Below are 143,739 nucleotides of genomic sequence, written 5' to 3' on the forward strand. Positions count from 1 at the left end.
TCTAATCAAAAGACGTGGACTGGCAGACTGGAAAGAAAAACAAGAGCCTACATTATGCTGCCTATAAGAGACCCACTTTAGGGCAAAGGAGACACATAGATTGAAAGTGAGGGGATAAAAAAAGATATTTCATGGAAATAGAAATGACAAGAAAGCAGGGTTCACAATACACATATTAGACAAAATAGACTTCAAAACAAAGGCCATAAAGAAAGATAAAGAAGGACACTATATATTGATAAAAGGATCAATACAAAAAGAGGATTTTACACTCATCAACATATATGCACCTAATATAGGAGTGCCCAAGTACATTTAAAAAAATGCTAACATACATAAAAGAAGAAAATGACAGGAATGCAATAATAGTAGGAGATTTAACACCACACTCACATCAATGGACAGATCTTCGAGACAGAAAATCAGTAAGGCAACAGAGATCCGAAATGATACAATAGAACAGTTAGATTTAATTGATATTTTCAGGATATTACATCAAAAAAAAAAAAAAGCAGAATACACATTCTTTTCAAGTGCACATGGAACATTCTCTAGGATTGACCACATCCTAGGGCACAAAACAAACCTCAACAAATTTAAGAGTATAGAAATTATTTCAAGCGTCTCTTCTGAACACAATGGCATGAAACTAGAAATCAATCACAGAAAAAGAAATGAGAAAAAAAAAGATTACTTGGAGACTAAATAACATGCTACTAAAAAACCAATGGGTCAATGAGGAAAGCAAAAAGGAAATTTAAAAATACCTTGAGACAAATGACAATGAAAGCACAGCCATAAAAAAATCTATGGGATGCAGCAAAAGCAGGTATTAGAGGGAAGTTCATAGAGATACAGGCTTTCCTCAAAAAACAAGAAAAATCTCAAACGACCTAACCTACCACCTAAAAGAATTAGAAAAAGAAAAATAAACAAAACTTAAAGTCAGCAGAATGAAAGAAATAATAAAGATAAGAGAGGAAATATATAAAATAGAGATTCAAGAAAAAATCAATAAAATGAAGAGCTGGTTCTTTGAAAGAGTAGAAAAAATTGACAAACCTCTAGCTAGGCTCACCAAGAAGAAAAGACAGAGAACACAAACAAAATGAGAAATGAAAATGGAGAAATATCAACTGATACTGCAGAAATACAAAACACCATAAGAGGATATTATGAATAATTATTTGCCAACAAATTCAACAGCCTAGAAGAAATGGACAACTTTCTAGAAACATACAGCCCACCAGACTGAATCAGGAAGAAATAGATAATTTGAACAGACCAACCACTAGAAATGAAATAGAATCTGTAATTTAAAAACTCCTTACAAACAAAAGTCCAGGACCAGATGTCTTCACAGGGGAATTCTACCAAACACACAAAGAAGAACGTATATTAATCTTTCTCAATCTCTTCCAAACTCAAACTCAACCATCATGCTGACACCAAAACTAGACAAAGATACCACCAAAAAAGAAAATTACAGGCCAATATCTTTGATGAATATAGACGCAAAAATTCTCAATAAAATATTAGCAAGCTGAATCCAACAACACATAAAAACGATCATATACCATGACCAAATGGGATTCATCCCAAGTTCATGAGGATGGTTCAACATACACAAATCAATCAATGTGATATACCACTTAAACAAAAGAAAAGACAAAAACCACATGATCATCTCAATATATGCAGAAAAAGGATTTGACAAAATTCAACATCCATTCATGATAAAAACTCTTACCAAAGAGGGTATAGAGGGAACATATCTCAGCATAATAAAAGCTATTTATAACACAAACACATGGAGGATAAACATGTTATTAAATAATCAATGGATCACTGAAGAAATCAAAGAGGAACTCAAAAAATACCTAGACACAAATGACAAATAACATGACAATCCAAAACCTAGGGAATGCAGCAAAAGCAGTTCTAAGAGGGAAGTTTATAGCAATACAATCCTACCTCAAGAAACAGGAAAACTCTCAAATAACAACCTATCCTTACACCTAAAGAAACTAGAGAAAGAAGAAGAAACAAAACCCAAAGTTAGCAGAAGAATAAAAATCATAAAGAAGAGCAGAAACAAATGAAATAGAGATGACGAAAACAATAGCAAAGATCAATGAAATTAAAAGCTGGTTCTTTGAGAAGATAAACAAAATTGATAAAACTTTAGCCAGACTCATCAAGAAAAAAAGGGAGAGGATTCAAATCAATAAAAGGAGAAAGGAAAAAGGAGAAGTTACAATGGACACCACAGAAATACAAAGGGTCAGAAGAGATTACTACAAGCAACTATATGTCAACAAAATGAACAACCTAGAAGTGGAAAAATTCTTAGAAGGATATAACCTTCCAAGACTGAACAAGGAAATAACAGAAAGCATGAATAGACCAATCACAAGTAATGAAATTGAAACTGTGATTAAAAATCTTCCACCAAACAAAAGTCCAGGGCCAGATGGCTTCACAGGCAAATTCTATCAAACATTCAGAGAAGAGCTAACACCTATCCTTCTCAAACTCTTCCAAATAATTGCAGAGGGAGGAACACTCCCAAACTCATTCTAGAGGCCACCATCACCCTGATACCAAAACCAGACAAAGATATTACAAAAAAAGAAAATGACAGGCCAATATCATTGATGAACATAGACGGAAAAATCCTCAACAAAATACTAGCAAACCAAATCCAACAACACATTAAAAGGATCATACACCATGATCAAGTGGGATTTATCCCAGAGATGCAAGGATTCTTCAATATATGCAAATCAATCAATGTGATACACCATATTAACAAATTGAAGAATAAAATCCATATGATCATCTCAATAGATGCAGAAAAAGCATTCGACAAAATTCAACACCCATTTATGATGAAAACTCTCCAGAAAGTGGGCATAGAGGGAACCTACCTCAACATAATAAAGGTCATATATGACAAACCCACAGCCAACATCATTCTCAATGGTGAAAAGCTGAAAGCATTTCCTCTAAAATCAGGAACAAGACAAGGGTGCCCACTCTCACCCTTATTATTCAACATAGTTTTGGAAGTCCTAACCATGGCAATCAGAGAAGAAAAGAAATAAAAGGAATCCAAATTGGCAGTGAAGAAGTAAAACTGTCACTGTTTGCAGATGACATGATACTATACATAGAAAATCCTAAAGATTCCACCAGACAACTACTAGAGCTAATCAACAAATTTAATAAAGTCACAGGATACGCTGTTAATACAGAGAAATCTCTTTCATTCCTATACATTAATAACAAAAGATCAGAAGGAGAAATTAAGGAAACAATCCCATTTACCATTGCAACAAAAAGGAATAAAATACCTAGGAACAAACCTACATAAGGAGGCAAAGGCCTGTATGAGAAAACTATAAGATACTGATGAAAGAAATCAAAGACTACACCAACAGGTGGAGAGCTATACCATGTTCCTGGATTGGAAGAATTAATACTGTGAAAATGACTACACTATCCAAAGCAATCTACCGATTCAATGCCATCACTATAAAATTACCAACAGCATTTTTCACAGAACTAGAACAAAAAATTTTACAATTTTTATGGAAACACAAAAGACCCTGAATAGCCAAAGCAATCTTGAGAAATAAAAACAGAGCCAGTGGAAGCAGGCTCCCTGACTTCAGACTCTACTACAAAGCTACAGTAATCAAGACAGTATGGTACTGGCACAAAAACAGAAATATAGATCAATGGAACAGGATAGAAAGTTCAGAGATAAACCCATGCACCTATGGCCACCTAATCTATGACAAAGGAAGCCTGAATATACAATTGAGCAAAGAGAGCCTCTTCAATAAGTGGTGCTGGGAAAACTGGACAGCTACATGTAAAAGAATGAAATTAGAACACTCCCTAACACCATGCACAAAAATAAACTCAAAATAGGTTAAAGACCTAAATGTAAGGCCAGACACTATAAAACTCTTAGAGGAAAACATAAGCAGAACACTCTTTGACGTAAATCTGATGTTTTTTTAGCAAGATCTTTTTTGACCCCCCCCAGAGTAATGAGAATAAAAACAAAAATAAACAAATGCGACCTAATTAAACTAAAAGCTTTTGCACAGCAAAGGAAACCATAAACAAGACAAAAAGACAGCCCTCAGAATGGCAGAAAATATGAAGCAACTGACAAAGGATTAATCTCCAAAACATACAAGCAGCTCATGCAGCTCAATAGCAAAAAAACAAGCAAGCCAATCAAAAAAATGGGCAGAAGACCTAAATAGACACTTCTGCAAAGAAGACATACAGTTGGCAAAAAAACATATGTAATGATATTCAACATCGCTAATTATTAGAGAAATGCAAATCAAAACTACAATGAGGTATCACCTCACACTGGTCCGAATGGCCATCATCAAACCTTCTACAAACAATAAGTGCTGGAGAGGGTGTGGAGAAAAGGGAACCCTCTTGCACTGTTGGTGGGAATGTAAATTGATACAGCTATTATGGAGAACAGTATGCAGCCACTATGGAGAACAGTATGTAGCCACTATGGAGAATAGTATATAGGTTCCTTAAAAACCTAGAACTACCATGTGATCCAGCAATCCCACTACTGGAATTTCCCACCCAGGGAAAACCATAATTCAAAAAGACACATGCACCCCAATGTTCATTGCAGCACTCTTTACAATAGCCAAGACATGGAAACAATCTAAATGTCCATCAACAGAGGAATGGATAAAGAAGATGTGGTACATATATACAATGGAATATTACTGAGTCATAAAAAGGAATGAAATTGGGTCATTTGTAGAGATGTGGATGGACCTAGAGACTGTCATACAGAGTGAAGTAAGTCAGAAAGAGAAAAAGAAGTATATTCGCACGTATATGTGGAATCTGAAAAAATTGGTATAGACAATCTTATTTACAAAGCAGAAATAGAGACACAGATATAGAGAACAAACATATGGATGCCAAGGGGGGAAGGGGAGTGGGTGGGATGAACTGGGAGATTGAGATTGACATATATGCACTATTGATACTATGTATAAAATAGGTAACTAATGAGAACCTACTGTATAGCACAGGAAACTCTACTCAGTCGTCTGTGGTGACCTAAATGGGAAGGAAATCCAAAGAAGAGGGGATACATGTATACGTGTAGCTGATTCACTTTGCTGTACAGTAGAAATTAACACAATATTGTAAAGCAACTATACTACAATAAAAAAAATTTTTAAAAACAACGTATGATGCTATACCTCAGAACATGAAGTCCATAACTTAAAAATTAATAACAATAGTGAAGCAGGATGAACAAATTTATGGATTTTTAACAACACAAAAGCAGTATAAAAGCAGTTAGATTAACATAATTTATACAAAAGTGCACTCTTATAGGCCTATGCTAGATGTGGGTTGATTTGAGAGCATTGATGAAGTCCATGAGGACAGGAATTTAAACAAATGGAGTTGTGGAGGGTGCTGCATCAGGGCACCTCTCAACACAGTCTCCAGATTTACTTACTAGTGATGTTTCTCAGCACTGCCCTCAGTGGTTTCATGAGAAAAAGAAAATGGACCCAAGTGTTGCCCAGAGCTAGACCACAGAGTAGGATATTTTAGACTCTGGGATTTATCCAGTGCTTTCTAAAATTCTAGGAAAATTGAGTCTTCTTGGTGAGCATAATTCACTTTCACTATAATCAGTTCCTTGGAAATGAAGCCCCACTGATAGGACTGATGCTTGGTGATTAGACACATCTTCAAGTTTGCACAGAGTGGTTAAGAGCACAGAAGTCAGACTGCCAGGGTAGAGTCCAGGCTCCCCCACTTAAAAGTCTTTCTTCTTAACCTCACTGTTAATATCTGTGAAATGAGAATAATGCTAGAAACTACCTCTTAGGTTTGTTGTGAGGCTGGAATGAATGAGTACATGTAAAACACCTAGGCTAGTCCCTGGAGCATATAAGCACTCAATACATGTAAATTTCAAAAAGGTAAAAAAATATAAAACTTAAAGCAAGGTTCATACTTACCCAAATCTGAGAATTTCTCTTAAAAAGTGACTTTATGTCCATCAAACAGCACCGCATTTCTTCACTGTTGGTGATTTCATTGCACTTAATGTAGTGAAGCAATAAGAAATGAAAGCAGGTTCTAGTTGTCAGTCACTTAGTCCACATGTCCGGCTTAAGCTCAGCGTGAGCACTTCTTCCATCCAATGCATCAACAGTGTTTCACTTTCAAGATTAGAGTGTTTACAAGTCTTGTCACATCTGGAAGACATGAGCTGCCTGAGGTCTGATGAGTTGGGTCCCTCAAAGCCTTTTAATTCCCTGTGGTGGAGAAGCAGTTCAGTAAATCTTTCAACAAGTTTTCCATGACTTTACTACCCAACAGCATCGACATAAACAAGGTCTCCATACTCTGCTTCATCTTTTTCTAAAATTTCAGTAAAGCGACAATAGTAAAAGCACAAGAACAAAGAAAATTCACAACTTTGTTGACTTCCTCCATGGTATCATGCAATGAGGTGGGTTTCAAAGTTCACAGTACATATTCTTCAAACAAATGATGCAATGCAGATGCCTTTTGATGGGAATAAACTGCTGAGATCCCTCTGCCGCATCTATCCTTTTCTTTGTGGGAGCCCAATGTACCAACAGTGAGCTCAGTTTTTGCATATTTATATCCGTACTCTCTTTAACAACCTCTTCTTGGGAGGCTGAGGTTCTGTCAAAAGTCTCTGGTGGACTGCCTTTCAGGGCCAGTGGGCCACACATCCCTCAACGGTTTTATGGAGAGAGGCAGCATGGTAAGTATGAATCTTGCTTTAAGTTTCTGGACTTTTTACTAGTTTTCTTTACTTAACATTTATTGAGCACTTACTACGTGCCAGGAACTATACTAGGTGTTTTCCATGCAATTCTTCCAACTGGGAAGGCAACAACAGGTTCCCTAAACCACAATTGGCCTTTCTCAATGGGGTGGTGGCAAAGGAAGAGTTGAGAGAACCAAATCAAAATGACCATGTGCCTCCAGACACACACTTACCCTGTGCTCCTCACCTTAGCCAGTGGTTCAACTCTCCACTCAACATCTGAGGTGGAAACCTGGAAGTCATCCTAGACCCCTCCTCCCTCCCTTCCCATATCCCATTTATTCCTGATCTCTCAAGGCCTCTCCCTCACTGGCTTATCTCTGTCATAGCACTTTTCACACTGATCTGTAAGCAGCTGTCTCTCTGTCTATCTTCCCCTCTTAAGACAGACACTGTCTTTGATCACTGACTACCCAATGCCATAGGAGGTGCTCAAAAGTTGTTCACTAAATGAGTTAATGAATAAAGTTCTATTATTTCTACATAAAGATTTCTTGAGTTAATCCCTCTACCTTATGCCATTAATTGCCCCAGTTTAGGGTCTTACTCCTTATCGAACTCTTACAATAACCTCCTAATTTATGTTCCTTCTCTCCACTTTGCCCTGCTACCACCCACTTTCCTCATTGCCTCAACAGTCATCTCTCTAAAGCACAAATTAGAGTGTGCTATTCCTCTGATTAAATGCTTTAATCCTTCTCATTGCCCTTAGGATAAATTCAAGGCCTCATCTCTTGCCTCTGTTCCTCCTGAATCCTATGTTTAGCCATACTAAATGGTAGTATATGTGGGTGTGTGTGTGTGTGTGTGTGTGTGTGTGTGTGTGTGTGTGTGTTTAGGCCCTGATGCCTTTGCACTTGTGCCTTCTCCCTAGGATGTTAGGATGCTACCCCCCCTTTCTCTGTCTGATAATCTCCTGCCCAGTTTTTGAAACGCAGCTCAAATGTCGCTTGCTCATGAAGCCTTCTGCGAGCCTACGGCCTCCACCTACAGAGTTTTAGACCTCTATTTGAGCTTTTGTTGATTGGCTGTAATTGTTTGCTCACACATCTATGCCCCTATCTCTCTCTAGCCACTAGAATCTGAGTTTCTTGAAATCCTGAGCTTGGTATCCCTAACTCCTTAATAGGCTTTAAAAAGTACTGAAGGGAAGAGGGTGGGAGGTGAACATCTTCTGTGTACAGTGAAAACTGTTTTCAGTCCAAAGAGCCTGGAAGAAGAGCCTGAGTCAATACTATGGCTGAGGTGGCTGCTAAAGATGGCCCAGCCCTCAAAACATGGGCTTTACTCCAATCCCTCTCTTTTCATCTCTCTTCTCCTCTCATTTCTTCTTCCATGCCCTTCTCCCCTCCCTCTCTTCTTCTCCTTTTTTTAAAATTCATTTTCCTTTCCTTCCTTCTTCCTGTTGCTATTTAACTTTAACGTTAATCATATATTGCAAAACAATATTATGACAATATTAATGTAAGTAAGCAATAATAATAGTATGCCCACAATTCTGCTACTACAACAAATCAAATTGTTTTATTTGCCTATATTCCCTTCCCATCATTTTTCATGGTTGCCATCATAATGCAGTTTTAATTTTGTACTCTACTCTTTAACTTAATATCAGAAGCATTTTTCATACTCCTACATAGTCTTCATAATTATCATTTTAATGGCTACATAATATTCTGCTGAATGGATATGACAAATTTTACTTAACTGTTTCTTTTCCAGTAGACATTTCCAGTTTTATCCTGTTGCAGAGAGCACTGTCATATATGTGCCCTTTTACATCTTTCTCTTTCTTGCTCTTTTCTGTTCACTTTTCTTTCACTTTCTACTCTCTTCACTCTCTTTTGCCTCTCCTTCTACCTCACTGGGTGCACTCTCTTTCCTAGAGCAGTAATTTGTCCTCAGGTGGATGTAGAGATCATCTTAATAGGACCCAGGATTTTTTAAATTACTAAACATTTGTTATAAAATACTCCTAAGGACACTTTTGCCATTTCTGCACCCTTAAAACAGTATAAATGATAAATTTTCCTCTTCACAGGGGTAGGAACATAGGACCAGGCAGGACCAGGTTGGAGAAGCCTCAAGCATGTGACAGAACACAATGTTTATAATGGGAGAAAATGACAGAACCTGATGTCTATCAATAGGGAGATGGCTAAATAAACTGTGATGTGTCTATCTAGGAATATCATGTAGCATTTAAAGAGATTGTTGTAAATCTATATGTACTGACTTAGATAAGACCTTTTTTTTTTCTTTTTTTTGCGGTACACGGGTCTCTCACTGTTGTGGTCTCTCCCGTTGTGGAGCACAGGCTCCGGACGCGCAGGCTCAGCGGCCATGGCTCACGGGCCCAGCCGCTCCGCAGCATGTGGGATCTTCCCAGACCGGGGCACCAACCCGTATCCCCTGCCTTGGCAGGCGGACTCTCAACCACTGCACCACCAGGGAAGCCCAGATAAGACCTTTTTTAGTGAATTTAGTTGCAAAATATTTGTAGTTTACAATTTATGTAAAAAATAACAGCAAAACCCAAACCCACACGATAGAATTATATATTTTCTATGGATATATTATGCAAATATATAGACAAGCTGGTAACAGTGGTCACCTCTGTGTTTAGGGGAAATGGTCTGGATTTAGAGGATTGATCAAAGGGAATGTGAGCCTGAACTGCAATGGTTTCATTCTCCCAATCAAGGAAAGTGTATTCATATATTGCTTGTATAATAAGAAATTAATTTTTAAAATGTTGCCACTGTGTCTCTTTCTGTTCACATTGTACACTGACCAGCCCCTGATTCAGGCCCTGGCCACGAATAAATGCAACATAATAAGAGAATGTTATGAAATATGCAAATGTCCTTTTGGGAAAAGTGGGCTTCTTGCTTTTTCTTCACACTGCACTGCAGGTTGTTTCAGACAGTGCTGGTGGGTCGGGGACAGGCAAGAACCAGGCCTGGTCTTCCAGGAGATGAGGGTGCCCCTACTCAGACTCTGCCTCTCAGCCAGTCCTCCCTACCCCAGTCCTGGCAGGTGGAAGTTGGGAATTTTTAAGTTTAGTCTCTTGCACTGGGTCCTGGATGGAGGACAACAGATGAGGCCACACTGTCCTGCTGTGCAAACCAAGGGGAACAGGTGGAGACCCTGGAGCCAGAGTGTGAATAGTGGCAATTCATGAGTGGTACAGGCAGGCAGAGTGCCCAGCTCAGGGCCAGTGACAGCTGGGCAGCACATGGGTGGGGGAGGGAGCAGGGGCATGGGGGTGGGGTGGGCGAGTTCAACCATGCGGGAGGAGGCATGAGAGGGCAGAGGACAAGGGAGGGAAAGAGGGGGAGCACCTCCTGTCCAACCCCCAGGGTGGAGCAGGCATGAGGTCAGAGGTCCCAGACTGACCTGAAAGGCTTAGGAAGCTGCAGGGTAAGTGGACATAATGAGAGAAAAGAGTGTTCCTTATCTGGCCCTTCACCCTCTTCCCCCATCCTCAGCTGTCCTCTACCTAGCCCTAAATCCAAGGCATTTGAGCCGTTCCAGCAGCTGTGCCAGTCCTTTGGCTGGGTCAGGGCCTGGGCAGGTGTGGGGAGAGCAGCTGTCACCCCTCCCTTTGCAGACAAGGGTAGGAGCAAAAGGAGGTGACCAGGTTGGGGACATTTCAAGCACATGACAGGATGCGCCACACTTTTCTGTCCAGAACTCCTACCTGACTACTGTACCCCTCATCCCACTCCTCTTTAGTTAAGTGATAGAGTAAGAAAGGTAAAAGAACTATGAAAATAATAATAATTTTTTTTTTTTTTTTGCTGTACGCGGGCCTCTCACTGTTGTGGCCTCTCCCATTGTGGAGCACAGGCTCCGGACGCGCAGGCTCAGCGGCCATGGCTCACGGGCCCAGCCACTCCGCGGCATGTGGGATCCTCCCGGACCGGGGCACGAACCCGCATCCCCTGCATCGGCAGGCGGTCGCTCAACCACTGCGCCACAAGGGAAGCCCAATAATAATTATTAATAACATTTACTGAACACGCTATATGCAGAGTGCTATTGATTTTATGATATATCACTGAATATTCCCAACAACCCATTATGAAAGTTAAGCCCATTTTATAAGTGAGAAAAATGAGGTTTCTTGGTTTTGTGCTCAAAGTCAGACACTAAGAAGGGACAGAAGTGAGATTTGATGCCAAATTTGTTTGACACTACAGACTAAACTCATAATCCTTGAGGAGGATTGAATTAACAAAAATCCAGTGGAAAGCCAGCAGACCCACCATCTCCAGAAGGAACAAGAGGTGGATGGGTCTAAGCTAGCCTTTCTCACTGTCAGAACTGAGAGCTGCTAGATGAGGTGTGGTGAAAAGTAAAGGAAGCTGGAAAATCCTCTCCTCTAGAGATTTCTCTGGATAGGAGCCATCCCATTGCTTTGGGCTGGTTTAGAAGGCTTTGCCTAGAAAAAGGGGAACAAAGTACTTTGGATTGGGCGTCAGGAGAGCTCAGTCTATGCATTCCCTCTGGGTGGGCTCTCCAGAGGAGATGGGCAAAGCCTAGAAAGGTTAGGGGGCATGAGCTCTGTCTGTCTCCCACAGGTCTTGTCCATTCTACCCGGGAGCATCCCACCTGAAGCCTTTCACAGTGCATCTGATGGTCCCCCTAGGCTTGAGCCTCCTCCCAGCCTCAGGAACCCAGCCCAGAGCCGGCCCAGGGAGGGAGCCTCTGCTGCTGGAGTGGAAGCCGGCCCTTCCAAGATCCTCACTCCATACCCAGGCTTCCGGCAGCCAGCAGGGGGACCCTGAGCCCCAGGCAACAGTCCTGAGCTGGGTGGCTTCTTCTGGCTTTGGATCCCTTCTCAGAGCATATCCACACACCTCCCTGCACCACAGTTTCCTGCTCTGGAAAAGGGAAAATAATTATACTTACTTCACCAGCAATGCTGTGAGTTAAATGAGTTCTAAATAAACAAGAAAGCATTGCTAGACTTCTTGTTGTTGTAGTCTTGTACTATATTATTCTGAAAATTCAGCATTCAATAAATGCTTCTTGAGCTCTACTGTGTACCAGGAGTGATTTTAAGCCTTAGATGGAATCCTTCCAACCCTTGGGCCAGGGACAGTGGTTGAAATAGAAAAGTCCAGCACCTGGAGAGCTCTTCTGATCAGCTGGATGGAGTGGATGGCTCTTAGGTATAGATGGACACCTCTGGCAAGCTCCTGTTTGTTCTCATGGCCTGGAATTTGGCACTTTGGGGTGGGCTCACAGAGGGGCCAGGGAGCCCAGGGCACAGCCTACCTCTCCATCCATCCTGACTTCAGGAAAATATACTTAGTGCAGAGTCTTTTCACACTCCCAGTGCTCTTTGGTGAAAGGGTCTTAGGCTCAGGGCAGAGGGGCAAGGCAGATGTGAATGGAATATTAAGAGCTCTGCTTAAGATCAGGGAATTAGGGCCAGGACAAGACTGGAGCTGAGAGAATGAGCTGAAGCCAGAATAAAAGTCTCCTGTCCATTCTTTTCCCAGAGCTGTTTCCCAGGAATATTGTCTCCTCAGTGTGATGGGGTGAGTGCCTAGTGCTTTGACTCCTGGCTCCTGACTCCTGGCTCTAGCCTTGATTTTTCCTTCTGCCCACTGAGGGAAGGGGAAGCAGAGAATCCTTGCCTTGCACCCTTAGAGGTGATGTTTGAGGGGTCCAGGAAATTGGGCATGAATATTCTGGCCAGGATGGGGTGGGCTGTGCCGGGAGGTGTGAGCTCTCATGGTAGTCAACTCCAGGTCTTCCAGCCTGTGGTGGGGTGGCAGATGGATTGCCCAGAGGCGCCCTTTTGGCTGCCGTCAAGGGCCAGAGAAGCCAAGAAATTCATAGCAAGTACCCTGTGGGCTGGGGTCAGGAGTGGGGGCTGGGCCAGGGGCCCAGATGAAGAGGAACCGATGCCGAGAGAAGGCTGGTTCTTTAACTGATGTGCAACATGGCAGGGCAGACTGCTGGCTTCGGGTCGGGTGTGGGTGGGGGCAGGGGAGTGGAGGGGCTTTTCGGAGAGACTAGGCTGGGGCAGGAGACCTGGGAGCCTCCCCTCAAGATTCAGTGGGGGCAGGGGCTTGGAGCACTAGTACTTCCAAGTTTCTGAGCATCCAAAACTCTGTGCCCAACAGCCTTCATTAAGCACTTAGGACCTTGACAAGCAGGGTCTCTTCTCAGTCTCTCTTCTCTCTGATTCATCTCTTCCTTGCCACTGCATCCCTCCCTCAGGCTGTGAGCATGCTCAGTTCTCCCCATCTAAAACCAACCTCTTTTTGACCCCACTCTCTTGCAGCTAACAGTCCATCTTTTATTCTCTTCCCTGCCAAACCCTTTCAAAGCCTCATCTACACCCACACCCCCACCATTTCCTGCCTGCTCCAGTGTTAACCTGTGAGATGGTACTTCTACCCCACTCTTCCCCCTTCTTGTCACAAAATCTTACCACTTCCCCCTCGTATCATTCACAGCTGCTCTCCAGCCCTGAACCCCCCCAGGACCCTTCTTCCTGAAATACCTGCTAGCCTGCTCCCCACTTTGGCTGCTCTCCCTCCCTGGTGCTATGGGCACAGCCCTGCTTCTTTCCAACTTCTCTTCTACATCCTCTCCCTGAGTGATCTCATCTCTCCCAGAACACACTTGAGATGACCCAGACATCAAGGGGAGTTCCAGTTGTCCCCTTCGCCATTTCCACAAGCCTGCTGGACCCTGTGCCTGGATGTCGCCATAGGCACATCCCACCAACCTGTCCAGGAGTGGACTTCCCATCCTTCTCCAGGCCCCACAACCAGCTTCTGCTGCTCCCTATCTCCCTTACAGGCCTCAGCATTTGCCCAGGAGTTCAAGCTTGAAATCCAAGGGTGATCTTTGCCTGGCTGTTCTGCTCTACTGGGCAAGGAGCCCGGGAATCCTATGTGACATCTCTCTTGTTCATCTCCTCTGTTCCCACTGCTTCCTCTTATGTTTGGCTTTTAATCTTCTTTGACCAAGACTGCTGTTACCTCTGACAGGTCTCCCTGCTTTTACCCTTTCCCTCTTCCATCTCACTCTGCAGAGTCACAGAATGATCTTTCCAGAGCCTCTTTCAGATCCTTCAGTCTCCTGCTCAAAAATCTACAAAGTCTTTCCATCACCAATAGAATAGACCATGATATCTGCCTAGTGATTTACAACCTGAAAAACGCTTTCAAATAAACAAAATAGGTAATGTGATTGTCCCTCCTTTATGCGTAAGAGAACTGAGGCTCAGAGAGATGTGGCGAATTGCGGGGGTTCCCTCAGGGCTGAAGTGTGGAGCGGGGACAGGCACCGAGGCCTTCCAGCTTTACTTGGGTGCACCGCCCACTGCAGTCTTCTCAGCCTCCCCTGGGAAGCTTTCAGAAACATAACCCCTCACTATCACCCATCAGCCCAGCTGGAGACCAGTGCTCTCGCCAAGCCCCTGGCCTTGCCCAAAACATACCTCTCTTGCTCAGGCTGTTTGCTCTTGCTGTCTGCCCAGATTACTCTCCTCCATGCCACCAGCCCCTCTGCATAAAAACAGAGCGTCTTCCCCATCTTCCAAGGTCGCTACTAGCCCTTGCTGGCCCCATGTGCTCTCTCTTTTGTCTATGGCACTCAGAACACACCCCGGAGCAGACTTGACACTCCAGTCCCCGAGCTTTGAGCTCTTGGATGGCCCCCTAGAATAGTGTCGTCTTCATAGGAGGTCCATAATAAAAACCAGCTGAGCAAGTAAATGAATGGATGGGGCTGCTGGAGTTTCTCCTCCTCCAGAAACCCCTCTCAGACCAATTGGTTCAGTGGTTCTAATCACCCCCTGACCCTCACACACACCTCCCTGAGTAAAGCACATCACATCTGGGTCAGTCTCATCTCTGCTGCAAGGCTCTCCTTTAACTACCCTCAGCCTTGGTTTCCTCATCTATGATTGGGGTCTAATAACATACCCTTTGCTATTTCCCAGGTGTGTGGTGAGCATTAAATGAGATGCTGTTATGTGAGGCATAATGTGTGTTTGTGTGAACACTAAGGTGCTGTGCAACTGTGAGGGGGATTAATTATTGTAGAAATGTGTGTCCACCTGTGTATGTTCACAGCCTGCCTCCCTCCCATGTGAGATGGGGAGGGTGTGAAAGCCAAAACCCTCACTCAACCATGTTCTGAGTTTGAAGCGCTGGTGCTTGAGGGATTCTCTGAGCATGGCTCACCTCCAGACATCTCCCCAGGCACCAGGCTCTGCCTCCCAACTCATGGATGGGTTGGGACAAGTTTGTTGTCTTTCTGGGTCTCAGTTCTCTTATCTATACAATGGACAGGTTGAGTTGAAGCTCAGATTTTCACATTTTTTTAAAGTTACATGGCTAATAAAATCTTATACCAGCAACCCATATGTCATATAAGTCAAAACAGGAACAGCTCTATGAACCCCTAAAACCTGACCCTCCTTCCCAGCCTTTGGAGGCTCCTTTGCCAAGCCCTGAGTGGATTCTCTGTTTATCGTATCATAGAGATCCTTCTAGCACTGGCGTGAGCTCTTTTCCATGCCTGCTGAAATTCAACAGGAGGAAGTACTCATCAGTGGGGGTAGAAAGACTGAGGTTCGACGTAGAAAACATCTTCCCCAATCCTGACAGGAGGGACTGTGTTTTGGGGTCGTTTATGCCTTCTCTTCCCCACCTGACTGGGAGGTTTTCTTATCTCTATATCCCCAGTGCTCATCTCACTGTCTGATACAAAAAAAGGCGTTCAATAAATGTCTGTTGAATAGAATAGGTGAATGGATTAATGAACGAATGAACAATGGGTTTAAGAAGAAATGAAGGTGACATCCTCAGGACTTAGGAACAGTTCCGTGCTGTCTGGAGGGACTTGGACTAACTGGCCCTGACTTATCCCATGCCCCCCTGACCTCACAAACACACCAATCCACAGGGAATACTCAGCCTGAGTCGACACTACTTCCTACGGACCCAGCATCTCCCCCCATAGGAGCCCCTGATCCTGGAAAAGGGAGAGAGGACGAGGGAGGGAGAAGGAGGCAGAGAGACTTAGATTCCAAATCTGAAGCGGGAAGGGTAGAGGAAAAAAGGAGAGGAAGGGAACTTCAGGGAAGCCGCTGCAGAGGCAGACTTGGCTTGGGGTGGGCCCCGCTGGGGAAAGGCCAGGGGCTTCCCTGCCATCCAGAAATCTTTTCCTTCCAAACTGCCTGTCGTTTCCCAGCCCTGCTCCTCTTCCTCCTTCTCCTCATACACATGCTGCCCAGAACAATGCTGAAAAATAAGGCAAGGACCAAAATAACCTCCTGCTGTTGGGAAGGGGAGAATCCTAAAACCTCATTTACCCACCTGGAGCTGAGCCGAGCCTTGACACCCCCCTTCCTTGCTGGTGTCCTGAGGGGTGACTGGGAGAGCTTCAGCCTCCATGGGCAGGCCCCTTCCTGACTTGGGGTGTCTAGCCCAGTTTGGAGAACTCAAGGAAGGAAGACATGCAGGGCTGCCCCTCAGGAGTTGCTTCCACATCAGCCCTCCCTCTCCCCTATCCACCCTTTCCCCCAGTGCAGAGACTGTAGGTGTGAAGGGTCAGTGGAGAAACCCGGGACAGGGGCCTTGGGAGGACAGAAGCAGGACAAAGAGGTAAGGGGGTAGAGGGGGTGAGGGCCAGGCCCTGGGGGTCTTTAGACCCTCTGTGATGTTATCTTGCTCCCAGAACCACATGCCAAATAGGAGCTTTTCACTGGGTACATTTAAGGACACCCAAACCTGGTACCTGTGGGACTTTAGCATGACTGGCTGCACAGAGCAGATTCCAGAATTTTTCACTCTTCTACTCTTTCCACCCCCAGGACTCCACCTGCTTGGTGCTGCCTACTTGCCTTATTGATAAAATATCTGTGCTAGACACACCATAAGTCAGCTCATTAAGCCCTCGTAACCATGCTATGGGTTGGTTTTCCTACGTCAATTTTATGGATGAGGAAACCAAGCCTGTGCTGTTCAAGGCAGGTGAAAGCGTGGAGGTGACATGTCTCCAGAGCATAAGTGGACCCTGGCCATGGAGAGGGTCATCTAGTCAGGGTGTCCTGGACATACTGTGAAAGCCGGAGTTTTTGGCTCAGTGTAAATTCCAGACACCTTTGTTCCACCTGTTCTGCCTACACCTCTCCACATCATCCTCTTGCCCACTATAGACCTCTGACCCCCTTCTCTACTTCCCCCACCACAAACCGCCCCTCCTCTCAGCCCTGGAATCTGTCCTAGATGCGGTGGCCTGGACTTAGAAGTTTCTAGATGGAAAAGTCAAGTGCCCAAGGGCTCCATCTTGGCATTTTTTCCGCCTTGGAACAGACTTACCGGCTGTCAGAGCAGGACAGGATGATAGATGTCAATTGTCTGAGATGACTGATGGATAAACTGAAGCCAGGAGAGGAAAATGAACTTGTCTGGGGCCATGTAGCCAGTGAGTGGCAGAGTATGGTCCAGAAGCCAGCTTCTAGCTCTTCTGACTCTCAATCAAGTGGTCTTTTCACTGCACCAAAGGGACCTGATGCCCAAGAGCACTGTGTTTACCACTAACACCCCCACCCTCTCCCGCCCAGCAGACTCTGAGGAGATGGTGTGCTTTTCCCAGAGCAGCTCTCCAGGACAGACTCTGACTGAATCAGCTCTGTTCTCAAAGAGGCCAGTCCAATCCCCCTGACCCTGGAAACAGACAGGGGGTGGAGGGAGGGAGGGAAGGAGGAAGGGAGGGAAGGAGAGAGGGAGGGAAGGAGGGAGGGAGGAGAGAAGGGAAAACTGTTTTGGTTTATTTTACCCAGAACTGAGGAACAAACACATTACCTACAGGTATTATGCAAATGTATCTACTACATGTCAACAATCCATGGTGAGGTGAGAAGAAGTGTGTGTGTGTGTGTGTGTGTGTGTGTATCTCTGTTGTCTCCAGAGCTGAAGTTGCTGCTGAAGTTTAGATAGGGTGACCCAATCATACACCCCTTGCCCCAAGCCAGGCCTGCCTGGGTCTTTGCAGGTTTTTATGACAGCTAGATGAGTGAAAATTAGGAAGCTAAGTGAAAATTAAGAGAAAGCCTTGAACCAAAAAGAATTTGGGCCAAGTAAAGGGCTGAGAGGCAGGGGCATGGGACAAAAGCCTTGTATGTTCACATGACATGGGGAATAAGCAGACCTTCAGGATGCCATCGGGAGTGTGGAGGAAATCTGTAGGGGAAGTAGAGGGGAAAGGCGGGAGGAGAGTTGACATGTCCCAGTTTCTCCAGGTAGGCTCTAGGGAAAGATTGCAATTTTGATATTTGAGGCATAGATTCTTTTCTCCCCGTGAAGGTAGAAATGGAAGTTAGCTTTCCCCATGCTGGGCTTCCTCCTCTCCCAGGAAGATTCAACCCACCCTTACCCTTTTCCTCCCAGCTACTCAGGTTCAAGCCCCACCCTAGGCCTCACTGTGACTCAGCACAGACTCCCAGCAGAAGTTGTGTGTTCACCCTTGTTGACTGAAAAAAATGCACAACATGAGAGTTGTGCATTAAGTTTTATTTGGGGCAAAAGGAGGACCATAGCCTGGAGACAGCTTCTCAAATAGCTCTGAGGAACTGCCCCAAAGAAGTGTGGGAGAGGTCAGTATATATGTGATTTGGGTAAAGGGGGATACGTGCAATCAAGCACACATCTTGGCAGAGGGCTGCTGCTGGTCACAAGGAGCAAATGTCTCCATAAATGATTTTAGTGCTTTTCTAGATATGAGAAAATATAAGAAATTGGGCTCATACAATCTTCTCCTGAAAATAACTATCTGAAGGCCTATTCTTCCAGTTTTTCCCAGAACACAGAGTTCCTCATTCCTGATCTCTGCCCTGAACTCCTGGGTGAAGGTCAGAGACTGCAGTGGCTAGTGACCTAATTTTTGTAGAGGCAGATGGCAAATGACAATTTTTAGCTAGCAGGAACCCCTCATGGTCCTAAATTCGACCATAGTTTGGGAGGCATTTTATGACCATTTTGTTCCATGGTGCTAGGAATGCTCATTCCTAGGTCAGGTGAGGATTTCGTTGATAGGCTACTCAATGTGCTATTTTTTTTCTTTACATCTTTATTGGAGTATAATTGCTTTACAATGGTGTGTTAGTTTCTGCTTTATAACTAAGTGAATCAGCTATACATAAACATATATCCCCATATCTCTTCCCTCTTGAGTCTCCCTCCCTCCCACTTTCCCTATCCCACCCCTTTAGGTGGTCACAAAGCACCGAGCTGCTCTCCCTGTGCTATGCGGCTGCTTCCCACTAGCTATCGGTTTTACATTTGGGAGTGTATATATGTCCATGCCACTCTCTCACTTTGTCACAGCTTACCCTTCTCCCTCCCCATGTCCTCAAGTCCATTCTCTAGTAGGTCTGTGTCTTTATTCCCATCCTGCCCCTAGGTTCTTCATGACCATTTTTTTTTTTTTTTTAGATTCCATACATATGTGTTAGCATACTGTATTTGTTTTTCTCTTTCTGACTGACTTCACTCTGTATGACAGACTCTAGGTCCATCCACCTCACTACAAATAACTCAATTTCGTTTCTTTTTATGGCTGAGTAATATTCCATTGTATATATGTGCCACAGCTTCTTTACCCATTCAACTGTCAATGGACACTTAGGTTGCTTCCATGTCCTGGCTATTGTAAATAGAGCTGCAATGAACATTGTGGTACATGACTCTTTTTGGATTATGGTTTTCTCAGGGTATATGCCCAGTAGTGGGATTGCTGGGTCCTATGGTAGTTCTATTTTTAGATTTTTAAGGAACCTTCATACTGTTCTGCATAGTAGCTGTATCAATTTACATTCCCACCAACAGTGCAAGAGGGTTCCCTTTTCTCCACACCTCTCCAGTGTTTATTGTTTGTGGATTTTTTGATGATGGCCATTCTGACTGGTGTGAGGTGATATCTCATTGTAGTTTTTTTTTTTTTAATTTTATTTATTTATTTTGGCTGTGTCAGGTCTCCGTTTCTGTGCGAGGGCTTTCTCTAGTTGCGGCGAGCAGGGGCCACTCTTCATCGCGGTGCGCGGGCCTCTCACTGTCGCGGCCTCTCTTGTTGCGGAGCACAAGCTCCAGACGTGCAGGCTCAGTAGTTGTGGCTCACAGGCCTAGTTGCTCCACGGCATGTGGGATCTTCCCAGACCAGGGCTCGAACCCATGTCCCCTGCACTGGCAGGCAGACTCTCAACCACTGCGCCACCAGGGAAGCCCTCATTGTAGTTTTGATTTGCATTTTTCTACTGATTAATGATGTTGAGCATTCTTTCATGTGTTTGTTGGCAATCTGTATGTCTTCTATGGAGTATTGTCTATTTAGGTCTTCTGCCCATTTTTGGATTGGGTTGTTTGTTTTTTTGATATTTAGCTGCATGAGCTGCTTGTAAATTTTGGAGGTTAATACTTTGTCATTTGCTTCATTTGCAAATATTTTCTCCCATTCTGAGGTTTGTCTTTTCATCTTGTTTATGGTTTCCTTTGCTGTGCAAAAGCTTTTAAGTTTCATTAGGTCCTATTTGTTTATTTTTGTTTTTATTTCCATTTCTCTAGGAGGCGGGTCAAAAAGGATCTTGCTGTGATTTATGTCATAGAGTGTTCTGCCTATGTTTTTCTCTAAGAGTTTGATAGTGTCTGATCTTACATTTAGGTCTTTAATCCATTTTGAGTTTATTTTTGTGTATGCTGTTAGGGAGTGTTTTAATTTCATTCTTTTACAAGTAGCTGTACAGTTTCCCAGTGCCACTTATTGAAGAGGCTGTCTTTTCTCTATTGTATATTCTTGCCTCCTTTATCAAAAGTAAGGTGACCATATGTGCTTGGGTTTATCTCTGAGCTCTCTATCCTGTTCCATTGATCTATATTTCTGTTTTTGGCCAGTACCATACTGTCTTGATTACTGTAGCTTTGTAGTATAGTCTGAAGTCTGTCAGGGAGCCTGATTCCTTCAGCTCCATTTTTCATTCTCAAGATTGCTTTGGCTGTTTGGGAACTTTTGTGTTTCCATACAAATTGTGAAATTTTTTGTTCTAGTTCTGTGAGAAATGCCAGTGGTAGTTTGATAGGGATTGTATTGAATCTGTAGATTGCTTTGGATAGTAGAGTCATTTTCACAATGTTGATTCTCCCAATCCAAGAACATGGTATATGTCCTCATCTGTTTATATCATCTTTAATTTCTTTCATCAGTGTTTTATAGTTTTCTGCATACAGGTCTTTTGTCTCCTTAGGTAGGTTTATTCCTAGGTACTTTTTTCTTTTTGTTGTAATGGTAAATGGGAGTGTTTCCTTAATTTCTCTTTCAGATTTTTCATCATTAGTGTATAGGAATGCAAGAGATTTCTATGCATTAATTTTGTATCCTGCTGCTTTCAATGTGCTATTACTGGACTAGACCTTGTTAATGGTAGCCAAACGTCTCTGGACTGCCTGTCTTACTAGTCTGTTACAGTCCAGGAAATGATTCATTATTGTTGCTTTTTCCATATTTAGAGTTACACTATTACAATCGTTCATATAGAACTATGTGATTGGTCAACTGCTTCAAGTCGCCTAGTCATCATTTTATCAGAGGCTCAGTCATACATTTGATAATGCAAGAACAACAATTTTGTAAATCAGGCAAAATACAAATGCCAAGAACTTCCATTAGGTGCACCCCAGTATATCCCCAGTCATCTCAGTCAATTCTGTACCTATCCTTATCTTTAAGGGAAATTATATATTGGTTTTATTCATAAGGCACCCAACCCAGTTTCCTAGTGTTATTATGCTGGTTGTCCTTAATATGGTTCCCAACTTAAGGGGGACCTTAAACTTAAACGATTATAGCCTGGTGTTAGCCATATAAATCCATCCCACAACTGAGGGAGTTTATATTCCTTGGCTGAAATCTTAATTGTTGCTCTGACTGAGCTTGAGTAACTTTAGAAGAAAATTCATATTTATGGTCAGAGTCAGAGTAGGTATTATTAAGTGGCCAGGTGAGGGGATCCCACCTAGTAACACCAGATCAGTAATGAGCTGAACAGAGCTATAATTTCTTTCTTCTAGAATAATTCTCTAAGGGCCTTCCAATTAGAGCCTTGGAGTGGAGAAATCCACCAATGTAACCCAGAAATACTGGATATAGGTAATTGACCATAAACCTAACAATTGGATGAACTTTAACTCTGCATAAGATTGTGATATATAGTTGGTTCATAAGCAAAGGTGTGAGCAATTATCAAAGTAATTGGTATAGAGGCCTGGTCCAGCATCTTGGGTCAGCTCTCTACTTCAGATGTTGTCTTCCTCTTATCCTAGTCTGGTAGTTTCTTCTCTGCTTGAGCATTGTTTTAAGGTGATTTTAAGGTCTGAAGTCCTCTCTATAGGCTGGTTCAGTGCAGGAGCCCTTTCTAAGAGGACATACTAATCCAAGAGTCAATTCTCTTCAGTTTTGCTGTGCACAAGCTACTTAAGAGTACTTGATAAGGGTCCTTCCATCTAGGTTGGAGATAGTCTTTTAAATTATGTCTTTTCCAGTATGTATACTCCCCTGGTTTCAGGTCATGGGGCATCTGATCTTCATCCAAAGATAGATTACTGAGATAAGCTTCAGAAACAAACTTAGAGTGTTTTTTAATAATTCAATTAAACTTTACAATAATATAACATAACAGCAAAGAGCTATGTGTGAAGTCAGTCTTAGGCAGTGAATACAGACCTCAATTAACAAATTTAGAATTTAAAATCCACTGAAACATAATCTTTTCTCTCTAAAATTACCTTCATTTCTACCAAATACAGCCAAGTTGACTAATTTGTTTGCAAAATAAGTCTGGTTTCAATAAACTTGGTCTAATGACTCATATAATTGGTCATACAGGCTTTTTTAACATTTGGCTTTGTTGTAACTTGTCAGAAAGTTCTTACTATGAGTCTTCTTGAAGAGGAAGCATTTTTGCAGGCATAAGTGTAAAACAATAACTGTCTATGAATGACAAAGACTTAAGAAGGCACAGTTAAACACCTGATACGATGTCATTGACAAAGAAACTTGGTTACTGCTGTGACATACAACATTTTAAGATAATAACTAGAATTATGACTGATAACATTTTACCAGGACATACCATAGTTTTAGAAATTCCATATAATTTCTAGAATATCTAGATTAAAAACATTTACCCATACAATATAACCTAAGAAGATTTATTACCCATTTGACAATGCTTCCCATATAATTAACATACCAAACGAACCTAATTAGTTTAATATCTTTCTTTGGGATGTTTTAGGGCCCCTTAAAGCATCCCAAAGTTAGCTAGAGGTCAAAGAAACTTCATTAGAATTTGATTTGGGAAGTTTGTCAAAAAATAACAAAAAGGTTTTAAAACACTTGGTCAAATAGGATCATAGGTCATTGTGAAATAATACTTATTCACTTAACCAAAGTGACAATAAAAGATTTCAAAGACAAATACAGAACAAATCACTAAAAAGGTAAAGAAGCTTAAAATCTATTATCAAATGTAGATCGACATTTTAAGAAAACTTTGTACTCTTTACAGAGAGAAAAACCAAATTCAAGTTTTGTACCAACTTACTTTTAAAATTTATTTACTCGATTAAAGATATTCTAAATTTAGCCAATTCTGACCATGCACGAAACTCTTCTCAAGGTTCCTTTCCACAAACCTTCCATCACTTTCTGTACCCATATTAGTTTTTCCCTTATTTTCCCCATCCAGAAACAACCAGCTCTAGGACAGAATTACTTTTCCCTTAGTGAAATGCAGTTCCATTCCTCATACCTTCCTTTAATGAAAATACACACCCTACTTTCTTGCTACATACTGAAATGTTTCCTTTATTATTTCAAGTAGCTTTAATGACATATTTAAATTAGAATCCTCAACTCTTAAACACCTTAATTTCTAGTGAGAATGAAAAAGTAAGCAATTGGGAACTGTCTTCTACATTAGCATTCTGTAGATTGAAAAACATAAATACTAAAAATAACTTCTAAAAACAAATGTGCTTTTTAATAGAAAATGTCTCAGTGTGGCACCAAATACATTTATTAATAATCCTCAATACCTTCAGTTTCTCTGTAAAAGGAAGCCAATGTTCAGTAATTAATGTTTCAGTATCCTATTTTATTTGGGAATGACTTAGCTATTCAATAAACTTCTATCATTTAACTTAACTAAGCACAACTCTAAACTTTTAAGTTACCAAATATCTGGAGAGGTTTTTTTTTTTTGGCGGTACATGGGCATCTCACTGCTGTGGCCTCTCCCGTTGCGGAGCACAGGCTCTGGACGCGCAGGCTCAGCGGCCATGGCTCACGGGCCCAGCTGCTCCGCAGCATGTGGGATCTTCCTGGACCAGGGCACGAACCCGCATCCCCTGCATCGGCAGGTGGACTCTCAACCACTGCACCACCAGGGAAGCCCTGGAGAGATTATTTTTAAGTAGACATTCTTAAAATATAATTACTCCTAAAGAGTTCACCCAAAAGCTCTTATCTCACTTACACTTAATTTACTTATAAAAGTACTGATAAAAATTTCATCATACCAAGTTATTTTTCTTGCTGACAAGTTTGCAACGGATGTAATAAGATCTTATTTGACTTCTATGAAATCTAGGTATTGATACAATAAAAATATTACACTTAATGTTGATGACTCTAAAGACATATCTATATTAATTAAATCTACAAACTTTAACTTTAATACCAGGTATTATTTTAATACTGAATATTTCCCAGTTCACATGAACACAAGATTCATTCTGGCAAGTTTCCTTTCTGAGAAATTTATATAAGCACTTAATTTACTCTAAGCCAATTAAGTAGAGCTAATACCATCAAAGGTAAAGACATATATGCCAACATAGACATATAGACAGATACAACCAGAGATCTCATTTTAACACTTAGTCATGATTCAAGTATTACAATCTAAAACTCATTAGAGTGCCTCGGTCCTGATCTCTGCCCTGAGCTCCTGTGCTGAAGATCAGTGACTGCAGTGGCTAGTGACCTAACCCTTGTACAGGCAGATGACAAGTGGCAGTTTTAGTTGGCACCCTCCTCTCAGCAGAACTCCTCTCTTGACATCCTGAAACCCAACAAGAATGCAGTGACCTCAGTGACTGGGGTGTGGCCAGGTGGCATTGGGGTCTCCCAGCCTGACTCTCTTCGCCCTCATAGAGCTCTTTCCCAATATCCATGAACAAGGATTTCTCAAGTCGTAAGGCACCGGTCTGAGTGAGCATCTGCCGTGGGGTGGTCCTTAGGCAATACCAGTGGCCCACCTAAACTGAAACTGTGGCAGGAGACAGCCAAGAGTGGGATCAGGATGGAGCACAGTGGTGGAGAGCCCTGTGCTGGGAGTCAGGAGCATGGTTTCTTACTCTAGTTCTGTTAGGATTTGCTGTGGGAACTTATGAAATTCCCTTCCATCCCTGGGTCTGCTTTTTCATCAATAACATGTGGATATTGGACTGGATACCTATGGCTTAGGTACTGTGCTATGAAGAGGGAGAAGGAGGAAAGAAAAGGGGCACACGAGGAGGTGACACTGATGTAGATGACCTTGTGAAGCTAGGTAACTTCTCTGAGCCTCAGTGCCCTCTTCTGTAAAAAGGAAATTACTAGATAGAGGAGAAAGGAACATAATTACTCAGGATAGAGCCTGCAAAGCAATGCGTGCTGGACTATGCAGGGGCTGATTTCATGGGAAAGCAGGGTTTCAGGACTGAGGGGTCCGGGAGTGTGCCAGGACTTCCAACTGACTGTTGGGGGAAATGGAGAAGGGGGGCATCCTGGAGTCTTGCAGGTGAGATGCCTTGCTGTGACCGGTGGAGGGATCGCTGACACCCCACATGTGAGAAAGAGGGAGAGTGAACACAGGGAGGCTGCTCCGCTGTCCACTCTTGAGACAGGATTCACACATCAAACCCTACGACAAGCTCACATTTCCCAGCTTTTCTCGCCCAGAATCACTGCCTTTGTTTAGAGGAGGGGATGGGGGAGGAGACAGAGGGCCAGGAGGGAGGGGCCCCGCGGTGCCGCCGCCGCCCCCACCCCCTCCGGTTGTGCGGAGCCCGACTGCCACTCAGCTCTGGCGCCGTGGGCGACGGAGGCGCCGGGTGCCCGAGTGGAGTCCCAGATAGCTGCCATCCCTCTGGACCTGACAGGCTGGCCCTGGATTCTTCAGGCATCCCTGGAGCAAGAGGCTGCCCAAGGCGTGGAGCTGGGAGGGCGCTTGGACGGAACCGTTCAGGTGGCTAGGAGCTCTGCCAGCTTTGGTCACCTTGGGTAAGTCTGTACCTCAGTTCGCCTCTGGGTCATCCCCAGTGGGGATGCAGGAAGGGGTTGAAAGAGGCGACTAGAATGCCCCCTTGGGGCAGGGTGTGTGCGAGGGTCCCTGGCAGAGCCAGACCGGGACCGGGGACTGCTAGGAAGCAGGAGCCAGCAGTGCCTCTGGTGGGTGGGCGCAGGGCATGTGTGCACTGCAAGCTGGGGAGAGGGGACCGCGCACCCTGGCTTGTTGCTGGGCTCAGTCCTCCAGACCCACGTCTGCCAGACCAGTCCCAGGTGCGAAATAGGGGCGCTACCTCTTTAAAAGCGTCCGGGCTGAGCCTCTGCCGCACCATGTGATTGCCTGAAAGGCCCGGCTAGGAGCTCTGCGGCGGGAGCCTGGAGGACCGTGAACTGCTACGCGCGGTGCTGAGAGCCCAGCCCTGCCTGGCGCGGCCTCAAGCCCTGAGTGGCACCAGGTGTCCGGAACTTTGGGCACAGCCTCTGGGACTCCCTGGCCACCAGCAGACAGGATGGTGAGCTCCCTGCATCCTGTTCTGTGGGCACGGGTAGGCAGAGCCAGGCACTGGGGACCCCTGTGGGGTGAGTGTGTGCTGGGAACTGCCTCACACCTGATAAAATAGCCGGTGGAGGAGTGAGTGCTGCTCTTTTATGTTGTCGAATGGATCCGCTGGGACTGATAAGGGGAGGGGACAAAGATCCGGCAGAGAAAGGGTTAGGGTACCCCACCAGCTTGGGCAGGCACTAGATGTGCCAAGTGGGGCACATCTCCAAAGGGCAGCTGGACTTCCAGAGCTGCCTGGGTTCCCCTCCCCTTCCCAGGCAGGCCTTCCCACCCCAGGCTTCCGTGACCACAGGTGCTTGCCTCCTGCCCCTTGGTGCCTGTCTGCTGATGTGCCCAGCCTGTGCCCACCATGCCGCCCTCCATCTCGGCCTTCCAGGCCGCATATATTGGCATCGAGGTGCTCATCGCCCTGGTCTCCGTGCCTGGGAACGTGCTGGTGATCTGGGCAGTGAAGGTGAACCAGGCACTGCGGGATGCCACCTTCTGCTTCATCGTGTCACTGGCAGTGGCTGATGTGGCAGTGGGCGCTCTGGTCATCCCACTTGCCATCCTCATCAACATTGGGCCACAGACCTACTTCCACACCTGCCTCATGGTCGCCTGCCCTGTCCTCATCCTCACTCAGAGCTCCATCTTGGCCCTGCTGGCAATCGCTGTCGACCGCTACCTCCGTGTCAAGATCCCGCTCAGGTGAGTCCAGAGCAGCTGAGGGTACCTGCTGTGCCCCATGCTGGGTGGCTTGAGGGCCATCTAGAGAGGATAAAAGGTAGAGCATAAGACCTCAAGTAAGCTGGATATTCTCTGGGCCGTTGTGCCCCAGCCCTCACTCTGCCTTCCTCTCCTCTGCCCTGCAGTATCAGGCTGAACTCAAGTTGAAGCAGGAGGGGGCTGGCTGGCTGGAGGAATGTGAACCTGGCAGTGCTCAGGACCCCAGAGCTGAAGCTCTGCTGTTCTCCTGACCCGGCCAGGGAACCTGAGGCTGCCTGTTCAGCCTGGCCTGGGGTGGGGCGGGGGCGGGGGGTGCGGGGTAGACAGTGAGCCCTGGATGGGAATGAGCTGATCTCCACCAGTTCGAGGGAAGTGGAAGGGGCAGAGCAGATTGCTAGGGTGGGCTTAGGGTGGCACACCACGGACAGGAGTGCTGCTTCTCTAACCAGAACTGGGAAAGCTTCCTGAGGATACTCTTTCTTGTTCTGCAGATACGCTTGTGCTAGCCAGCTCCCTGCCCCAGGGCTATCCTGTTGAACCCAGACAGTCTGACTACCTCTGCCCAACTCCCACTTATGGGATCTCTGTTGCAGGCAGGAGGAGGCAGGCTCTTAATGTTCCTGTTGTGTTGCAAAACCATGTTGTCTTTCCGGTCACAGCAGAGGTGCTTATGCTATGTCCAGGCAGCACCAGGGTGGGTGACCTAATAGTGGCAGTCCTGTCATGCAAGTGTCCAGTCCACATTGGGGCTCTTTCCCTGGGCCTGCCAGGCCATAATCTTGTCACCAGGCAGTGCCTGGGCCACCAAGTGCCAGCAAATGCCTGGGCACACTGCCAGTGCTGGCCTCACTGGGACATTCTTGTGAGGCGTGCTTGCCCCCTCGTTAAATCCTCTCACCAGCAGATTCCCTTTCTACTACGGAGTTCTAGACGTCTTCAGCACCTGCTGTCCCTGCAGTAGCTTCCATACCTGGGACATGGAGCCTCTGGCCTCACCTGACAACTTGCCCAGGCAGGCCTAGGCACCCATGTTTCTCCTGTTTGCATTACATTTGTACACATTTAAGTTTTCAAAGATTTTATAATGCACCATGGTTTTCCTCTTTTCATCGTGATCCTATAAGGGAGGTGAAGTAGGAGCTGGTAAAGGGGAAACAGATCCAGAGAACCTCCTGAAGCTGATTGGGAGCAGAGGCTTGATTCCACTACTCCCCTTCCTTCCTGATTCCCCCAGTGTCCCAGCCCCCTGATGGCAGTGTTCCTGCCCTGTTTACCTCCTTCACAACCTCCAAGTTTCCCAGGGAAGGTGAGGTGAAGACTGCTGCTCAGGAGAGAAGGGAAGACAGGGAAGGCAGCCCAGAAACCCTGTAAGCTCAGCCACTGAGGGGCCTTCATGCTGCCATTAGCCCCAGGTTGTGGCTGAGCTATATACCAATGAACCTGATTTCAACCCATTAGCGTGGGCTGGGCCTCTGAGCCTGGTGATTATAACAAAGTGTTGCCACATTAGGAAAGTCATGCAGATACGTGAATATAGGAAGGCTGCTTAAGAAATCTGGTCTACTGAGTGGGTGCCAAGGCAAACCAAAGGCCTGGTCGTGATGTAACAGAGGTCACGGGCCCACAGAATGTGCCCTCCTTGTCCTGTGGGAATGGGGATGGCTGTGCTGGCAGAATTGCAGGCTCATTCTTCCAGAAGACAGCTTCTGTTGCTCCTTGCCCCAGCCTTGAAGAACTGGGGGTCTTTAGGAGCTATCGTTGGAGGGCCAAGGCAGAGGTATGCATAGAGGCTAAGAATGCAGGCCTGGGTTCAAATCCTTGCTGTGATTTCCTAGCTGTATGACCTTGAGAAAGTCACTTATTAACCTCCTTCAATTTTAACTTCCACGTCAATAAAAGGAGACATTAATGATAGTACCTTCTTCCTAGGGTGATTGGAAGAATATAATAAACTCCTACATATAAAGCACGTGGTACTGTATAATGCACCTGGCGGTATATGCAAGCCATAAGTGGTACGTTTATTTTGTAGTTTTATTATCATTGTTAACATATGGCTCCAAGTGGGTCTGAATAGGCAAGCCCTGCGCCCTCACCCCCCCACACTGATGCTTTTACATAACAGCACATATGCCCTTATACACATGCACGCACACATGGGCACACAAGACATACCACATTTTCAGGGAGGTGTCAAAGTACTGTTAAGTTATATTTATACATGTTTTTCTCCCTTGCTAGACTGTCATGCCTCAAGTGCAGCGACCTGGACAGTGGCCACATTTTGTTCGTTTGTACAAATTCTCCAGAATGCCTAGCATAGTGTCTGGCGCATAGCAGACACTCAGTAAATGTTGATTGAATTGGATGAGTTTTCAGAGCTCACATGGTTGTGCCTCAGGCAGGCCTTCCAGGGGCCTAACCTCTAACCATCGTGCTGTGGCCTGTATCTTCCCAGCATTCTACCTCAGGGCCCTGACCACAACTGCCCTTATCAGCTCAGGTGGCTCCTTCAGAGCCACACTCCAGTAGTGCCTGAGAGAGGAGTCTTTCTCCTGAGTTAGAGAAAGGCTGCTGGGCCTAGCTTCCAAAGCTGGGATCCTGGAGGCTGGGCTGAGGTGACGGGTCACTCCAGGTGCCCCCGCAGGAGGAACAGCATGCGCTGCTGCCCTCTGGGCAGCTGGAGTCAGCAGGCTGCTGGGTCTGGGAGAACACCTTTCTGCTGGAGGTCCCCAGGTGCCTGGCTCCCTGCCCTGACAAGCCAGTCAGAGGTAGATGTGGCCTGGGAACCAGGGAGCAATGCTGCTCAAGCATTGGTGAGGCATATATGGGGCATTCAGTGACAGGAGTCAGCTGGGCCCCTCACCAAGCAAGGCATGATTTGGTCAGTCAACCACAAATTTTATTTCCTTCCACTTGGCAGAAAGCCAAGAGGAAAAAAGGTTCACTTGGTATAGTGTGATCCAGTTACAAAAAAAAATAGCTTAAATTGTTGACGCATCAATAGCCTGTGGTTATTTACATGTATTTTACAGGTTATTTGCCTGCCACCTCCACATGCTTGGTAATGGATACCCCATTCCCCTCAGCTCCTACTTCTAGGGAATCCCTGGGTTTTCTTGGGGGCACTCTGTGCCAACTTGATACCTACTCCAGGGGGCTTGTTATGGGGAGGAGTGCCACTCCCTGACCACCACAGCCCTCTCTGTGGGAAGGAGACCTGAGCAAGGTCTGTCTGTGACCAGATGGGTTGGTGTGGGGTGAAGGGATGATGGGTATTTGGGAGTCAGAAATACCTGAGTTTGAACCTTGCTGTTACAAACTAGCTGTGCAACCTTCTTGGTTAGGTTATTCAATCCCTGAGCCTCCTCTTCGCCACCACACCCCCTGCCACCGTCTGTTAAATGAAGGGAATGGATTCTGGATTCGAGGTCTCTGAGGTTCCTTTCAGTTCTAACTTTCTATAGTTCTTCCTGACCATGACTCCTGCCAATACTGTGTTGAAATCCTAGGAAGATTGTGTTGTGATTTTTAGCTCCTAGTGCTTATGAGCTAGGCACAGTGCTATATATATATATATATTTTTTTTTTTTTTTTTTCTTGCGGTACACGGGCCTCTCACTGCTGTGGCCTCTCCTGTTGCGGAGCACAGGCTCCGGACGCGCAGGTTCCGCGGCCATGGCTCACGGGCCCAGCCGCTCCGTGGCATGTGGGATCCTCCTGGATCGGGGCACGAATCCGTGTCCCCTGCATTGGCAGGTGGACTCTCAACCACTGCGCCACCAGGGAAGCCCACAGTGCTATATTTTTATAGTTTTATCTCATTTAATGCTCATAGTTTCTTGCTGGTAAAGGTTATTGTTATCCCCATTCTAGACACGTCTATAGATACACTGAGGTCTAAAGCTCAGGAAGGTTCAGTAATTTTCCCAAACATCTTATCAGGAGCCAAGACAGGATTTGAATCCAGGTCTGTCTACCAGAGATGCCTTTAACCGGTGAGCCCATATGTGTTTTGAATCAGCCTCGAGAAGCTATAGGATTTATGGAGCAGTTTCCTCACAGCTGTCAGCGGGGGTGATTTTTTCCCCTCTGATTTTTGCCATGGCCTCTGCACTCTGCTTCCAGCCCATGCTTGGTGCCTCTCCCTCCCTCCTCACCTTCACTCCAGTGGGCAGTTGAGCCCCTGGCAGCCCTGCCTCTGTCCACAGCTGGAGGCCTTCCCAACTGGGCTGCTGACCAGGGAAGTACAGCAGAGTGTGGGGGAGGCCAGACTGCTGGACCAGAGCTCTGGGAAAGAGATCTGGTAGATTAACATATGTTTGCTTTTAGGCATCAGTTTAGCCCTCTCCCCCGACCCCCCAGCTAGCTTGGGCTTTTCTGGACAACTAAAGTGCCTCCTGTGCTTGCACCGCAGCAGGTGACCATCTGTGGTCTCAGGGTCCCAGAACAGTTGCTCTCTGGTGGTACCACCTGCTTTCAGCAGAGGTAGGCCATCTCTAGCTCCTGTACGGATGGATTAGTCATTGGCCTAGAGTGGCTGAGATAGAAGAGGAGTGATAGCAAGCCCTGATGCCCAACTCCCTCACATTTGGACAGGAGGAAACAGAGGCCTAGAGTTCCAGCATGTTCAAGGTCACTCAGCCACAGGCTCTTTTCTCCTCCTAATTCTGACTCTGGCTCCCCAGCCTTTGATGTAAAGGCTTACCTGCAAGGAACAGAACAGAGAAATTTCAGCCTCCACAGGTTGTCAGCAAATTAGTGGTGGGCTTAGTGGGGGAAAGTGATGGAAGGATGTCAACTTTGTGATTAAAAAGGTAATTTCTTTGTTTGAACTAGGGATAGCCTTCAGGTGGATTATGCTAAAGAGTGCTCTGGGCAATCCAGATTAGTATCAGTGGTGAAAGCTTCTCCCAGCTGACATTGGAATGAGTCCTTTAGGAGTGCTGCTTGGAAGCAAGGGAATGGCCAGGATACTTTCTGAAGAACCCCTCTACCCAGAGGTCATGGGGCAGAGCCTTGGAGGCTGTGTTGTGTTTGATATTTATTTCCAAGCATAAAATCAATCCATGTTTATTGTTAAAAATTTGAGAAATATAGAAAAGAATAAAGATGACAAAATAACCAGTAATTCTGCCACCTGCAGATCACTACTGTTAAATTTCTGGTGTTCCAGAAAATTTTCCAACATATATAGATGATAGATGATAGATAGATAGATAGATAGACAGATAGATAGATGTTAGATAATTATTTTTGCATAGTTGGGTGCATCTGTGGTTTTTATATCCTATTTTATACACTTAATATTACATTATAAGCATTTCCCCCATGTAAATAAAGAATATTTTCTAAGGATTTTTATAATGGTATAATATTGGATTGTCTTTTTATTCATCTTTTAGGTCTTAGCTAAAACAGCCCCTTCTTAGGGAGGCCTTCTCTGACCCCCTCCCCCGCTAGACCATTTTCATTTCCTCTGTTAGTTACTCCAGGTGGATCTATTTTTCCTTCCCCATCTCTCCTGGCCCAGGTAGTTTTTCTGGGCTTGGTAAGCACCAAAAGGGCCAGGACCACATCTGCTCACATACCTGTGTAACCCCTATGCCTGGCACAGAGTAGGCATGCTATAAACGTTTTTTTGAATAAATGATTATCATATTTTATATGACTTTTATATTTTGTATGACTCATTTTTATAATTTTGACTAGATTGTTACTGATTTTTAATTTTTACAAATAACACTACAGTGATACCCACAATTCACATTGTTTGTAGGATCAGAGCCAAGCCTAGAACTTTGGGTTTTGCCTCCTAGTAGATAGCACAGCTTCTGTCTGTAAGGATTTTCTTATAAGGTTAAATATTTCCCAACTCCCTTTCCTCCAACTCTCCCTGCTCCTCCTGCCCAGTTTCACCAAAATTGCAAAACCCCAGAGATGCACCTGGCATTTCTCTGCCCATTTGCCCTTCTGGGCTAGGTAGGGCAGGACTGTCTGGGCCCCAAGTCTAGTCCATATTACCTAGTCTCTATTCCTCTTAGGCCTGGGCATCCTGTTTCTTTGTGTCTTAGTGAGGAGAGCAGTCCCTAGAGTAGAGGGCTTGGAGTATGGTACTTTCTGGTTGGCCTCATTTGGCAGGATGGTCACAGAACAGAGAGGAAGGAGGATACCTGGCTCTTTGAGCTGCATGAATCACCCCTTCAGCCTCAACCTCCTTCTTAACTCAAGCCCCAAGGAGGCTACCAGCTGCCCAGGCTACCTATAGATTGATTTTGCCTGTTCTTGAACTTTTATAAAGGTAATTGAGTAGTATATACTCTTTTCTGTCTGGCTTCTGAAACTTAAAATTATGTCTGAGATTCATCCATACTATTGAGCAAAATAGTAGGTTTTGCTTGTTTTTTTTTTTTTTGTTTTGTTTTTTCTCATTGCTGTTAGAATTCCATTGAATGAATGTGTCACGATTTTTAAATTCTGGATGTATTTGGAAGAAAAAAATTTTTTCTTATGGATTGGATATAGGGTGTGAGAGAAAGAAGAGTCAAGTATGACCAAACTTTTAGTTCTAAGCAACTGGAAATATAGAGTGTGCATTATCTGAGGTGGGAAAGGCTGCAGGTGATACAAGTTTTAGGAGCAATAAAAGGAGTTCAGATTTAGACACGTTGAGTTTGGTGTATCTATTAAATGCCTCGGTGGAATGTTGAGCAGGCAGTTGGATGGATATACAAGGATGGAGTTCAGGAGGAAGGTCTGGGCTGGGGATGTAAATGTGACAGCCATTGGCATGTAGATGGTGTTTAAATACGTGAGGCTGGATGAGATCCCCAGGAAAGAAAGTAGAAATAAAGAAGAGGATGAAGATGATATGATACTATACATAGAAAATCCTGAAGACACCACCAGAAAACTACTAGAGCTCATCAATGAATTTGGTAAAGTTACAAGATACAAAAGTAATATACAGAAATCTGTTGCATTTCTATACACTAACAGTGAAGTATCAGAAAGAGAAATTAAGGAAACAATCCCATTTACCATCGCATCCAAAAGAATACAATACCTGGGGATAAACCTACCTGAAAGGCAAAAGATCTGTACTCTGAAAACTGTAAGACACTGATGAAAGAAATTGAAGATGACACACGCAGATGGAAGGATATACCATGTTCTTGGATTGGAAGAATCAATATTGTTTAAATGACCATACTACCCAAGGCAATCTGCAGATTCAGTGCAATCCCTGTCAAAATAATGATGGCACTTTTCACAGAACTAGGTCAAATAATTTTTTTTTTTTTTTTTTTTGCGGTACGCGGGCCTCTCACTGTTGTGGCCTCTCCCATTGCGGAGCCAGGCTCCGGACACGCAGACTTAGTGGCCATGGCTCATGGGCCCAGCCGCTCCACGGCATGTGGGATCTTCCCAGACCGGGGCACGAACCCGTGTTCCCTGCATCGGCAGGTGGACTCTCAACCACTGTGCCACCAGGAAGCCCCCAAATAATTTTAAAATTTGTATGGAAACACAAAAGACCCAGAATAGCCAAAACAATCTTGAGAAAGAAGAACAGAGCTGGAGGAATCACACTCCTTGACTTCAGTCTGTACTACAAAGCTACAGTAATCAAAAGAGTATGGTACTGGCACAAAAACAGTCACATAGATCAATGGAACAGGATAGAGAGCCCAGAAATAAACCCATGCACTTATGGTCAATTAATCTATGACAAAGTAGGCAAGAATATACAATGGAGAAAAGACAGTCTCTTCAATAAGTGGTGCTGGGAAAACTGGACAGCTACACGTAAAAGAATGAAATTACAACATTCTCTAACACCATATACAAAAATAAAGTCAAAATGGATTAAAAATGTAAATGTAAGACCGGATATTATAAAACTCCTAGAAGAAAAACATAGGCAGAACACTCTTTGACATAAATTGCAGCAATACTTTTTTGGATCCATCTCCTAGAGTAATGGAAATGAAAACAAAAATAAACCAGTGGGACCTAATTAAACTTAAAATCTTTTGCATAGCAAAGGAAACCATCAACAAAACAAAAAGACAACCTACTGAATGGAAGAAAATATTTGCAAATGATATGACCAATAAGAGATTAAGAGTCAACGTATGTAAACAGCTCACACAAGTCAACATAAAAAAAAAAAACCCTGATTAGAAAGTGGGCAGAATAACTGAATAGACATTTTTCCAAAGAGGAAATGCAGATGGCCAAAAGACACATAAAAAGATAATCATCAGGGAAATACAAATCAAAACCACAATGAGATATCAACTCACCCTGTCAGAATGGCTGTCAACAGAAAGAACACACATAACAAATGTTAGAAAGGATGTGAAGAAAAGGGAACCCTCCTACACTGTTGGTGGGAAGGTAAATTGATGTAGCCACCGTGGAAAACAGTGTGGAGGTTTCTCAAAAAACTAAAAATAGAACTACCATATGATCCTGCAATTCCACTGTTGAGTATATATCTGAAGAAAATGAACACACTAATTCGAAAAGATACATGCGCCCCAATGTTCATAGCAGCATTATTTACAATTGCCAAGATATGGAAACAACCTAAGTGTCCATCAACAGATGAATGAATAAAGAAGATGTGGTATATATATACAATGGAATACTACTCAGCCATAAAAAAAACAAAATTTTGCCATTTGCAGCAACATAGATGGATTTGGAGGGCGTTATGCTGAGTGAAATAAGTCAGAGAAATACAAATACCGTATGATATCACTTATATGTAGAATCTAAAAAACACAACAAACTAGTGAATGTAACAAAAAAGAAGCAGACTCACAGATATAGAGAACAAACCAGTGGTTACCAGTGCGGGGGGTGGGAGGGGTGGGGGCAATATAGGAGTGGGGGAGTGGGTGTAACATAGGCTTAAGGGTGTATTGTACAACATGGGGAATATAGCCAATATTTTGTAATAACTGTAAATGGAAAGTAACCTTTCAAAATTTTATAAAATTTTTTTTAAAAGTTTAAGAAAGCAGAGGAGAGGACCAAGGACTGAGCATTGAGAGTTTGGGGAGATGATGAAGCACCAGCAAAAGGGACTTAAGGAGAGCTACAGATATAGGAAGAAACCCAGAGCCCCAGGTGTGGTGTCCTAGAAGCCAAGTAGAGAGTATATGAAGGAAGAGCAAGAGATTGGCTGTCAAGGGCTGCCAATGGGTCAAGTGAGATGAGGACTGAGAATTACCATTGGTTTTAGCAAGAGCAATGTTAATAGTGATAGGAGCAGAAAGTCTAGTTGGAGAGGGCTCAGGAGAGAAGAGGAATGGAATTGAAAACAGCTGGCGTAGATTACTTTTTTGAGGTATTTTGTTGCAGAGCGTAAAGGCATGGGGCAAGAGCTGTCAGGAGAAGTGGAAACAAGGCATTTTGCTTTGTTGTTTGCGAAGAAGGGACATTAGTATGTCTGTGTACTGACTAAGACCATCTAGTAGAGAGTGCAAAACTAATGATAGGGCAAAGGATAGAATTTCTGGATTGATGTCCTTGTTTAGGCAAGCAGGGCTGGGACTTAGGGCAAACACAGAGGGATTGGCTTTAGAGGAGCCTGGAGATCATCCAAGAGGCAGAAAGGCAGGGTATGTGGGTGCTGGTAGGTGACGTTCTCTTCGGAGTGTTTCGGTTTTCTTAGTGAAGTGGGAAGTGAGGTCATCAGCTGAGAGGGAGGAGGTGATGGAGAGAGTAGCAAGTGTGAAATAATTCTTTAGGAAGTAGGAGAAAGGCTAGACTCAGAAAGTCTAGTATAGTTGGAGGCAGCGTTAAGGGCCCACCTGAAGTTCGTGGTGATAAATTTGAGTGTTCAGATGCACAGGCCCAGGCATGGAGGAGGCAGCAAGTTCACTCCTTCACTAATTCAGAAGCACCAGACTCCATGCCAGACATTAGGTATCTTATCATGGCCAAGAAGTCGGTCCTGGTCCCTGCCCTCATGAAATTTAGAGACTATCTGGGAGAGAGCCAAGACACCGATCAACAAGGAGGTAGCTACAATTACAACTTGAGAAGTATTTGAGGAAGGAAGCCATCCTGGAAGTGACTGTGCCTGGCCCTTGTTGGCTTCTCTAAACCCTGTGTCAGTCCAGCCCTCACAGGGCTCAAGGACTAAGGTAGGGCCTTATAGGCCATGTGGTTCATGGTCAAGAGTTTGGATAGGATTCTAGGTACACATTGAAGCCTTTGAGTGCTTTAAGCAGGGAATGACATTATCCAGATTACATTTTTAAAATGTCAAGTCCTTAACCAAATATTAGCAAATCAAATCCAGTGACACATAAAAAGGATAATATATCACAACCAAATAGGTTTTATTCCATGTTAGAGTTAGAACCAACTGGTGATGGACTGGATGTACAGAGTGGGAGAAGGATCAAGTATGACTCCCCAGGATTAAGGCTGACGCCACAGGGTGGATGGGGTGCCAATTCTGGAGATAGGGAAGGGTGGGGAAGGGAGGGATGGGGAGAAGATTCAGATCCTAGTAGGTACTCAAGTGGTAGTGATATAATGGCGGGTCCACTAGTGGTCTCTCTCTTTGCTTGTTCCCCAGCTTCTGTCCCTTCATGTGGTCCAACAGATGGGCCCCCTTTTGCCTCATGCAGCACCAAAGAAGGAGTCCTTCAAATATCCAGCAAGTTTCCTGGGTGCCTCCAGCTGCCCCATCTACTGTTCCCACCTCACTTCTCAGCAGCCTAAGTCTCAGCAGACTTAGGCTGAAACCACAGCAATAAGGACATGTGGCTTTGGGCTCCCTAAAGCTTCCAGAAGGAGATAGCAGAGTTGGGGGTTCGTCCTTCTTGCCAGGCTTTATTCAGAATGAGACACAGTAGCTTCTGTGATAGCTAAGGCCCCCCAATTCTCTACCCATCCTCAGTCAGGTGGTCACTCTCCCTGGATGCTCTGTGCCTCCACAGCCTCATTTCCCACCCTTATCGCTGGAACCCACTAGTGGCCTGGCACTGGGGATTGTGTTAATCCCCTGCACAGTGGTCGCTGCTCCCCAGTTCCTCAGCAGGGTCCTCTCACAGCTGCTATATTGGGCACTGGGTGGCCCAGTTTCAGCTAATGTATCAGAGAAGATGGTCAGTCAATAAGCAGGCAGTTATCAAGTATCGGCTCCAGCCTAGCCCTGATGGGCAAAGCAGGAGGGCTGGGGGAGCCCCAAGGCTAGCATAGGGCACACGGGGACAGGGTCTCTGTCGTTCTGGACTGCTTGGTGAAGCACTGTCAGCTCTTCTGTGCAGAAACTATCTTTTGCCTTGTGTAGCAGAGAAAGCTTTGCAGTGCAGTTGGTGAGGTTGGTGCAGAACCTGAGGGTCAGACCTTGCAGCTCTCACCATGCAGCCTGCTCTCAGAGTCCACAGGCTTCCAATTCTCTGCTTCCCACCCCTGGGAGAGCAGGGGCCGAGACTACAGCAGAGCAAGAGCTACTTCTTAGCCCTTTTTTTCTAGCCCAGTGGAACCAAGAGCTCTGCTGCACACCCACCCAGCTAGAATGCAGTGTCCCAGGCAGTGATTCTCTTGGGGGCACCAGAGGGAAAGGTCTGTTGAAAAAAAGCCCCTCTACCCCAGATTTTTTGTTTCATTTTTTTATTGAAGTATAATTGACTTACAATATTAGTTTCAGTTGTACAACATAGTGATTTCATATTTTTATACATTACAAAATAATCACCAGGATAAGTCTAGTTATTGTCTGTCACCATACAAAGTTATTACACTATTATTGACTATATTCCCTATGCTGTATATTACATTCCCATGACTTATTTTACCCCAGATATTTTTAACGATCACCTTTTCAGAGACACGTCTCTCTCCCCCTGCTTTATGGAGGTATGCGAGTCGAATGAAGGGTAAGAGCGGTCTCCCCAGACAGAAAGTTCAGGTACTTGGAACTGTGTCATCTTGGAGTAGTTACCTAACCTTTCTGAGCAAAACTCTTCTGCAAAACAGGCTTCTTAATACTTCCTCTAAAGGTTGTAATGAGGCTTAGGGATGAGATACATTAAGAGCCTGGCGCATAGTAGGCACTCAGTAAATGGGGACTGTTACTATCGTCAAATAATCCAAACTTGGTTCTCACATACCACTTGCTGTGTGGCCACTGTAGTTCCACTGGGACAAGTCCTCATCGAGATGAGTTGCGTACTCTGTGAGAGCAGGGTGTGGTTCTCTCCAACTGCCTCGCTCATTGTATTTCAGTACCTAACAACACATGCCTGGCTGGCACTCAGTAGGTGGCTGAATCAGTGTCTGTGGGGGGAAGGAAGCCTTAGTGGGGCAGACTGAGTAGCCAGGTAGAGAAGAAGTTAGTTGGTTATTTTACATTCACCCACAGAGGGCAAATGCAGGTACTGGAGAGTGAAGGGTTATTTCATTAAAACGTCCCCAGGAGATGAGAGGAGTAAAGGGTCTCGCTCAAGCTTACCTGGCAAGTTAGGGGGGAGTATTCTGGCCTCCTGACCCCCAGCTCAGCTCCTGTTGGTCCCCGTGCTCCTGTTTCTATGAGGAAAGGGTGTGAATAGTCCCTCCTGAGCTCTGCTTGTCTTCCCAAGGCCTTGTCCAGCCCTTCCTGGACGGTTGGCCTCTGAGGGAGCCGAAGCAAGGGTTCCGCTGGGGGCTGGCAGCTCCGTAAATCCTCTCTGGGGAGGAAGACATTCAGTGTGTTTAGGGACTTGCTGTGCTCAGCAGACACACCTGCCATGGTGGCCCATCCTCTGCAGAGTAAATACAACACCCCTTACCCCACATTATGGGCTCCTGGGGCTGCCATTCTCAGATGGCCCAGCAAGGGCTGGGGAGAGACGCAGAAACCACTTAGCCGCTCTGTCAGGCTCAGGGGCTGACAGTCTGGGAGCAGCCAGCAAGCCAGAGAGGGGTGTGAAGGCATGACACCTTCCCTCTGCCGTCATCACCTGTAATCATGACAGGAGGCCACGGTGGCTTCAGGCTCTTAGTGGTGTGTGTGTGTGTAGGGAGCTATAGCTTTTTTTAAAGGTCAAAAAATTATATCCTGGGTTTTCAGACCTTTCATTCAATTCTGCTTGCTCACCCCTGCCCCCGCCCATCCCAGTCCCTCATTCAAGGCCTTGTTGGGAAGAGTCCCAACAAGGCTAATCTCTTTCCTGTTTGTGCCCCACCCAATCCTCATGCCCTACCCCCACCATTAATCTTCCTTGACGTAGGAACACCGTTTATATGTTCAAGTTAAGAAATGTTTTCTGACAACACAAGTCCTGCCCTCAATGGCACAGACTCACAGTCTCTTGGGCAAGACTGACAATTTACCAGCTGCCACGCAGCAGGAGGCCTGAGCAAGCCTGGCGCACACACAAGCACACAGGGCCAAGGTTACTCCCCCAGCCTAGGATGCTCAACCCCACCCCACCTTTTACCTGTGCTCAAAACTCACCTTCCCTGCCTCCTAGCCAGTTATATCTTAACCTGTCCAGGCCTTGGAGTTGAGGAGAAAGATGAAAGAAGGATGTTTAATATCTAAGACCATGTCTAAAACACACACACACACACACACACACACACACACCCCTCAGAAATCTGTTCCCTTTTCTTTCCTAATTCCTACTCATTCGTTAATAGTCAACTCAGATGACACCTCCTCCCAGAAACCTTCCTTGTTTTGGTGTGTTTACAGCTCCCCATGCTCCCCTGTAACACAGCCCTTGTCAGATTGCACCGAGGTAACCTCCTTCACTGGCCTGTGAGCAACTTGAGGGTGGGGTCCAAGCCTATTCAACTCTCCTTCACAGTGTCCAGCATGGTTTCTGCCCATTTTTGGTATCTAATGCCTGACCAGTAAGTGAATGGTAATAGTAGCAAGTGACTCTCGAACACCTAACGTTTGCTAGGCCTTTGCGAAATACTTTATGTGGATTCTCTTATTTAAATCCTTGCACAATTTTATGAAGAGGCACTAATAGTGTTTTCTAATAGTAATAATATTTTCCACATTTTCTGAGGAAGCTGAGGCTCAGAGAGGTTAAACAACTTATTATTAGTCACACAACATCTAAGTGTAACTGGAATTGTTGAATGAACAATTGAATGGATGAATGAAAAGACCTGCATTTGAGCCTTGACTCCAACCTTACTGCTGGGTGATTTTGGGCAAATCACTTACTTCTTTGGGTCTCAGTTTCTACACCTATAGAATGGGCACAATTCCTTATGCCTACTGCAGAGAGTTGTCTATAAAGGAGTGCTCTCAGAAGAGGAAAATGGCTGCATTGTTCAGGGATGAGTTGGTTCTGGGTGTGTGTGTGGAGGCTCCCAAACCCCCACCCCAAGCTGTCCCCTGGCCTGCAGAGTACCGCCCAAGAGCTGGCCTGACTGCCTGGCACTGAGGTGGCAGAAGGAGCTAATGTTGGCTGCCGGGCTATGGGTACATGAGTGGAGCAGAGACAGACACAACTGTCACCGGGAAGTAAGAAGGATCAGGAAGTGGGTGCTGCCGCACGCCTGGCAGAGGGGCTGAGTTTGTCTTTGGAGCTGACGTTTAAAGAGAAAACCTCTTCCCTCTTCCCCCTCGGGTGTCGTGCCACACTGTCTACCACCTGCTCGAGCTGTAGACAGCTCTCCTGGCTGCTGGGAGACGGTGCTGCATCTCCAGCACTCAGTGGAGTGGAGGCCCCACACCAACAGCTCCCTGACCACACGAGGTGGGCGGGCACCTTGGGCCTGGTGGGGAGGGAACTCACAGTGACTGGATGTGCGGGCTACTGCTGGGCTTTAACTCCTCCATGATGGGCAGCTCCAGGGCCTCAAGGGGTCTGCACAGGAGCGGTTGTCACCTCCCACCGCTGAAGCCCACGCAGGCAAGGAGGGGCCATTCTCTAGGCCGCAGTCTTCCCGTCAGAACATGGCCTGAGTCTGAGCTCGGTCTACTGTCAAGGTTTAAAGGAAAAAAAACTTGGGAGGAGAATCAAGAAAAGGGGAACCCCCTCCCAAACCAGGGAGACCTGATCCCCCAATTCACTCAGTACAGAGAGAGACCCGGAGCTGGAACTCAGAGGCTGGAACTCAGTCTGCCGCTGTACCCATCTGGACAAGCCACCTCACTTCCCCGGCGCTGCATCTTCCTCAGCAAAGGGGACTCACAGTCCCTGCCTGACTTCTCAGGGTTGCTGCAAAGATCCAGCACGCAGTGTGTGTGCTGAGTCTGAGGAAAGAAGGGATGCTGAGAGGCACAGAGCTCTGAGTGCCTTAGGCGTCAGGCTGGCAATGCTGGTCTCTCAGTCCTGACTCTGCTACTTACTTGTTCTATGATCTTGCCCAAACTCTCTGAGCCTCAGTTTTACACGTGTAAAATGGAAATAATGACATCTTCCTCATTGGATTGTTGAGGGGATTACACGTGAAAATAATGTAAACCCACCGTCTCTCTCCAGTATCACAGGGGCTTGTTCTTCCCCTTTCCTGCCGTTTCATGGGAGGGAAGACGATGGATGGGTAGCGCATGCACACGTGTGTCTCTCTGTCTCTGTCGCGGTTGGGGCAGACAGTTAATACAGCCACCCTCAACTGTGGCTTGAGAGGTTCCTTTACATGCATGCCATGGCCTAACGTTGGTGAGCTCCACCTGGGGAAGTGGCCGTGGCACGGCTCGGAGGTGCATAGAGCCGTATACACAGGTGAGGTGTGCTCTGTCACTGTTCTGGGTACAGTCCCCCTCTGCTTCAAGCTCCTCCATGAGTCCAGGGGCTGCCTGACAGGAGAGGATCCTGAGGAAGGAGACATGTGGTCTTGGGGTAGAGGGAGTACCTGCATGCTGAGTGTCCCCTCCATGTCAGGAACAGTGATGAGTGCCTTCTTTGGTAGCATATTTAATTTTATTTAGCCTTGCAAGGCTGGCATCAACACCATTTTTACCAATAAAGAAATAAGAGAACCAGGGAGGTAAAGGAACTGGAAAATAGTTATCCAGCTAGTAATTAGCAAAACTGGGATTTGTACCAGCTTACCAGATACCAAAGTGAATGCTGCTTGTGATATACCCACTAACCCAGCCACTCTCCTCAGGGATTTCCAGACTGTGGGGAACCACAGCCCCTGTCCTCAGAGAGCTTCTAGGCTAAGATGGAGGCAGAACACAAGATTTTGCAGTTAAGAGAAATTGGCACAGGCCGAGCTAAGAGGGCTGAGATTTCTGGGACAGAGGCTGCTAGTGGGCACAGGCCTGGCCTGACCTGCCATCTGGTTTCCTTTAGGCCCTGCGTGCTTTCTCTCAGGTTCTAGGGCCTGCATGTGCTCATTTGCACAGCTACCTCGATCACAAGTGCAGGGAAGTTAAATCAGGAGGTGTTGCTAACATCATGGCAGCAGAAATAATCCCATGAGGTCCGTGGAAGTTAGAATGGAGGAGGTGGGCTAGAGAGGCAGCCCAGCCGACCCTGGGCTGGGTCCTAGGGCTGAGTGTTGTGAGGGATTCCAGGAGACCTTCTCTGCCATCCACAGGTAGTAGCATGCATGCCGCAAAGAGCACTGGGCCAGGTTCAGAGGAACCTGGGTTCAGTCTCAGCTCAAACACTAATCAGCCAAGCTATAGCCTTGGGCACTCACTGAACCTTCTTGGGCCTCTGTAAAATGGCAACAACAGGGGCTTCCCTGGTGGCGCAGTGGTTGAGAGTCCGCCTGTCGATGCAGCGGACGCGGGTTCGTGCCCCAGTCCAGGAGGATCCCACATGCCGCGGAGGGGCTGGGCCCGTGAGCCACGGCCGCTGAGCCTGCGCGTCCGGAGCCTGTGCTCTGCAACGGGAGAGGCCACAACAGTGAGAGGCCCGCGTACCGCAAAAAAAAAAAAAAAAAAAAAAAAAAAAATGGCAACAACAAAATCTGCCCTGTCTATGAGGCAAGCTGAAATGCATTGTGAGGAGAGCTGTGCGCCCCACTATCATTTTGCTGAGGTGGGGAGCCTCTTGCCTTCCCTTCTCCCACCCTGGCTCCCTGCCTTTCCTCTCTCCATATGGTGGAGGTGGCTGTCCATGAACAGAAACAAGTCACACAGGTGGTTTGCAAGGGACCTGGCAGGGATTTGAGTTCCTATTTCCTGCAGGGTCCAAGACAATGCCTTTCCTTTTTCTGGGCTCCTCAGACAGGCTTCTCCCCAAACAAGGGTGGGGAGGGTTACTTCTGGGCCAGCGTTAGGCTGAATGCCATTGGGCCTTGCTTCTCACACACATTGCAGTCTGAGAAGCTTGGACAATAAGGGGTACTGGGGAACATAAGACTATAATCCCTATTCTCAAAGTCCTCACAGCCTCATGGGGATATTATTGTGTGAAACACAAAACCCTGGTTTGGGACGCAGCTGACCTGAGTTGCAGTTCCAATTCTGACCACCAGCTCTGTGACCTTGAGGGAGTTACCCGGTCTTCTCATCTGTGGAGATGCTGCCTCCCTCCTAAGATGATTGTGGGAAGAGGAAAGGAGAGACTATGTAAAGCTCAATGCCAAGTGGTTACTATAGGAACACTGGGAGGTGGGCTAGGCAGATAGCAGCTCCATTTTGGATAAGGAAGCTAAGATTCTGAAAGGTGATGTAATCTGCTAACACAGCAAGTTTGAGTCTGATTAGAGCCCAGGCCCTCTAATGCCTGTCACACGCCTGCCAGTGTTGTGTTATCTGGAGCCTTTTGCTTCCTTGGCCAACTGGTGTAACTCTGTTGGAGATAGTGGATACCAGCTATGGAGGTCAGAGAGGGAGAGTTTTGGGTGGTCAGGCCTTTGTGGGATTTGAAAGTTGGGGACCCTAGAGTTGGACCTTCCAAATGGCCCATATTGTTGGTATTAATATCAGCTGGGTGAGGGAGGCCACTTTGGTGTCCCCACCCTGTGCCTGCAGTGCCTGTCCTACCTGATTCTTGCCTGGTTGAGTCCCCAAGACCCATTGTTGTCAGCAATCTGCATTTCCTTTTTTGTGGCTCTGAGCACAGCACTTTGAAGTTTTTGTGAATGGTGGATGGGAAAAAAAGGCTTCGATATAATAAGCTTCCTCCGCTCCCACATACATCATAATGTGAGATTCCCGCATCGAGGGTCGTGGCAGATGTGAGTGATTTATTGGGCTTTGCAGAGTGGCAGAAGTGACTGAAAATATGGTCATTGATCAATGCTCAGAGAAGCTGCCTCTCCAGACCCCTGCTCTGGGATGCTGCCAGCGGCTCCATGCTGCTCCGTTATCCTGGCACAAATCACAGGGGTGTAGGGCAGCTCCCTGAGAACAGACTGTTCCCTACTTCCACCCAGGGACAGCTGTGAGGGGAAGGGCTGGTCTTGTAGTTAGAACCACCTAATTAAGTGGCTTAATGTATTAAGCTGGATGACTTATAATGGAAAGTGACTGGGTGACTGGGACAGAAACTGGGAATGGAAATCTCAAGGATTCTATGGAAGGTCCCTCATCTGGGTGGGCTGGGTGCAGGGTCTTCTACCTGCCAGGAGGGATGTTGTGGAGAGAAGCAAAAAGCTTCAAAGTGGCTTCCTCTTACCCTCCTTCCTACTTTACTCACATTTAAAGTGGTTATTGATATCATTGGATTAATGTTTACCGTGTTGGTACCTTTTCTATTCATTGGGTTTATTGTTTGTTTCTCCCCTACCTTCTCTTTTCCGCCTTCCCTGGTTTTAACTGAGCATTTTATATGAATCTATTTTCCTTTCTAAAAATATTATTGTGTGCCTTACTGTGTACCAGATACCACAGTGGGTGCTAGGAATACAACATTGAACCAGACCTGACTCCTGCTCTTGGGGTTTGGCATTCAGGGAGGAAACAAATAATTTTACTGATTGCCCCACATGGGGAAGAGGAGGGCATCAGCTCCCACCTTGATCCAGGGGATCCTGCTGCATGCTGTCCTGGGCAGGGGACTCTATGCCCAGCCTGTATCTACCTGGGCAAGACTGGGTGCTTCCCCACCTTCCACTGCATCAGGATCCCCCTATCCCCAGCTCATCTCTGGTGCTGGGGCAGAAAAGAGGAGGAAAACCTGCAGCAAATGCAGGGCGTTGGAGGGGCAGGGTGGGGCAGGGCTCAGGGCTGATAGCTGTTGCTAAACTCTTCTGCGTGATGCTACCTGAGTGGCTGCACTGGTTCCTGGATTGCGCCTGGCCTGCAGCTTCATGTAAATGGTCCCGCACACTGTGGGGCTCAGTGAATAGGCACGTGTTGGGACGTAAGACACAGAAAGCAACAAGAGGCACCAAGGAGGGATGATGGGAAACTGCTGGGTGCTGGGGTTCTTACCACTGTTATCTGGGCTCCAAACTCCACCAACCTGGATGTGAAGTGGGGAGAAAGTCCAGAACCTGGGAGAATATGACTGCAACTTCTTCCAGGTCCCAAGAGCAGGACTGCCTTGGGTTGTGGTGCAGCAAGAGGGACTGAAGTTAGATCCTGGGTAGGACTTTCTTTTTTTTTTTTTTTTTCCGGTACGCAGGCCTCTCACTGTTGTGGCCTCTCCCGTTGTGGAGCACAGGCTCCGGATGCGCAGACTCAGCGGCCATGGCTCACGGGCCCAGCCGCTCCGCGGCATGTGGGATCCTCCCGGACCAGGGCACGAACCCGTGTCCCCTGCATTGGCAGGCGGACTCCTAACCACTGCGCCACCAGGGAAGCCCCTGGGTAGGACTTTCTGATGTAAAAGTACAAGCGATGGAATGGAGGGAGGCCTGAGGGTGAAGGTGGGACCTTTCTTTAGAAAGAGGACAAAAGTCTCCCTGTCTTCTCTGTCCTCCTCCCACATCCTGCCATCTGTTGCATCTTTTCTAGAATAGAGGGCTAGATGCTATGAACTTTAGGGAGCCCTGAAGGCCCAGGCAGCTAAAGCAGAGAAAGACCCCAAGCCCTATGAGAGCAGTTGCCTCCTCAGGGCGAGCATCCCTGTCCCCCAAGCTAGCCCCTGTGACTCCAGGCTCTGGGCACTAGGGCACTGGGTCTGCTGTCCGGCTCTCAGTGGACCACTGCCTTTGGGCTGCTCTGGAATCTATATAGTCTCTCTGGCCAGAGTTGGATCATGGTCCCTAGAGGGAAACAGGCCTTCAGGCAGATGTTGAGTACTCTGTGGTTCCAGACAGGCCAGGAGATATGCAGAAGGGAGGTGGGAGAAGGGGCATCGTGAGCTCCCCCTGAGTCTGCCTCGCCTGTCTCCAGTCTCTACACTGGCCACTTACTCAAGAGAGCTTTACTGCGCTTAACCAGGAAGTGTGGCTTCTCCAGGGCCCTGTGTGGGGTTTGTGCTGGGCTCAGCAACTCCCACATCCCTATCTGCTCCCCACCCAAGACTCAGATGCTAGGCAGACAGATCAGGGAACACAGACTAATTCTGTACCAGTCTTGAGTTAGGTAGGAGAGCTGAGTGCAAAATGGATACTAAAGCCATGTGACCAGTCTTTCCAAAGTGAAACAAATAACTTGTTGTTTGTCTGTGTCACTGCAACCTGTTCTGTATCTCTTCAGGAGCTGACTGTATTTTCTGGGGGAGTCGGGGACATCCTTGGGAGAGGGGTGGTGATAACACTAGGCACCAGTTGCCACTATTCACAGAGGGGCCTCATGGTCCCAGTGAGCCTGCCAAGCAAGTCTTCTTGTGCCATTATGCTGAGGACAAAAGCAAGGCTCAAGGGATTTTTACTTGGTCAAGGCCACAAGCTGTTAACTGGTAGAGCCACAGCTTGAACTCAGATCTGGCTCAGCAGCACTCTTCATTCCTTCACTCACAACAAATATTTATTTCTCTTTCCATTCCATGTTGCTCCCCATCTTCCTCTCCATGGGGCACATAGCTGGAGCATGAAATCCTTAGGGGGGGACTCCCTTCTGGGGAGTTGTATGTGCCTCTCAACTACTGCCCCTGGGATCCCCATCCCCAAACTGGTTTTTGGTGTTCCCTCCCTCCACTAGTGCCAAGCTCACCTCTTCGTATAAGATGATCTGACACATTTCAGAAGAGGGGAACTTGACCTGCCAGAGCTTGGGAAACATCTCATTCAGTCCTACATTATCCAGATGAGGATAGAGATGCCCCCAAAGGAGAGGAGTTTCACCCAAGGCCAGCTCATTCCCTCCCAACAAAGCCTGGACCAGAACCGAGGTCTGCTGGTTCCCACCACAGTGAGGTGCTCCAAGGGAGGACTACCCTGCTCTGGGGGTCCTCATGTCATTGCTGTCCTTGCAGGCACCTTGATGGGCAGCGTGGGCCCCCTGCTCTCTCAAGCCTGGCGAGCTCTGCCCATTTCCAGCTCCCTCCTGCCCTCACCCTCTTGATGTGCCAGCCAGGCTGCAGGATTCCCTGCCACCTCTTAAAAGTGACCACTGTCTGCAAAGACCAGAGAGGCTGCTGGGGAATGATTCAATCAGCTCCCTTTTCCTATAATGTCAGGTCTTTCCACTTGGTTGGAAAAGAAATTTGGCCCCCTTTACTACAGTGGTCATCCCAGTAAGGCCTCACTGCGCCAGCCACTCGTAGGTCATTAAATCCATATGCAGACAGGAAAATTTTTTTCCATACTGCCGAATGAGTCAGAAAGTCTCCCACAGCAGGTGGGGTAATTTGCCCTTGGTATTTTCACCATCCTGGCCTTACCCCAAGAGCTGGAGAGAATCAAATCTCAGAGCAGGAAATGGCCAGGAATGCTGAGGTCTGGGTCCAGTTGTCCTGAGTTTACAGTTCAGGTCAGACACCCTCCTCCCTGAAGACCACTCTGTCACTGGGATGTGGGGCTGCACTGGTCTCAGGAGTTAGAGGACTGGGGCTGGGGAGGAGGTGGCTGCATCTCAAAATTACCTGGGGGATTGTGTCAAAGTGCAGTCCCTGGGCCTCCCATCGCCTGTGTGGGGACATTCTGATATGCCCCGGACTGCGGGAAAGGGTTGGGGATTGTAGGCAAGTATACTTTGAAAATATGCCTTCCCCAAACCTGAGAACCTCCCTCCCTACACTACCCCCTGCAGCCTCCTCTAGATCAGGGGCACTGGACAAATCCCAACGCCTCTTTGTAAGGATGAGAGGATGCAACCAGAGAGGAGAGGGGCTTTGTCACAGGCACACAGGCCTGAGGTAGAACTTGCAATGTCAGTTACCTGTGCCACCTTTCAGTCTGGGGTTGACGCCAGGAACTTTGGCCTCGTATGTTTTATTTAGCCTGGGCTGCTCTCCCATCAGACTGGGCATTCCCTCTGCTCAGGGGCTATACCTTCCCCATCAGATGGAGAACTCCTTTAGGTCAGGGGCTATGTTTTTTCTGCTCACTCCCAGATTCAAGGACGGGGCTCTGAATCTGAAGCAGGGAGAATAGAGGACGTTCAGAATAGAGGACGCTACTGGGTCACATACATAGACATAATTGTTTTTCCCACCAGGCTGTTGAGTTGTTTGTCCTCAGAACGTGACCAGGAGTTATTTCCAAGGCCCATTACACTACTAGCCTAACTAATTTATCCAGCTCTCTTCTTTCAAGGAGTTCAGTGTCTGGGCCCGCTCTCTATAGTTCTGCAAACTAGCCTTGAGGGTGTCCAATGGATCCCCCTTTTGGGGATTGGTGACACTGATATTTAGAGTTGGTGGGTGATGCCACAGGTCCCGAAGCAAGCAAGATTCAAGGCAGGATTATTAGGACCCAGACATCCAAGTCCCTCCCCAGGGTCCCTGATCCAGACTCCCCCGGGGAATGTTACCGTTAAATATTTGGTCCCTGGAGTGTGCCCAGTGCCTTTGATTGTATCCGGTTTCCTGTTTCCTTTGAGAGGGAGAATTTCTCTGAAGGAAGTGGTTTATAGTCCTAAAGCCTTACTTCCCTGGTCTTGAGATCCAAGTTTCCAGTTACAACTAGCTGAGATCAATGATAAGGAGGGAGGCAAGGAAGGAGGTCACCAGAGCTGTGGAATATCGCTCCTTCTTACAAGGCAAGAAAGTGGGAAGGGAAGATGGAGGGTTCAGTCCCAGACTATCCAAACTGCCCATTGCAGAAAGATGCAGACATGATCCGGTCCCCTACCCAGCCGCATGCCCAGTGCCTTGGTGACAATAAACAGGGACAGCCAGGCCTGAGGACCCTGCCCTGGTCTCAGCAGTTCACAGGACACTTCAAACAGAGCCTTCAAACAGAGCCATGTTTAGCCTTTTCCAAACCCATCCTGTGGATTCTCTCTCTCTTCTTTTGAGTCAACACATATTTATTAAGCGTCCGGTCAGTTCTCTCATCCCTCGAGGAGGGAGTTCTTTGTGATAACTACATTCAATTTTTCCTGCTCCAGCTTCACTCCTGAACCATTGGGATCTAACCAGGAACATGGAAATCGCTTAGGCGTTTACAGCTGAGGGCTTTTAATGCCAGGAATTGGTCACACAGGTGATGAAGCATCTAAGAAGTCAAATAGGGCATAATGAGGTAACTCAGACATTAGCAACAACAGGAAGCTACCCCTAGGCTGAAGGGCAAAGGAAGGAGGTGGTCCTGGAGCCCAGGGGGGCTACAGGGGTCTAGTGGAAGCTGAAACCATAGGGGGCCTGGCTGGTGGGAGGTAGAGCCAAGGAAGAGATATAACCGCTGCCTGAGACCCATCTGTGACAGAGAGAGGGGGGTGGAAATATCCATCCACCTTCTTCCTCCAGCACTCCAATGCCTTCCATGAACCCAGCGACCCAGGAGCTTGGGAAATGCAGCCTGCAGGGGTCAGCCGCCCTCCCCCGCGACTCAGAGCAGGGCAGGAAAAGGAGGGGAAGCTGAGGACATACAGCTTCAGGACCAGCCACTCCAGTCTTGTTTGTACAGTGACAGAGCAGCTTCTCTGAGCACCTTCCTCCGTTGGTCAGTTCTTTGTCCACCAAGGAGAGTTTTTGCGGATCTCTGTGCCACCTGCCCCCCTTCTCTTTTCTCTGTCAAATGCATCTTTCCTGCCTAGGTCCCCTGGTGTGTTCACCACCTGATGGCATTCTGAGCTTTTCCTGTTCTGAGGAGGCTTATTGTTCACGTTCTCAGAGTCAGCTTAAAAGTCAGTCCCCAGTGGTGTCCAGGAAGAGCCCTCCTGTGAGGCTGTAGGCAGACAGAGGACACCCCTCTGTGCAGTCAGGCCTCCGACTGGATTTGATCCCACCTATGAAAGGGGCCTCTTCATGAAGCAAAGGACCAATGGGGAGCTCAGGCAGGCTCATGGCTCCTGCTGGGGCTTAGCTTGAGTTGGAAATGCTGCTCCTCTGGAAGACTCTGGGGAGGCTAGTTCTGGCCCGGGGTAGCCTCTGCTGGTCTCACCGTATGCAGGTACAGAGCTGGGGCTCAGGGCTGCCATAGATGTGCTGGAGGCTGGCTGGTGGCCTGGTGGCATTCACTCATACCTCTCATAAGGGGCCCTCATCAGAGCAACCTTATGTCACAGGACTTAAGCAGGGGACCAGTAGTTATCTGACTTAGCAGCAGATCCCCACAGCTTCTAGCCCAGTGGGTAATGAACAGGGGAAAGATTTTTTTCATCCAGGGCACTGTAATTGCTTCTGAGACTTCAGCTATGCCTTTCTAATCTGACTGTCTCTAATTGAGCACCTACCATTTAATCCTTATCTGTGGTTCCCTGACGTACTCACATGGTAGGTCCTCAATTAATCATGAATGATCGAATAATTTTCTTTATCATTTTTATTTATCATGTATTTATTTATCATTGAATAAAATGTATTTGTCATTGAATAAATCATAAATGATTGAATAAATGGATATATGGACTCATGTATCCATTTTTACGTCTATTTACTCATTCATTCAACAAATAATTATTGAGTACTTTTCTAGGTACTGGGAACACAGTTGGTGAACTTGCAAAATGAATCTCTGTCCTAATGGGGTTACATTCCACTGGAGAGAAACAGATAATAAATTCCTAAACACCTATATATTTATATCTATATCTAAACGAGAGAGGAAGCAGTTGTGGGGGGGGGTAGATGAATGGATTCAGAGAGTCAAGAAGTGATAAGCTCTATCAAGAGAATTAAAAACAGCAGAAGGCTATGGAGTGAAGGGCTCCTTTTGCAGGGTGGCCAGGGAATCTCCTCTGAGGAGGTGACATCTAAGCTGAGATCTGGATGTGGGGGAAGGAGCCTCCTCAGCCCTCTCGGGGAGGTGAGCAGGAAGTGCAAAGGCCCCAGGTGGGAGGTGCACACAAAGAAGTGTCCGGCAGTGTGGTCTGGACTTCCTGAGTGAGTGCAACAGGACTGGGAGTAGGGGAAGGGCCCTTGGCCAGGGAGGGGTCAGGGTCAGGGAATGGCCCCACTCTCCCTTCAGTGGTCGGGATCAAAACACGAGAGTCATCCTGATGGTGCATTCTCTCACCTGGACATCCAAACTCAGCAACAGGTCCTGTTGGCTCTGTTCCCAAACACATCTGACAGCCAGGCACTCCTCCCCACTCCCCACTGCCACCCACGAGAGCTCACCACCTCGTCTCTTACCTGGATGGCTGAAATACGCTCTCCCCACGGTGTTCTTGCTTCCCCTGCTGCACACAACACACTCTCCACACGGCAGCCCGAAGTACCTTTTAAAAACAGAAATTGGAGATTACTCCTTTGCTTACAATGGCTTTCCCTGCACAAGAATAAAACCTTGGAACCTTTCGTGTGACCTGCCCAGCCCAGGTGGCCCTGCCCTGGCCCTTGCCTTCACTCTCCGGAAGCCCCCACTAGCGGCTCTGCTACCTGAGCCACTCGGGCCTCAGGACTTTGCCTGCTGGTACCTCATGCCTGGCTGTCCTAGGTGATCATGTCCCTCTCTGCTCAGTGTCTCCTCCCCAGAGAGGCTGTCCTGAGCACGTACACAACCTAAGCCAGCGGCACTCCATGCCCAGCCACTCGCTCTCAGGGTGTCCTATTTATTTCACTTGGTAGGTCTCAAACAGTCTGTTTATTGGTTTATCCCCTGCCTCTAGAATGTTACTTTCCTGAAAGCCTGTTCTCTTCGATATTCCTGAACCCGGCACTTGTAACCGGGCACCTAAGAGCCCTCCGTGAATATCTGTTTAATGAATGAAAAGGGAGGGTGCCTCAGCTGCCTACTTGCCCCAGCACTGACGACTAAACAGCTGAGCAGATCATGAACAGACCAGTCTGAGGGCTACAAAGAGGTTGGACTTGGAGGGAGGAGGGAGGCTCCCAGGCAGGCCTGCTGCCATCTTCAGAGCTGCCCAGTCCAGGGGGTTGCCTGAAGCAGGGGAGGTCCACCATGACTCCCTTCTTCTGTACTGGACCTCCACCCTCTGAGCCCCCTTGTCCTCCATCTTCCCAAAGTGGCAGAGCTGGGGTCCTTCATGGGCTTTGGACTAGGACAAATCTCAGTCTTAGAAATTCCATCTCTACCTCTTACTCACTGAGTGACCTTGGACATGTTTCATAATCTGAATCTCAGTTACTGCGATTAGAAAATGAGAATAATAATCATAATAATGCCTAAGTCACAGGGCTGTCTATAAAGTTGGTGCCAGCACATGAAAAGCGTCAATAAATGTTAGCTTCTATCAGCATTGTTATTATTGCTGTCAATCAGTTAACTATTATTTTTGAGCATCCCCCCTCCCTTAGCCTCCAGGACCTCCTCCCCTCCTATGGCAGCCCTGCCAAGGTGTCCAGGGAAGTAGCAAAGGCTTCCTCTGCCTTGCCCTATTTGGGTACAGGATTTGTAGCCCTCCTTCCCTAACTTTGACCTCTAAACCACACTTACTTATTCTTGCAGCAGCTATATTATGAAAAACTTGTCTGTTCAGCTAGGCCAGCTCTTGGCAACAGGAGACTCGTCGACCTCTTTCCTTAAGCTCTCCCTTTTCCTCTTGGAGTCTCTGCCACCCCAACTACTCTAGGTACCCAGTTTTTTCATTTTTCTCATCATCAATAAGAAGATACTGACAAAGTAATTCATACTACGGAGTCAGCGTTATCTTGGCTTTAAAAATAACACACAGAGAGGGCGATTCTTAACCCAAAGGAACATCTCACCAATGGGGGAATTTTAGGCACTGTGTGGGAGCTACAGGAGCGGGCAGGGCTCTCCCTGGTTTCTTCAACAACGTCTTTAAGGAGCTGCCTGCCCTGCTTGCCTGTGGACAGGGCTCCACTTGGTGTTCCAGTGCCTCCATTCTGTTGCTTCCCCTTTGTCTGTCTGAGACTGCACACTCCTGAGGACAGCCATCTCTCTGGCTAGCTCTCACAGGGCTGTCTATAAAGTTGGGGGTTATGAGGCCTTGGACCATGACTTGGTGGGACAAGTGTTTGTGGCACATTCAGCACGCCCCACCCCATGTGCACTCTAGGACTTGCAGCCTCTGCTTCTCTTTCCCACGTGTAGGGAGAGGTAAGTTTTTCTCCCAGCTCTGAGAGGCAGCCCTTCCTGTGAGAGCCAGCGCTACCTCAGCCAAGGTCCTGGGTCCAGCCCTTTCCCACCATGGAGAAAATAGCAAGAAAAACAGATGAGAACTGATACCCTAAGCTGCAGGGTCTGCTGGGACCTGGCCCGGAGGAGCCCTAGGAAAGCTTTAACCCCCGGGGCTCCAGGCAGTTGGGAAGGGTGAGGGGAAGAGAAAAGGCGGTACCTCTCTAGCTAGAAGTTACCTCCTCCTCTGTCACCTGGGACACTGTCAGAATTCACCTCCTCTCTTGGTGGGTCATCACTGCCCAAATGTGGGTCCTGGGCGAGATACCCCCTCCCCTAGTCCTCAGGCTGGACGGCAATACCAGAGGTCACTTTGTTTACCCCCCTTTCTCTGGGTGGTACCACCTTTGAATAGGGTCTAGACATTCCCATTTTAAAGCTTGTAGGAAAGGGCTGTTCCCAATCTGCCAGTCATCCACATCTAAACAACCCACAGTCAGCCTGGTGCCCTGAGGAGAGCTGGTCTTGGAGTCAGGAGATGTGGGCAAGTCGTTGCCCATTTCTGGACCTCGAGTTCCTAATCTGTAAAATGGGGATTCCATTTTGCGCTGTACTCACCTCACAGGGTGGTTACGGGGATTACCTGGGACATGAACGTAAAAGGACTTTGTAAATGATCAATATGACGTAAATCATAGCTGTGATGGGCCGTGATAGGGGGTACTTGGCCTACATCCTTCCTTCCGCAGCTGCCGCTCCATTGGGCTCTGCGGCGGCTCACCACAGGGACCTGCACCCTGCCTGTGACAGCTGTGGCAGAGTACCTTAGCCTTTTTTTTTTAAATTTTTATTTATTTATTTTTATTTTTATTTTTTTTACATCTTTATTGGACTATAATTGCTTTACAATGGTGTGTTAGTTTCTGCTTTATAACAAAGTGAATCAATTATACATATACATATGTTCCCATATCTCTTCCCTCTTGCGTCTCCCTCCCTCCCACCCTCCCTATCCCACCCCTCTAGGTGGTCACAAAGCACCGAGCTGATCTCCCTGTGCTATGCGGCTGCTTCCTACTAGCCATCTACCTTACGTTTGGTAGTGTCTATATGTCCATGCCACTCTCTCACTTTGTCACAGCTTACCCTTCCCCCTCCCCATATCTTTTGATAGAATGACCTGCGCTCCTTTCGTCTCACCCCATGGACTTGCCCAGAGCTTCTTTCACTATAGGACATGTGGGAAGCACTTTAAGCTCATCAGAAACAAACCTTGAGCCAGATGTTTACAGAGCCATTATGCTGTGTTTGCTGAGCATCTAGAGATAGCAGGGTTTCTCCGGTGCGTGTGTTTTCAGGGGCTTGGAGGGTTAGGAGCTCAGGCACAGGAATGTTGGTGGCGTGCTTACAGGGCATTTCCCATATGTTAGCTCATCTGAAGTGGGTCCCACAGTCTCACTTTACAGGGGAAGAACTGACCTAGTAAGTTGCAGACCTGGGGCCCAGATATGGATCTCTCTGACTCCAAAGTATGCACCAGGCTGGCTTTCCTGCTGGGGATTCAAGAGGTGGAAATAGGCTTTAGTTACAGCAAGAGAGCAAGGATTAGACCTAAGAAAACTTCAGGAAGGCAGAAGCAAACTGGCCAGATTTCAAGGCCCCTTGGAGCTTTGGGGACACAAGGACCATATGATTACAGAGTAGGGGATGGGGCACCACACTGAAGGTGTTGGAGTCATCTAGGGGCCTCAGTCTCCCCACTGGAATGATGAGATTAGAAATGAGGTTGCTTATCCAGTGCTTGCTTTCTACATGGAGTGGGGGTGGGGTCCAATTTCTCCCATCCCTCACATCGTTCCCCTTCCCACTCCTGTAAAGCCTTCAAGGAGCAGTGGGCTTTGGTCCAGGGTGAGAGGGACCTGAAGAATCATTGCTGTGAAGGAGAATGCCGCAGATTCCACAGGCACGGGACAGAAGAAAACGGAGTCAGAGGGAGGCCTCCGCCTCCACACCTGTGGGTCTCAGTAGCCGTTCACATGCTCAAGACGGGACTCCCTCCATCCCAGAAGCTACATTGGAAAATAACAACTGGGCAAGCTGCCGGGCTGAGCCAGCTCCTCAGCACAGAGCTGGGCGGGCCCCAGCCCTTGGCGCTAGCTCCAAGGCCAGTGCGTGGGCAGAGGACATGCTGGCTGCTGGCTGGATTGGTTTAAAGGGAAGTGGGGAGCCCCCCCTCGGAGGGGCATCCCCTCAACCCTGGGGGCAGGGGTGGGGGAAGAGTCACGGCCCATGGGCAGCCTCATCCATTTTCTGTGTCATCCAAATGTTTTCATCATCTGTGTATGTCATGGCATGAAAACGCTTGGCAGCTCTGCCCCTTGACATCGTCCTGCTTATTTCCTTCAAAGGACATATCACAACCTCTAGCTGTCTTGTTTATTTATTTCCTTACTTTTGTGTTATCTATTTCTTCACCCAAAATGTGAGCTGCATAGAGGTAGGGATTCTTTATCTTACTCCTAGCACAGAGACCAATGGCACAGAAAGCACGCAAAAATGAATGAAGACACCCATGCATGCATGCATAAGTGGGAGTCCCTTGCGTGCAGTCCTCAGTGAACATCAGTTTTCTTTCCTGAGAATAATTCCCAATTAGCTTGGGGGTGGAGAGCTGGTTCTTGAGATCAGCCCTTCAGGAGATAAGTACTGTACATGACTGAAAGGGGAGGCGAGGTAAGGATGGAGGTGGGAGATGGGGGCACTGGCAGAGATGGGACGCAGCCAAAAGGAGGGGGTGTGGGAAGGCTTTTTATGATAGTGTGTCAGCTGGCCCAAGGGGAGGGGTGGTTTGTCAATCACCTTGTCGTTGTGGTCAGGAAGCACAGGACAGCACTGCCACCCTCCATGTGGTCTCGGGCAGAACATGTGGCTACTCTGAACCTCAGTTTTCTCAGCTGTCAAATGGGCATTCATTCTGCTGGTGCTTTTCTACCCCATGGGAACTGTCATGAAGCAATGATAAGGTCACCAGTGGGGGTGTGCCAAGCACATGTGAGCAATTTTTACTTTGGTAATTTTAGTGAAACTCCTAAAGGAATTCATTTGTTATTTTCTTCTCTGTTTTTTCCCACCCTCAGCAGTAGACATGAACCAGTGCATCGCAAGTTCTGGCCTAAATTTTAGATCCCAAAGACTTGACCCTCTAGCCAAAGACATGCACCTCCCCACTCACTGGGCCCTGGCTGGGCCCTGAATCAGTTATAGAGACCCCCGGGGCTGGGTGAACTGAGGAGGGGACCTCACACTCTGCCCTCCTCTCCCCCAGGTACAAGACAGTGGTGACTCCCCGAAGGGCTGTGGTGGCCATCGTTGGCTGCTGGATTCTCTCCTTTGTGGTGGGCTTGACACCTATGTTCGGCTGGAACAACCTGAGTGCGGTGGAGCGGGCCTGGGTGGCCAATGGCAGTGTAGGTGAGCCCGTGATCAAATGTCAGTTTGAGAAGGTGATCAGCATGGAGTACATGGTCTACTTCAACTTCTTTGTCTGGGTGCTGCCCCCACTGCTGCTCATGGTCTTCATCTACCTGGAGGTCTTCTACCTGATCCGCAAGCAGCTCAACAGGAAGGTGTCGGCATCCTCTGGCGACCCGCAGAAGTACTATGGGAAGGAGCTGAAGATCGCCAAGTCGCTGGCCCTCATCCTCTTCCTCTTTGCTCTCAGCTGGCTACCCCTACACATCCTTAACTGCATCACCCTCTTCTGCCCTTCCTGCCATAAGCCGAGGCTCCTCATGTACATCGCCATCTTCCTCACACATGGTAACTCGGCCATGAATCCCATCGTCTATGCCTTCCGCATCCAGAAGTTTCGGGTTACCTTCCTTAAGATTTGGAACGACCACTTCCGCTGCCAACCTGCACCCCCCATCGATGAGGATCCTCCAGAAGAGAGGCCCGATGACTAGACTCCACCTCCTGCCCCCAGCTGCGCACATCTGGGGCATCTCAGCCCAGTACTCACCTCCCTGCTGTCCTGCTCGTCTCCCTTGTCTCCCTGACTCTTCCCTACTGGCCTTTGGGCTGTGAGTGCCCTGCACCTCGAGGTCCTGGAGGAGTTTTGGGAGGGCAGTCCATGGGGAAAGAACGAGGTAACCTGAGGGGACGAGGAAAGTGGGGGCAGCACCCTAACCCTAACCCTAACCCTCCCCACCTGCCTGACCAACCCACAGGCAGCCCAGCACATCAGGCTGAGTGGGGCTTGGGGACACTGAGACTGCCATGGGGCCATGTGGGCCAGGAGGGCAAGCTCAGCTCCCGTGGCGGGAAGGGAGGGGAGTCTGCTTGTCTTAGGTGGTAGTGGTGCAGCCCTGGGACCAAGTGTAAGGAGAGGAGAATATCCCCGCCAAGATGGAGGGAAGGGGAGAAACTAGATGTCCTGGCCTTGTTTTCTCTCCTGTTCTGTAGCAGAAGGTGGCCAGAGCCACTGACAGGCAGGAAGCAAGGAGCCTCAGTCCCCACCTCCCAGAACCCTGTGTTCCTGGCCATGCTGCATGCCAGGGTGCCTGCTCTCTTTGCCCTGGGGATCCCAGGGTTATACTTGCGAGAGGCAGAAAGAACGAGTCCAGAAATAATTTCCAGTATTTGCTTTATTCTCCACTAGCCCTTGGACCTGAGTGGGGGCTCCGAGCTCTCTGGAGCTAATGTGGAATGGTAGGTGTGGGCCTCAAACAGCCACTGGGAGACAGTGTTGAGCCCTCATTCTTGCCTTGAGCCTCCCAAGTAGGAGACTTGGAGTGTAACTGCCTGTCCTCTGGGCCACCAGCTCTCGGTGATGGGCATGTGCCCTCCTAGGTGACACCCATCTCTGTTGCTTCTGAGCCAGATGGAGAGGAAAGCCCCAGACATGCCAGCTCTTGGGAGCATTCTGCCTGCCTGGGGAGCGGATGAAGAAGGGAAGGTGGGCTGCTGTGGTCATGCTGGGATGAAGTGTGACAGGGTGGTCAGGCCAGAGGAGACTACCCTCCTGGGTGTATGGGCAGGAAGGTCTTACCAGAATTTAGGTACCCTCAGTACCCCTGACACTTAGCACAGTGTTCATGGGCTTTGAGGCTCTGTTGCAGAGTCTAGGCCTTTAGCCTAAACCCTTGGGGAAGGGTCTACTCCTGGCCAAGCCCAAAGCTCCTTATACAGAAGAATGAGGGGCCAGGTTCTAAGTGTGAATAGCAACTCCAGACATGATTCCAGGCCCTCCCCTCTCTCAGAGGTGGGATATCCCCTGGCTCCCAGGGCGGGCCACTTGACTAATAAAAGACTGTGAACCCTCATGGAGAACGTACCCCACCACCGTCTGAGGGCAACAAACAACCTCAACAGAGAAAAAGCAATGGTGGGGGATAGGGAGAGGTGAAGAGAGGGGGCACTGGGAGGCATTTGGAGCAAGGAGGTTTCCAAAGAAGGGTGTGTCTGTTCCTATAGTTATCCTCTGAGGGTAGCAAACGCTACATGTGAAATGAGATCCTAAAAAATCTCATATCTGGAAAAGCCCCATGACACCGCAAGCCCCCTCCCACGGGCACCTTCCTCATGGTGTCAGAGGTGGAGACCCCCTCATGGTGACACATTCAACAGCCCCCTCGTGGTGACGCAGTGCCGCCCCCATCGTGATGATGCTCATTGTCACAGAGGCCCCTGCACTGTATCACCACACACCTTTATTCAAGTGCTTCTCGCCCAGTGTACAGCTCCCTGCAGGAGCGCTCCAGTCTCTGCACTTTCCAGGGCCCCTTGTATCCAGGAAGCCTGGCCTGGGGCCTGCTAGGCAGGTACCAAGGAGCAAAGCCATCAGTCATCACTATGGAGATGGGGACCTCTGGCCTCCGTGGAGCTTGATTCTGGGCCTGGCTGCCCTGAACCCTCAGGCCTGCAGCACCTAGCAGAGAACATGTTTTATGAGCCCCTGCTGTTAGGCAGAGCTGGGCTATACGTGCCCTGCTGAAGGGGTGATATGGGGAGGGCGAAGCAGTACCCCTCTTCCTTTCCCAGGCCTCCTTCCCCTTAGGCCCTTGGGCCCAAAGCCCAGGTCTCAGCTCTGCCCACTGCAGCTCCAGGATACATCCTCACTAGTCCAGGGCCTCAGAACCACCTGGGGAGGGCAGTCAGGGCAAGGATGTTGCCCCTACTTCTCTGACTGAGGAAACAGGTCCAAGGGAAGGCCCTGGCCTAAGGTCTTTCAGAGCCAGGACTAGATCCTGTCCTCTGACCATCCACTGAATCCCTTCCACTGAATGCCCATCCCTTCCAGGCCTCGCCAGCAGCACCCTGCCCTGCAGCGTCTGTGGAGCACCCCCAGGACTGTGCGTGTTCGTTGCCTGTGACTGCAGATTTGTACTCAGAGCTGGCTGCCCCCTTCCCTTCTCACTCCCACCCCTGCTCCTGGCCTCCACCCCCAGAGGCAGCGGAGGGAGTGCATGCAGCCACTTACCTTCCTGCTCATCACAGCCTCCACCAGTGGCTCTTCAGTGTGTGGCTGAGGCTGGGAGAGATCTGAAGGTTAGCGCTCAGGGAGGGGGTGGGTGTCTGCTGGGGACCCGAGTGGGGGGTGAGGGGGGGTGAGTGAGTCTCATGCCCTCACCCCAGTGATCCATCTGTCTACGAGGCAGACTCTACCACCTCCTTTACCCACATTAAGCCATCCTCCCTCTTAGAAAGTCCTTCTGACAGCCTGACCTCGATTTTCACTACCCCTGTCTTGCCTTGATTTTCAGCGCTCAGCCTCATCTAGTCCAGCAGGAGAAGAGGTGGCTTCTCCTGGTCTCCCATCCATTGGAGGGTTCCTAAGGAGTGACCCCTCTCAAGTCCTCACCTTTGACCTCCAGCCGGCAGTCCACAGATGCCTCCCCCAGCACATTGATGGCCTTGCAGGTGTAGACCCCGGAATCGAAGGGGCTGGGTTTCCGGATCTCCAGGGTGCAGACACCTTGCTCAGAGAGGGCGCGGTATTTGGGATCACCCTGGATGTCCATCTTGTTTTTCATCCAGATGATCCTGGGCTGGGGAAGCAAGGTCAGAGGAGAGCTGGGAAGTTTGTGGGCCAGGACGAGGCTCTCGAAGGCCATCCTCCACTTAGGGAAAGATGCCTGGGAAGATTCTTCAACCCCGGTGCCCCTGCCCAAGGCACAGCAGGGCCCTGCCCCTCACCTTGGGTGACGCTCGGACACTGCAGAAGAGCTGCGTGCTGTAGCCAGGGGTGGAGGTGTGGTCAGCCAGGGGCTGGGTGAACGAGGGGGCTTCTGAGAAGTCTCGCTCAACAAAACTTTTAGGTTTGGCAACAATATCTGGTTTGGAGGGAGAAAGTAGGGTGAATTTGAGGTTACAGGAGGAGACCTCTTAAGACTGACTTCATCCATTTTCTTAAAATCACTACAGCTTACACTTCGGTATGCCATTTAATCTACACAGCATTCCTTTGCAAGGATAAATTTGTCATCCCCAGTTGACAGATGGAAAACTAAGACCCTCCATAGATGAGGGACTTGCCCAATATCACGTAGTGAGTTTGCGGCTTACGCGATGGAAGGTCACATGATGACTATGGCTCTCTGAGCAGAGAGCTGGTGGTCTGGAGGAAAATTAAGGGCGGGAGACAATCCATTTCACCCCTGCCTCCTCATCTGGAGCCCCATGGCAGGACCCTAGGCTCCTGGGGTCTTTGGGAAGCCAGGCACAGCCAACATGCCGGAGCTTAGAGGCAGAACGTCTCAAAGAGGCAGAGGAAAGCCGGAACGACAGCTGGGTGAGTCACAGAGGGGAGGAGAGAGGGGAGTGGGCAGCAAAACCAAACAGATGAGATGATCCTGGCTGAGGGTGGAGACTAAAAACCCAGGGATTCTACATTTCATTTCTGTTTGTCTTTGGAGACTTGACTGGCTTTCTTCTTTTAAATGAAAATTTCTTCCTAATTCTGTGCAGTCCAGGCTAATGTGTGCTTTCTGCAGCCCGCACAGACTGTACGGGGGAGGGCCTTGGAGCACACAGCGGGACAGGGAGAAAGGGCTTGGAATTTCACATTTGACGCAAGAGGGCCATGTGCCTGTATAGAGACAGTAAATACCCATATCTCTCTTGTCCATCTATGTGGTGTTATATTAGGGTCGGGAGTTTGCTTTTAGCAAACTCACCAGTCTACCTATCCACACACATTGCCCTTCACAGTAGCTCCCTTGGGACACTGCACAGGCGACCCAATGACTGCTATGATGTTGGCAGCCATACAGCATCTTTAGAATAAGTGCACAGCCTCCCAAGGGGTGCTCCTCATTTGCATGGGTTTGCTCTGATGTGTTTGTTACAATCAATCAACCATGTCCATTTCTTTACAGTCACACGGTGTGAATGTGTGTGTGGGGGTAGCTGTGGAGTGGGTGTGGAGAGGGCAGCAAAAGCTCTGGCAAGTGGGCACCCATGAGAAGCACACAGGGAGGGGTGCTGACACACCAAGGAAACGTCAGAGACAGGGAGAAGGGTCAGCATGGCAAGGCCTAGCTTGGTTTCCGGGCTTGGACCCAGACCCACCTGTCTTCTGGATGTGGGCGAGCTCCTTGGTGACGGCCGCCGAGGCACTGAGTCCACACCGGTTTTCCGAGAAGACTCGGAAGGAGTAAGAGTTACCCACGATGAGGTCTGAGATAGTGCAGGTGGTCGGGTGGTAGCGCTCCAGCACTGTGAACCATTGCTGCAAGGACCCTGGGCCTGTCATCCTCACCTCCCCCCTGCCCTACCCCTCCCTGCTCCCCCTGTGGCCTCTGCCTCAGAGGGGCTTGTTCCACGCCCCAGCCCTGGGAGGCTGAAACATCCAGCTTTGGGTCTGAGGGACTTTAAATTGGGAGAAGGAACCCCTGGGAGAATGAGACCTTGCTGGGGTCTTCAGAGAATTCTAGAACTTTACTGGTCAAAATGTGGCCCGAGGTCCTGCAAAGTAAGAATCACCTGAGAACTTCATAGAAGTTCAGGATCTCAGTCCCCACCCCAGACCCACTGACTTAAGATCTGCGTTTTAGCAAGATTCCCAGGTGATTCATATGCACATTACATTTCCTGAAGCACTGCTCTAGAGCTTGAAGGGCCTCCGAGCGCCACCCTTGCAGTCTTCAGGAGGAAACTGAAACCCAGAGATGAAAGAGATTTGCCAAGAGCCACACAGGGAGTCAGGTTAGTGGTAGGCAGACCAGAGCTCTTCAGTCCGTGGACTCTTGGTGGACAGACCTTCCCAGACACCTAGGCCACTTCTTCCCCCACAAACCCAGCCCCAGTCAGACCTTCCTCCCCCCCTTACTCTGCTCCAGCGGGCCTCACCCCTGTCTTTTTGTCTGCCTTCTGCACTGTGTAGCCCAGGATCTCTGTGTTGCCTGTGTCCTGGGGTGGTGTCCACTCGAGGGCAGCGTTGCAGCCCCAGACATCCAGTAGCCTGATGCTGCTGGGGGATCCAGGTTTATCTGTAGGACCAGAGTGTGAGAGAGAGTGACGGGGAGGGCTGGGTTTGCTACAAAATCCCCCCACCCAAGATCTGGCTCTTATCACTCTCTCTTGGCCTGACCCCATTGGCCATCAGTTCTGGGGCAGGAGGTGAGGTCTCTGGGTCCCCAGCAAGTCAGCCCTGCCTCCCCTGCCCCCATACCGATCACCAGGATGTCGATGGCTGCCTTGGCCTCCAGGCCTTCCAGCTGTACCGTGAGCTCATAGCAGCCTGAGTCGGAGCGCTGGGCTGAGCGGATGAAGAGGATGGAGTCCTGGTCCCCGGTGCGCACATTCACCCTCTGGCTGTCCAGGGCGTGACCGTTGTGGGTCCACGAGGCCTGAGGCTTGGGATTCCCCTGGGAGGGAGGAGCCCTCAAGGTGAGCGCAGAAGGCGCCAGCACCCCACACCCACTCAGCTCCAGGGCTCCCTGTGCCAGGGGAGCTGGCCCCATTGGCCCTTCTGAGCAGGGGCAGCAGAGGCTAGAGCCACAGGTGCTGCCTAGAGCCTCATTCTCTGGATGTCCCGCCAGCCCCGGGGCCACCTGTCCTGTTCACCGGCTGGAGAATCACAACTGAGTCATGTATACAACAGAGGGAGGATGAGGCCATCTTGGTGGGTGGGTCTCAGGCAGACCTCCACGGGGATCCTGACATTTCCTGGGCTCCTCTAATACACCTCACGCGGGGGCCCTTATTTCACCCAAGCTCTTATCCTGGGCAGGAGGCATACTCACCTGGAAGGGGATTTGCAGGTTAATCATCTCTCCCACCTGACGGACATAGGTCTGACGAAGGTGGCGGGGAACGCGGATCTTGGGGGCCTCTGCATTAAAGCGAGAGGCGAGGCTTAGCACAGCACAGGGCTGCTGATCGGAGGCTTCTGTGGCAGGGGCAGGGGACAACTGGAGAAGGCTGCTGGCTGGGCAGGAGGTCTGAGTGTGCTCTGAGGCTGCCTCCCTGTGGACAGGGCAAAGCTCACTCCCCAGATCCAGGGACCCAAATCCTCTGAGGCCCTTGGGGACTTGCGAGCCAGGAGGTTCCAGGAGGGCAGGGCCTCCACGGTGTGAACTGGTAGGCATCCGGGGCACTCCCTAGGTGCCCTGACCCTGCCAGGCTGGGATTTGCCCTGCAGCTCTGGTATTCCTGGGCTCCAGATGGGCCCCAGCTGGCTCCCTGGCTCCCCCTGGTGGGCAGCGTGTGCTGCGCCTGTGGGCCTGCATTCCCTGGAAGGGTGGCGACACTGTCTTCCCAGTCCCTCTGCCCTTCTGCTGTGAACAGCTCAGGCCTTCAGAGAAGCCCCTGTGAGACCCATTTGCCCACTGCTCTGTCTCCAAGCCATATGGGAGGACTGGGATCTTTCCCTTTTTAAATGAAGCCAGAGCAGACCTACCCCCCTTCCTTCTCTCTTACTCCTGCCACTACCTTTCAGTCTGCGGTGGGGGAGTCCTTCCAGACACTTTACTTCAGCCCCATGCTACAGTAGAGAACCACCTTCCTATCACCTAATCAAGTGCAACTGCTGAAACTGTTGGGCATTCCAAGGGAAGCTGCAACAGCCCCTGCCACTCTCCCCCTGGGCGGGAGCAGGGGTGGTAGTAGCTGAGGCTCCTCAGTGGCAAACAGGTGGCAGCAGTTGGTCAGTGGCATGCAGGGCAGAGAGGGAGGAGACAGAAGGAACACGGTGTCTCTGAGGATTAGCTGTGCAGGCACTTGGCCCTGGGAGCATCAGGCGTGGAATGTTCCAGGGGCAGCTGCAGGGGGCCAGGAATGCTTGGCAGCTCCAGGTGGCTGAGGAGGGACAGCTGAGCAGCTGAGGACTCTGGACAGGGTCCCCACCCTGCCCTGCCCATGAGGGGGGTCTGGCTGGCTGCTCCCTGTTTATTCACAGCCTTCTCCCCTCTTCTCTCCAGGAAATCCCCTTCTCTCCTGCCAGAGGAATTTTAATGGAGTAGAGGGCGCTGAGTCTAGCGGACTCCTCCAGTGTTCGGCCTTGAAGTAGAGGACCCTGGCCCCTGCAGGCTCTCAGAGTCTGAGATCCCTGGGCCCTCAGAAAAGGTCCAGGATGCCCACCAACCCCACTCCCCAACAAGGAGGGCTTCCTGGCAGTCCCAGGTTAGAATCGGTGAGTCCATATTAAGCTGCCAGGTGGCACCATGTCTCACCAAGACTCAAAGGAGGGGAAAGGCCTCTGGTTTTGAAAACCACCAGAAAAAGAGTCCCTGCTGCCTGGTAAGACATGAACTGGCCTGTGTGGGAGTCAGGTTCTGGGACTGCCACTAATAGGCTAGGTGACCTCAAGGGAGTCCTGGGTGCCTTTGGACCTGCTTGGCTTGGATGGACAAGCCGTGCCAGTCTACAGTTCTACACTCCCAACCCCCTGGTGCCCACATCTCTCAGGCCTTAGAGTTGAAAAGTATTTCCTTGAATCCAAACTTGACCTCCTTCTGTGGCCATGAAACCCCCTCTGTCTGGAGGCCTTGCCCAGAATTATGGGGTCAAGATGAGGAGGGGGGAACAAGGAGAAAGGTGGAAAAGGCCTCAGGCCACCTGCTGGCTTATGTCTCTTGTCACCCTGGGGCTCTGGGCTGTCCCCAGAAACCTTGGATCAGACCAAGTGACTCACTGCCATTAACAGACTGAAACCTGATCGGTCCTGGGAGGGCTTGAGGCTAATGCACCCTACAAATAGAAATCTTAGCAAGGGGACAGCAGCTGGCCTCCCAGGTTCCCAGGGCAGCACTGGCCTCTGGGGATGGAGAAACCTTCACCGGCCTACTGTAGGGCGTTAATCTTCTTCCCACTAGGGACGTGGTGCAGCAAGAGGCAAGCAAAGACTCCTATTTGGAACCCAGGCCATATGAAATGAGCAGAAAATGAGCTTCCATGGCCGCTGAAGGAATTAAGATTAGGTAGGAAGAATGAAATGACTCTAAGCATTGGGACTCTGAGGCAGGTGACCTGGGGAGCTTGAGCTCTCACTTCTGGAGGTCAGGAAGCTTGGGGGCTGGGCCATTCAGGGAAATGGCCTCTTTGACCTCTAGAGGCCCCTTGCTGCTGAGGAACCTGGGACTTTCTTAAGGCAGAATGGCGATAGCAGGTGGCTTGTGCACGTGAGTGTGGGATGGGGGGAAATGACTGCCCTGTTCGCTCTACCCATTGGCCTCAGTTTCTCCATCCATTAGATAAGGTGCCTGGGAAGGGCTGGGGAGCAGGATTTACCAATGATCTCTTGGATGTGGACAGGCTGGTCCAGCACAGCTGGTGGGCCAGCCCCTGCAGAGCTCACTGCAGCCACACGTATGAAGAACTTGTCACCTAGAGCCAGGTTCCGCACGGTCTGCTGGGTCACCATCATGGGCCGGGAATTCACAGGCACCCACTCCAAGGCTGAGAGAAATGAAGAGAGTGCAAGGCCCTGGCTCCATGGCTGTGGGCACCCTTCTCAGTGGGGCTTCCCTTCTCGCTGATGATCTGAGGAAGCTGACCTCCCTTTCTGGGACTTATTTTCCCTTTGCTTCCTTGACTTCTTGTTGTCAAATGGCATCAAAGACACCTGACGTTAGAACCCTTGAGTGGTGGCCAGAGATGGGTTTGCCCGGAGCCCAGAGAGGGTTGGGCACATTTGCCAAATCACACAGCAAGGTAGGGGCAAAGGCAGCCACACGTATGAAGAACTTGACTGCCATGGAGGTGGATAACAGGATGCTGGCATGAGGAATTTGGCCAGAGCCGCCCGTCCCCTATTTCTCCTCACTCTCTCTTACAACTTACCCTCCCCCTCAGCTTCTTTTGCTCTCCACCTCCTGCTTGCCCTCCCCAAGCAGGGTCCTCTGAGACTTAGCACCTCCTTCATTCTCACAGAGGAGTGCCCCACTGTCACCTACCCTTTTATCTCTGTTACTCAGAGGCTTCCTGGAGCTGGAGGACAGGGGGCCTCCTAAGGCCGTTTGGACATCCTCCTGCTTTCAGAGGTGCGTTGGTGGAGCAAGAAGCTGTGTGTGAGTGGCCTGAGCGGACTGCTTCCTCTCCGTCTTTCTGTATCTCCCCTTGGACTGACCCAACTGCAGAGTCTGGGGGCTTGTCCCTGCTGCCCTCTAAGCCCACCTCCCCTGGGTGTATGCAGGGCTTAGCCCATAGCTCACCTCCCTCTCGGCGGAGTTCCAGAACATAGCCCTGGAGCCCCAGCTTCCCTAGCCTCTCCGGGGGTTCCCAGCTCACAGTCACCGAGCTGTCACTCACGTCCTCCACAGCCAGCAGCAGCGGGGCACTGGGGACATCTGAGGGAGAAGCAGGGGGAGATAAAGAGGTTCGTAGCCAAAAGCTCTCCCCGCACCACTCTCTGCCAAGGCTGCCTCCCTCCTCCACCTGCCCCGCCTCTTGTCACCTTCACTTGGAGGTGCGGGTTTAGAGGCTGCGGGGGCAGGTGCCGCGGGGGCAGGTGCCTGAGGGGCAGGCTCCTGTGGTTTGGGAGCCTGCTCTTCCCCGGTAGACTTCGGTGCCGCCATTTCTCCAGAGGGCTCTGTGGTGGGCACATTTGCAGACTCAGAGGCAGTCTCCTCCGGACCACAGGCAAGGGCTTCCCGGGTGGCTTTTCCTCTCATTGCAAGGATTGCTGGAGGGTCGGGCTGGAGGGCGCAGGTAGTAGCACTGGAGGGTCTGTGCTTCCAGGGTGCCTGGGACACCCAGGTCCAGGCTTATATAGTCAGGGGGCTGCCCCACCCCCAGGCAAATGATTCCCAGCTGTGGGGTCAGGTCAGGCAGGGGGACTGGGGGGGTGCGTGGGGAGGCGCTGAAGCCAGGAATAGCTCTGGCGGAGGACTGCAAGGGTCCCTTGAGGAGCGCACGACCTCGTCCATCACCCCGACTGGATCTCAGCAGGCAGGGTTCTGGTGCCCAGATGGGAGGAGGGTACAGATCGGTGAGATGGGACATTGCCAGGAGCCTGCGCCAGGGGTCAGGGCAATGGGAACGAGAGCTTCCATCTGGAGAACGAACCCAGATCAGGCTCTGTGTGTTTGGCCTCTGGGGGACCACTTGTGCCCAGGGCTTCTCAGCTTGGGTGCTGGGGTTCCAGACAGCCTGGAAACAGCCTTCTCTTGGGAGCACTCCCAGCTTTGTCCCTAGGGTCCCACACTCCCCTGGTCCTCACATTCCCTGAGGTTGAGGGCCTAGAGAGGGAGGGAATTGGGATGCCCAAGGTGGGCCTGATTGGAGGAAGGTCTTCTAGCAATGGGACCCCAGGAAGGGAGTCTAAGGCCCCTGGTTACCCAGCCTCTCCAATCCCTGCTCTGGACCTCAGTTTCCCCGTCTGTTACAGAGAACACTATGACAGTCCCCTAGCCCTTGGGGGTAAAATCAATTCATAAGACAGGTCTGGAAGAGACCTTGGAGGAGGACAGCACTCTGAGACTTGTATTCTTCGAAGCAGGACATCTGCATGCCACGGGGAAATGAGGCAGGTACACCCAAATTCCTAGTCATTGAGTCATTCATCCAATAAAACAGTAAGATTGGGAATGATTTAATAAGCCTGAAAATAACATGTGTCAGGGAGGAGGGGAAGTAACAAGAACTCTCATTGCTGGTGGGAGTGTAGATGGGAGCAATCTCTTTGGAAAAAGTGAGACAGTATCTAGTCAGATTGAAAATGTGCAAATTCTATGACCCAGCAGTTACACCCCCAGAAAGTCTCACACCTGTGCCCCAGGAGACATGCATGCAAACATTCACAGCAGCATTGTTTGTAACACCAAATCTGGAGAACACAGCTCTCCCTCAGCAGGGGAATGCCTAAATAACTGTGACATGTGTGTGCTCCTCTAAACCAAAAATGGAATATAAAATGAGCAAACTTCAGCTACATGGTTGATCTAACAGACATAACGGGGAGCAAAGGACCCAGGCACAGAGAGCGATGAGACACCTTTCATATTCAATTCAGGCACGGGGAGCACCAGCTCTCTTCTTCAAGGGGTGTCTCTAGTGGGTGAGACCACAAAAGAAGGCAGGGAAGGTCAGGACAGTGCCTGCCTCTGGGCAGAGGGACAGGGAGGTGTGTGACTGTGGAGTTTCAGGGGCACTAATGAGGTCTCATTTCCTGTCCTGGGTGGTGGTTACACAGGCTTTCACTGTATAGTAATTCTTTAAATTAAACAAATACATTTTACGCACTCTTTAGCTTGTATGATACATCCCATAATTTAAAAATCAATACACATGTAATTTATTTAGGTCCCTCAGTGGTATGCATGCTCTCCCCCTGCCCCAGGGTTTAGGGGCACAGGAGTGTGGCCACCTCTCACCAGTGGCTGTCCTTGTTGGGGAGAGGCAGTGGAGGGCCTGGGGAGCCTCCAGATCCTGCCCTGCTTGGGTGCCCGTGCCCTCTGCCGGGTGACTCAGTGTCCTGCTGGGCAGTCCTCCAGGACTGGAGACCCGATCTCTATCCCTGGCCTCTGACTCTGCAGCTATAAGTGAATGTGACTAACTCTGCAGGACCCTGAGTCAGCCCTCCAGAGACTGTCTCAGGATGGGGGAAGGGTGGCCAGGGGAGGTAGGGTGGGGGTTGACTTCCCTGGAGGACTCACAGCCCCTGGCTTTTCAAAGACCCCTGTGTGGTAGGGTAGGCAGTGGGCAGGGATGAGGGAATGCTTGGCCCATTGGCCAGCAGTGAAATGCCAGGTACCCCTGAAGCTCTGGCCAAGTTCTCACTCTCTTTTCCTTTAGCTTGGCAGTGACCTTGGGATCAGTTGCATCTGCCCTGCTCCAGCTGGTTCAGATTTCAGGGAGGCCGATAGGTATTTTCTTCCCCACACCTCAAACCAGTGTCACAAATCACTAGGCCAAGTCACAGATAATCCAAACACTAGGGAATCCACAGATAAATTCTCTTTGGTTTTGGAGCATGCAGCTGAACTCTCTTGGGATACAAGGCATGTTTGGGGCTCTGGGAGTTCACAGAAACTGCTGAGAACATCTCTACTTCATAAAGCCTGGAAGGCTGGCTGGTCTGCGCTCATCCCGTTTGACTCATCCCGTCCCATCTGGCCCCCACCTCATGTCCCAGGCTCAGCTGAGGAGTCTTGGTCTCTGCATGGGCTGAGGGCTATGTCCCAAGAGGGGAGAGACAGAGGGCTGGGTTACAGCCCTAGGACATCTGACTGATTTCAGTCCAGCAATGGAAAGGGTTCCTCTAAGGTAATGAGCAACTGGTCACTGAGAGTGTGGGGGGAGGTTGGAAGGCTAGCTCTCAAGCCCTGTAGAGACTCTAGGCCTGGGACGGAGGGAGAGTATGTGAGATAACATAGGTGTCTCCTTCTAGCCCTGAGAGTCCAGGGTCAGGGCTCTCTCTAACCTGACCCTGTGTTGGCTCCTACATCTCCCCGAGGTGAGAGGAGATGAAGGATTGGTGTTAAAGGGTTTCCTTCCTAGTGCTTGCTAGCCCCTGGAAACAGAAAAGGCTTCTTTCAACAAGGAACTGTATCGAGAAGTCTGGACGACAATGACTTTAAGATCCGGAAGCCCATCAGCCCTCTTGGGTTAAGTCCATGACTGATGGGTCTGGCGATGCTTGCCTCTTTGGGGGACTTCTTGGGGCCCGGCAGAGGACAGGGTGGTCTCATTTTCCGCAGCTCAGGACTACCCAGCCTGAGAGAGAGGAATCCAGAAGAGATGGGGGAGGTGAGCCCCGTGGGTCCAGTGGGACCACAAAGATAGACTGAAGCAAGCGCTAGTAACTGGCGGGCCCCAGTGCTTTATTGAGCAGCTGCAGAATCAGGAAAGGGAAGTGGAGTGGGGACCTGATTATGGCCCTGAGTAAAGGTTTCAAGCTGGGCTTTGCAGAGGATATAATTAGCGTGGTCGCTGCTTCTTGTAAGATATTTCACTCTGCAGTGGTACAGCTTGCCAAAAGGGTGTCCTTAGGCATAGAGGCCTGGGGGTAAGGGAGTGGAAGAAATCTCCTTGTGTGGGGCCTGGAGGAGTTGAGCATGCTCCTTAATCAGCAGCTATGTGCTGACCCCGTGTCTTACACTGTGCTGGTCCCACAGCCCCACTCCTACCTGCCTGTCCACCAGAGCTGAGCTCAGATGGCAGAGCTGTGGCCCTCCGCATGGGCCCAAGGAAGGGAGACTGAAGCTCAACAGGGGACCCAGCAGGGCAGGTGATCAGGCTCCTAGCCAGTCAGGGCCAAGTGATCTCTGCCCCACTGTGTGCCCAAGAACCGAAGGCTACACCTCAGCAGCGCATCCTCGATAGCACTGGTGAGAGGGAAGTGCAGATTCTGTCCGCAGAAGGTGCCCTGAAAGTCATCCAAGTCCAGGGCCCACACCATGGCGCCAGCCAGCTCCCTGTTCCTCAGGTACCGCACCTGCTCTGGAGACCCAGAGCAGGCAGGGCTGGGTTCCCTGGGCCAGGGTGCTTATGGAGGGCGTGCTATCTGGACACCTCCCCATGGGAGAGAAAAGCAGACACCTGAGACCCCAAACACCTCTGTAGCCAAGCCCCACCCTCGGTGCAGGGGGCTTCCCTCCCCCTCTTCAACTTGGGGTGTGGCCTTAGGTACATACCTTGTTTTTGATGCTCTCCTGGTCGTCATACCCCACCCACTGGTTGCCCTTAGTGGCATAGGGGACCTGCTGACCAAGGAGTCTATGGACCGTGGCTCCGCGGAGAAAGTCACAGATCTGAACAGAGAACAGGGCAGGCGTGGTGTGGGGAGCTGTGCTGAGACTTTGCGGGTCACCAGGGGGACGCCACAGCCCAAATCTCTCAGCCCCTTGCTTCTTCCTGCAGGCTACATCTTCCCCTAGAGACTGCAGGCTTCGCACAACTTTACTTAAAACAGATGCAAAGATCCCAGGATTCTGTAGCTGCTGTAACCTGAGGGCATTATGGGGGCTCTGATTAGCTTCCTGCATCTTAAACAGGGATGTGGGAAATAGTGCTTTGACACTGAGGACCGGCCCAAGGCAGCACAGAGCAGCAGAGGATGGGCCGAAACAAAAGAACCTACCTCTTGGCCATTGCTTTTTCCTGGGCTAGAAGGAAGGCCCCCAACTTGGTGGCCAGAGGGGGTGCAGACAGGATGTGCCTGGCCTCCTCCTCCCTCTTCTCCAGAGTGCTAGGTCTGCTGGAACATTTTTTTTAATTTCCAAAGGAGTAAAGTGTGGGTGGGGTGGGAGGCTCATATTCCTCGGGGCTGCGGGTGCCCCGGGAAATCTTACCTTCTCCCCAGCTCATACCTCATAGTAGGTGAGAGTCCCTTTCTCCTTGGTGAACCGACCTGGTATTCCTGGCCCTGAGGTCGGGGCTCCCACATCTGTCTTGGAAGAGGCCAGGGTGAAGCTCCTCCCAAAAGTGGAGATACCCATCACCAGCTTATTGGCCTGGGCCCCCGGCCTCAACACACAGCTCACAGCGTAGTCCTGTGGGTGGGTAGGGCAGGACAGTTTGAGCAGTTAGATGCTGGTGGTCTAGGAGGGGAAAGGTTGTGCAGTTCCCACTGCTGCCTTGAAAGGTGGAGTTCCAGGTCTAGACGCGTCTGGAATTCCCTTCCTTCTGGGAACCTATTATGTCAGTCTAAAAAGCATTGTGTAATTTCAGTCTTGAAAAAAATCCTCTTAGGTATAGGAAGGGATTATTACTGTTCGATAGTTGCAGAAATCTGGCGATTGGCCCAGGTTACACAGCAAACAATGGCAGGTCTAGACTAGACTCTTGCCCTCTCAGCCCCCAGCCTTCTCTGTGCTCTCTTCAGTCTGCCCTCTGCCTTCACTAGGTCCACCCTACAGGTCCGTCAGGAGATGTCCTGACTCTTTATGGAAGTATCACCTCCCCAGTTCCCAGAGCTGTGGAGAATGCATAAACTTTGGGCCTCAGTTTCCTCATCTGTGAGGTGGGCCCTATAACCCCTCCCTTGCAGGATTACTGAGGAGTGGAGAGGTTGGTGTCTGAGCTCTGGCAAGTGGCATGTCTGTGGTCCCCTCTCAGCCCTCCCTCCTTTGGGACACTCACAGCATTGCTGAATCTGTCAGAACTTGTATCTTCCCGGCCCCGGAATAGGGGGCTGTGATGTGCTATGGTCTGGCGCCACGCTCCATGAAAGTCGTAGGTCAGAAGGCTGATGAAGTGCAGGTGTCTGTGGAAGGGTGGATGCAGGGCAAGGCGAAAAATTGAAAAAGCGCGCCACCCTAGCAGGATGTGAGCTGGAGAAACAGGCAGCCAAGAGAAAAGCCATTAACCCCAAACCCAGCAGAACCCAGTGACCCGCTGTCTAGGCTGCTGGACCACGTCCCTTGTGCCACACTGGGACGTGGGCTCAGGGTCCCACAGGAGCATTCAAGGCAAGAATGGGGTCCTTCCAATCCGCCCCCAGCACACAGTTGGGAGCTGGCCTCCAACACACGTCACCCCCTCCACTCCAGCCACATTCATCTTTGAGAAAGCAGATTACAAGTGGCATCAACAGCTAGCCTTGTCGGGAGAGAGCAGGACCAAAGGATGGCCTGAACCTATGATTCCTCCTGGTGGGAAGTAAGGTTTCCACACACAAAGGTGTAGGGTCTGCAGGTGGATTGCATGAACATGAGCTTCAGGTGTTTGGGGCAAATGGTTGAGAGCCACCTCATTCCCACCCTCTAAGTGATCAATTAAAGCACCAAGTCTACACTCCCTAAGACCCTAAAGAAGATTCTAAAGTCAGAGCGAAGAGCCTTTGTCTTTCACTCTTGGGTTTCCTAAGACCCATGCCGTTGTTGCACCGAGAGGTCAGCCTGCTTGGCTGGGGACCGCTCATTCTCACGCATGAGGAGGCAGGCGAGGAGGAGGGGCGGGGTGAACAGGAAAGGGAGGGGGCCACCTGCATGTGACAGCACTGTGAGGACTCCCCAGCAGCCTGGAAATGAAAGGTATCATTACTGCTGCCTTGCCCCTCCAGAGACTAGTGACTGGCTGGTTTGTATAACTTTCCCTGCTTCCTTTTCCACAAATACATACATTCATAACGACTTTCTCAACTGAGCAGCGCAATACCCCAAATGAAAAGGAAGGACAGGGATCGTTTTGCCCCGTTTGACAGATGGGGAGGCTGAGGCACACAGAGGGGAAGTGACTTGCTCAAGGTCACACATCTTTGGAGAAACTGGGACTAGAAGCCCAGTCTTCTGATTGTACATGGAGTGCTAGGGCAGAGTGCATCAGGAAGGAGATTCACCGGGATATCTGGGCGATGTCATAGCCTCTGTCAATGGCAATCTTCCCAGCAGGCACTGCCGCGCTGAGCAGGAGTTGCTCTGCTCCTGCCTGGGTTTCCCTTGCAAACTCAGCCTCCATTTCCTGTTGGGAGAGAGGCAGGTGAGTGACAGCAAGGCTTGAGACGAAAGATCTCTGAGCATGTCATTGGCCTTCGCTGTCTGCTGTAATCTCCAACCTGACTGGAGCTCAGTGGGAACGATAAAGTGGTCTCATCCTCAGACTCACCCATCTTTTTCCTAAAAAATTGTTTGGACCAATCTCGTCCCTACACCCCGTGCATACTCATCAACACTCAATTATTCTCTGTCCTGGAGGGACCATGAGGATAGAGAGTGATCCCACTTGGTCCTCAGATGATGCTGGAAGATATTTACCTGTTGGTCTGTACTTTGTTCAAGCTTATAAAGGAGAACACAAAATTAAAGTGATTTATATTGTACCGTGAACAGTTTGTTTAAATGATCACTCTGTCCCTGGGGTAACTGAGTACCTCTGATGCAGTGCATGCTGGGGAGTGGGCAGTGTTGGTTTGGGAATGAATATAGGCAGTGAGGAATGGGTTCTCCGCTTAGTGACCTCTGCCTCTTAGAACCCCACCCTACCTCCCACTGTTGTCAAAAGATGTCTTCCTTGCTGTGTGAGATCTCAGGACACAGGCTTGTTTGTCTTATCCCTGGTCCAGATCTCAGGACCCTGCAGCAAAGAGGCCTCAGTCCCCCTTTGCCTGCCTCAGGAGAATATCTCTGAAGACAGCTTCTGCCCTCCCCACTCCCTGATGCTCCCTACCTCCCTGCCCTTTTCCCTGACCCAACCAGCACCTTGACCAGAGCAGTGAGATGCTGCTCGTCTCTCTGCCCGGGGTAGAGCCAGGCTCGGTCCAGTCCATCAAAGCCATGGGTCCGCAGAAATGGTGGCACCAGCTTGATGAAAGTTCTGCGACTCCAGGTGTTGGAGGTTATTTTGGAAAATCTAGAACCGAAATCAGCCCAGTAGAGGGCTCAGTACCAACACGCTGGGTGCCTTAGCCCTCTGGAAGGGTCTCTGGGGCATGTGGAGCTGGGAGTCTGAACCCACACAGCTCTAGGAGGGCATGGTTGGGACAGGACCCACCTCCAATTATCTTAGAAAGACCATGTGCTTTGGAGCCAGATATCCCTGGCTCTATCACCTACTAGCCAAGCCACTTTGAGCAGGTTATAACCTGAACCTCAGTTTTCTCATCTGTAAAATGGGCATAAATGTAACATCTCATAGTGCTATTATGAGGATTACATGTGATAATGGTTGGATAGGATGCCTGACACATAGTAACAGCTCAGTAAATGAGAGCTGCTATGGCCATCTTTGCCCCCTTTTTAAAGCCTGCTCCAATTCTACCCACTCCAGGATGTCCTCACAGGGGCTCCACTCCCAAATTTCCCATTCATTCCATCTCTCTCCTTCCAGCCCTTAGGACAGTATCCCTCGCCGCCCCAAATTTCTTTGTTTTCATGTCTGAGAAGTAGTAAAAAGGGCATTGGCTGCCACCTTGCTGTGTGACTCTTGACAAGTTCCTTTCCCTCTCTGCGCTCTGATTTCGTGGTTGTACATGAGGCAGGCTCCTGACAACCATTCAGACCCCTGTGCCTGACCAGTCTGGGGTCCCTGTGACCCCCATCCAGTGGATGAGGAGAAAGCTATGCCTCCTCCTATTCCATCAACCTCTGGGGGATGAGTCATCCTACCTTTGAGAACCAAAGTTCCATCCTCCAACAGATAGAAGGGTCTTCAGGTTGGGATTCCTGTGGGGCACAGGGAGGCAGGAGGGCAGGGGTTGAGTGAAGCTGCTGTGACATGGGGTGGCCCCACATTTAGGAGGCTGTATCAGGCTTCTAGCTTTGGGTGGGAGGCTGAATCAGGCCTCTGAGGTCCCTCCAACCCTGAGGTTCAGTATTCTAAGACTTTCTAAGCATTTGTGGCAGTTACTCTGAGATATGTTGCCCATATTTGTTCCCTCCAGTGGGGAAGCCAGGATATGGCAAAATAGAGTCATGAGGACCTTCTCCGTGGAGAGGCACCCTCAGAGGACGGAGAGGGGTCCTTTTCCCAGGGGAGCTCAGCTGTACCTTCTTCTATGGTCTTCTTCTACACCCTGACACCTGCCCTCATCACTTCTTCCCACTTAAGCCAAGGCCCTCCAGTTCTCCACCCAGAGGTGAGTACTGGGGACCTCGCCCACCCTCTTGAGCAGGAGTACGCTGCCCTGAGACCAGCCCTGCTAGCCCTCCATCTTCCTCCTTCCCTGGCCAGCCAGTGGCCCAACCTGTTCTTGAGTGTGTTCAGTGTGTCATAGAGTGTCACATCATTCCACTCCCAGGTGTCGATCGCATTGTTGCTTATGTTGGCAAAGCTGTAGATGATGTGGGTACAGAGGAAGGGGTCGATGGCGTCTGGGAAGCAGCTCCCATCACCCTCCCGGTACTGGGACCAGCTGGTGTAGTAGCAGATCAGCTTGTATGCAGCACCTGAGGAGAAGGCCAAGACTGAGCCAGGGACCCTCTGGCTGAGCCCTGAGCTGAGCACTAATGGGGTTTTGGGGGGCGGGGTTGATGGGCAGAATTGTGAGCAAAGTTAGAATTCTAAATGCAAAGGGCTGGCTCAGGGGAGTCCTCTGTCTGATGAAAATAAGGTCTATTTTGAAAATGCTTAGAAAAGATCAAATATAGTAGATAAACATACTGCAGACTAAGAACAGAACACTGTATGGGGTGAGGGGGGTGCCTATGAATAAAGATGAAATGGGACTTGGTACAAGTAAAGAAGGCTTCCTGGAGGCAGTGACTTTGAAGGAGAAGAGGGACCCGACAGCCATATCAGAAGACCCTGGCCTTCAGGCGAGAGTCTTGCAGGACCTTCAGTGGAGTCCTTGATCTGAGAGGCTCTGGCCCATCTCTTCTCTGCCTTCCTGTGGGAGTGCCCCTAACTTGTAACCCACCCAGAATGGCAGCCCCCAGGCCCCTTCAGTCCATCCCCCGAGCTGGGGCACAATATCCCAATGGACCCGGAAGTTCCTCCTCCCTGCTCATTCTAATTTTTCCTGCTGCAAAGTAGGCCTTTTCTGCCCTCTTGACTGTGGAGGAATAACTGGGCATCACTCATCCATGCTGCTACTGGTCTCCTGTTAGTGGTTCCCAGTAAGCGATTAGTTGAAGCCTTCATTGAACCTGAGCCTTTGAAAGTTTTTAATTTTCAAAAATTTTAAATATACAGAAAAGTAGAGAATAGTATAATCAACACCTATATACTCATCACCTTGGTTTAACAAATGTTAATATTTCTGAACCATTTGAATCACAGAAGAAACTGGAAAAGCGCTACCTCAGTGGCAAGGTCCCTTCCACACAGCCCTCACCACACCCCCACCTCCCGTGACTTAAAAGGGGTTACTTACAGCTCTGGGGCAGCACCAGGACCACAAAACCTGAAGGGAAATCCAGGGTGAGACCCCCTGCAAGTACCTCCTGCCCTTCCCCCTGCTCCCTGCACCCCCCACCATAAAGGAATCCAGGGCCTCCTCACACCCGCCTCCTCATCTCTCTCCCCGCCAACTCTGCTACCCCTCCCACAGTAGGTAGGAGGCCAGCCCCTCTGCAGAGTGGCTCTGTGGCCAACCCAGAGACCTGTCTGAGCCACCCTCAGACCCATCCTGGCTGCAGCAGAGGGGGGCACGGCATGGCCTCTTCCTTTGCCCTCAGGCTCCTGGTGCCCAGCTGCCTAGACAGGACGCTTCCCTGGGCGTCCAACTTCCTCTTATACCTGTCCCACTCCACTCCCCCGCACCCCAAACCATGCCATGTACAGGAACTGAGCTGTGTGTCAGTGAAGGAACTAGCAGGCTGGAAAGTGGCGGGGCCGAGCACTGCGGGCCGCCTGAGTTGGATTGAGAAACCCTGGGGAGTTCTGAAAACGTGGGCCAGGTCTTCCTGAGGCACCTGCCGGCAGAAAAGCCATCAGGTGGATGATCTGGGGGCTCCTGTGGCCAGTAACTCAGCCTCCCACTCACCTTCCTCCAAAAGCCAGCAGTTTCTGGGCTTTTCTGGCAGCCTCTACTTTTGCCTCTCCAGCCCTCTGTCCGGGCCCTTGGCCAGGTTGAAACTGGGCACAATTGAGTTCTGTAACCAGCAGTAACCCCCGCAAAAGGCTGTTATTTATTCTCTCCCTGAGCCCAGCAGCACCCTGCCTGACCCACTCCCCCTCGCCAAGCTGTTTCTCACAGCTGGCCTGTGCTGATTATTTTAAAGAAAGGCTGGAGAGGAGTGGGAAATTGCTGAGAATGCTCTGAGACCTGGTGCCCCTTTGCTTCCTTTTTGAAAGGCCCGTTAAAATGAGTATGAATCTGGCAAGCCTGGGGCTGCAGTGAAGTACCAAGGAGTAAAAATTCAGGGAACTCTTGATTTCCCCCAGGAGCAGACAATCTCAGGAGGTAAATAATCTCCACACTCTCAGCTCCTCTCTGTTGACACCTGAGTGTAATGATGCCACCCCTTTCTAGATCCCTCAGTGGTTTCTTATCGCTCTTCAGATAAGAACAAAACTTCTTAACAAGGCTCTGCATGATTTGTTCCCTGTTTGTGGATACTTTTTTTTGGCCAAAGATCCTGGACAACTCCATTCTTTGCAGGCTATAAATTAATTAATAGGCAGGGAGTGAAAAGTTCAGAACTCCAATTGCCAGAATGGGACAGAGGGCTTCTGAACAGGTACCTTTATTTTTACAATCATATTAGGTAATAATCCAATGTTAGCCACACTGATTTCACAGCCCTCTCTTGGTGAGGTCTCTCCCTCTGTCCCCCTTCTCTTCCTTCCTCTCCCTAGAAACATCTCTTTATTAAGAGAAATGGTCAGAAAGCAGTTTGTCCAGAGTCATACTCACGAATACTAAAGGGTCATGGCTTCACCCTCTTAAGGCAACTAGCCTTCTTTTGTACCCTAGATGATTGACAGCAATGATAGTCCATGACAACTTTCCCTTGTTTGTTTAGGGCACTGGGAAGTGGACTTCCTTGAATCTCTAATAGAAGTATTTCAAAGTAGTAGGCACGTAAAAATGTTCATAACAGGGTGCAGGATGTTAAGAAAACACCCAAGTTCACTCTTCCTTTGTTAAAAATTACTTCATAGGCACAGATTAGCCCAAGCCTTGTCCTGTGCTCCCCCAAACCCAGTTTATTAGTTCCACATGTCCTGCATGAAGGTGGCATTGTCATAACAGCCAAGACATCCCCTGGGCCTGCCCCAGCAGGATTGGCCAAGGGTCCCATGGCACACCACCTCTCAGCTTCATCTCACGCCATGCCCCCTTCACTCCTTATAACTCATCCATTCATGCCTTCTTTCTTATATTTGCTCTACTCTCTCCCACCATAGTGCCCTTGTATATGTCATCTACTAGCCTGTCAATAACTATGAAGGGCCTGAGATTTTATACTACTTGCAAGTTAATGAGACAGACAGAATCTCATGGATTCTGGCAGAAGACACAAGAACCCGAGGTCAGAGACAAAGGACTTATTCATGGCACGTCAAGCAGCAGGAACTTCATGTTTGCATCACTTCCTGTGAAGAGGCAGCTATTTTGAGTTGCTGCCTAGGCATTTTACAGTATAACTCCGCTCACACCCAGAGTCTGGACATTTAGATAAGGACCTGAGTTTAGGATTCCAGCCACAAGGTCCTGCTTTGCATTTCCCAGGACACCTTTTAAAATAAGCACTTAAAGTTGAGCCCTGGAAAAGTTAGTGGTGCTCCCCAACCACCTTATAAGTAAAAGGCGCTTACTCTCTGTCTCCTGCTGGCTTGTGACCCAGGACAGAGGACTGCCCCCGCCCCCAGCTCAATGCACACCTCCCTCCTCTGTTTCTGGAATCTGTAAGTAATAAATCTTGTCACTTTACTTTCTTTGTGTGAGTGTATTGAAACTGTGCCTTCAATCAAAACTGCCCTGGGGTTTTCATTTCCCCAAAGCGGAAGCTCAGACAGTGAGGGAGTTACCTGCCCACTGTGTGTGTATGGTTTGTGCATCCTTATTCAGCAGGTCATACTCTGCATATGCTTAATTAAACACTCCTACTCATCCTTCAGATTGCAGCTCAGCAGGCACCTGTGGAAAAGGCAGACTCCCTAGTGAGGGATAACCCCTATTGGGTCTGTCAGTGTACTTTGTACCTCTCCTCCTAGCACGTGACTCGGTTATAATACATCTCGTGTGTCAGTGTGGATGTCATTAATGTCTGCCTCCCTCACTAGACTGTAAACTCAGTAAAGGCAAGGACTGTGTCTGTTTTATTCACCTTTGTGTCCGTCCCTAGTACTTGACACATAGTAGATGCTTAGTAAAGTATTTATTGAACGACTGAAAACATGAATGATCTCAAGATGGTACATAACTCCAAACTCTTCTATTTTGTTTGGAACCTGAAATTCTAGAAATTTCATCTCTTTCAATAGTTCTTGTCACCTTGTGAATAACCAACACAGGAGGTACGATGAAATCGCAAAACAAACATCCTGACAATTTTTCCCTGGTCCAATTGTTCTAAGCCCCCACGCTGCTCTTATCATTCGTTTACTCATTCAACCAATGCTTACTGAGCAGGCACAGTTGCCTTGCACCGTGGGAGGTGGTGAGGGCAGAAAGGTGAGCGAAAACAGAGAATCAGTGCCTGTCCTCATGAAGTACATGGTCTGGCAAAGAATATGGACATTAAACAAAGGATCACATAAATTATTACAACTGTGAAAAGTTCAACAAGGCAATTCTGAGGGTTAGGAGAGTTTATAAAAGGCTACAGGTGGTCAGGGAACTCTTCCTTGGGAAATGATGTTTCAGCTGAATTGTGAAGGAACAGGTACTAGCTTGGCAAAAACATGTGAGGCAGGAGAAACAGAAGAAGCCTGGGGTGGGAAGAGGCTGCCATGTTCCAAGACCTGGGAGGATTCAAGAGTGGTTGAAGCATGAGGTAGGGCAAGAGAGGCACAGACGAGAGGGGTGGCCTCTTGGGCGTAACTGTTTTGAGGATCCGTTCCTTTTGCATGGAGTGTCAGAGCAAATGAAGGTGGTGTTAACATCCCGCCAAATATCTGAGGGGAAGTTCTTTATTTACAGGCAGGTGTCTTCCTCCAAGTTCATTTCCAAGTCCTCAGCTCCAGCATATGGTGTTAGTGTCAGCACATAGTAAATGCCATCAAAGACTCAGAGACAGAAACATTTGGACAAATAAACAATTTACTGCAAAAGCAAAAAGGGAGTCCAAGTTCAGAAAGAAAGATTGGTTTGTCAAATACAAATCACAACAAGTATTTAAAGGGAAAAGAAGATGACCAAGGCTACAATATTCATGGTAGAAATTAGCAGCTTTCTCACATGTCCATCATATTCACAGTTTATCTTCACTTGTTAGCATAGTAAAAATCAAGGAGAAAAAAATTGTTTTTGCCAGAGTCCATCTTTATGAGAAATAATCAGAGTTTATTATTTTGGAGTCCTGAGCCAGTCACGATAGCCTGTTGTTTTTGGATTATCTCCAGATGTAGAATGTCCCCACCCCCACCCCGCAGTGGTACTCAGTCATGAATGAAGCAGAGCAAAGTGTCAGGTTTTGCTTCTGCAGTTCTTCTTTTCCTGTGGGCAAGTTCTTGCCTTTGAGAAAACCTAAGCCGATTAACAGTTTTCTGACTCAGTGTTATTAAATTGATATTTTGTTTTATTTGACTAAAATTTATTTCCACAGGCATAACAAGAGGAGTTTATGTAACATATAAACACTTCCTTTTTGAGTGGCTAACAGAATTAGAGCCACATGACATTGAGGCTTGACAGTGAACTTCTGTCTGGAGGCTTGTAAAACTCCTAGGGCTGGGAATAACTTTTGTGTCAGAAGAAATTTTACCATCCTTATTAGCACTATTTTCTCTAAGATTCCCATATTTGTTAATATGCCTGCCAGGAAATGAAATTTTTACTACCAGTAAGGCTGGAATTTCATAAGTCATAAAGCCATCCCAGAGAAGTTTTCCTGGGAGGACTTCATAGATGTCATTCTCACATGTAAAATGTAGTCTTTGTTCCTTAATAAAGGGCTTATCACACCTAATTAAGTGGAATTTTTGGCATAGTGAATATTTAATTATATTCTGGTAAGAAAAAGGACAGATTCTTATTGAACCTATATAAATAATCTACATGACCATAAGTACCGAAATCACTCTAGAGGTAAATAAGGTACATCAATTTGGTTCCATTGCCTCAAACTTATAAAATAGGGAATTAGGCCATAAAAAGTATAGGAACTGGGGGGGACCTTCAAGATGGTGGAGGAGGAAGATGTGGAAATCACCTTCCTCCCCACAAATACATCAAAAATACATCTACAAGTGGAACAACTCCTACAGAACACCTACTGAATGCTGGCAGAAGACCTCAGACTTCCCAAAAGGCAAGAAAATCCCCATGTACCTGGATAAGGGCAAAAGAACAAAGAAAAAGCAGAGGCAAAAGAATAGGGACGGGACTTGCACCTTTGGAGGGAGCTGTGAAGGAGGAAAAGTTGCCACACACTAGGAAGCCCCTTCACTGGTGGGGACGGGAGGTGGGCAGGGGAGAATCTTCGGAGCCACGGAGGAGAGCACAGCAACAGGGGTGCAGAGGGCAAAGCGGAGAAATTCCTGCACAGAGGATCTGTGCCGACCAGCACTCACCAGCCCAAGAGGCTTGTCTGCTCACCCGCCGGGGCGGGTGGGGGCTGGGAGCTGAGGCTCAGGCTTTGGAGTTCATATCCCAGGGGGAGGACTGGCGTTGGCTGCATGAACACAGCCTAAAAGGGGCTAATGCACCACAGCTAGCCGGGATGGAGTCCGGGAAAAAGTCTGGAACTGCTGAAGAGGCAAGAGACAATTGTTTTGGGGTGCGCGAGGAGAGGGGATTCCTTCCCCATCTGCCCACAGAAGGCAGAGCACCACCTAAATGACCTCCAGAGACAGGCACCAGCTACGGCTGTCAACTCAGACCCCAGAGATGGGCATGAAATACTAAGGCTGCTACCGCTGCCACCAAGAATCTTGTGTGCAAGCACAGGTCACTATCCACACCACCCCAGGAGCCTGTGCAGCACACCACTGTCAGGGTCCTGTGATCCAGGGACAAATTTCCTGGGAGAACACACACCATGCCTCAGGCTGGTGCAATGTCACACCGGCCTATGCCACCACAGGCTCGCCCCACATTCCAATTATGACTACTGTACCCCTCCCTCCCCCTGGCCTGAGTGAGCAAGAGCCCCCTAATCAGCTGCTGCTTTAACCCCTTCCTGTCTGGGTGGGGAACAGATGCCCTCAGGAGACCTACACCATAGGCGGGGCCAAAACCAAAGCTGAACCCCAGGAGCTGAGCGGACAAAGAAGAGAAAGGGAAATTTCTCCCAGCAGCCTCAGGAGCAGCGGATTAAATCCCCACAATCAACTTGATGTACCCTGCATCTGTGGAATACCTGAATAGACAACAAATGTTCCCAAAATTGAGGCGGTGGACTTTGGGAGCAACTGTAGACTTGAAGTTTGCTGTCTGCAACTGATTTGTTTCTGATTTTTATGTTTATCTTAGTTTAGTTTTTAGTGCTTGTTATCACTTGTGGATTTGTTTATTGGTTCAGTTGCTCTCTCTTTTTTAAAAAATTATTATTTTTTATGTTAATAATTTATTAAATTTTAGTTTTTTAAATTTTTAAAAAATTTTCTTTCCTCTTTTCTCCCTTTTCTTCTGAGCCATGTGGCTGACAGGGTCTTGGTGCTCTGGCCTGGTGTCAGGCCTGGGCCTCTGAGGTGGGAGAGCTGAGTTCAGGACATTGGACCACCAGTGACCTCCCAACCCCATGTACTATCAATCAGTGAGAGATCTCCCAGAGATCCCCATCTCAGTGCTAAGACCCAGGTCCACCCAACGGCCAGCAACTCCACTGCTCGACACCCCATGCCAAAAAACTAGTAAGACAGGAACACAACCTCACCTGTTACCAGAGAGGCTGCCTAAAATCATACTAAGTTCACAAACACCCCAAAACACAGCACCGGACATGGCCCTGCCCACCAGAAACACAAGATCCAGCCCCACCCAACAGAACACAGGCACCAGTCCCTCCCACCAGGAAGCTTACACAAGCCACTAGTTCAGCCTCACCCACTGGGGCAAGACATCAAAAACAGCAGGAACTACGAACCTGCAGCCTGTGAAAAGGAGACCCCAAACACAGTAAGTTAAACAAAATGAGAAGACAGAGAAATATGAAGTAGATGAAGGAGCAAGGTAAAAACCCACCAGACCAAACAAATGAAGAGGAAACAGGCAGTCTACCTGAAAAAGAATACAGAGTAATGATAGTAAAGATGATCCAAAATCTTGGAAATAGAATGGAGAAAATACAAGAAACATTTAACAAGGACCTACAAGAACTAAAGAGCAAACAAACAATAATGAACAACACAATAAATGAAATTTAAAATTCTCTAGAAGGAATCAATAGCAGAGTAACTGAGGCAGAAGAACGGGTAAGTGACCTGGAAGATAAAATAGTGGAAATAACTACTGCAGAGCAGAATAAAGAAAAAAGAATGAAAAGAATTGAGGACAGTCTCAGAGACCTCTGGGACAACATTAAATGCACCAACATTCGAATTATAGGGGTCCCAGAAGAAGAAGAGAAAAAGAAAGGGACAGAGAAAACATTTGAAGAGATTAGAGTTGAAAACTTCCCTAACATGGGAAAAGAAATAGTCAGTCAAGCCCAGGAAGTGCAGAGAGTCCCATACAGGATAAATCCAAGGAGAAACATGCCAAGACACATATTAATCAAAATATCAAAAATTGAATGCAAAGAAAAAAATTAAAAGCAGCAAGGGAAAAGCAACAGATAACATACAAGGGAATCCCCCTAGGTTAACAGCTGACCTTTCAGCAGAAACTCTGCAAGGCAGAAGGCAGTTGCAGGACATATTTAAAGTGATGAAAGGGAAAAACCTACAACCAAGATTACTCTACCCAGCAAGGATCTCATTCAGATTCGATGCAGAAATTAAAACCTTTACAGACAAGCAAAAGCTAAGAGAATGCAGCACCACCAAACCAGCTTTACAACAAATGCTAAAGGAACTTATCTAGGCATGAAACACAAGAGAAGGAAAAGACCTATAAAAACAAACCCCAAACAATTAAGAAAATGGTAATAGGAACATACATATCAATAAATACCTTAAATGTAAATGGATTAAATGCTCCAACCAAAAGACACAGACTGGTTGAATGAATACAAAAACAAGACCCATATATATGCTGTCTACAAGACATCCACTTCAGACCTAGGGACACATTAAGACTGAAAGAGAGGGGATGGAAAAGATATTCCATGCAAATTGAAATCAAAAGAAAGCTGGAGTAGCAATTCTCATATCAGACAAAATAGACTTTAAAATAAAGACTATTACAAGAGGCAAGGAAGGACACTACATAATGATCAAGGAATCAATCCAAGAAGATATAACAATTGTAAATATTTATGCACCCAACATAGGAGCACCTCAATACATAAAGCAAATGCTAACAGGCATGAAAGGGGAAATTGACAGTAACACAATCATAGTAGGGGAATTTAACACCCCACTTTCACCAATGGACAGATTATCCAAAATGAAAATAAATAAGGAAACACAAGCTTTAAATGATACATTAAACAAGATGGACTTAATTGATATTTATAGGACATTTCATCCAAAAACAACAGAATACACTTTATTCTCAAGTGCTCATGGAACATTCTCCAGGATAGATCATATCTTGGGTTGTAAATCAAACCTTGGTAAAGTTAAGAAATTTGAAATCATATCAAGTATATTTCCTGACCACAATGCTATGAGACTAGATATCAATTACAGGGGAAAAAAATCTGGAAAAAATACAAACACATGGTGGCTAAACAACACGCTACTAAATAACCAAGAGATCACTGAGGAAATCAAAGAGGAAATCAAAAAATACCTAGAAACAAATGACAATGAAAACACAATGATCCAAAACCTATGGGATGCAGCAAAAGCAGTTCTAAGAGGGAAGTTTATAGCAATACAATCCTACCTCAAGAAACAAAAAAAAAAATCTCAAATAAAAACCTAACCTTACACCTAAAGCAATTAGAGAAAGAAGAACAAAAGAAACCCCAAAAACCAAAGTTAGCAGAAAGAAAGAAATCATAAAGATCAGATCAGAAATAAATGAAAAAGAAATGAAGGAAACAATAGCAAAGATCAATAAAACTAATAGCTGGTTCTTTAAGAAGATAAACAAAATGGATAAACCACTAGCCAGACTCATCAAGAAAAAAAGGGAGAAGACTCAGATCAACAGAATTAGAAATGAAAAGGAAGTAACAACTGACACTGCAGAAATACAAAGGATCATGAGAGATTACTACAAGCAAGTATATGCCAATGAAATAGACACACTAGAAGAAATTGACAAATTCTTAGAAAAGCACAATCTTCTGAGACTGAAACAGGAAGAAATAGAAAATATAAGCAGACAAATCACAAGCACTGAAATTGAAACTGTGATTAAAAATCTTCCAACAAACAAAAGTCCAGGGCCAGATGGCTTCACAGGCGAATTCTGTCAAACATTTAGAGAAGAGCTAACACCTATCATTCTCAAAGTCTTTCAGAATATGGCAGAGGGAGGAATATTCCTAAACCCATTCTACAAAGCCACCATAACCCTGATACCAACACTAGACAAAGATGTCACCAAAAAGAAAACTACAGGCCAATATCACTGATGAACATAGATGCAAAAATCCTCAACAAAATACTAGCAAACAGAATACCAACAGCATATTAAAAGGATCACACACCATGATCAAGTGGGGTTTATACCAGGAATGCAAGAATTCTTCAATATATGCAAATCAATCAATGTGATACACCATATTAACAAATTGAAGGAGAAAAACCATATGATCATCTCAATATATGCAGAAAAACCTTTCAACAAAATTCAACACCCATTTATGATAAAAACTCACCAGAAAGTAGGCATAGAGGGAACCTACCTCAACATAATAAAGGCCATATATGACAAACCCACAGCCAACATCATTCTCAATGGTGATAAACTGAAATCATTTCCTCTAAGATCAAGACAAGGTTGCCAACTCTCACTACTATCATTCAACATAGTTTTGGAAGTTTTAGCCACAGCAATCAAAGAAGAAAAAGAAATAAAAGGAATGCAAATTGGAAAAGAGGCAGTAAAACTGTCACTGTTTGCAGATGACATGATACTCTACCTAGAGAAACCTAAAGATGCTACCAGAAAACTACTAGAGTTAATCAATCAATTTGGTAAAGTAGTAGGATACAAAATTAATGCTCAGAAATCTCTTGCATTCCTATACATTAATGATAAAAAAATCTGAAAGAGAAATTAAGGAAACATTCCCACTTACCATTGCACAAAAAGAATAAAATACCTTGGAATAAACCTACCTAAAGAGACAAAAGACCTGTATGCAGAAAACTATAAGACACTGATGAAAGAAATTAAAGATGATACAAACAGATGGAGAGATATACCAGGTTCTTGGGTTGGAAGAATCAACATTGTGAAAATGGCTATACTACCCAAAGCAATCTACAGACTCAATGCAATCCTTATCAAACTACCAATGGCATTTTTCACAGAACTAGAACAAAAAATGTCACAATTTGTATGGAAACACAAAAGACCCCAAATAGCCAAAGCAGTCTTGAGAAAGAAAAACAGAGCTGGAGGAATGAGGCTCCTTGACTTCAGCCTATACTACAAAGCTGCAGTAATCAAGACAGCATGGCACTGGCACAAAAACAGAAGTACAGATCAATGGAACAGGATAGAAAGCCCAGAGATAAACCCATGCACATATGGTCACCTTACTTTTGATAAAGGAGGCAAGAATATACAATGGAGAAAAGACAGCCTCTTCAATAAGTGGCCCTGGGAAACTGGACAGCTACATGTAAAAGAATGAAATTAGAACACTTCCTAACACCATACACAAAAATAAACTCAAAATGGATTAAAAATCTAAATGTAAGGCCAGACGCTATAAAACCCTTAGAGGAAAACATGGGAAGAACACTCTTTGACATAAATCACAGCAAGATCCTTTCTGATCCACCTCCTACAGAAATGGAAATTAAAACAAAAATAAACAAATGGGACCTAATGAAACTTAAAAGCTTTTGCATAAACAAAGAATTAATCCTCAAAATATACAAGCAGCTCATGCAGCTCAATATCAAAAAAGGAAACCACCCAATCCAAAAATGGCATAAGGTTTAAATAGACATTTCTCCAAAGAAGATATACAGATTGCCAACAAACACATGAATGGGTGCTCAATGTCACTAATCATTAGAGAAACGCAAATCAAAACTACAATGAGTTATCACCTCACACGAGTCAGAATGGCCATCATCAAAAAAATCTAGAAACAATAAATGCTGGAGAGGTTGTGGAGAAAAGGGACCTCTCGTGCACTGTTAGTGGAAATGTAAATTGATACAGCCACTATGGAGAACAGTATGGAGGTTCCTTAAAAAACTGAAAATAGAACTACCATATGACCCAGCAATCCCACTACTGGGCATATACCCAGAGAAAACCATAATTCAAAAAGAGTCATGTACCACAATGTTCAATGCAGCACTATTTACAATAGCCAGGACATGGAAGCAACCTAAGTGTCCATTGACAGATGAATGGATAAAGAAGCTGTGGCACATATATACAATGGAATATTACTCAGCCATAAAAAGAAATGAAATTGAGTTATCTGTAGTGAGGTGGACGTACCTAGATCTGTCATACAGTCTGAAGTAAGTCAGAAAGAGAAAAACAAATATCGTATGCTAGCACATATATAAGGAGTCTAAAAAAAGAAAAAAATGGTTCTGATGAACCTAGAGGCAGGACAAGAATAAAGATGCAGACGTAGAGAATGGATTGAGGACACAGGCAGGGGGAAGGGTAAGCTGGGACGAAGTGAAAGAATAGAATTGACATATATACACTACCAAATGTAAAATAGATAGGTAGTTCGAAAGAGCTGCATAGCACAGGGATATCACCTTGGTTCTTTGTGACCACCTAGAGGGGTGGGATAGGGAGGGTGGGAGGGAGAAGCAAGGGGGAAGGAATATGGGGATATACGTATACATATAGCTGATTCACTTTGTTATACAGCAGAAACTAACACAACACTGTAAAGGAATTATACTCCAATAAAGATGTTAAAAAAAAAAAAAGACATCACAAGTAAAGGGGAAAAAAAAGTATAGGAACTTAGTAAATGCACTTTCCATATTATTTAACCTGTGTTATCATTGTTCTGTAGACAAGTCCAATCAATACATGTCATTACAATTTACAAAATTGTTCATTTATTGTTTTCTTTTTTTTTTTTTTTTGCGGTACGCGGGCCTCTCACTGTTGTGGCCTCTCCCGTTATGGAGCACAGGCTCCGGACGCGCAGGCTCAGCAGCCATGGCTCACGGGCCCAGCCGCTCCGCGGCATGTGGGATCTTCCCGGATGGGGGCATGAACCCGCGTCCCCTGCATCGGCAGGCGGACTCTCAACCACTACGCCACCAGGGAAGCCCAAAATTGTTCTTTTAAAATTGTCCTAATGAGGGGGCTTCCCTGGTGGCGCAGTGGTTGAGAGTCCGCCTGCCGATGCAGGCGACCTGGGTTCGTGCCCCGGTCCAGGAAGATCCCACATGCTGCAGAGCGGCTGGGCCCGTGAGCCATGGGCGCTGAGTCTGTGCTCCGCAACGGGAGAGGCCACAACAGTGAGAGGCCCGCGTACCACAAAAAAAAAAAAAAAATTGTCCTAATCATACATTAGCTATAATCTATATTAGGATCACTCATGGAATATTTTTTTTCCTTTTGAAATTTAAAAGTTCAATTGGGACAAAATGACATTCAAAATGTGATTCAGGGCTTCCCTGGTGGCACAGTGGTTAAGAATTCGCCTGCCAATGCAGGACACACAGGTTCGAGTCCTGGTCCAGGAAGATCCCACATGCCATGGAGCAACTAAGCCTGTGCACCCCAGGTACCGAGCCTGCGCTCTAGAGCCCGCAAGCCACAACTACTGAGCCTATGTGCCACAACTACTGAAGCCCGTGCTCCTAGAGCCCATGCTCCGCAACAAGAGAAGCCACTGCAATGAGAATCCCGCACACCTCAACAAAGAGTAGCCCCTGCTCTCCACAACTAGAGAAAAGCCCGCGCGCAGCAATGAAGACCCAACGCAGCCAAAAATAAATAAATTAATTTTTTTAAATGTTAAAAAAAGGGATTCAATGGGCTGTAAGTATAAAAATAAACACTGCATTTAAAATAAAATTGAAGATAGAGAGTTTAAAATGTAAAATATCTCTAATATTTTTTACATTGATTACATGTTGAAATGTTGATATTATGGATATATTGGGTAAAATAAAATATATTATTTTAAAAATTTTAGGTATATTCTAAGTAGAGGATAAGAAATATATTAAAAGAGAAAGGGTTTTTTTTTTCTTATGTCAATTAATATAAATGTTAATCATATGAAATCGGTTCATTTAGTCCACTTAGTTGTAGGTAATTCATTTTTATTTTATTGATCTGGGGTTAGGTAGTTTACTTCTACAAAGTTGTATGCTTTTAGATCAGTTGCATACTCTGTTTGCAACCACTCAATCCTGCTGTCGTAGTAGGAAAGCAGCCATAGATAATAGTGACTCAATGAGCATGGCTGTGTTCCAATAAAACGTTATTTACAAAATCAGACAGCTAGTTGAATTTGTCCCGAGGGCCATAGTTTGCTGACCCCTGTTCAAATCTAGACCAAAACCACTCTAGGAATTCTGACTCAGTCACTTGGTTCAGTCTAACAGATCCCTGGTAATGATGTCCACTTATTTAGGGAGGTCTGTACCCATGAGTGTATCCTATCATATCCAAGTCAAGAGTACCGGGTTCAGGGACTTCCCTGGTGGTCCAGTGGCAAAGAAACCGCCTTACAATGCAGGGGACGCAGGTTTGATCCCTGGTCAGGGAACTAAGTTTCCACAGGCTGCGCAGCAGCTAAGCCCGTGCGCCAAAACTGCTGAGCTCAGAACCTCAACTAGAGAGCCCACGGGCCCTGGAACCCACGCGCCACAACTACAGAGCCCACTTGCCCTGGGGCCTGTATGCCACAGCTAGAGAGAAGACCACGCACCGCAATGAAGAGCCTGCGTGCCGCAAGGTCTCGCATGCCTCAATGAAGATCCTGCATGGCGCAATTAAGACCCGACGCAGCCAAAAATAAATAAAATAAATAATTAATTTTTAAAAAAAAAGAGTACCAGGTTCAGTTTTTTTTAATTGATGTTCCTTTGTTATTTCTTTCAGAAGACTGAATTCCTGATCTTTAGCTTGTAGCAGGGGCCTTTAGTAGATGCAAGGAAAAGTAATCTGTAATTATGATTAATTAACTATCATCTGTAATAAGAAGATTAAATGGTTCTGGTTAATCAACAGATTGTAGGAATGTAGAGCCTTTTTAATTCAAGTATAATATGCAATCAATTTGTGTGAAAGAGTGAGGATACTAGCAAATCTCCAGGGCCTTTATTTTATGCCATAAAGTAAGAATGTCACCAGTTGACAAGGATATTTAAACCTAGGGACAAAACCTAAAATAAATAGATGTGTTGGCAATTATTGTGTCAGTTTTTGTACATGAACATCAGAATGTTTCTTTTCAAAGTGAAATGTGAGTATGATTGTTTTCAATGGAATCACTGAAATGGTTATAAATACTTAACCCTAAAAAGCTGAATGTTTCTTTTTGATAAGCAGGAATGAAAAGGATGGCTCTAACAACTGTGTTGAGCTAATCAATCATCTGGAGAATGTCAAATATAACTAATTATTTTTCATATCTCACCTTTTATAAGGTAAAAAATAAATTCACGTGCTACCCATGGCCATCTAAAAAAACCCATAAATAGTCTGGTAAAAAAAGACATCCTAACAGTTTTACGATTCTGAATAAGGGGTTTGAATTTGGGCAAGATAAAATTCGAAAGAGTTGTCAGAGGATACAAGATATGAACTTACATCAAAGTATTTAAAGGCAAGAAATAAACAATGTTTTTTTAAAACACTCAGATATAGGTAGTAATAATTATTAGAAATATTAACTTTTTCAAAAAGAAGGATCTTTGTTAAAATGTAAAAACATGCCAAAAGAACAGATAATTAATATTAACAGAATATATTAATGATAAAAAGAGATTTCTATTGTTTTGGAATAGGTTAAATTGATTATATAAATGGGCAGAAAAATCTCAGTAAGGGAACACAATACTAATGAGTAAATTAATTAACATTGGTCTAACTGCATTTAAAAGTTTAACATATATAATTATGCTTTTCAAACTCATTATTTGTAGCTATTTTAAACACAAGAAAATAAGGTTTACTTCCCCTCAGACCATCTAAGCTTATGACACAACCTCAGATTTGTCTCTTTTATGTTTTGACACAGCAAGAACATTTTCAGTTTAAGATAAAGTTATTCCTTTTTTTCCCCTTGATAAGCAAAAACACATCCATTATCTTGCATACACATTTCCCTACTGGCCCAGACATTTTGTACTTTTCTTAAAAACTCAATGTATACATTAACATAACCCAAAGGCATTTACGTAAGCTTCCAACCTGTTACTGTTGGCTATGTTAGGATGCATTAAATAACAGTGGGAGAATTTTTAAATTTGTTGCTTGAGTATCCAGAGATTATTACTAATTCAAATTAATACAGTATTGGTTTAAGGTCATAAAGTTAGCTAAGGGTCTGGAAATTACAATTTAAGTTGGCACATCAAGTCTATGTGATCTTTTAGCATTACATAAAATAATCTCCTTTTACAAAGATATTACTTATTATCATCTATTTAGCTGAACTCTTTAAGTTGCAATTTTATAATCTTAAATAAATTGATGTTAGTTTATATGACCAGAAAGTACAGTAGGGGAAATTTAGGCAATCCAAAATAACTGGATTTTTCAAGAGAAAATAATCCCAAGAGTTACAAACTAGAATACTGTGCCTGCATTGTTTTTAAATGGTGGTAAAATCAGGGAGAAGGCACAGAGGTGCTTTAAGCCAAAATCGTTAAACCAGTTTAATTTTTCCAAAGAATCATCTTGATGAGAATACTACACAGATTTTTCTTCTTATACAATTATATATTAGATGTTAAAACGTCCACCTTATTTAACAGTAATACTTTTGCTTCTTATTTTGTAACCTAGAAACAAAGGTCATTAATTAAACCCAGAGTCAAAACCCTTTTTTTTTCTTTTTCCCCTGAATTACAGTTTTAGGGGAAAAAAAAATCTGAAACGGTCAACAGATTTAAAGCATGTAAGTAGAAAATATTTTAGAAATCTTTGGATTCTTTACATTTGTGTGTTTGATATGATAGTATTGTTTTTAGAAAAAAGACGTTTGGAACATGAGTTTGCTCCACTAGATTTTAAAACCTTATAAATGGGACTTCCCTCGTGGCGCAGTAGTTAGGAATCCGCCTGCCAATGCAGGGGACATGAATTGTATCCCTGGTCCGGGAAGATCCCACATGCTGTGGAGCATCTAAGCCCATGCACCACAATTACTGAGCCCGTGTGCCGCAAATACTGAGGCTGCGTGCTGCAGCTACTGAAGCCTGTACCCCTAGAGCCGGTGCTCCACAGCAAGAGAAGCCACCGCAATGAGAAATCTGCACATCACAAGGAAGAGTAGCCCCCACTCGCCACAACAAGAGAAAGCCTGCGTGCAGCAATGAAGACACAACACAGCCAATAAATAAATAAATAACTTAAAAATAAATAAAACCTTATAATCTGATTTATTAACTCCCTCCAGGAGTTTAACTATATCAATTTGTTTGCTCAAAATTTTTTCATATTTATAAAGTAGATAACTTTATCAACTCTTATACAAGTTGGAAGAACTAAAAGGATCACCTAAGAAAAACCTAAAAGGTGGTCCATTAAAACATATAATTAAGCACCATTAGTTCTTTTATGGGGGGAAGTATCACTGTTGAAAACCTGAGTAATTGGGGGATTTCCTTCTGAATTCAGCAGGCTAAGCTCTCTCTCTTCTAATGTCCACATCCCTTTTTTAACCTTGTTATTTTTGAATCATTTAATTTTTTAGAGAAATTAAAGAAAGCTGATTTGTTTCCTTTCAACTTAGGTATAGGAATTTCACCTTTGTAGCTATAGTAGCTATTGGGACCATAATGAGTTATACACTTTAAAAGCCAGAACTTTGCGGGCTTCCCTGGTGGCACAGTGGTTGAGAGTCCGCCTGCCGATGCAGGGGACACAGGTTCGTGCCCTGGTCCGGGAAGATCCCACATGCCGCGGAGCGGCTGGACCCGTGAGCCATGGCCGCTGAGCCTGTGCGTCCGGAGCCTGTGCTCCACAACGGGAGAGGCCACAACAGTGAGAGGCCCGTGTACCGCAAAAAAAAAAAAAAAAAAAAGCCAGAACTTTGGGATGAGAAAGGAGGCTCTGAGTTAACAGAATCCCCATTGGCACCAACATGAAACACATCGACACAGACAATTCTATCAATAGTCATAGAACCGCCAAAACCAAAAAAAATCCTTTTTTCAATTCTGTATTCTCAAATGCCAGGAAATATTAGAATCCTCAGAAAAACATATTATCCCCCAAAAGACTACCAGGGAATCAGATTCCAGAAACACCATCTATTGCTCCCTGACAGAAATCACTTAATGGCCAGATCATGTACCATTCCTGCTGCCACTAGCGTGGGCACAACTTGCTGTGCTCCATCAGAGCCAGAAGCAAAACTGGCTAAGAATCAGCTTTAGCTCCATCACCTCAAATGAGAGTCCCCAGAGGTGTCAGGGGAGGGTGACTACAGAGTCCCCTCAGAGGGACTATGTAAGTTCCATGTGTCTGTTGGCATCATTGGTGGAACCTCTAGGAATAAGTTGTCAAAGGAGGACCAGAGACGAAAGCATTTAGAAAATGGAAGAAAACACTCAATTGTGAAGTCTGTGAATGAATTCGCCTTCAGACAACTGGCTGGCCAAATACAAAGCACAAGTGTTTAAAGGAAAACATTTTTAATGGCCAGGATGACCATGTTTATATTAGTCTATTCATGGTGGGAAAGAGCAACTTTCTTACATAAGCATCATATTCACATCATATCCTCACATTTCAGCATAGCAAAACTCAGGGATCAAATTGTTTTTGTTAGGGAGTCCAAGTTTCTGAGGAATATTCAATATTTGGGGGACCTGAACCTGTTAGGCCAACGCTATTGGTTTGTTTTTCCCCTTTTCCTGGCATGTGAGTGTTTAGTCATTTTGGAAACAGGGAAGTGTCAACTTTTGTTTCTTCAGTGCTCAACACATTTGTTTGCTGTTGATGGTCCCTCATAGGATCATGAAAACCATGGTCTCTCTGGAGAAGCCACATGAAGATAATGGACAGGTGGTTGTACTAGGTCTCCTTGGCTGACCTGAAATCAGTTTCCAGGTAAGCAGACTGGATGGGAAGTGACCCAGGCACCATTTCTCCCTGGAGAGATGGGATGGCCATGCCGGGGGTGTGAGGGGGTCCTCTGTAAGGAAGCAGTGGCTCCCTGTGGGTCTGTGTTCTCTGAGAAGTGGCCTGGGAAGAGATCCAGTTGATCCAGGCGATTCCCCATCCAAGGCCTCAGCTGGCTAGCTCTCACCTCTCTTGCCTTTACAGGCCTCTCAGATGGTAAGCTTCTCTCCCAACTTCAGCACTCTGGTGCCAACCCCCTACTTCAGTTTTCCTTTCCCTGATTCCAGACTCATGTCCTCCTAGAACCGTCCCTCTTTAACCAAGCTCACATCGAATGGCTCTTTCCTCTGTCTCTGGCTTTACAACCATTGAACCATGTGGGTTTGGGAACATTTGCCCCTGTAGTGGTGTGTTTAGTGCCTATGGGTTATAGCATTCCTCTCAGACTGGGAACTCTCTGAGGGAAGAGGCTGTCTCTTTCCCAAATGCCACACATGGCTCTCCCTGAAGGTAGGGCTCTCTCCTCCTTTCCATCTCAGATCTGAGGGCAGGGATTACGTCAATATCTGCCGGACTTCACCGCCGTATCTAGGCAGGGTTATGACTCTCAACAGACCTCTTTAGCTCGAGGACCAAAGTCTCTGACAAAAGTCTTTGGATAATAATGGTGGTGATTTCAAGCCACTGCTTTGAGGGATATTTTGCACTCATCAACAAAGTGAATACAGAGGTGGTTTTAGTGATTCTTTGCTGGGCCTCCCTTCCTGTCCAGGTGACAATCTTAATCTCCCATCCAGTAGGGCATTCTCCCCCATTTCCTCTCCATTTGAGTATCCAGAGGTAAGTAGGAATTAATTTTCCTCTCTCTCCTCTGTAAGCTCTAATTCTCATTTACATATGTGTAGCTCTAACCTGTCTAAATATAGGCATTTTCACCATAACCAATGGTCCCCTCATTGGGATTGCTTATAATGCCAAGAGAAAAGAAATGCTGGTAAAATATAAAACCAGGGCTCTAGTGACCCCCCCACAAACCCCACGGTGTGCTGAGGAAGACTCAGAAAGAACCCTTTCACTCTCATTCAGCTCTGCCACCTCCTTACATTTGAGGCTCAATTTCTCCCCAGGATTAAATGAGAGGTTTGTATGTAAGGGCTGGGTGCATAGCAGATGCTCAGCAGCTGCTAGTTACCTTCCTTCTCCACTCCCCACCTTAATTTCTGGCTCTTCCATAGAATTTCCATCTTCAGTTGAAATGTTTCTGTGGCTCTGCCACTAAGTACTGAATTTGTGGAGCACTTGGTCAGAGCTACATGGATCTCTTATACCATAGCCAGAGATGATTCCTTTAAGGGCTTTCAACACTAAAACAGGCAACTAGAAGAATCTACAGATCCTCCATTCTTAGGGAGTCTTAAGTCAGGCCTTTTGAACTGAGATGAGATAAGAAGATTCTGGAGCCTGGGAAATGGATGAGGTTTGAAAAAAACAGCTTATATAGTAAGAAGATTACAGTAGACAGAATACTGGTTTCCCAAAGTTACCCACATCCTGATTCTTAAACCTGAGGATACAGTACCTTACATGAAAAAAATGGCTTTGAACATGTGTCTAAGTCAAGAATCTTGAGATGGGGAGATTTCTCTGGATTATCTGGGTGGGTCTGATATAATCACAAGAGTTCTTCAGACACAGAAAAGGGGATGTGATGATGGAAGCAGAGGTTGGAGTGATCAGCTTTGAAGATGGAGGAAGGGGCCACAGGCCAAGGAATGCAGGTGGCTTCCTGAGGGTGTAAAAGGCAAGAAAATGGATTCCACCCTGGAGTCTCTAGAAGAAATGCAACCCTGCTGACACTTTGATTTTAGCCCCATAAAACTTATTTTGGATTTCTTACCTTCAGAACTGTAAGACAATAAATATGTGTTGTCTTAAACCACTAAAGTTCGTGGTAATTTGTTACAGAAGCAGTAGGAGACTAACACAGAGGTTGTTTTCTCCATCTGGCAATAAGGAAGCTGAGAGTACGTGACCTTTCCAGCTCATTCAGCTGCTGTGGTAGAGCCTGCCCTAGAGCCCAGACCAGTTTTGTTTCACCAGGCATAGCTTACAGCAGACCTGAGCTCAGGGACTGTGAGGCCATTCCTGAAAGTGAAAGTTCTCCTGCAAAGTGGTGGCCTTGGGGAGGTGAAACCTCCACGGGGTGAAATGAATACCTCCGGAATGTTGAAAGGGACATTTCGGCTCCCTTAATTAAAAAAAAACTTCAGGCAGGACTGCCCGAGTTGGCACTGGAAGAAGAATTCCTACCTGGGAGGGGCAATTGGACCACGTGATCCCGACTCTGTCCCCAGGATTCACCAAGATGCACCTTCCCCTTGAGAGGCTATCACCAATGTGGCTTTGGGGACACTGGTTGTCCCTTAATAAATAATCTAGCCCAGGAGGTGGCACACCTTTCCTCTGCAGAGCTGACTCTGAGCCACGGCATTCAAATAAGACTTTAGGGAAGGTTCCAGGGTATCAAAGGGAAGTGCACACTGAGAGATGGATACCAGAGGAGGAGACCTCCCAGCTATGCTTTCGCCCTGATCCCACAGGAAGGGGGCCATCTCACAACCCATTTTCAGGGATGCACCCCTGCTCCCAAGCTGGGACCAAGAGAACCAGGCCCAAGAGATGGGTGACCCTCTCCTGTCTGCCTAAGATCAGTCTTATGAGCTCTGATTTCCAATAAAGATTTGCCCTTTCCCCACTTAAGTGCAGCCCTTAGTCCCAAGCCAACTCCTCTTCCCTTCCCTCCTCACAGAGACCAAGCTCCTGCCCTACAGACATGACCTGGCTCACCATTCAGGCCACAAGAATGTACCAGTCAACCAATGTACCATCCAATGTACCAGTCATCCAATACCATATCAGTTCCATGTGTACACTATTTGGTTAAAACACTAAATTGTTCACTAGAGCCTAAGAGTCTGTTACACCATTTATCCACCTGAGGGGGAAGAGGGCACTTTTTATGGGTTCCAAATGCTTGACGTGTATTATGCCAGTCACCGCTTTGGCAGTTCCTGGAATGGAGGTATTGTTCTTATCCTATTTTACAGATGAGCAAACTGAGGCTTGAAGAGGATAAGTAATTTGCCCAAAGTCACACAGATTTTATGTGGCAGAGCTCAAGGGCTTGAACTAGACCATGACCTTTGAACTACTGAGTGTGGGGGTAATTTAAGAAAGGTTGTTGTCATGGGAGAAGGGCAGGAAGAGAAGGGTAGAGCAACCATATGGTAAGAAAACTCATGGTATGTAGTCAGACACTAGAACAGAATGGTGGGAATCGGGACTGTCCTAGAAACTGGAAAGATCTTGCCAAGAAGGGCAGTCAGGAGCTAATTATATAGCACCACCATGTCCACAGGAGCTGCGTCAGGCCCTTGACTCTGCCACTTCTCCCTGTTGGTGATCTTCCATTCTCTCCACTCTTCCCCTGCAGTGACTAGCTTTTAAACCTGAAACTGAAGGTGACAGCAAGGAAGCAGGTAGCAAAGGAATCTTTGTCCAATTGTGCAGCTAAATTTGGAGAAGAAAGAAACCCCACAGTACGGTGCTTGTGTGGGCAGTTTTGAGAAAGTGTAAAAATGAGGGGAGGGTGCTGAGTCCCCGGTGGTGTGGAAGGAGGAAGAAAAGAACTCACAGGAGCTGGGACCCAGGGCTGCAGCTATCCATCCTTTCAGGAAGTATCTGCTGAGTCCCTGCTAGGGACCAAATCCTGGGCTAAGCTGGGGGCGGGGGCAGTGATGAGTGGGTGGAGGGACTTACTTTAGTTTGGATGGCCAGGGAAGCCTCTCTGGGGAGGTGAGCTTAAGCTGAAATCTGAAATGCCAAGAGGTGGGAAAGTGATCTAGGCAGAGAACACCATATGCAAAGTCCCAGAGGTGAGAAACAGCTTTGGGCATTAAAAAAAAAAAAAAAAAGTAAGAGAAGGCCAATGTGGCTAGAGTATACTGAACCTAGGGGGAGAGAGGCAGGGGGCCCAGTGCAGAGAGAAGAAGGTCTGGGTCAGGGGGCCCTTGTAAACTATGGAGGGGTTTTGCTCTGTGTGCAATCAGATGCCACTGAATGTTTAAGCAAGGAGATACATGATAGGATTTTTATTTTAGAAAGTCACTCTTGCTGCTCTGTAGAGAATAGATATGGAGGCGGGAAGAGGTGAGAACATAAATAACTATTAAAGAGGTCCAGGCAAGAGATACAGTGGCCTGGACCAGGCTGGTGAGGATGGGGATGGAGATAAGTGGGCAAATTCTAGACATTTATTGGAGGAAAAGTAACAAACTTACTGCTGTAAGGGGATGAGGGAAAAGGAAGAATCAGGAACCACACTGGGCTTCTACTTTTGGCAACTTAGAGAGGATTGTGGTAATTTTTTAAAGAGAGGAACACTTGGGGTAAGGATAGGCTTTAGAGTAAGGGGTTCTATTTCAGGCATAGTAAAGATGAGCTGTTTACACTTCATCTGAGTGGAGATAGCAAGAAGGCTTGTGGATATATGTGTCTGGAGCGCAGAGGGGACCCTGGGACTGGAGCTCCCCAGTATAAGTATGGGAGTCATTAGCATAAAGACGCTATTTAAAGTCATGGGAATGGATGAGATCATCTAGGGATAGAAGGGCAGAAGGCCCCTGTTCAAACCCTGAGGGATACTGACATTTAGAGATCAGGTGGAGGTGGAGGAAACCAAGAAGGTGCAGCTGCAACTATTTCATTCAACCAAACATTTATCAAGCCTACAGTCTTGGCTGCATATGCCACAGATGCTGGGGACACCAGGGCAGTAGGACAAGGCCCTTGTCCTCAAGGAGCTCACAGTGCGTAAGAGCAAGTGTATGAGCTGGTAGCTCCAGTACAACATGGTAAAGTAGTTTAGAGATGAACCCAGGAGAAGGGGCTGTTGGTCTCAGGTCTCTGAACCTGGGGGTATGGCCGAGTCTATGGGAGGGGCCATGGGCCCCCAGAAGATGAAGACAAAGGATGCAGAGGCTTGGAATTATTCCAGATCTGGTAGATCTCCCTTGAGACTCCTTGAGTCTCCTTGAACCCAGCTTCACCTCTCTTCCACCCTCCACGCCCTGGTTTTCCTCTACCAGAATGCCCACTGTCCATGCCAACACCACAGAGCCCTGCTCGTTCTTTGTTTCCATCCCCGTCTCCAGTCCCCCAGGTCTCCACCCCTTCCCAGACAGGCTAGCACCCTTAGGAGGAGAACTGTTTTCAAAAACAGGATTAACTTCAGAGCAAAATGACCACAGCCTGGAACCTTGCCCTCTAACAAGGCAGGATGTTGTCTCAAAAACTGTTGCTTAATTTCCTGCTGTTGAGAAATCATGTGTGTTGACCAGCTTGTTTTTCGTACTGTTTGAAGAAACGAGAGGAATCTGTCTCACTGAGCTTCTCAGAGAGAAGCCAGGTCAGCCCCCTCATGACTGCAGGTGAGGACCCTCCACTGACCACCCTCCCTCCTCCCATCTGCTGCTGAGTGCAGGGGGCTGGGCTGCACTCGTTCACTTTGCTGCCTGGGTCAAGGTGCCCCCATGGCTAATTCTCCCATGGCTATGGTTCAGTCCATGAACCTGCACAATCTGGCCCCAACCTCTCCTTCCGTCCTTGTCTCATGCTGCCTCCTTCCTGTGTGCCTTTATCAGTCAGTCTGGACGTGCCCTGGGGATCCTGGCACTCAGTCCTTGCCTGGGTAATGCTCTGCCGCTGAGACTGAGGAAGGTCTGAACCCACATTCAAGGCTCAGTCTCAGTGCTGGCCGCTGTATCTGTTAAAGCCCTCACCAAAATCACCTAACCAAAGAGTTCTTCTTCCTTTGAACATGCTTAGTTTGTTCCTTTCTCACTACTTATGGCTCATTTAATCTTGAACTATAATGCTTCATGGGCATGCTTATTGCCCCTTCTAGACTCTGTAAACTCCAGGAGATCAAGCTTTGAGTCTTGGGTCCAAATCTCATTTATCTCCATCCACAGTCTCAGCAAAGAGCTTGGACAGGCTTGTGGAATGGATGAGTTTTGATTAAAGTTGTAGGGGGGAACCTAAACTGATGTGGAAAATGCAACCTAGGACTTGATTTTATTGGTTCACTGGGAAAAATGCACCTCTATGCTAAGAACAGAGTCCATAAAGGGATAGAGAGCAGTTTGTTCATCCATCCATCCATTAATTCAACCATACATTCATTCAACAAACAGTTATTAAGTATCTACTATATGCCAGAAATAGTGTTAGATGCTGGAGATATAGTAAGAAAACTGATAAGTTCTTGCTCATGTGGAGATTCTGTTCTAGCCCAGAAAGACAGATGATAAGCAAGGAAAACATCAAGTAGTGGTAAGTGCCATGATAAAAGAAAAAATAAGTCAGAGTGACGTGACAGTGTGACTGGGGAGTGATTGAAAGGGCTCTCAGAAGAGGTGACACTTAAGGAAAGACCTGAAGGATGAGCACAGGTGGCCATGGAAAGGTCTGGGTATGAGGAGTCTGTGAAGGGGGAAACACAAAGCTTTGAGGTTGGGGCAGGTGGGGAGAGAGATGGAATGAGTTTAATGGGCGCAAGGAATGGAAGGAAGGAAAGAGTGACTGGGTCATGGGGAACAAGTGTTCAGTAGGGGGGCAATGGTGAGATAGCCAATAAGAGATGGCGTGGCATGTAGAGGTTTGGAACAAGGTACGAATTTGAGCTCTGATTCTAATTATTAGTGGTGTGTGAACTTGGGCATCTTTTCTGGGTCTTAGTTTCTTCATTTGTAAAATATCTAATTTTTACAGCTCTTGCGAGGATTAAATGATATAATAGAAATAAGCACCTATCATGTTGACTCTGTATAAGTGGTAACCTATAATCCACATAATAACTTAAAAACAAGCATTACAAGGTTAGGGATCACCAGGAGCATGAAGCCCAGAGAGTGACAAGTTAGCAGTTGTCCTAATGAGCCTTCCTCGTTCTCTCCTAATTTCATCTCTTTCTTTCTCCCTGACTTTTCTCTCTCCTTCACCTTTTATCTTATCTTTTTATCTTTCTTTCTTTTCTCCCATCACAAATTTCTTACTTTTGCTCTCCTTCACATTATTTCAAGTCATATCGCAACTGCCCAAAATTTGGATTAAAGACATATTTTCAAATATTGCTTATTCTGTATAGTTTTGTCTTCCTTTTACAATCAGGTGTGTTTAATGCTCATGCACCTCCTCTAAGTTAAAACGCAGCAGCAGCATCCACACCTCAATTAAGTAAGTTTATATGATTATATGACCCTTGGTTGTTGTGTTTTTCCACTGAGGTCACTGTCTCTTATTAGAAAATGGCTCCAACCTACTGGATTAAAGGATTGGAAAGAGATTGTTTCAAGGCATTTGAGGACTGGTGTGCTAAGAGATCTCTCCACCCCTGGGGAGTGGAGGTCTGGATGCCCTCCAAAGGCCAGTGACCTCTGAATCACTCCAAGGATGCTCTGGAACACAGCCAGAACATCACGCTCAGCTGCCGGCTGGCTTTCGCTCTGTGGCTGCTCCTGCAGATGTGGCAGATGAGAGGGCAAGGGAGGCCTGGCTGAGGTCGCTAGTGGAGATGGAGGCCCCGAGAAATGTGTAAAGACACACTCTGGCATGAAATGAAGGGTAATGTAAGATTCTCCATCCCAGTGTTGCAAGTCCCTTTGCTTAGCTAAGAAAGCACAAGTTCCCTGTGCGTGTGTGTGTGTGTGTGTGTGTGTGTGTGTGTGTGTGTGTGTGTGTGGAGGAGAGAGCCGCAGAGCAAGCCCCCAACATTCAGCTCAAGACTTATATTAAAAGGGGCCTTTCACTTGGGAGAGCAGGGTAAAGGGGTAATACTTAAGCCAAAGGGAGGCTCTGGCCCCCCCTTGCTTTCCTATTTCTTGGGAAGAGGTGTTCAGTGGTTGGTTGTGGCTGGCTGTGGCCAGTAAATCCAACCCACCCACCGTATGGCAGGAAGCTGAGGACTCAGGATAAGAAGCAACTTGCCCAAGTCCACACAGGGAGGCAGAGGTAAAAGCCTAGTATACTTTCTTCCTTATCAAGTCACTTTTGAGTCTGGGTAATGGTGGTAGGAATAGGATAGGGTGACAACCTCTCTGTACTTTGACTTTATGGGTCCCAGATGTCTAACTTCAAGTCCTGCCCTGGCTCGTGTTACAGGGTCTGAGCCCCTCATATTCGAAGTCTGCCTTTCTGTGGGGCAGGGCTGAGTGAAGGAGCATTGGGTTGTACACTGGAAGGCAGCCCAAGACTTAACCATGGACACAGAAAAGCCATATCTGGCAAATTGAGAGCTAACTTTAAAAATGAATAGGGTGGAGGTTTCCATCCTTACAGGGGTCCAAATAAGGTCATGTGATCTATTGCTACAGCACAACACTCTCAAATTTAATGCTAGGAAGGAGCTTAGGAAAAACAAGACCAAGGGCCTATGCTCTGGGCTGGTTTAGACTGGTCTGGCTCCTCAGTATCCCAGCTGTTCTGCTTCAGAGGAAGGCCAAGGGCAAGGTGTAGTGATGATGGAAGTTATGGGCACTGAGTCCTTCTGCCCTTTTCCTCCTGATGCCTCCCCTTCTCAGGTTGCCCTTTCAGTGTCCTTTCTTGGAGTGTGGTCGCCAAGAAATGAAGGGGCTGAGTGGGTGGGAGAGGTTATCCTCAGCTAAGCCTGGGATCCTGGCTGCCTGGCATTGTCAGTTTCCTATTGGCGTGGGCGACAGCTGGGAATAGCAAGGACACTCTGAAGGAGGGAACGTGTGATGCTGGGGCCATCCTAAACTCCCAAGATCTCACATGCCATATGGTGGAGGCCAACGAGGAGAGGGGGAATGCCAGGAATGTCTGCGTGTTCTCTTGTCCCCACTCCCATGCTGAACAAAATGAGGTAAGGCCCAAGAGAAATTGGACAGTGAGCTTTCGGAAGCTATGCTTTTCTACTTGAGATGTATTTAAAAAACATAGTTTGCTGAATGACAGAATTAATTATTGGATTAATTAATTAATATATGACTGGCTATTTCCTCTTGGCACCAAGCTCTGAGCACGAAGAAATGGGTTTTACTTACAGCAGAGGACGGTGGAATGAGCTCCAAGAGTACTTGTTAGCAGTGATTCCACACTGAACTGGGTGGTGGCATCTGGAGAAGATGCTTAGAAAAAGTAGCTGCCCGGACAGCATGACACGGCAGGTGGTGCCCAGGGATCCCTTAGTAGCTCCCCACTCCCGATATACCCTCCACCACCCTCTCAGAGGCAGCTCCATCTAAAATGCTTTGCTATCCTTCTCCATTTTGGCACTGGCCCCTCAGCCATGATCCTCTCCAGTTTCCCCCAAACTCAGGGATAGCAGGACGTAGAGTCAAGGGAAATGCATGTGTCTCCCAGGTGAGAGCCTTACAATGCAGGGAGAGTGGCATTCTGAGGCTTTTGCCTTGTGGGATGGGGGTGGGGATCAGGGCAGAGGAAGGAGGCAGAGAGGCATGGAGGAGGCTGGTTCATTGAGCCTGAACTCCCTGGACATCCCTGGGGGTGACTGAGAACTCCCTTAGTGGGAGGATATAAGGATGGCGCCTCTAGATGAACAACATTTTCAGGAGGTTCATAACTGTCCATGAGACCTTCAAAAATCTGAGTCCACTCCAGTGACCTCTGAGAAAATTGTGGGTTTACAGCCTGACCCAACCCTCTCCAGGCCACTTGGGAGGGACAGATGGGAAGAAGAGAGAACCAGCAACTTCCCTGACTTTATCTCAAATAAGGGCTCTACCCAGGAGCACAAGGATACTAAGTTCTGAGTAAAACAAAAGCAAGCTCTAGTGCCACCAGCTATAACCCTTATACCCATTGAGGAGGAAGGGGAGAATCTTTGGCCCAGGGAGGAATAAAAAGCTTTAGCCCTCAATCTACTCAAGGAAAATTAGAAAATGCAATGGTCCTGTAACCACAAAGAGACATTGAATCAGCAGTTACAAATCGTTCTCAACAAAAGCATGGGGCCAAGGCAGCATTCGTAGGAACTGCTCCCAAACATTCAAGAAACAGATAAGGGACTTCCCTGGTGGTGCAGTGGTTAAGAATCCGCCTGCCAATGCAGGGGACACGGGTTCGAGCCCTGGTCTGGGAAGATCCCACATGCCGTGGAGCAGCTAAGCCCCTGGACCACAACTACGGAGCCTCCGCTCTAGAGCCCGTGAGCCACAACTACTGAAGCCCATGCGCCTAGAGCCCGTGCTTCGCAAAGAGAAGTCACCGCAATGAGAAACTTGTGCACCGCAGTGAAGAGTAGCCCCCACTCGCCGCAACTAGAGAAAAGCCTGTGTGCAGCAACGAAGACCCAACACAGCCAAAAATAAATTAATTAATTGAAAAAAAAAAAGACAAACAAACAGATAAGTGCTTCCATACAACTCTTTCAGAGAGTAGAAAGAGGGAAACTCCCCAACTCATTTTATGAGGTTAGCAAAACCTCAGTACCTCAAATCAGTTTATTATAAGCCTGGAAGGCAGCAAGGGATGGCAAGGACATCCTAGAATGTAAGAAAGAAAACATGCAGGCCCATCTTACTCATTAATATATAAGTACAAAAACATGAGACACAATATTAACCAGATCCAGCAATGTACAAAAGCAGTAATCTATCATGACTCAGTTGGATTTACCCTAGGAATGCAAGATGAATTTCACAGGGGGAAATTGATGACTGTAATTTACTTTGTTAACAGAATAAAAACAAAAAGTTACTATAAATAGAAACCATTTGACAAAATTCACAGCCCTTCTTTTATTTTCTAGAGCTTTACAATGTTTCAGCTTTATTCCTTAGCTTTTTTTCTTCCAGTTTTACGAGATATAATTGATATACAGCACCGTATAAGTTTAAGGTGTACAGCATAATGATTTGACTTACATCATGAAATGATTATCATAGTAAGTTTAGTGAATATCCATCATCTCATATAGATATAAAATTAAAGAAATAGAAAAAAATATTTTCCTTGTGATAAGAACTCAGAATTTAGTCTCTTAACTTTCATATATAACATTCAGCAGTGTTAATTATATGTATTGTGTTGTTCATTACATCCCCAGTACTTATTTATCTTATAAGTGGAAGATTATACCTTTTGACTGTCTTCATCCAATTCCCTCTTCCCCCATCCCTGCCTCTGATAACTACAAATCGGATTCCTTTTTCTATGAGTTTGTTTGTGTGTTTTTGAAGGTAATTGACTTACAACACTAAGTTAGTTCCTGTTATATGACATAGTGATTTGATATTTCCATACATTTCAAAATGATCACCATGGTAAGTCTAGTTATGATATTTCACCATACAAAGATACTACATAGTTATTGATGCTGTACATTTCATGCTGGTGACTCATTTATTTTGCATCACAGACCTTCTCTTGAAAACTCTCAGCAAACTAGGAATAGAAGGAAACTCCCTTTGTCTTATAAAAGGCATCTATGAGAACCCTACAATAAATAGCATACTTAAGGGTGAATGTTGCAAACATCTCCTTTCTGGCCAGAAACAAGATAAAGATGCCCACTGCCACTGTTTTTATTCACCACTGTACTGGACAGTCGACAAGAAAAAAAAGTCATAAGGTTTGGAATGTAAGAAACAAAACATTAATGGAGATGATATGATTGTCTACATAGAACTTTTTGCAGAATAATCACTGAAACTAATAAAAGGGTTGGGAAAGTTTCTGGGTACAACACTGACACCCAAACATCAATGACATTATTATACACTAGCAATAATTAGTGAAAAAAATTTAATTTTTAAAAAGCATAAAATTTATCAAAAATTTAAAATCTAGGAATAAGTATCATAAGAGATGTATGACATCTTTAAGAAGAAAATTACAAAATTTTATTAAGATATGTTTTAGAAGAAATAACTACATAAAAAGATATACCATGTTTTTAGAATGGGAGACTCAATATCATAAAAATGTCAGTTTTCCCCAAATTGACCTATATATTCAATGCAGTTCTTGTCAAAACCTAAACAGAATTTTTAATGGAACTTGGCGAAAGGATTCTAACATGTACATGGAAAAGTAAGAGCTGAGAATAGCCAAGACATTCCTGAAACAGAAAGCATAATAGGATTTACCCTCCCATATACCAAGACGTATTGTAAAGCTTTAGTAATTAAGTCTGTGAGTTACTGTGGCAGGGGTAAAAAAATAGATCAAGGCAGAGAAAGATACCCACGCATAGATAGAAACCTGATTTTTTAGTATCAAAATGAAAATGATGGATTATGCAATAAATGGTTCTGGGACAACTGGTTATCCAAATGGAAACAAAATTATTTTGGGTCCTACCTCACAGCATACTCAAATGTCAGTTTCAGAAGGATTAGAGACGTAAAGAAAAAAACTATAAAAATTTTAAATGACAATCTAGGAAAATATCTTTCTGACCTCAGACTAAAGAAAGATTTCTTAAACACAGGAAGCACAAACAATAAAGGGTATAAGATTACATTAAACAACACCTAAAAAGAATGAAAAGCCAAACCTCAAACTAGGAGAAAATATAGCCAAACTTGTAACTATCAAAGGATTTGTGTTCAGAATATGTAAAGAACTCCTACATTTCAATAAGAAAGAGACAAACAAACCAACAGAAAAATGGGCAAGGTACACTCATTCTATTCACAAAAGAACACAAATAGCTTATGACACAGGAAAAGATGCTAAAATAATGAGTAATTACGGAAATGCAAGTTTAAACCATAATGAGATACCATTTTGCACCTCTTGGATTGGTATAAAGTATAGTGTAGTAAAGGTGGGGATGGAATGCAGTGTGAACTTTGCAATGGGAGGGAAAACCTGTACGACCACTTTGGAAAAATATTTGCCTGCACCTAGTAAAACTGAATTTGCATATGCCCCACATCCTATCAAGTCCACTCTTGGACAAATTCTACACATACTTACCAACAGTCATGCTCAAGAGTGTAGCAATATTGTCCGCATTAGCCAAAAGCTGGAAGCAACCCAAATGCCTATTAATAGCAGAATATATAAATTGTGGTATAGTCATGTGATGGAATACTGCACAGCAGTGAAGGTGAGTGGGTTACAGCTCTGTGGAGCATAAGAAGTGGGCCACAGAAGGTACCACACAGTATGTTTCTATTTATTTAAGTTTCAAAACAGACTAGACTAAATAATATCTTGTTTAGGAACATACACACGGTTGGTGTGTATAAGAAAAAAGAGGAAATGACTAACCAAAGTCTAGCTAGAAGGGTGTGGACTAGGGAGAGGCACATGAGTAACTTCAAAGTTGTTGGTAGTGTTGTTTCCTTACTCCCGTGATGGATTCCTGGGAGATACTGAACATACGTATTTTTTTAAACATTCTTTTGCCCATGTGGTAGATTTCATAATTGAAACAAAATAAAGACAATAGCGCTTCAGTTCCCATGACTCCAGGTAAGGTGTGGTACATCAAGAAGTGGATGATGTCAGAGCAGGGGACTGTGGGCCCACCAGGAGAGCTGGGTCCTGGGGTGTGGTGGGGGTTGAGGATTTGCCTGGTGTTCCAGCAGGTATATTTGACATTGTGGTGAATGCTCTGAGTCTGCTCAGAGAGAAGACCAGAGGAACTTCTCCTCTGTGGGGCTGAAAGTGGTCATTGCTGTTAGAGAGAGTGGCCAGACATTCATGGACTAAGCCACTAAAGCATAAGTGACCCAAAATTCCTTTACAAACTATATTGCTCAACGCGAAGCAAACCTAACAATCCAGGCAATATTTGCACTTGACTTCAAAGGCCTACTCCATACAACGGTACGTCACCTAGGTTATAAAGTTGGGGGTGGGTGGGTAGGGCAGACAGGTGGGTAAAGGGAGACAGTCTTGTTTAAAGTACACAATAGGGGGCTTCCCTGGTGGCGCAGTGGTTGAGAGTCTGCCTGCCGATGCAGGGGACACGGGTTCGTGTCCCAGCCCGGGAAGATCCCACATGCCGTGGAGCGGCTGGGCCCGTGAGCCATGGCTGCTGAGCCTGAGCGTCCGGAGCCTGTGCTCCACAATGGGAGAGGCCACAACAGTGAGAGGCCCGCGTACAGCAAAAAAATAAAAAAAATAAAGTACACAATAGTATTTGCTTTGGGACAGGGGCTCAAAACTCATAAGAGTGACGGTGGACATCTGGGGGTCCCACATGAGAAGCTGGCGTGGCTGAGTTTAGTAACAACAGCTGGGGTACCTGGCAACTGAACTGGGGTTGGACGATAGGAATGAGAGCAGAAGAGACTGGGCCTTGATAAAGTGTCTTGACACTGTGCTGATGACAGAGACTTTAGTCTTTAGGCGGGAGGAAGCTGTTGGTAGTTCTTAGGCATGGGAAATGACAGGGTTAGATTCCTCATTTAGAGAGATCAAGCTGGTCACAGTGTGGAGGTTGCACTGGATGAGAGAGGTACAGGAAGCAGAGAGCCCAGTGAGAAGGCTAGTGAGAGGTGGTGCTGATCACGTTGGACCCAGCTAACACGCACTTACTTCCCCTAATCCTCACCCACCCTGACAGGAGGAAGCTGTCCCCAGCTGCCGGATGAGGGCACTGAGGCTCCATTTCTTTGCCTAAAGTCACACAGCTGGTAGGTGGTGGAGCCGGAAGTCGGTTCTGCAACTGTCTGGTGCTAAGCCTCCCGCAGCCCCCGCCATAAGGAGACTTCCATCCTAGACTCCATTCTGAGCAGAGACAGGTCTCAGCTGAGACCTCAGAGGAAGGAACATGGGCAAAAGCAGACCTGTGCTCTGGACTGAAGAAGAGCAGATTTCAAAAGGCTTGAGGACAGGCAGGGTGTAGAGGGGAAGTCACCGCTAGAGGGATCTGGTGCTGCCTGTACTCATGTGAAGGGCCAGCTCATCTCTCTCCCCACTTGTCCCCATACCCAGCTGCCCGAGTCCCACCCAAAACACCAGCTTTGGGTGAGTGCATGGCAAGCTGGACCATTAGATTATGTGCAGATTTTCTTCAAATTGACCAAGAATCAACTCAAAGCTTCAAGGACTATTTGGATTACTCTATTTGTCCAGGGTACTGTATGTGCATGCCCTTCTGGCCCATATTGGCCCATTTAGGCCTTGGTTTTGGTCTCAGAACTGGGTTAGAATAGGTCTTCAGTTTAAATACCTGTTAAAGGAGGGTAATGAGTATCCCTGCCTCATCTGTCAAATGAGCGCTTAGTAGCAGGGGGTCTGGATTCTCGTTTTAATGCAGAGTGGCCGTGTGCTGAGCCCTTAAGGCAGGGAACAACTCTTCTCTGCTGCCATCTAGTGAGCATCTTGGGAATAACACCTGAATGGAGGTCACCAGGAATAGTTCTCTCTCCAAGGGGTTCTGAGCCAATGAAGAATGTGTCAGATCCAGGGCCATGCCCCAGATGTGATCATCTGTGTCCTGGAAGCTGCCCACTAGAAAGTGGAGTCTTCAAGGTGAGACCTGGTGCAGAGCATGACACCCTGAATGGATCGCCTTCTCACCTGGCTCTGACCTAGTCATGCCTTATGTCACCCTCCCCTCTTGTCTCCCTACCTTCCTCAGGGTAGAGTTTGAACTAACAGAGTGCTTAGAGAGCCTCTGTAAGTCACCACATCTGGGGGCAGTGGGGTGCAAACCAAAGATTTATTTTTCAAGTAAAATAGGCAGCCCAGGAAGAGCAGAACAAGAGGAAACCAAGGCTGAGAACAGAAAGCTTGGATATGGAAAGACACAGGAAGCTAGATTGCAACTGCCAGGGAGAGCTGGGGAGGTGGGCTATGGAGTGGTCCTGGGTCCTCGCCCAGGTGCTGGGGCCGAAGGGGCCTTGGAGACTCAACTCCAGGTGCAGCATTTGCAAGAGGAGCTGAACACCAGGCTCCTCGGGCAGCTTTTCTGGAACAACCGCCCCCCTGTACAACTTGTAGTAGCTGGACCAGTCCAGAGGGTTGGGGTAGAGCCCGTCAGCTTTGCCCTGGCAGAAGGTGTCTTGTCTGAGGCTGGAGCCATACTTAGGTTCAGAGAACTGACCTGGTGCAGGAGCTTCAGGTTCTGGGGGGCCTGAAGACATATATGGACGACCTGGGAAAACAGTGATGATTCAACCAAGGCTCCTCCAAAAGATCCCAAACCCATAGGCCAAGCACACGGGCAGCAACATAGGCAGCAGCAGCTCAACACCCCGTACCTTACAGGCAGGGCATAGTCAGACACCCAAGGCAGAGAACAGCCAGACAGCAAGCACACCTACAGCTGGAGCACAGCTCAAGAGAAAACACCGGAGCTACAAGTGTCATAGGCAGTCAGTGGCTATCTACCATCTGCAAAGCCCAACCAAGTAATGGTGAGGGCCAGCGGGCTCTCACAATGAAGGCTGAGTGCAGGCCTTGAGAAGAGAGGCTGAGGGCCCTCTGGAGGGAAGCCCTGGTTACCGACACCCTGGGCAGGCATTGGTACAATCAGAAAGAGGAAGAAGAGTGTGAAAAGAGAATCATTTCTACAGCTTCCTCAGCTCCTGGGGGTGAAATTTGGGAAATCACGGTAGTGGGGCAAAGTCATTTCCTCAGAAGAAGCCAGTTCCTGAGGTGCCCTGACCCCATACTCACTCAGCTCCAGCAGCAGCATCTTGATGAGGGGGTAACGGCCCTGGTTGCAGAAGAAACCAGCAAAGTTGTCCATGTTCAGTGTCCAAACCATGACCCCACCCAGTCCCGTCTGCTTCAGATAGCTGACCTGTGTGAGGAGCGAGATGGGGGTGGAGGAGAACAGGGAAGCCCGCCAGCAGCCCCAGAGCCGGTTTCCTCATCCAGGCAGGGACCTCCTTTCTCCAGCACCCCCAGGTCCATTAGTCCTTATCCTTGCCGGGCATGATTCATTCTGGAATCTCCCTGCCCTGACATAAACATGGCCAGGGGTGGACATGAGGGTGGAGGTGTGAGGAGTACATAGATGTGTGACTTTCCTTAGGTTGGCAGCCTTAACTTCCCAGCATTTTCTGGGCTGAGCTGTTGTGTTTGGGGTACTGTCTGCTGATTGTGATGAGTTCAGTTTACCATAGGGAACGACTAAACTTCCCCGAAGATCTGAATCCATTCCCTGTCTTCATGTCTTTTTGTCCACGCTGAGGGCCTTCTCACCTCCACCAGTTCCCTGAGGCTTCTTTAGGGTATGGCTGTGTGTCCCCTCCAAGTGGGCTTCCCTGGCCCTAGCCCTGCCAGGGGGCCATGGCTTACCTCTGGCGTGAGGCTGGGGTTACAGGGTAGGGGTGGTTGGAACCCTTGATGGCCCCAATGTCCCTCCCAGCTACCTCCCTTTCTACACCAGTCCCCACTCAGGGTTCCAGCTATGGTACAACTTGCTCTCAGAGGCCAGCTTCCCCTTTCCTCTCCATCAAGTCTTTCTCCTGCGCTTTCCTCCCCAGAAGGCCCACCTTCTCTGCTTTAAGACTTTCTCAAAATCCCTTCCACCATGATGCCTTCTCTCATCTCCCCCAGCTGCCTCCTCAATTCTCCAGAGCACTTTGTCTACACCACCAGAAGAACCTGCCACTGCATAACTGACAAAAGATAAGCAGATGAGCAAATGCAGGTCCCTCTGCAGGTGCCAATGACCTCACTGGAGAGAGAGACATGGAAACAGGTAAACGCACTCAAGTTTTGAGGCAGGAGTGGAGGGGGTTTCATATAAGTAAATCAAAGGATCTATAATTTGAACATGCACCAAATATTGTCAATGGACTGAATAAAATGATATGCCTTACTGTGTGTATTTCTCCTCTTATATATCTGTAGAATTTGTGTTTAATAAAATGCAAATACTTTCAAGAGAGATTCCAATGTAGAGCAATTTTTTTGCCATTGTGTCTTTTCTTAATCAATAGGTGATAATGGTACCAAATGCTATCACATGGAGATCTGTGAAATGCTGGGATATTTCTCCTTGAAGAAGTTCTGAATGCTGTCATTGAATGTTATTGACAGGCCTTGGGCCCACACAGGACCACACCTTCCCAGCAGGGCCAAGCCTCACCTTGATTTTGAAGCTCTCCACATCGTCAAAACCGACCCACTGGTTGCTCTGAAAGGCATAGGGCACCTTCTGGTCCTTGATTCTGTGCTCATCAGCCCCCTTCCAAGAGCAGACCTGTAGGAGCAGAGGGCAGAGCTGGGAAGGAGGTGGGAGGCACTGCAAGCATCTTCTCCCTGTCATGAGGAGACTAGAGACTGAAATATTCACGTCTGAGAAGCTTGGAGAATCTAGGAAGCTCTAGACTGAGTGACCTAGAACTGTCGATTCAATGAGGCACCTGGGGTTAGGGATAAATCCAAGATGACAGGCATGGGATGGAATTTACCCAACCAGAATTCACTGTGCCTAGCATCCTCATCCAGAAATTATGGGAGAAGAAGCCCCTGCTCTGCACAATACTCGGGGTGGCTGTGGGTTTTCCTACTTCACAGTAAGCCAGGAGTCCTCCGTCTTTGGTGAAGGGGCCAGGAGTTCCAGGCCCCGTGGCTTGGGCCCCCACTCCGGTGTCCAACAAAGAGGCCAGGGTAAAGGATCACCCATAGGTGGGCATGCCAAGGATCAGTTTGCTGGCAGGGGTCCCTTTCTGCAGCCACCATTGCATGGCAGAGTCCTGGTGGTGAAGGAGGAATGTCAGGGTTAATTTTCTTTGCCTTTAGACTGGTTCAGATCATCCAAGCCTGGGGGCTCCAGAGGAGTTTCATGAGCATTTACTAGTGTTCCAACCCTTCCCCATCTTCTTTAGATCCCGTCTTAGACCCTGAACCACAGTGATTGAAGCTGCATGGCCCTATAGCCAAGAGCATGGGCTCTGGATTCAAACAGTCATTGACTCAGTAAATATTTACTGAAGGCCAGCTGTGTGCCAGGCGCTGTCCTAGATGCTTGGGATACCTCAGTAAACAACGATCTCTGCCTTACCCAGCAGCTTATTTGATCTTGCCGAGCCTCGAGCTTCCTGTCTATAAAATGGAAATGATAAAAATATTTGTCACTAAGGGCATTGTGAGAATTAAAAGATATAATGCATGTATAAGTCTAACATAGTGCAATAAAGGGGAGCTATGATTGTGATCATTACCATCACTGTTGTTTCACCCTCAGTACAAGAGCAGGGAATTTTATTTATCTCTGTATCCCCAGTGCCTAGAACAATGCTTGGCACTAAGATGCACAAATAGAAAGAACAAATGAGCACAGGGCTTCTTCACCGCCTCTGCACAAGACCTTCCCCCATCATGTATTACTTGACATGACACCCCCAGGCCTGTGACATGAGGAGGTACCCAACATAACTCTGTGGATTAAACAAATAATGAAGACTCTTCCCTCAAACCAGGACGGTAGGCTCACTTTCCCCAAGAAGCCACCCTGTTTGAGTCCAGGTTTTCTAGTTACCCTGCAACCTCTTAGCACTTAGGTATTTTCACTGTATTGATTTACGTGTATTTGGTTTTGCTGGTCCATATGATTTATCTTTGGTCAGACTGGAGCTTTCTGAGGGCAGAGGGCAGAGCACCCTGCTAAGTTCTGTGGTATTTTTGTGCAAATTTGGAAAAGTCACCCCTCTGGCCAGAAGCAACATGCAGGGCACATAGTATGGAGAGTAGAAGGCCTCTTTGTAGGAGGATAAAGGCCTCCCTTCCCCCACATGGATCCAGGGCACACAGCTTGGAGAGCACCGTGCCAGCGGGAGTTCAACCCCCTCACCTCTCAGCTGAATGTCTTTGTATGTCTCCCCACTTGACTGGGCTGGCTTCTCCTGGGACCCACACAGTTTCCCAGATGAGGGTGGAGGAGCCAGGTGCAATGTGAGGTCTAGATGCTCAGCTCAAGTGCCTGAAGAAGTGCACTTTATTTGTGAAAGAGCCATGGAAGTCCTAGATGTTCCACCCAGCTGACACACAAAGATGTGGGCTCCCAAAATTAACAAACATTTTAATTTAGGGCTTTTTGTTATTGTTGTTTGTTAAGAAGGAGAAATGATACGGTCAATCTTGACTTTTAAAATTAGAATGGGCTTGTAAAACAATGTCTAGCCTACTGAATGAGGAAGAGCTGGGCAGGAAACCTCCACCCACTCCAGTCTACAACCAAGCCTTCCCTTTCCCGGGACTGGGGTGGCGTAGGGGTGGTTCTGCCCTGAGATGTTATCAACTTGGGAAAGCTCTCACCTCTTTCCAGAAAACACCTTCCAGAAGGACATTCAGTGCCAAGGAGCAAAAGCTACCCATTATCTTGAAGGAAATGGGGCTGAGGGTGTATGAAGGGAGTGAAAGCCATTTTGGCTGGAAACTTGAGCTCAAAGACAGCCTCCCAGTTAGTCACTGGTTTGTTTGATGTGTCCCCAAACTAGATTTGTGTCTAATATCAGTCGACATGCTATACAGAAGTGAGGTTTCTCCTCAGCAGCGGCATGGAACAGGAAAATAAAACAAACAAACAAACACACACAAAAGAAACAAAAATATCCTGGCTTCTCCATGCCCTGCTTGGTATCCTGCTTTTCCCTTCCATTTGGTTCTTCGACGCTCAAAAGGGGCCACCGGCAAGGGCCTGTGCCAGGGGCGTCCTCCCACTTACCACATTGAATTCGGCCACGGCCCCGCTTTCTCCTTGTCTCTCGTCGGGGGAGCGGTTATGCCCTGTGTTCTTCTCCCAAGAGCCACGGAAGTCATAGGCCACGAAGCTGAGGAACTCCAGGTTCCTGCATGAGGCGTGGGAAGAAAGAGTGAGGGGCTAGTGCGCAGGGTGGAGCCCTCCCCCTTCCTTGCTCCTCCCTCCCCTCTCACGCAGTGTGTGGCCTGGGGAGAGACCTGCATGGTGGGGGCGGGCTCCCTTCTGGCTCTGGGAGACGCAGCAGCATAGGCAGCCCCTCCGGTCGCCCCCCCCCCCGCACACCGTCATCCAGGCCATTCTCATTCTTGGCGGCTCATGTCTTCAGCATCCTCCTCCCAGCTGTCCCCTCAGCACCCTCAGGACACAGTCCACTCAAGGACACCTCTTGCTATTTTGCTATTTTGAAGGGAAATCTAGCTTAGCATTTCTCAAACTTTAGTTGTGCACATAAATCACCTGGGAATCTCATTCAGGTGCAGGCTCTTATTCAGTAGGCCTGGCGTGGGAACTCATCCTCTTGGAGATGCTAAGTGCTTCCCTCTTTCCTCCCCCAGGGATATTTCACTTTAAGACTGAGGGCCAGGCTCCAAAGAGAGGGACTCCGGAGTGATGGAGCAGCAGATGTGGTAAGGAAACCCTCCCTGGGTCTGCTGGTGGTGCAGGCGAGCCCCTGCTCCATTCTGGGGGAAGCTCAGACTACCCTTGGTCTCTTTCCCCCGCAGAGAACACAGGGTCCATGCCATCTGCCTGAGACTCACAGAGCAATGTTGTCCCCCTCGTATCCAGCTTTTGTGCAGTGTGGTCCTTCTGGGACAGCTGTGCTCGGCAGGAGGTGTGCCTTCCCTGAGGCCTGGGCTTCCTGCTGAAAGGCATTGGCCAGGGCCTGCAGGGGCAGCTCAGAGTGAACACACAGGCAGGGAACAGGTAGCCCTGTGAGCCCCAAGCAGATGTTCCCGCACAGGAGCCTGAAAACTGACCACAGGGCTGGTCTGTGCTATGCAGACACATGAAGCAGCTGAGCCTGGGGGCAGAGCAGCACCTATGTGGCCCCCTGGCCAACTAGGTCTTCCCTATCTCACCCAGCTGTACCTGCACCAGAGCTTTGAAGCACTGCTTATCTGATGGAGGGCTCCCCCGGCTTCCTGTGTATCCCCAGTCAAGGTCGAGACCATCAACGCCATATTAGCACAGAAACCTGATGGCTGAGTTTACAAAGGTCTGTCGGTAATTGGCTATAGCCACCATATCCACGAACCTGTGGGTTGATAAAGGGAAGTGTGGGCCTGTCTTACACAGGACAGTGGGTCATGCTCCCTCAGAGGCAAGTGAGAAACTACTCAAGATATTGGTGCTCAGCTGTCTAGGCCAGAAGGGCACCGGAAGGGCTGCTTCAGAGGCTGCCGGGATATTTGCAGGTGGGTTATGGGCCTGGCTAAGGGAAAGGGACAATGTAGAAGTGCCCCAAAACATTGACATCACCAGGGGCACACTGACTCACTAGGAGCTCTGCTTCCCAAAATTCCCTCCAGAAGCTTACTGCCACATCCCTGCCCAGGGATTTGCTCTAACCTGAATCAGAGCTGGCTGTCAACCCAGCATGGAGATTGAAAAAAGAAGAGGAATCAGTTTCTAAGATGAGGAGGAAGAGAAGCCCAGCAGGCCAGTGAGGATCTGGGTAACCCTGGGGGGCTGCTCTTCTACTTCCCTGGCAGGTTAACATGGTTACTATTCTTCTAACTCACGTTTGTAGAGTGCTTCGTGCTCTTGCTATTACCATTACTAGTCCAGAGTTCTTTACAATTCCTGAGGTGCCCCAAGAACAACCTCCCCACATCTTACTTTCTCAACAAGTCCCTGGACTTCTTGGGGGTCTTGAGTTTTATAGACCGTTTCTATTTTAATTTATTTTTTTAAATTAGCTAATAGCATCAGTTCTTAAGTGAGGTTTGTGTGCCTGGGAACCCCAGGCTGAGAATCCTGAATTTCAGTGAAAAATCTGTGTATAAGCAGTGTTTGGGGAAGGGGAGTCATAAATTTCATCAGGTTCTCAAAAGGACTCATGATCCAAAAAAGTATTAGAAAGACTGGTTTAGAATTTTGGGGACCTTACAGTTAGCACTTTCTAGGAAAAGTATGGTTCCAAATATACCATTCCATTATCTCCATAAATCATCAAAAATGTCCTGGAAATGTCAATATTCTGGCATCCAAGCTCAATCTCACAGACTGCTTTTGACACCCAGAAAGGGAACAAAAATTCTCAGACATACTGTTCCAGAGCTCAGAAAATATAGACATTATATGTTGTCTGGGATTAGTTGAGACCCTCCCTTTACACATTTCATGGAGGAAGAGACTGAGGCCTGGAAAGAGGTCGGACTCTGTGCTTCATGTAAAGCAAGACTGGATGGGCTTCCCTGGTGGCGCAGTGGTTGGGAGTCCGCCTGCCGATGCAGGGGACACGGGTTCGTGCCCCGGTCCGGGAGGATCCCACATGCCGTGGAGCGGCTAGGCCCGTGGGCCATGGCCGCTGAGCCTGCGCGTCCGGAGCCTGTGCTCCGCAGCGGGAGAGGCCACAACAGTGAGAGGCCCGCGTACCGCAAAAAAAAAAAAAAAAAAAAAGACTGGATGTATAACGGCCTGGAGCTAAGCCCACTCCACTGCCTCCTGAGGAGGTACCAAGAAGTCAGAAGGAAGGTCAGCCCCCAGAGTCCACTCTTCTCTCCCACTCTCCCTCACCCTGGCTACACCTCTACCTGGCTGATTCCCCGACTGGGGATCTCTCTGGCCAGTGAGCCAGTTCCACACTAGGGGCCCTGCCACATTGGTGCCCACAGACAACTCACTTCTGAGTGCCGAAGTTCCAGCCCCCAGTGGCCAGCAGCGTCTTCAGCTTGGGATTCCTGGAAAAGACAAGAGAAGCACCAGAATTTATCCAGCCAGGTCCTGGGGCTCACCTCACTAACAAGGAAGCAAGGAGCCTGGCAGGGCTGGTGGAATGAGGTAGGGGATATATAAATCCCTATGGTCATATTCTGTACCAGGGAAGCTCTAGATTGGGAAAGAAAAGACACATTCCTGCCTTTGAGGACCTCTTATCTGGCTGGGGAGCCGTACACTCAAGGAATTTAGAAAGCAAGAGATCAGGACAGATCTTCAGAGAGGCTGTATTAAGGTAGTGATAACACTTGAGCTGAAGGATAGATAGATTTTAGGAGATAGAAGGGCACTCATTCCCAGTGGAGGGAAACAGTTTCACAGTCCAGATTCCACTTAGACCTAAACTGGAAGGGCACTTAAGGAGTCACTATCTACCCCCACCTCTTCCACATAAGCACAGGAAAGCCCAGAGAAGTGATGAGACTTGCCCAAAGCCACACAGCGGGTCTGCAGCCAGACTGCAGTAATGGAGAAGGTTTCTGGCTTTGAGAGGAGGTGCCTGTCTTCTCCACCTCCCATCCCCACCTCCTCCACTGCAGCTCACATCTTCCTCAAGCTGTTGAATTCCTTGCAGAGTGTCTCAGCATTCCACGCTATGGGGCTGAGCTGGTGACTGTTCATGCCAGCAAAGGCATATATGAGGTGGGTGCACAGCTTGGGGTCCACATCCTTGGGCAAGAAGCGAGCAGCCCCCTGTCTGTACTGGGCCCAGTTAGTGAAGTCGCAGACCAGTTTTGCCGCAGAGCCTGGCCAGTTGGGGCAAAGCAAAGAAATGGCAATCAGAAGGGCCTGCTATGGACTGGCACCCTCTGCCCAGAGGCAGAACTTATGTCATGCCAGAAGACGTTAAACATGGCCCTTCATCTGCTGGAGGCAGGGAGGCAGAACTTTCAAATCACGGCTTGGAATACTTCAGAATGTTAATTAAAATACAAACATATAAAGTGGCAGAGAGGAGGCCCCAGTTACAGGCCTGGGTTTATGTTTCTTTAGTCTTGCTTTAAAGAGGTTTGCATTTACATACTATTATCCCTTGTAGAGAATTGGTTTAATATCACTGACAAGGTTCTAACAAAGAGAATATTTTCTCTAGGAAAAGGCAGCTTGTTTCTGTCATCCCCATACCCTGTAGAATGGCTTTGTGTATAGGGCCTCTCCTCCCAGATGGGGGCTTGTCTAGCAGTGATGGCTCCCACCAAGGGCAGCACTGTGCAAAGTTGACCAGAACACCGGAACGCAAAGATGCTCGTCTTCATCCCTGCAGCTGCCAGAAGTGTACTTTGGGCCGATCTCTTTAGCCTTGGCTTAGGGGTCCGCATCTGAAAATGACAGTGTGGTCTCTGAGGGCTCTTCCAGCCTTGCAGACTATGATCGTGTGGTTTGTACACGCCAGCATTTTATGCCAGGGACTTGGCAGAATGATGAGTTTGGACTGGAGTATGTCTGTGGTCACGGTCTAGACCCTAGGATTTCCTTTTGCACAGACAGGGTCTCTCTGCACCCTCCTGCAGCCCCCATGTGGCCAGTGAGAGGACGAGGAGGGAGAGCAGTGCAAAGTGGCTATAGGAGGGTGTGTAGGAACCCAGAGCATGAAGGGCTGGCTGAGACACCCCTGCGCCCATGGATGGCTCTCAGAAGGAGAGGAGTCAAAGCTCCTGGGTAGTCACTGGCTCCTGGGTAGTCACTGGCCCTAACTAGAGGTCACCCGGGAGTGAAGTTTGCCGATGGGACTGGGGCGTTGCCTGAGTGACATAGAAGGAGGATTGGTGAACTCCCCAAAGCAAAAGAAGGAAGCAGGGGATTAACCCAGCGAACACATCCCTGGGACCATCTAGAAAGGACCCAGGAGGCTCTTTTTGTTTTGTATCATATCCTGCCATAGCATATTGAATATTGTGCATGAATATTTGTACTATAGAGGCAACAAAGTCTGGTGGTTAACAGCAGGGACTTTGGAATTTCATGCCTGGGTTGAAATCCCCACTCTGCAACTTTTTAGCCAGATAATTCAACTTTCTCCTTCATAAAATGGGAATGATGATTGCTCCTATCTTAAGGACTACTGTGTGAATGAAGAGTTAATGTATGTGAAACACTCAGAACAGTGCTGGCAGAAAGTAAGCTCTGTTCTAAGTGCTTTGCATACATTAACCCTTAGCCCACACAAAACTCTATTATTAGAAATATATACCATCCCATACCATAGCACACCATATGCCCAGAAGTAGCTTGGATTAAAGCTTTTGAGGAAATCTTCAACTTTTCTCTCTTCCCGATGTTTGCTATTTCTCTGGAACTGGCTGTCCCCTCCTGTGAGATGAAGAGGGGAAATGTGTGTCCTGTGCCACAGCCCAGGCTCAGGATGAGGGTCTGAGTACAGGGAGTGGTGTGGGATAGGAAGGGAACCCAGGAGTCCAAGTGGCTAAACATCACCCAGAGAGTTCCCCCCTGCACAAGAAGGAGCCCTCCTGGCTCTCCCAAGCTCCACATGCAATCAGTTCAACAGACACGGAAAGAGTGTGCTGTCCTTGCCTGAGCCAAGGGGCTAGGACGTGGAGCTGGGGAAGACTTAGGTTTCTTACTTCCAGTAGCTCAGAGCTCCCCTACTGGTGGTAGGGGAGACGCCTAAGCCAGTAATTAGAAACACTGTGATATATACTGTAAAATGGGTTCCAGTACGATGAGAGCACAGAGGTTGGAGCAAGTGACCTCAGGAAACACCAGAGAGAGGCTGACATTTAAGCTGTCCCTACGGACACACAGGAGTTCGGCTAGTGGGTTAGGAGGCTAGAACCTTCCCAGAAGAAGGAATGGCAAGGTCATTATGGAGACGAGGACACTTGCAGGGGCCGGAGCTTTGGAGGCGAGAACCCACTGAAATCTGGCAAGAGCTCTTGGGGTGGACATAAGTGTTGGGGGAGTGAATGGGAGAGGGTAGCAGGGCCCAGGGAATGGGGCTGAGGGAACCCAGGGCTAGCTTCAAGAAAGGCGCCACTTACCCCACTGGATCGCCAGCAGAACCATCAAACCTGAACAGCACAAAAGAGAAGGCAGAGATTAAGATGTCATTCTTACTTTCCCAGGCCCTCTATGGCTATTGAAGGGCAGGAGCGAGAAGTGGTCCGGGATGGGGGTGGGCTCAGGACAGTTTCCTACAAATCCAGCTTCCTCTGCCCACAAGGGACCCAGGAGGGCACTGTGTCCATCCCTTCACCCAGGCCAGACAGCAGGGGGCCCTACCTGGCCTGGGCTAGTCCCAGAGCTGATGGAAGTCTCCATGAGCTGAGACTGCCCCCTCTCTAGAACATTAGTAGAGGGCAGTGTGGATTTAGGAAGATTCTAGGAAAACCACTGACTTTCAAGCTTTTTTTTTTTTTTGCGGTACGCGGGCCTGTCACTGTTGTGGCCTCTCCGATTGCAGAGCACATGGCTCACGGGTGCAGCCGCTCCATGTCATGTGGGATCTTCCCAGACCGGGGCACGAACCCGTGTCCCCTGCATCGGCAGGTGGACTCTCAACCACTGAGCCACCAGGGAAGCCTGACTTTTAAGCTTTTTAGAGAGAAGGTTTCTCTTTTGAAATAAGTAGAAAACCTGTCCTCAGGATGAAAAGAGCCAATTTGGAAGGGCTAGGCCAGAGAGCTCATCTCTAGGTGAGGTCTCTGTACCTCTGCTCACAGCCACAATTGACTACTTTTTGCTGCTTTCCTGCCACACTGCATAAGAGGTTGGCTGAGTTACCAATATCCTTGGAGACGTAGGGCTCAGTGGGACTCCTTTAAAAGTATTTATTTCACCTCTCTGGAGACCTTGGATCTTCCCATTAACCTAATAAAACCTGCATGAAAATTTGTAAGGGCACCCAGGGTCATGGCTCCCAGGCTGCCTTTTGCAGGGCAACCAGCATCAGGGTGGGGAAGAATTCCTTGGCAGTGAATTCCAGGGCACCCCTGGAGAGTAGGGGGCCTCAGAACACAGGAAAGACAAAACCACCCAATGCCGAGGGGTTCACTGACTCTAGGCTTCCAAAACAGGAGGAAAAGTCATTTTCAGCCTGTTGAGAAAAGCTTTTCCTTGCAACACAAAGCCTCTTGGGCTGAAAGACCTCAGGGGGGAGCCCACAGGGACTGCAAGCCTGGCAGCAGGGGGAGAAATGGAATGATCCTCCAAAGTTCTCCTGGAAGCTTCTGCTTCCTTACACACAGCACCAAGGAGCCATTTCACATACACATCCCCACTTCCCCACAGCTCCCAAGGCGCAGCCCATGCTCCCCGACAGCACCCACTCACCTGCCCAGGCTACAGACCACACCATGGTGCTGGCTCAGTGACAGACTCCAGCCCACACAACCAGCTATCCAGGTCCTGCCCTCCTTTTATCAGGCCTCCCTGTCCCACCACAGCCAGGGGTGTTGAAGTCAGACAGGGGCAGGGGATGTGGTATGGAGGTCTAGGGTGCCAAGTAGCACGGACTGGGGACACCTGACATAATGCCCTTTAGCAATGCTTGGTTTTCTGGAACAATCACAGGGTGTAACCTGGGCTCTCATCATTGCCAAGCCAGGAGGCAAAGGAAGGGAAGAGGGAAGTGTTTCTAAACGTTCTGCTGGGCAAGCTTGATTCTGATTTTCTCTGTGTGGGCTGGTGAGGACCACCAGTAGCCCCAGGCTTTGGAGGAAGAGAAACACCTCATGAATGAGGGGAGCAGGCTTCCAGACCAGCCTGCCTGCTTGCTTTACCAGGGCCCTCTCTGGAATTTAGGTAATCTCTCTGTAAGATGATAGTGTTGCACGTATAATCTATATTTTACAATAGTAATATTTTTATTACTATCCATGTGATAGTAATTTATATCCATTGAGAAAAATACATAATGATAAATAGCAACTATGAGCTTAGTAATATTTTTAAATGCCTGTGTTTCTTATGAAGAATCAGAGGGACATCTATCAGTGCCCTGTGGCTGCTGTAACAAATAACCTCAAACTAGGCGGCTTGAAGCAGCAGGATTTATTACCTCCCAGTTCAGGAGGCCGGAAGTCTGAAATCGAGGTATTGGCAGGGCCATGCTTCCTCCAGAATTTCTAGGGAAGAATGTTTCCTTGCCTCTTCCATCTTCTGATGGCTTCTGGTGTTCCTTGGTTTGTGGCAGCATCACTCTGATGTCTGTCTCCATTCTCACAAGGCTTTTTCCTCTATGTCTTTGCATGTCTTCTTTTCTGCCTCATGTAAAGACCCTTGTCATTGGATTTAGGGACCACCCAGGGTGATCTCATCTTGAGATTCCCAACTTAGTTACATCTGCATAGACCCTTATTCAAGTAAGGTCACATTCTGAGGTGCTGGGTGGAGATATTGGGGGAGGGGGCAGCATTCAGCCACTGCAGGACCTACTGGGACATGTTACTTATTCTGTCTGCAGACAATGGCCGGTGCGTACATGAACTCCAAGGTCCTGGCAAAACTCTGAGCTTCTAGGGGACCTGCTCTTTGGTCCTAGGCCTTAATGTGAGTGGCCTGAATGGCTGAGTGGGAACGTCCAGTGGCAGCAGGCTCTGGAGTCAAGTTGCCTGGGTTTGAATCCCAGCTCTGTCATTTACTATCTGTGTAACCTCGAGCACATTCCTTGATTTCTTTGAACTCCAGTTTCTTCATCTGTAAGGAGAAGTCCTCAGAGGATGGTTATTAATGCACTGCCTGCTCTTATTCCTGGGGCTGCCCGGCCCTGACACTTCTGCCCAGTCTCTGTTGGTGTCAGAGATCAGGGCTCTGGTAACCTCTGTGAGGTCTCTGAGGCGGTCAGAGCTCTGTGCCCAGATGGACGGTCCCTGTGTCCTTGCCTTCTCTTTCACTTAGGGATCCTGCCAAGGAGCCTGTTCAGAATCACCTGAGGTCTATAGAGCTGCCTCAGGTCTTGGAACGTGGGCAGAAGGGGAAGGGAGAAGGTGGAAAGTGAAAGCCAGGAGACTTTGAGAGGCTTCTCCAGAGAGACAGGTGGCCTCCTTATCTTGCCCCATTTTCCCGTACATATAGCTGACCTGTCAGCTTTGAGCTTTCCTGACTTGGCTTCATGTCACCAAAAGGACCCTGCATTGTGGTGCCTAGGATTCTGAGTCACTCTAAGTGCTGACCTGCCCCCAATCATCTGGGGTCTCCACTGTGCCCAGTAGCCCCGCCATTAACATCTCTACCTTGGTTTATGTAGCTGTTTCTTTTCTTTCCCCCTGACTACCTCATTCCTGCTACTCTCTCCTGAAGCAGAATGCTCTTTTCCTTCCTAGCCCTTATCCTAATTTGAAATTATGTACTTACTTTGTGAGTTTATGAATTGAATGTGTGTCTTTCTCACTAGACTGGAAGCCCCAAGAGTGGGAACCATGTCTGTTTGTCCACTACTGTGCACTGACAACCCCAGTGGCCAGCACAAAGAATAGTCCTCAACAAATATCTGAAAATATTGAGTTTATTATTGAATGCTGTTTCCTCAGTCCTCTCACCATTCAATGTCAAGTGCTCAGAAAGTATCTGGTTGATGTGAGAAGTGCTAACCTCCCCATGAAACCTCTTAACTATTAGCAGAAGCTATTCTCCCATATTGCAGTTGAAGAACCAGAAGCCAAAGCTTCTGTTTCTTGCAAACTTGCCCAAAGCTGGATAAAAGAGGAACCAGAGCCGGAGTGAAGGTTCCCAGGCTCTTCCCTTTTCTATCTGGGCATCTTCTGATGGGCCTGAGCCCCAGGCAGGGGTGGACCTCGTGGATGCTGGCCACTGTGGCCTTCAGTCATGCTGAAACGCACATCTGGGAGCCCCCTCACCCACCCTCTGGCAAGAAAGGGCACACTGAGCCCTCTCTGGCCGTGCAGGTTGTGGCCTTGCCTGTCCAAACGTCAGCTTGTTTCCTGATCCTGGTAGACCACATCCCAGTGGAAGCTGCTTTTCTCACAAATAACAACACGTTTGAGTATGAGGCAGTTGGCATTCAGTGGCTACCAGAAACGAGAGGCGAGGATTGGATCTAGGTAGTATATGGGCCAAGGCTAGAACTACAGCCCATTCATTTCCCTGACCTTCTCCCCCACTCCCTCCTTCAGAGCCTGACGTTCCATGTAGACCCCTTTCCTCTTCCTCCTTCCTTCTCTCTTTCTCACTCTCTTTCTCTCTCTCCTTCTATTCTTCTCTCCTTTATTTCTACACATAATTATTAGTGTAAAATAATGTTCATTGTATACTTCGCAGCATTAAGCAACATAAACTTAAAATAGATTTATGTGTTGCCTATTGGAGCCTGGAATTCTATACCCAATTACAAAGAAATAAACACTTTCTCAATATATTGTTAAAAGGAAAAAGCACAGTGTACCCATTGCACATGGCAGATTGAACACAGGTGTTTATCTCCACTCTCTTCTGAAACCCCCTCAAAATAGCAGTTAAAGGATTAAAATGGTATAAATCAACTAGGATGAAGTAAATGGAAGAGGGGACCAAAATAGATGAGAGATATCAACAGCTGTTTGGAAGATGAAACAGAATGAACAAGTGGAACTCACTCAGCAGACCTGAAAAAGCTGAAACCTCAGCCACCAGGTGGGGAATGCACAGGAAGCAGGGGATTCATGCCAAGGTACCCTGGAAAGGCACAGGAGTTAGCAGAATATTGTGAAGTGGAGTGAAGCTGACAACAGTAGGTATGAGTGAACTGTTTAGACCCCCAGATCTTCTTCTCCATCCCCATAAAATACAAGATGAACCAGAGTGACTGTACATTTGGGAACACGTTGCCCAGCAGAGAGTGGAGGGGAATGGGGTAAGGGGGATACCAGACTGAAGACTGAGACTGATGACAGGGGAATTAAATGAAGGTCTCTGAAAGTCTCTGGATTGCTCAGACCAACCAACCCTTCCCTCCACTAGAGCCCCAAGCAGAGCATTAACTCCTCTCAGGAAAACAAACCAGCCTAAGAGAAAAGCTACCAAAACTCAGACTACCAAAACTCAAATGACATCTTGAATGGAATAGCCATGCCCCTATCCCATCACCCCAAAGTGGGAGCCCTTAGATAAAAAGCCACCAAGCCCCTGGAGCTTCCAGTAGTGATGACTCACTATTGCATATGGAAGAAATGAAGGATCACCAGACATTTGAGGAAAGAGTCCCTACGTGAAAGATAGATCAAACAAACAGAAAAAAAAAGGAACTTGGAGAAATCAGAGTGAGTGGCAGTGAGGGCTTCTGATTTTCTAACCTCAAACAATTATGTTCTGACTCTTAATGATGAGCACACGTTACTTTTACTGTTTTACTTTTATTATTTTAAAAAATTTAGTCTACCTGTTTGCTGTACACCTTTTAGATAACAAGCACTGTGCCAGGCACTGGGGACCCTGAGATGAATTCACAGTCCCTGTGCCTGTGGAGCTTGCAGCCTACAAGGTTAAGTACTGCTTCTCACTGGGGTCATTTCTCAAAATGCAAATCCCCTTGAGAATCACTCACACTTCAGCCTTTTCTCACTGGTAGGGAGAATTTTCTTTTTTTTTTTTACATCTTTTTTTTCTTTTACATCTTTATTGGAGTATAATTGCTTTACAATGGTGTGTTAGTTTCTGCTTTATAACAAAGTGAATCAATAACACATATACATATGTTCCCATATCTCTTCCCTCTTGCGTTTCCCTCCCTCCTACCCTCCCTATCCCACCCCTCTAGGTGGTCACAAAGCACCCGAGCTGATCTCCCTGTGCTATGTGGCTGCTTCCCACTAGCTATCTATTTTGCGTTTGGTAGTGTATATATGTCCATGTCACTCTCTCACTTTGTCACAGCTTACCCTTCCCCCTCCCCATATCCTCAAGTCCATTCTCTAGTAGGTCTGTGTCTTTATTCCTGTCTTACGCCTAGGTTCTTCATGACATTTTTTTTCTTAAATTCCATATATACGTGTTAGCATACGGTATTTGTCTTTCTCTTTCTGACTTACTTCACTCTGTATGACAGACTCTAGGTCCATCCACCTCATTACAAATAGATCAATTTCATTTCTTTTTATGGCTGAGTAATATTCCATTGTATATATGTGTCACATCTTCTTTATCCATTCATCCGATGATGGACACTTAGGTTGTTTCCATCTCCGGGCTATTGTAAATAGAGCTGCAATGAACATTTTGGTACATGACTCTTTTTGAATTACGGTTTTCTCAGGGTATATGCCCAGTAGTGGGATTGCTGAGTCATATGGTAGTTCTATTTGTAGTTTTTTAAGGAACCTCCATAATCTGGAAATAATAAATGCTGGAGAGGGTGGGGAGAATTTTCCATCCCCACAATGGGCCCTGAGCCTTTTCTATCTTCCACCAAACTTGTTGAAGCTGAGATTCCTCATTAGTCAAGGCTTTAAATGTGCAAGGGCAGTGGTTTAGCATGGGGCCTTGGGCCAAGGTCTGCTGGTCCCCCTGTGATGGGTTCCCTCTGGCAAGGAAGGCTGGTCCAAAAAGGCTCCGTGTGGGAGCATCATGGTTCTGGCCCATTGCCCCATTAATATGAAATCTCATCTCTCAATCAGGGTGGTGCACAGCCTTCTGTTTCAGGTGCTTCCACCCACTCACTGCCTGCTGACTGGGGAACTCTATAAGTATCAGCTTCCTCTCCCGTGAGCTCCCCATATCATCATGGGATGCGCTATCACAGGCTCCGAACTGAGCTGGGCTTGGCCTGGCAGGACTCATTGTACATTGTACCCATGTATACCTGTCTATAATTCTCCCTCCCATTTCTAGGCATTTGAGTTTTCCTTTTTTTTTAATTAGCATTGCCAAAGCTTTGTGTATATAGCTCATTTTTTTGAATTTTTGAATTTTATTTTATTTATTTTTTTATACAGCAGGTTCTTATTAGTCATCAATTTTATACACATCAGTGTATACATGTCAATCCCAAACGCCCAATTCATCACACCACCACCCACCCCACCCCGCCGCTGGCCCCTCTTGGTGTCCATACGTTTGTTCTCTACATCTGTGTCTCAATTTCTGACCTGCAAACCGGTTCATCTGTACCATTTTCCCAGGTTCCACATATATGTGTTAATATATAATATTTGTTTTTCTCTTTCTGACTTACTTCACTCTGTATGACAGTCTCTAGATCCATCCACGTCTCAACAAATGACCCAATTTCATTCCTTTTTATGGCTGAGTAATATTCCATTGTATATATGTACCACATTTTCTTTATCCCTTCATCTGTCGATGGACATTTAGGTTGCTTCCATGACCTGGCTATTGCAAATAGTGCTGCAATGAACATTCAGGTGTGTGTGTGTCTTTTTGAATTATGGTTTTCTCTGGGTATATGCCCAGTAGTGCGATTGTTGGATCATATGGTAATTCTATTTTTAGTTTTTTAAGGAACCTCCATACTGTTCTCCATAGTGGCGGTATCAATTTACATTCCCACCAACAGTGCAAGAGGGTTCCCTTTTTTCCACATGCTCTCCAGCATTTGTCGTTTGTAGATTTTCTGATGCTGCCAATTCTAACTGGTGTGAGGTGATACCTCATTGTAGTTTTGATTTGCATTTCTCTAATAAGTAGTGATGTTGAGCAGCTATTCATGTGCTTCTTGACCATCTGTATGTCTTCTTTGGAGAAATGTCCGTTAGGTCTTCCGACCATTTTTGGATTGGGTTGTTTGTTTTTTTGATATTGAGCTGCATGAGCTGTTTATATATTTTGGAGATTAATCCTTTGTCCGTTGATTCATTTGCAAATATTTTCTCCCATTCAGAGGGTTGTCTTTTCATCTTGTTTATGGTTTCCTTTGCTGTGCAAAGGAAGTTTTTGTTTCATTAGGTCCCATTTGTTTATTTTTGTCTTTATTTCCTTTACTCTAGGAGGTGGATCAAAAAAGATCTTGCTGGGTTTCCCTGGTGGCACAGTGGTTGAGAGTCCATCTGCCGATGCAGGGGACACAGGTTCATGCCCCAGTCAGGGAAGATCCCACATGCTACGGAGCTGCTGGGCCTGTGAGCCATGGCTGCTGAGCCTGCGTGTCCGGAGCGTGTGCTCCAGAACGGGAGAGGCCACAACAGGGAGAGGCCCGTGTACCGCAAAAAAAAAAAAAAAATCTTGCTGTGATTGATGTCAAAGAGTGTCCTTCCTATGTTTTCCTCTAAGAGTTTTATAGTGTCTGGTCTTACATTTAGGTCTCGAATCGATTTTGAGTTTATTATTGTGTATGGTGTTAGGAAGTGTTCTAATTTCCTTCTTTCACATGTAGCTGTCGAGTTTTCCTAGCACCACTTATTGAAGAGACTGTCTTTTCTCCATTGTATATCCTTGCCTTCTTTGTCATAGATTAGTTGACCATAGGTACGTGGGTTTATCTCTGGGCCTTCTATCTTGTTCCATTGATCTATGTTTCTGTTTTGTGCCAGTACAATATTGTCTTGATTACTGTAGCTTTGTAGTATAGTCTGAAGTCAGGGAGTCTGATTCCTCCAGCTCCGATTTTTTCCCTCAAGACTGCTTTGGCTATTCGGGGTCTTTTTTGTCGCCATACAAATTTTAAGATTTTTTGTTCTAGTTCCATAAAAAATGCCATTGGTAATTTGATAGGGATTGCATTGGATCTGTAGATTGCTTTGGGTAGTATAGTCATTTTCACAATATTGATTCTTCCAATCCAAGAACATGGTATATCTCTCCATCTGTTGGTATCATCTTTAATATCTTTCATCAGTGTCTTATAGTTTTCTGCATACAGGTCTTTTGTCTCCCTAGGTAGGTTTCTTCCTAGGTATTTTATTCTTTTTGTTGCAATGGTAAATGGGAGTGTTTCTTTAATTTCTCTTTCAGATTTTTCATCATTAGTGTATAGGAATGCAAGAGATTTCTGTGCATTAAATATGTATCCTGCAACTTTACCAAATTCATTGATTAGCTCTAGGAGTTTTCTGGTGGCATCTTTAGGATTCTCTACGTATAGTATCATGTCATCTGCAAACAGTGACAGTTTTACTTCTTCACTGCCAATTTGTATTCCTTTTATTCCTTTTACTCACTGATTGCCATGGCTAGGGATTCCAAAACTGTGTTGAATAATTGTGGTGAGATTATAATATTATCTCGTTCCTGATCTTAGAGGAAATGCTTTCAGTTTTTCACCATTGAGAATGATGTCATATATGGCCTTTATTATGTTATGGTAGGTTCCCTCTATGCCCACTTTCTGGAGAGTTTTTATCATAAATGGGTGTTGAATTTTGTCAAAACTTTTTCTGCATCCATTGAGATGATCATATGGTTTTTATTCTTCAGATTGTTAGTATGATGTATCACATTGACTGATTTGTGTATATTGAAGAATCCTTGCATCTCTGGGATAAATTCTGCTTGATCATGGTGTATGATCCTTTTAATGTGTTGTTGGATTCTGTTGGCTAGCATTTTGTTGAGGATTTTTGCATCTATATTCCTCAGTGAAGGTCTGTAATTTTGCATCTATATTCATCAGTGAAGGTCTGTAATTTTCTTTTTTTGTAGTATCTTTGTCTGGTTTTGGTATCAGGGTGATGGTGGCCTCATAGAATCAGTTTGGGAGTCTTCCTCCCTCTGTAATTTTTTGGAAGAGTTTTAGAAGGATGGGTGTTAGCTCTTCTCTAAATGTTTGCTAGAATTCACCTGTGAAGCCACCTGGTCCTGGATTTTTGTTTGTTGAAGGATTTTTAATCACAGTTTCAATTTCATTACGTGTGATTGGTCTGTTCATATTTGCTATTTCTTCCTGGTTTAGTCTGGGGAGGTTATACCTTTCTAAGCATTTGTCCATTTCTTCCAGGTTGTCCATTTTATTGGCATAGAGTTGATTGTAGTAGTCTCTTAGGATGCTTTGTATTTCTGCGGTGTGTGTTGTAACTTCTCCTTTTACATTTCTAATTTTATTGATTTGAGTCCTCTCCCTCTTTTTTGTGATGAGCCTGGCTAGTGGTTTATCAATTTTTTGTTTATCTTCTCAAAGAACCAGCTTTTTTTTTTTTTTTTTTTTTTGCGGTACGCGGGCCTCTCACTGTTGTGGCCTCTCCCGTTGCGCAGCACAGGCTCCCGATGCGCAGGCTCAGCGGCCATGGCTCACGGGCCCAGCCACTCTGCGGCATGTAGAACCTTCCCGGACCGGGGCATGCACCCGTGTCCCCTGCATCGGCAGGCGGACTCTCAACCACTGCACCACCAGGGAAGCCCAAAGAACCAGCTTTTAGTTTTATTGATCTTTGCTACTGTTTTCTTTGTTTCTATTTCATTTATTTCTGCTCTGGTCTTTATGGTTTCTTTCCTTCTGCTAACTTTGGGTTTTGTTTGTTCTTCTTTCTCTATTTCCTTTAGGTGTAAGGTTAGATTGTTTATTTGAGATTTGTCTTGTTTCTTGAGGTAGGCTTGTATAGCTATAAACTTCCCTTTTAGAACTGCTTTTGCTGCATCCCACAGGTTTTGGATTGTCGTGTTTTCATTGTCATTTGTCTCTAGGTATTTTTTGATTTCCTCTTTGAGTTCTTCAGTGAGCTCTTGGTTATTTAGTGGCGTATTGTTTAGCCTCCATTTGTTTGTGCTTTTTATGGTTTTTTCCCTGTAATTCATTTCTAATCTCATAGCGTTGTGATCAGACAAGATGCTTGATATGATTTCATTTTTCTTAAATTTACTGAGGCTTGACTTGTGACCCAAGATGTGATCTATCCTGGAGAATGTTCCATGCACACTGGAGAAGAAAGTGTAATCTGCTGTATTTGGATGGAATGTCCTATAAATGTCAATTAAATCTACCTGGTCTATTGTGTCATTTAAAGCTTGTGTTTCGTTATTTATTTTCATTTTGGATGATCTGTCCATTGGTGTAAGTGAGGTGTAAAATCCCCCACTATTATTGTGTTACTGTCGATTTCCTCTTTTATAGCTGTTAGCAGTTGCCTTATGTATTGAGGTGCTCCTACATTGGGTGCATATATATTTATAATTGTTATATCTTCTTCTTGGATTGATCCCTTGATCATTAAGTAATGTCCTTCCTTGTCTCTTGTAACATTCTTTATTTTAAAGTCTATTTTACCTGATATGTGTATTGCTACTCCAGCTTTCTTTTGATTTCCATTTCCATGGAATACCTTTTCCCATCCCCTCACCTTCAGTCTGTATGTGTCACTAGGTCTGAAGTGGTTCTCTTGTAGACAGCATATATATGGGTCTTGTTTCTGTATCCATTCAGCAAGCCTGTGTCTTTTGGTTGGAACATTTAATCCATTCACGTTTAAGGTAATTATTGATATGTATGTTCCTATGACCATTTTCTCAATTGTTTTGGGTTTGTTTTTGCAGGTCTTTTTCTTCTCTTGCGTTTCCCACTTAGAGAAGTTCCTTTAGCATTTGTTGTAGAGCTGGTTTGGTGGTGCTGAATTCTCTTAGGTTTTGCTTGTCAAGCTTTTGATTTCTCCATCTACTCTGAATGAGATCCTTGCCAGCTAGAGTAATCTTGGTTGTAGGTTCTTCCCTTTCATCATTATAAGTATATCATGCCACTCCCTTCTGGCTTGTAGAGTTTCTGCTGAGAAATCAGCTGTTAACCTTATGGGAGTTCCCTTGTATGTTATTTGTCATTTTTCCCTTGCTGCTTTCAATAAGTTTTCTTTGTCTTTAATTTTTTCCAATTTAATTACTGTGTGTCTCAGCGTGTTTCTCCTTGGGTTTATCCTGTATGGGACTATCTGTGCTTCCTGAACTTGGGTGGCTATTTCCTTTCCCATGTTAGGGAAGTTTTCGACTATAATCTCTTCAAATATTTTCTTGGGTCCTTTCTCTCTCTCTCTTCTCCTCTGGGACCCCTATAATGCAAATGTTGTTGCCTTTGATGTTGTTCCAGATGTCTCTTAGGCTGTCTTCATTTCTCTTCATTCTTTTTTCTCCATTCTGTTCTGCAGCAGTGAATTCCACCATTCTGTCTTCCAGGTCACTTATCCGTTCTTCTGCCTCAGTTATTGTGCTATTGATCCCTTCTAGTGTAGTTTTCATTTCAGTAATTGTACTGTTCATCTCTGTTTGTTTGTTAATTCTTCTGGGTCTTTGTTAAACATTTCTTGCATCTTCTCGATCTTTGCCTCCATTCTTTTTCCGAGGTCCTGGATCATATTCACTATCATTATTCTGAAATCTTTTTCTGGAAGGTTGCCTATCTCCACTTCATTTAGTTGTTTCTCTGGGGTTTTATCTTGTTCCTTCATCTGGCACATAGCCCTCTGCCTTTTCTTCCTGTCTCTCTTTCTGTGAATGTGGCTTTTGTTCCACAGGCTGCAGGATTGTAGTTCTTCTTGCTTCTGCTGTCTGCCCTCTGGTGGATGAGGCTATCTCTAGCTCATTTTTTAAAGGAAATAAACTCATATGTTTCCTAACTGATTCTATGTTTCTTAATAAAATGGTAGGAACCCTTTAGTGATTGTGATGAATTATTGGAGACTCAGCATGAACTAGCTTGAGAGTTAAAAACTCCTCAGGGCTCAGTCTAAGTTAGGGTACACTTTGTGTGTTTTACCTCCAGAAGCTCCACCCAGTTCTCACATTAAAGATTGGGGGAAAATCTCATGTTCCTTGCAAAGGGAGAGGAAAAGCAATTATTTGGAAATAGGCCTGGAGCATTGTCCATAACAAAGACTTGTCCTCTAAGGGAAACTACTTTACCAGAGTTTTATCTGAGCTGCGGAAAATCAGTTAGCCAACTCTGGCCCCCTTTAGCCTTCCTGTCTCATGTAAGAGAAGTAAACACAAAGGCTAAGAAATTCTTTGAAGGGCACAGCCCAGAGACTGGGTCCAACTAAAAAGCTGAGATTTATATAAGATTATAGAATGCATCCCCTCCCCAAGAATTTGCCCGCAAATCAACAAAGTTCTAGTGGATTACCTATAACAGTGAATTACAAATGAGAGAGCTGCAAGACACAAACTCTATTTAAGAAGGAATTCTAAGGGAAACCCAAGGACAACAAGAGAGGAAACAAACAAACAAACAAGGAAAGTAGGGGATACTGAAGCCTCTGACACTTACAGCTACATTAAACATGAAACTCAGTCCCATTCCTTGCCCCATTAATATAAAATCTCATACTAAAAGCTTAATTATTTCAGTTTCTATTTCTTGATACATCATGTCCAGCTTTCAACAAAAAATTACAAGCCATGATAAAAGGCAAGTAAAAACACAGTTTGAAAAGAACCAAACTCAGATAAGACACAGATTTTTGAATGAGCAGATATGGAAGTTAAAATTACTATGATTAATATGTTAAAGGCTCTAATGAAAGAGTAGACAACATGCAAGAACAGGTGGGTAATGTAAGCAGAGAGGTGGAAATTCTAAGAAAGAGTCAAAAGAAAATGCCAGAAATCAAGAGCATTGTAAAAGATAAGAAGAATGTCTTTGGTAGTCTCATCAGTAGACTGGAATCAGCCAAGGAAAGAATCAGTGGTCTTGAAGATATCAATAGAAGCTACCCAAGGCTTCCCTAGTGGTGCAGTGGTTAAGAATCTGCCTGCTAATGCAAGGGACATGGGTTCAAGTCCTAGTCTGGGAAGATCTCACATGCCGTGGAGCAACTAAACCCGTACACCACAACTACTGAGCCTGTGCTCTAGAGCCTGCAAGCCAAAACTACTGAACCTGCGTGCCACAACTACTGAAGCCCATGTATCTAGAGCCCGTGCTCTGCAACAAGAGAAGCCACTGCAATGAGAAGCCCATGTACTGCAATGAAGAGTAGCCCCCACTGGCTGCAACTAGAGAAAGTCCGTGTGCAGCAACGAAGACCCAACACAGCCAAAAATAAAAATAAATTTATTTTTTTAAAAAAAGAATTCACCTGCCAATGCAGGGGATACAGCTTCGAGCCCTGGTCCAGGAGAATCCCACATGCTGCAGAGCAACTAAGCCTGCAAGCCACAACTAATGAGCCTGTGCACCACAACTACTGAAGCCCACATGCCTAGACCCTGCGCTTTGCAACAAGAAAGGACACCGCAATGAGAAACCCGCGCACCGCAACGAAGAGTAGCCCCTGCTTGCCACGAGAGAAAGCCCACGTGCAACAATGAAGACCCAACACAGCCAAAAATAAATAAATAAATAAATAAATTAATTAATTAAAAAAAATAAGAAACTACCCAAACTGAAATTTTAAAAGAAAAATAGAATTAAAAATAAAAGAACACCCAAGAAATGTGGAACAATTGCAAAAGATATAACATACATGTAATGGGAATATAAGAATGAGAAGAAAGAAAGAAGTAGAAGAAATATTTGAAGCCAAAAATAAAATAAATAAAATGTTTTAAAAATTCCAAAATTAATGACAGACACCAAAATCACTGATCCAGCAAACTCAGCGAACACCAAGCAGTATAAATATGAAAAAAAACCCCACAAAACTATGCTTAGGCATATCATATTCAAACTACAGGACACCAAAGACAAAGAGCAAATCTTGAAAGAAGTCAGAAGGAAAATATGCCTTACCTTTAAAAGAGCAAGGATAAGAAATACATGAGGCTTATTATCAGAATCCACAAAAGGAAGAAGAGAATGGAGTGAAATATTAATGTGTTAAAAGAAAAAAAATCAACTTAGAGTTCTGGATCTAGCAAAAAATTGCCCTTCAAAAATAAAGAAACAATAAACACTTTTTCAGACAAAGAAAAATTGAGGAAATCTATTGCTTGTAAGAAAATTTAAAGAAGTTTTTTAGAGGGATGGAAAATGATATAGGTCAAAAACTCAGATCTACCTAACAAAAGGAAGAGTATCTTTAATTAAAGTCCTTTATTTTTCTTATTCTTAATGAATCTAATAGATAACTGTTCAAAATAATAATAGCAACAATGTATTGGGTGGTTATAGCATATGGATGAGTGAAATAAATGACAGCAAGGCTATAAGAGACATGAGGGAGGAATTGGGAATAATCTGTTATAAAGCACCTGTACCACTCATGAAATTGTATAATGTCCTTTGAATCTGGATTTATGTTAGTTGTAAATGTATGTTGCAAACTCTAAGACAACCACTAAAAATATTTAAAAAGAAGTACAACTGATTTACTGAAAGAAAAGGGAAAAGGCAATCCTGTAAAACATTCAGTTATAACTAGAGAAGGCAGAAAAAGAGGGGAAGATAAAAAAGGAAAAGTGTGACCAATAGAGCACATTTACAAACGTGGTAGAAATTAACCCAACTGTATCAATAATCATTTTAAATGTGAATGGTCTAAATATACAAATTAAAAGACAGAAACTGTCGTAATTGATTAAAAAACACAACTCGTTTATAAGAAATCCACTTTAAATATAAAGACACAAATATATTAAAAGTAAAATGATGGAGAAAGATATACCATGCCAATACTAATCAAAGAAAGCTGGAGTAGACATATCAATTTCAGACAAAGCAGACTTCAGACCAAGGAAAATTATCAGAGATAAAGAGGGGCACTGCATAATGATAAAATAATCAATTCTCCAAGAATACATAGCAATTCTTAATGTGTATACACCTAACAACAGAGCATCAAAACAGTGAGGCAAAAACTGAGAACATCGAGGAGAAATAGACAAATCCACTATTATAGTTGGAGACCGTAACACCCCTATCAGTATTTGACAGACCCAGTCTGTCAAAATCAGGCATAAAATCAGTAAGAATACAATTGAATTGAACAGCACCACTAACCAACTGGATCTAATTGACATTTATAGATTACTTCATCCAACAGCAATATAATCCACGTTCTCCTCAAGCTTACATGGAACATTCACCAAGATAGAGCATATTCTAGGCCATAAAACACATCTTAACATATTTGAAAGAATATTTATCATGTAAACTATGCTCTTAGACCACAATGCACTTAAACTAGAAATCAATAACAGAAAGATAGCTGGAAAATAAAAAAAACATTGGAGACTAAACTTATAAATAATGCATAGGTCAAAGAAGTCTCAAGAGAGATGAAAAAATAGTTTGACCTATATGAAAATGAAAATACATCAAAATTTGTGTGACACCATGAAAACAGTGATTAAGAGGAAATTTTATAACATTGAATGTATTTATTAGTAAAAAAGAAAACTCTAAAATCACTACTTTAAGTGTTCACCTTAGGAGACTAGGTAAATAATGGTAAGACAAACCTAAAGCAAGTAGAAGAAAATAAATTGAAAAATTAGGGCAGAAATCAAAACAACTGAAAACAAGAAATCAATAAAGGAAGCCAATAAAAACCAAAAGCTGGTTCTTTGAAAAGATCAATAAAATTGATAAACCTTTAGCCAGGCCAACCAAGAAAAGAAAAAGAGAAGACAATAATTACTAATATCAGAAATATGTGAAAGGGGGCTCATCATTACTAATCTCATGGACATTAAAAGGATAATAGAGGGGGACTTAGTTGACAGTCCAGTGGTTAAGTCTGCACGCTTCCAACACAAGGGGTGCAGGTTCGATCCCTGGCCTGGGAACTAAGATCCCACATGCTGTGTGATGCAGCCAAAAATTTTTTTTAAAAAAAGGATAATAGAGGAATATTATGAACAATGTTATGCCCACAAATTTGATGACTTAGACTAAGTGGATCAGTTCCTTGAGAGACACAAACTATCAAAACTCACATAAGGAAAAATAGATAATCTGAATAGGCCTTTAAATGATTAAAGAAATTGAATCAATAATTAATAGCTTTCCAAAAAAGAAAGCACCAGGCCCAGATGGGTTCACTAGTGAATTCTACTAAACATTTAAGGAAGAAATGATACCAATTCTCTACAATCTCTTTCATAAAATAGAAGCAGAGTAATACTTCCTAAATCATTCCATGAGGTTAGTGTTACCCTGATACTGAAACCAGATAAAGATATTACAGCAGGAAAGCTACAGGCCAATATCTCTCATGAACATAGATGGAAAAATCCTCAACAAAATATTAGCAAATCAAATCCAACAATGTAAAGAATTATACAACATGACCAAATGAGATTTATTCCAGGCCTGCAAGCCTGGTTCAACATTTGAAAATCAATTAATGTTATTTATCACATCAATAGGCTTAAGAAGAAAAATTACATTATCAGATAGATGTAGAAAAAGCATTTGACAAAATCCATCACTCATTTATGACAAAAAAATTTTAGCAAACCAGGAATGGAGGGAAACTTCTTCAACTTTATAAAGAACATCTACAAAGAACCTATAGCTAACATCATTATTAGTTGTGAGAAACTAGATGCTTTTCCTGTTACAAAGGGAGATAAATTGGGAACAAGGCAAGGATGTCCCCTCTCACTATTCCTTTTCCACATTGTATTGGATTTCCTAGCTAATGCATTAACACAAGAAAAAAAGGAAATTAAAGGCATATAGCTTTAGAAGGAATAACTAAAATTGTCTTTGTTCACAGGTGATATGATTGCCTACGTAGAAAATCTCACAGAATCAACAACAACAAAAACTATCTTGGAACTAATGAGGAATTGTAGAAAGGTTTCAGGATATGTTAATATGCAAAGTCAATTCCTTTCACATACACAAGCAATGAACAATTGGAATCTGAAATTTCAAACACAATACCATATTACATTACTGCACGCACACACACACACACACACACACACACACAGATAAATACTGAGCTTTAAATCTAACAAAATATGTACAGGGTGTTCATGAGGAAAACTACAAAACTCCAATGAAAGAAAATTTAAAAGATCTAAATAAATGGAGAGATAGTCCATGTTAATAAATAGGAAGATTCAATATTGTTAAGATGTCAATTCTTACCAACTTGACTATCAATTCACATAATCCCAATAAAAATCCCAGCAAGTTATTTTGTGAATATTGACAAGTTGATTCCAAGATTTACGTGGAAAAAAAGAGGCCAATACTGAAGAAAAAGAACCAAGTCAGAAGGCTGACTTTATATGAATTCAACACTTACTGTGAAGCTACAGTAAACAAGACAGCATTGGTATTAGTGAAAGAATAGGTAAATACATTAATTTAACAGAATAGAGAGCACAGAAATAAACCCACCCAAATAGAGTCGACTGATCTTTGACAAAGGGGTCAATGGAGAAAAATGGTTTTTCCAGAAAATGGTACTGAAGCAATTGGATACCATGTCTGGTGTTCCCCAAATCACCCTCAGATTTAATGATTCACTAGGTCTCAAAGAACCCTGAAAACATGTTATGCTCATGGTTATGGTCTACTACGTGAAAGAACACAGATTAAAATCAGCAAAGGAAAAACACACACTGGAAAGACCAGAGCAAGTTTCTAGTTGTTTTCTCCCAGTGGAGCTGTACAGACAGTGCTTAATTCTCCCAGCAACAATATGTGACAACATGTACAAAGTATTGCTAACCAGGGGAGTTCACCTGAGCTTTGGTGTCAGTCACATAGGCATGGAACATTAGGGTGATTAACCTTAGTTGCTCCTTTTCCAGACCCTCCAGAGGTCAAATTAATATAGCATCACACAAGACCCCCAAAATAAATCACATTGTTAGAATAAACTATCTGGCATGATCCAAGACCCCAAGTATGAAAAGACAGGCAGGATATTTCATGAACTTAAAGGTTATTTCCAAGAAGCAGTTCAGGAGCCAGTCCCTTCTTTAGAATGTGCAGGGTTTGAACATCCCAAGGCTTCTGAGTTAAACCTTTGCTGAAGAGACATCCATATGCAAACGAATAAAATAAAATGAATCCAGACACAAACCTAACACCTTTCACAAAATTAACTCAATATGGATCATATATCTAAATGCAAAACACAAAACTGTAAAAGTTTTAGAAAGTAGCATAGGAGAAAATCTAGGTGACCTCGAGTTTGCTGATAAGTTTTTAGACAAATGCCAAAAGCACAATGCATGAAAGAAAAAAATTGCTAAGTTGGACTCTATTAAAATCAAAAACTTCTCTGTGACACTGTTAACAGAATGAAAATACAAGCCACAGACTGGGATAAAATATTTGCACATCTGATATGATTTACATATTTGATATGTGTTTAGTATCCAAAATATACACAGAACCCTAAAACTCAACAGCAAGAAAACAAACAACCCAATTAAAAATGGGCAAAAGATCTGAACAGACACTTTACAAAAGAAGACATATAGATGGCAAATAAGCACATACAAAGATGTTCACATCCTATTTCCTTAGGTAATTGCAAATTAAGACAACACCACATACAAGGAGGAACCAGCAAGTGAGCAGGACATGACTGGTCCATGAGGCAGCCATTATGTGGAATGGACCCCCTGGCTGGTACCACATTTTAGAGCACATTGTTTCCCAGTTAAATTTCCTTTGATGAGTACTTGAAAAAAAATAAAGTAATAACCCAGCCATTATCACACATCAAAAAATTGAGGTTCTGCTCCCTTTGAGGATTTTACCTAATGCTAAAGAGAGAGAAGAAATCCTCATCATACACTGTACAAGCACACTAAAAGTAGCCAGCAGATAAATTGACCTACAAATACTCTGAGCACATTAAGCTTTAAAGATATGGAGATTAGCTCAAGATGGCTGAGTAGAAGGACATAAGCTAACCCCTTCTCATGAA

At 46.5% G+C, this 143,739-nt stretch overlaps 4 protein-coding genes across 7 annotated transcripts; 1 reads left to right on the forward strand and 3 right to left on the reverse strand.

Moving 5' to 3' along the window:
- Positions 1-25,997: 25,997 nt before the first annotated feature.
- ADORA1 (adenosine A1 receptor) lies at positions 25,998-61,382 on the forward strand. 4 transcript variants are annotated; one of them, XR_013827227.1, is made up of 3 exons: positions 25,998-27,509; positions 58,276-59,032; positions 61,252-61,382. XR_013827227.1 is itself a non-coding variant. In XM_079914095.1 (2 exons), exons 1-2 carry the CDS (start codon positions 27,169-27,171, stop codon positions 58,913-58,915), a joined length of 981 nt encoding a protein of 326 aa, XP_079770221.1. In that variant the 5' UTR covers positions 25,999-27,168; the 3' UTR covers positions 58,916-61,377. The 4 variants fall into 4 exon arrangements, 1 of the variants encoding a protein (XP_079770221.1); XR_013827228.1 differs by having other exon boundaries at positions 25,999-27,509; positions 58,276-59,098; positions 61,252-61,378; XR_013827229.1 differs by having other exon boundaries at positions 25,999-27,509; positions 58,276-59,660; positions 61,252-61,353.
- Positions 61,383-61,718: 336 nt separating this feature from the next.
- MYBPH (myosin binding protein H) lies at positions 61,719-69,064 on the reverse strand (the record flags this gene model as incomplete). The annotated part of the gene is made up of 9 exons (XM_079914086.1): positions 61,719-61,999; positions 62,148-62,284; positions 63,522-63,681; positions 64,302-64,441; positions 64,624-64,819; positions 65,198-65,286; positions 67,683-67,850; positions 68,606-68,740; positions 68,848-69,064. The coding sequence occupies 9 exons, from the start codon at positions 69,062-69,064 to the stop codon at positions 61,784-61,786; spliced, it is 1,458 nt and encodes a 485-aa protein (XP_079770212.1). The 3' UTR covers positions 61,719-61,783.
- Positions 69,065-69,270: 206 nt separating this feature from the next.
- CHI3L1 (chitinase 3 like 1) lies at positions 69,271-82,436 on the reverse strand (the record flags this gene model as incomplete). Its single annotated transcript, XM_079904351.1, has 10 exons — positions 69,271-72,828; positions 73,028-73,144; positions 73,703-73,885; positions 74,475-74,598; positions 75,673-75,794; positions 76,532-76,682; positions 77,438-77,494; positions 78,016-78,217; positions 79,144-79,173; positions 82,361-82,436. The coding sequence occupies 10 exons, from the start codon at positions 82,434-82,436 to the stop codon at positions 72,634-72,636; spliced, it is 1,257 nt and encodes a 418-aa protein (XP_079760477.1). The 3' UTR covers positions 69,271-72,633.
- Positions 82,437-113,326: 30,890 nt separating this feature from the next.
- On the reverse strand, positions 113,327-125,390 carry CHIT1 (chitinase 1; the record flags this gene model as incomplete). Its single annotated transcript, XM_079940917.1, is given in 14 exon segments — positions 113,327-113,413; positions 113,415-113,572; positions 114,097-114,223; positions 115,520-115,633; positions 115,944-116,051; positions 116,055-116,129; positions 118,100-118,223; positions 118,894-119,018; positions 119,225-119,317; positions 119,321-119,390; positions 120,982-121,038; positions 121,620-121,821; positions 124,075-124,104; positions 125,366-125,390. Coding segments are annotated over 14 exon segments (1,395 nt in total).
- Between the last annotated feature and the right edge of the window lie 18,349 nt (positions 125,391-143,739).

Source organism: Stenella coeruleoalba (genome assembly GCF_951394435.1).
Source record: "Stenella coeruleoalba genome assembly, chromosome: 1".
Taxonomy (NCBI): domain Eukaryota; kingdom Metazoa; phylum Chordata; class Mammalia; order Artiodactyla; family Delphinidae; genus Stenella; species Stenella coeruleoalba.

Coding starts and splice junctions, on each gene's coding strand:
- ADORA1 (XM_079914095.1), top strand. CDS start 27,169: ATGCCGCCCTCCATCTCGGCCTTCCAGGCCGCATATATTGGCATCGAG. Junction 27,510..58,275: donor CGTGTCAAGATCCCGCTCAG/GTGAGTCCAGAG, acceptor CCTCTCCCCCAG/GTACAAGACAGTGGTGACTC.